General features: G+C 44.8%; 2 pseudogenes; both read left to right on the top strand.

The window, feature by feature from the left end:
* The first annotated feature begins 4,384 nt into the window (after window positions 1-4,384).
* On the top strand, window positions 4,385-89,087 carry LOC148475106 (uncharacterized; annotated as a pseudogene).
* Window positions 89,088-99,021: 9,934 nt separating this feature from the next.
* LOC148475107 (U2 spliceosomal RNA) lies at window positions 99,022-99,191 on the top strand (annotated as a pseudogene).
* The last annotated feature ends 44,988 nt before the right edge of the window (window positions 99,192-144,179 follow it).

Raw genomic sequence — 144,179 nt, forward strand, 5'->3', positions numbered from 1 at the left:
TATTGTACCGCTCTCCTGCCCTACGGCTAACAAACTGCCTTCTGTTACAGCCAATTTTTTAAAATATTGACTCATCAGTCCAGAGCACCTGCTTCCAATTTTATGCACCCCAGTTCCTATGTTTTCATGCATAGTTGTCTCTTAGGCCTTGTTTCCACGTCAAAGATATGGCTTTTTGGCCGCAATTCTTCCATGAACACCGCTTCTTGCCAGACTTCTCCGAACAGTAGATGGGTGTACCTGGTTTCTGCCAGTTCTGAGCTGATGGCACTTGTAGGCATCTGTTTCCTATTTTAAAAGGGAAGTAAGCATGATGTGTCTTACATCTGATGCGCTAAGTTTCCTTGGCCGACCACTACGTCTACAGTCATCAATGTTGCCCGTTTCTTTGCGCTTCTTCAAAAAAGCTTGAACAGGACATCTTGAAACCGCAGTCTGCTTTGAAATCTTTGCCGAGCAGAGACCTTGCTAATGCAATATAACTACCGTGTGTCTTGTTGCTGTGCTCAGTCTTGCCATGGTGTATGACCTGTGACATGAAACGGTCATCCACAACCTCACCTTTGTAGCAGAGTTTGGCTGTTCCTCACCCAGTTTTAAGCCTCCTACACAGCTGTTTCTATTTCAGTTAATGGGTTGGGTGAAATGCAGAACCCGGAAGCCCGAAATACTAGAATATTGAGTGTGCATGTAAGTATACTGACCCTGCCCTACTCCCCCCCCCCCCCCCACCTATCCAAATTCTCCCTTGGTCGTGGCTAAGCCTAAAACTCCCGGGGTAATGCCTAACCCCAAGATCCCCCCCGGGGGTGCCTAACCCCCCCCTTCCTGCACCCTAAACCTCCCACCGGTGGTGCCTAACCCCCCCTTCCCCTTGCATAACCTTCCCCAGGGGGGTCCCTAAACCTAATTCCCACCCCCCCCCTAACATCTAACCCTCCCCGCTTACTTTCGTTCGGGAAGCCATCTGTCGGCATTCCGTAGTCAGGCTAAAGATAGGCGGCGGTATTTAGACGCCTATCTTTAGTACTAAGTCAGGATTTCAATGCCGGGATTCTGTCCGACGGCTTCCCTTGCTTCAGTATTCTAACTACATCCCCAGTTAATGACTGTGTTTCAACTTAAGGCCTCCAAACATCAGCAATCTGAAAACCACAAATGAACAATTTGGAGATTTATTGCCCGATTTTAGGATTTCCCAATCTAGCAATCTGCACCCATACATCACAGATCTTTTTCAGTGATTTGCAGATCGATTGCAGCAAACGCAGATCTGCCATCTTGAAAGGCCCATCATTTTTCTAGTAACGGTCTGCATATCTGCTGATCATGTCCATACACTAGCAATTTACAGCCCTAATCCATCTGTGAAATCCAACATGTTGGACAATCTGATTTAACAATTCCAATCACTTTTTGGTTGTAATCTGCGATCTGTGAAGCCCATATATTGCAGATGTTTGGGGGGCTTTACATATGAAATGATGATTATCACCTGTTTGGTATGATTGGTTAATCATACACCTGACTATAATCCTACAAAATACCTGACTTTGTGCAAGTGTACCTAGAAGAATTGATTGGTGTTTTGAAGGCAAGGGGTGGACACACCAAATATTGATTTGATTTATCTTCTGTTCATTCACTTTGCTTTTTGTTAATTGATAAGAATATCAATTTCAGGCCTTGCCTGGAGCAAAATAGTTTTACATTATCAACGTGCCCAGACTAATCAACCAGGTAGAAGAGCAGAAGTACACTCTCTTCTGAGCGTGAAGTGAGCTCGCAGTGCAGCTCCTGGGTGGCTGCTGTTGGCTTTGATGCTGTTCTTTTGTCTAAAGGTGCCCATCCACTAGCAGACATGAAGCCCATAGCAACCAGATTCTAGCTATCATCTTCTAGAAGGTGCTATTTAAATGCTAAGTAGAATCTGATTGGTTGCTATGGGCAACATCACTTTTCCACAGTTCATATTTTGTTTTGTTCTACCGTCTGTTCTCTGGCAACCCCTGTTTAATGTTGGTCTTGGTGTTCTGCAAGTTTCTCAGCGCCTTGCCACCTGGGAGGTCAGCTTTGGGATGTCACCATTGTATATACTCCAGTGTCCCCTAGCGGATGAAGGATAAAATAGGATCTTGGTACTTTCTGATAAATCCCTTTGTACGTTTCCATAGGGGACACTGAAGGCCTTCCCAGCGCTGTTCTTTTCTGCAGTGTTTGGCAAGTTTTCAGCTGCGTCTTGGTTGTCTGCAGCATACAGTTTTGTTGTCTTTTATTGGCTGTACTTGGTCTTGGACCTTCTTAGTTGGTTCCTCCTTCTCCTGGTCTATTTCCTCTGTTGTCTATGCTCTCCATCTCCTCTCGGGCTTGGTTAATCTTAACTGAGGTTGTGCGGGGTATAGAGGGGGCGGAACCAACTACACTTCTAAAAAAATTTTTAAAGTGCCAGGCTCCACTCATCACCCGTCTATACCCCACTGTTTATAGTTCCCTATGGAATCTGAGAAAGGTATTTATCGTTAAGTACCAAAATCCTATTTTTGCTCAGAATTGGCAAATCGGGTAAATCCAACATGTTGGATTTCACAAATGCCCTGGCGTCTGAGGATTGGGGAATTGCCCCAATCCCTCCAGAGGGTGCGAGCAGAAATGCCGGCGCCAGCACCTATCGCACTCCGGAGCAACACTTGAATTACTCTGTCGGGTGACTTCAAAAAGTAGCCACCGGCTAAATAATTGAATCACCCAGCAGGACTCTTGACAACCTGGAGAACATCCCCAGCACTTGGCACAGAGGTAATCGTACACAGCATAAAATTCTTTGATTGGGATACTCACTAGTCAGATTACAACCTGGTGAATATTTAGAGGCACTAAGCCTTGTCGGAGAAACAAAGTACCAACCAATCGGCTTCTAACTGTTACTTTACAGGCTGTGTTTGAAAAATGGCAGAAGCTGATTGGTTGGTACTTTATCTCCGTTCCACTTTCTCTTTCTCTCCAAGGTTTAGTACATTGGTCCATTAATCTGATAAAAACGCAAGCACTGAGGTTCATTTCATACTGCACTGTATACACTTTGCAACAACTTACATTTACTGGGTTCTAATAACCATAACTGACCCTTACTTACTAACCAGACTTTCTGCAGTTGCAGCTGCTGCTATTTAATAGAGGAACAATCCTATATACAGTTCAAATATTTGAGTTTATTCACAGCTTGTTTTATATGTAGAAGCTCATTTAAACTGATATCCTATCTAAGTTTTGGTTCTTTTTACACATACATAATCCTTATACAGGTCTCAGTATCTTTTTGTGACTTATAATTGAATACTGTTTGTATTAATTTGATTATATGGAATTATTTTATATGATTATTTTTCTTTTGAGTTTTTATCTAACAATTTTATAAAGCTTTAATACATTTTTTGGTATTTATTTTCACTGGTCTTTATTCAGGCATCCTAAGGTTTTATCAGTGAAGTCATGTTTATTAAAACTGTTGCTCAGTATGTCAGACAGCATTTACTATTGAGTTAGAGAAGGCTCCTGTCTCTGTAACTGCAATAAAGAGGTACCTGCAAAATATATATTATCACACAAAATCAACGAGACAAATTTTTAGTTTTTAGACTTTATTATGATAAATATCAGGTGTTGCTCACTGACTCTGCTGCCTGCCAGGATGGGGATTAGATGTACGCTGGTCTTGCTCTGGTGAGATTACCCCACACAAGTCCACTTCTTAGACAATGCCATCTTTGCTCTGCTGGCCACTTTTTGGATGGATGGGCATGGATGGGACTCCGCTTTCTGCAGATCTTCTCCTAGTGTATTGATGTCCGACTCTGTCAAACTAGACGATGGTATGATGTCTGTCAGGCTGTTTATGAGCCGGACCAACTGCTCTGACTGCAGAAAGATTTTCATACCTTTAATGGCCTGAAACAACAATGGCTTTATTAGGCGTTTCCTGGCCAGCTTTTTAAATATCATGGCATGATACATTGGCTGAATGCATTGCAGAGGTGTTCGTCTCAGGTGGAGGCAGCTGTGCAGGGCTATGGCTGCGGCATCAGATAACTACTGGTTGTTGCTATGCAGCGTCACAAGCAATGATAGCAAGTGCTCCTTTATGAAACTTTTTATGTGGCTGTCCGGGAACATATAATATTTCTTTAGCAGCTCCCCGTAAAGCCTGATGGTGGCTAGCTGGACCTGTTCATCTGGATGGTTGATGAACCTGATGATGCAATACAAAATATTATCATGTTTGTGGCATGTTTTTGTTGTGTCCACGCTCACAACCTGATAGAGACAACTCAGCACATCCGTCAGCAATTGGGGCGTTGCCTCTCTCAGCTTTTGCAGAAGAGTGCCGATGGCTTCCTCAGAGTATCTGCGGCACCTGAACATCTTCAGTCCAAAAATTAAATGTAAAATAGGGCGAAGAAAACAATTTCAATTTAAATCTCAATTCCAGTCACTGTGACCAACTGTCACCAATAATGGCTGCTCCTGGCTATCTCTCCTATATATAGGGCTGTGAGCTTTTATGACATCACAGGTCTGCATCACTGCAGTACACAACCATATATGGTCTTTCTGCCTCAGAGAGGGTGACACTATAATATATGGTCATACACTACTACAGTATGTTTTTTATGCCTTTAGAGATTGTGAGACACTACCATACAGTATTTGGTTGCACTAATAAAACAGCATAGCTGGTACATACATTACTGTAAGTCTTGAAGCTTGTACACACTAGACCACAGGTTCTCAAACTCTGTCCTCAGGACCCCAAACAGTGCATGTTTTTCAGGTCTCCTCACAGAATCACAAGTGATTATTTTGCTCCACCTGTGAATCTTTTAAAATGTGTCAGTGAGTAGTGACTACACCTGTGCACCTGCTGGGTGACCTGTGTGGGGTCCTGAGGACCAATTGAGAACCACTGCATTAGACGATATGCTCCATGAGCGATATCGTCTAGTGTTTGTCCTTGAACTCCCGGGCAAACAATTTCAGCATACACACTGACCGATATTGTTGATGATATTGTTCAGTGACGTCATGCTGCCACATCCCCAAACATGCATAATCTGACAATATCGGTACATTGGCCTACAAGTTCAGGCGATGGAAGATATCGTTAACGATCCGCAATATTGTCCATACACACTGGACGATCTTGAACAATATGAATGATAACTATATCGTTATCGGCCAATTTATAATCTAGTGTGTATGAGCCTTAAACATAAATTATTATACCGCCATCAGGGGGATACAGGCAGTAAAGCTGTAAGGGGCCCAGACAATGATCATTTTCTGGGCTGCCCCTGGTCACTCACAGCCAGGAACCGTACTGCTGCCGAATTTTGTGACTTGCTCAGCGGTGCAGTTTATGTCGCCAGCGGTAAGATGGTGGGGGCACAGCTTAACGGCTTCTAATTTCTTAATGGTATGCTCTACCAGCTCATACCATGCACCACGGGGTGGGACAGAAGGGAGGGGGCTTGTCGGTTTCATGTTTACTGTGCCTCACAATTTCTGGTGGCAGCCCTGATTATACCATAATATTCCAATACAACTGTCAATGAAGAAACAGTGGTGTTAAAAAGTACATTGATCCCAGTCCTTATATTTGTGACAAATGAGGTGGTAGAGGTGCGTGTGCCAAAATTTCGGGTATCTGTTTTTAGCTAAAATAATACTGCACTTGTTTCTTCTTAACATTTTGTTTTGCTTCCAGCATTTCACAGCGTCAAATATCTACATAAAATTTTATTCAAACAGTACTTGTGTTACAAAAGGAAAGAAATAGCCTTCTCCAATTCCCTTATTGTGTGTGGATAGCAGCTATGGGAAATGATAGAGGTGAATTCCTAACCTATGATGTAGTAGTATAATAACAAAATGTTTCCACAGCACTAAATGTCAGTGTGTTTAGGGCTTGTAACATATGTACCAAATGGTCTTTATAGCCAAAAAAAATAATTGTGTACATTATGTGCAACAAATATCTAAAAATGAAAATTACTATGTTGCCCCAATTTAGCATAAGACAATACCGTAATTGCATCATGAAAATATTAGACTATAAAAGACAATACATTTATTAGTATCTGGAGAGATAGGACTAGTCTGGCTAATATAAAAATGTAAGTAAAATTAAAATAACCGCCTCCCTGACTGACCGTTATAAACAGGATCCTAATCAATAAGGACGACATGCTTAACAAAACACAATATTGTAAATGTCTACTTTCAAAATCAAATACAGCAACCGTATCATCCTTCTACCCATTTTAGATAGCAACTCAAGCCCAATGATTCATTGAGTCCTCTAGATTGTACTGTATCTAACACGTATATCCATTTTGATTCCCTTTGTAGCCGCTTCTGGCCTGGTCATCTCCCCTCACTGCACTGAGAACATGGACAGTAATGCGATACTGCAACGTTGCCATGCTATGTTTAGCCAGAGCAAAGTGATGAGCCACCAGCTATTCACTGGAGCCTGTGTTTAGCGCCGCCCGTATAGTCAAACAGTGTTGAGCCATTCGCTCTTTGAATTGTCTTTCTGTCTTGCCCACATAGTGTTTACCACATGGGCAAGACAGAAGATACACCACAAACTTTGGGCTGTATGTTAACGGAAAATTGATTTTGTAAGTTTTTCCCATATATGGCTGATTAAATCTATCTCCATCTCCAGGGATTAAATACGTGCATGTTTGGCAGCCTATGCATCGGAAACAGCCGTTTCTACATTGTAGAAATGTGCATCAGAGGGACCTCTGTCTGTCACATCAGTTTTGATGACAATATCCCCTATGCTCCTGCCATTCTAGTAGCTAGGCATCAATTTAACACACACACACATACATACATACACATATATATATATATATATATATATGTGTGTGCATGTATATATACACACAGTATATATGTTTCCTATTCAACCAGTGGAACAGAGAAGGAAGGAGGAGCGGGTACTAACAGACTTTCGTACAAAAGCTCCCCTTGCGGGGCACAGTATTTTTATTTACTTGAGGCGATGTGGCCATGCCTCCCGGATTGGGCTTTGTACCCTCAGTATAACCCATGCCCGCCTTATGTCTTTACGGCCTTGTGTTCAACAATTCCATCCAGGGCACTGGGAATCTCCCTGTATCATCTGATCATCAGGTAATTAGCGATCATTAGCATAACAGAAGACTGCGGGCCTGATTCAGAGCCGCTCGTTCGCTCCGAGCGATGTTCGCACATCTGCGCATGGGTTGTAACCAGTCAGTGCGGTCGGAAATCGTGTGCTCGCAATATAGCGAGTGCCTGCTATTTTGAGTGACAGGATGAGGCGTTTGTGGGTGGTAACAGGGGAAGGTGCTTGAAAACGGTGAGTGGAGATCCGAACGCAGGCGTGCCAAACGGTCAAAACGGGCGTTTTAAGGGAGTGCATAATTACTAAAGCAGCGTCATCGGCCACGTCACTTGGTTGTCTTTTAGCCTGAACTGCTCGCATGATTGCGGTAGGAAAATCCAACCACAAGCACTGCGAGCAGTTCATACGCCTTTCGATGTACTCGATTAATCAAATAAATAGCGGAGATGACGTATGATGCGAGCGGCCAAGGGGCGTTTTTTCCAAAATAGTGAGCGCATGTTTCGTTCGCTCGTTCAGATATAGAGGCGTCAACAGACCGCAAAGAGCGAGCGCTTAATTTAAATAGCCAGCCCCTTTTTCTGAACGAGCGTCCGCAAATAGCGTCCGGCTCTGAATCAGGCCCAGTGTTCGTGTTAACCAAATCTACCATCTCTAATAGTTGTATCAAAATAGAATTTAATATATAAAAAACATAGTAACACTAATTGAACACAAGCGCAGTCTTCTGTTATGCTCTATTGTATTTTTGGTTTTGGGAATTACTGCATTATTCCCTTCAATTAGACGGCTGCAGTGTTGGAACCACAGTTATACCTCTTTTCCACCAAAAACCCAGGTCCGACCTGGGTTTTTGGACATGGTTCCAACCCTGGTCAGACCCATTTACACTGCACCTTTGATCTGGGTTACTCCCAGGTCAGCCCTGTTCACACTGAACTCAGGTATGCCCTGCTAAACCTGTGAGGTCATAAAAAGTGGGAGGTGACTGCTCCACAACCACCAATCCGCTCATTTTAGGCATGACCCAGGTCAGATAACCCGGGTTGCACCGTTTACACTGCACCATTACCTGGGTCCAACCCTGGTAGCTACCTGGGTTGGATTGCAGGGTCACTTGACCCAGGTTATTTTTCAGGGACCCTTTTACACTGAGCTGCGACCCGGGTAGACCCAGCAAAAACCCAGGGTTTTGCTCTGGTGTAAAAGGGGTATTAGTGCCCAGTCTGTTTAAGCCCTTCTATTAGCATTCTTTATTGGCAAAACACTAGCAGACTCCGCAGTTAATGTTCAGTGGCATTACACACATGCTTATTCATAGATCCTATACAGTAGTCAGACAGAGTAAAAAGGGTCCACCATAAGATCTAGTTTCAGCTCTTTGTTGAGACTGAAATTATATATTGCATTTAGCGCACACACCATTTTCTACAAGTGAATTAGTTAATTATAAAGATTTAAGGTGCATACACACACGATTTTTTGAACGATAATCGTTAATCAATATCGTTTAATGATAATCGTTTGAAAAAATCGCACTGAGTCAAACGATGAACGATTATTGTTCATGCGCGTTCACGTTTGTAGTTCAGTCAGACTTGTCAACTCAACGATTTTCATTAAGTTAATATGCAAAAATCGTTTGTAGTTCATAAAAATCGTTCATTACATTTAAATGAACATAGTAAATGAACAACTTTAGTAAACTATTTTAGTTAATTTTTTCAAGGTAGAAAATCGTTTACTAAAATCGTTCATTAACTAAATCGTTGTGTGTGTATGCAGCTTTAGAGGTAGTTCTTGAAACTGGGAGCCAAGGGAAATGAGAAGTCTTAAATGAATTAAACTTTATTGAAAATTGTGTATTCTTGTCCATTATACTGTCACCACTTATATGAGCTGCTCCATAAGAGTGGCACTTAGCTTCCTGATATCACTATCAAATAAAAATTACATAGCTAGTTGCTTCAGACCATGTATTGTACAGCCCAGACAGCCTTTCACGCTTGAAACAGCCATTTGCTCCTAAAGTTTTACAGGTGGTTTCCAGGCTGGATTAGAGTTTGGAGGCCTAATTAAAATAATTTGTAGGCTAGTTGGTCTAACACCCTTATCAAAATGCACCTTAGCCTTAAGATACTTTTCCCGGGAAGAAGGACAGGATTTAAATCCCGAAAAGAAGCCCTAAGATCAGCTTGGGCCTGTACTTATAAATGGGCACATTCTTTTATTATATTTAGATATATAAGCGATTTCACCACTGAGGACAGATTTGGCAGCTTGCCAGAAGAGTGAAGGAGAATGTACATGTTGCGTATGAATATATTTTTAGTCCCGCCATTTTGCCAGTAACATATTCAGAAACTTAATAGAATTTGCTCAATAAGAAGGAAACCTCCATGGTCTGTAGTAACCACTATCAACCACAGGAGTAAGTGAGATCCAAATGAATAGGTTCTGTATTAGAATTATCAATCCTGGATATCAATTTATCTGACATTAAGATGTAATCTATACGGGACAAAGTAGCATGAGCTGCAGATAAACAGCGTGGGGTGAAATGTCCTCCATACATCTACCAGTTGTAGATCAGAAGTCAGAGGAATACCTATCGATGGGACATTGTGGGGCCTAGCAGCCGGATGTTGACTCGTGTAATTGGAAGCTACTTGTCACGATCCTGTCTAGTTGTCACCTTTTTGCCTTGAGACTTACCTCTGTCAGCTGCTCCATGGATCTGTGTTTGCAATTCTCCTGGGACATCTGCTCTGGCTGAATCATGCTGGCTGTGATATCTGTGTGTGCAGACTGCTCTCCTAACCAAACTGATTAACCACCTGAACCCTGCTCTGTCTGTGAGCATTGCTAGTCTTAATTGGAATCACAGGTGTGGTCCTGATTCTCAGAGCTGCAGAGATGAATACTCCTTTTGCATGCTGTGTCTTGCTCCACTCTGAATGCCACTGCCAGACCACCTGTCTGCATCCACCAATCGCTGCCAGACTCTTGGTATATAGATCCTCCTCTAATAGCACTCAGTGCTTGAACATCTTGTTACGTTCTGTGGTGTACAACTTGTGCTGTACCTGAGTTCCAGTGTGTCCCAGGCTCCTGCTGGTTCCTAGATCAGTGCTATCTGTATCCACGCTACCAGCTTCTCCACACGGCTCCCAGGCCGCACAAAGTAGCTTCCACGCTACCACTTCTCGCCTACGGCTCCCAGGCCGCACAAAGTAGCTTCCACGCTACCAGCTTCTCCAAGTGACTATCCACGCTACCCGCTTCTCCACACGGCTCCCAGGCCGCACCAAGTAGCTTCCACGCTACCACTTCTCGCCTACGGCTCCCAGGCCGCTCCAAGTAGCTTCCACGCTACCAGCTTCTCCAAGTGACTATCCACGCTACCCGCTTCTCCACACGGCTCCCAGGCCACAACAAGTAGCTTCCACGCTACCATCCGTCTGCAAGCTCATCTACTGGTACCCCGACCAGCTCAGTCTGCCTACCTGCCGGTCCCAGTCCGGTCCCTCCAAGTTCCTTCTGGTCTCATTCCAACCTCTCAAGGTTCCAGTCACTGATCACCCAAGGCAGTTCTCACTGCTACCCACTTCTTTTATTAAAAGAGTTATTCATGTCCCCCATGGTTCCAGTCCAGCCGGCCTCCAGTGTTTCCAGCTCATCACCTGATACAGGTAACCCTCGAGCACCAATTGTGACACTACTAATGAAATCTGGAAAAAGCACTTAGGGGTGAATTTACTAAAGTGAGAGTTTTTAGAAGTGAGTTTTAAAAGTGATGTTGCCCATAGCAACCAATCAGATTCTAGCTATCATCTTCTAGAAGGTGCTATTTAAATGCTAAGTAGAATCTGATTGGTTGCTATGTGCAACATCACTTTTAAAACGCACTTCTAAAAACTCTCACTTTAGTAAAATTTACCCCTTAGAGCAGAGGTTTTCAACCGGTGTGCCGCGGCACACTAGTGTGCCGTGGCCGGATGTGAAGTGTGCTGCGGGGCTGTCAGAGCCACCGGGCACATTTTGCTGTACTTCAGCATCCCGGGCGGCTGAGCTCCTCTGGGAAACTCAGGCGTGACCGGGTAGTGACCTGCAAAGATGCAGCGGCGTGACATCACAGGTCACGCACGCCGCGTTGTCCACTGCCCTCCAGCCCGCTCTGCCAGCCAACGCCCTGCGCCAATCAGCCAGCCCGCGCTCTGTCCAGGCAGGCTCTGCAGCCTGCCTGGAAGCCCGCCCGCACGCGATCCTGCTGCAGTGTGAGTGACAAGGGGGGAAGAAATGTGGGTTTTGTGAGGACCAGACATTTTTTTTTCTTCTTCGTGGGTACCAGCCATAGTTTATTTTTTCGTGGGAACCAGTCATATATGTGCCTATTTAGTGGGGAACAATGTGTTTTTTGTTTTTTTTTGTTTCTGTGGGGCCAGCCATAGGTTTCTTTTTCTGTGGGGAGCAATTCTGTGGGGCGCAATGTGGTATGGTTTTTTTTTTCTGTTAGGCCAGCCAATGTAGTGTGTTTATTATTCTTGTGGGGGCCAATGTAGTGTGTTTATTATTCTTGTGGGGGCCAATGTAGTGTGTTTATTATTCTTGTGGGGGCCAATGTAGTGTGTTTATTATTCTTGTGGGGGCCAATGTAGTGTGTTTATTATTCTTGTGGGGGCCAATGTAGTGTGTTTATTATTCTTGTGGGGGCCAATGTAGTGTGTTTATTATTCTTGTGGGGGCCAATGTAGTGTGTTTATTATTCTTGTGGGGGCCAATGTAGTGTGTTTATTATTCTTGTGGGGGCCAATGTAGTGTGTTTATTATTCTTGTGGGGGCCAATGTAGTGTGTTTATTATTCTTGTGGGGGCCAATGTAGTGTGTTTATTATTCTTGTGGGGGCCAATGTAGTGTGTTTATTATTCTTGTGGGGGCCAATGTAGTGTGTTTATTATTCTTGTGGGGGCCAATGTAGTGTGTTTATTATTCTTGTGGGGGCCAATGTAGTGTGTTTTTTATTCTTGTGGGGGCCAATGTAGTGTGTTTTTTATTCTTGTGGGGGCCAATGTAGTGTGTTTTTTCATAGTCCGCGCACACCGCATCGCCGGATAGTGTGCCTTGGCAATTTTAAAATCTTGTGTAGTGTGCCGCGAGTTAAAAAAGGTTTAAAATCTCTGCCTTAAGAGTATGCATTAGATGCATATAAGTTACAAAACTTAAATCTGTCCCCTAAAATGGTAACCTCAGAAATAACAAACCGACCTGAAGGGTCAGCTAAAGATGTATATATTTGAGGGGCCAGTTGCTTTTTGACCAATGTGACCACTCCACGTTTCTTACAAGAGTAAGCTGCATGAGATAATACAGACTAGCCCATCATGTTGAATTTCTTGTTGTAAAAGTTGTGTTTCTTGCAGCATTACCACGTCCGTTCCCAATTTAAGTATATACCTAAAGACCTTTTTCCTCTTCATAGGGAAATTAATCCCTCCAACATTCCAAGAGCAGATTTTTAAAGTGGCCATTTCAGGTCAGTATTAACAATGAATGAGGCATAATTAACAAACGTAAAGGACTTACGGATGTGCAATAAAATCAATATAGTAAGCATATAATATAGAAAACCCAACAAACCATACTTAAATATATAATATAACATTGGATAGTGCAGTTCTGACATTATCAAACAACCACCAGTAACGGGGTAAAAGTAGAGCCCTAGTCATGTCAGTGTCATACAGGGAAAGGGAGAGATATTGAAAAAGGGGGAAGGTACATAAAGGGTAACAAGAAAAGCAGCAAAAGAAAAAGGGAACAAACTGAACTAAAAAACAAACCCAAGCAGGGAGAATATTCTCATGCAGGCCATTAGGCCACAATTTGGACTTCCGGACTTATACCAAACAATACAAGTAAAGGAGTGAGCGCCTGGATAATGCAATAAGGCACCCCAAATATAATGGAGAGAAAGGGCTCCAAAGACCCGCAGCATTCAAAGATCAATTCACATAACAAAACAATGTAGCATGAGCAATAGACAAATATAATAACTATGTAAAATGACTTAAAGTGTGATATGGACGGACCGTCACCACCACTAGCGACGACAGAGAGAAATGACAAAACAACAAATATACATATGAAGCCACAATAATAAAATATAGCAAAGACACAACCAACTATGTCGTACAATTATTAATAAAGCATACAATACCACAAGACATGTTAGGGGCTATAATAAGCCCATATGAAACAACAGGAACAAAATGGAAGAAGGAACTTGACGATTAATCTTGTCCATACGCGAAGGGGAGGCGGAGGCCAGCCTGTCTTCAGCTTCCTCACGAAGATACGCGGTGGCGTCTTATGGGTTAGAAAAGTCCAAAACCCCTCCTGTAAAAAGACGTTGATGGTCAGGAAACCTAAGAGCGATTCTCTTTGACCAGTGCCACGCAAATTGAAGAAAAAGCTTTCCTGGCTCTGGTTACTTCCGCTGAATAATCTTGGAAAATGAACAGTTTATGTCCTTCCCATACGAGTGAGCGATTACATCTGGATGCCTGTCAAAACGCTTCCTTAGTGAAGAAAGTTGAGACACTTAAATATCGTTTCTCTGGGATGAGTGCCAGAATTGTCATGGGTCGGACCAATACGACGGGCTCGCTCCACAACCATGCCCTCGCAAGCTTCACGAACCTTCAACAAGTCCGGAAGAGAATGGTGGTAATAAAGCGTATTAGAGCGTCTCCTTTAACAGATTCTGGAATGCCCACAATTCTTAAGTTATTCCTCCGCGAACTGTTCTCAAGATCATCCACTTTGTTAAGACTCTGCAATGCTGCTTATAAAATGACTCATATTGTTGCTTTAAAGTCCAAAACGTCATGAAAAGTCTTGCCAAGCTTGATCTCATTTTCCTGGACTCTGGGCCTGATTCAGACCCGCTCGCAAGCGGGTTGATGGCCAGGCATTGCTCACGTGCGAGCCCCGGAGCGAGTGAGAACTTCACTCTCTCTGGGGCTCGCTACAAACGGGGCGGCTGTCAATGTTGATCGACAGCTCGCCCCGTTTTGTAGGCGGGTCGGGGGAAGGCTTGCCAAACGGAGGTGTTCCTGAAGGAACTCCTGCCGTTTGGGGGCGGTCCTACTGACATCACGAGTGCTGTCCGTAGTGAGCTTCCAGCTCTATTAGAGCCGGAAGCTCACTGGGGCTTGCGGCAGATGAAACCCTACCAAAAGGGTCTCGTCGCAAACCCCGATGGTCGCGACAATCACCTGGCCACTCGCAAAAGCTGTTGGTGGTCACCCACAGCTTAGCGTGCGGCCAGAAGGCCACTCAAAAAAAAAAAAAACTCCCATTAGACCTGCGAGCGGGTCTGAATCAGGGCCTCTGTGGGTTAGTTGTACAATATCATCATTAACCTCCAGCAGCTTCTGCTTAAAGGAATCGGCCTTCTCCTGCATGAGGAGCCATGGTGTCTTTAATAGCCCTCACATTGTCGGCATAAGAAGCCAGAATGCCTGGCTGTATCTCTCCATTGACTTGCATAGAGGGTGAGGAAGGGGCTGAGGAGGAGGCAGGAGAGTGCTGAGGGAGATGGAGCCGCGGGTGCCATGGCCGCCATCTTGGATCGGTGCCCATCTCTTTCCAGGTGCTGGCACTGCGATTTGCTGGGCATGAGATGGGGAAAATACTTATCCATACACTGAGGAGGTATTCCCCTATGAGGTGATGTATTCGGTCCGGCCGAGAAGGCCCGAAAACAGGAGGTACAGTATGCTGCGGCTAAGCTGGAGCTGTATCAAGCTACAGCCATCTCCGTTGGGGGCGGGGCCGTAAGTCGGGTTGCAACTATTACAGGTATCGATATAACTCATCAGTGTTTGGGGCATTACTGGTAATACTGTAGATTATTTTATTTCAGCTGGCTACAGAAACCAGCATACGTAATTTATAAAACTGTCACATGGAGTGTCCTGATTCCATGTTTTCTATGAGTCATTTGCCTATTTAATATTTGTTTTATATTAGATCTTTAAACAATTGTATTTTTGCATCAGTAACTGAAGCTTACTTGTAACTTTTATTGCTTTGAATATTTTATTCTTGTGTGGGTATTGGATACTGTTAAATATAGACTATTATTGTAAGAAATAATATATCTAATTTGTTAAAATATCCTAAGAATACTACAATCACTAGGTATTCGGGACACTGTCCTATCCTGGTCCTCATCCTAATTATGAAATTGCACTTTCAGTGTTTGTTTCTCTGGAGTCTTTGAGAGAGAATGTGGGTCAGGATTTATTATTTTAAAATAGGAGTAATCACTGAATGATTGAATAATGATGGAGAGATACCAGTAGAAACAAAGATTACAGATCTTAGTTAAGGTTGGGATAAGCACATGAAACAGGAATTTCACTGATTTGTGAGGGTATATAATCAAGAGGAGTGGTGTTAGAGTAGGAAGGTAAAGAGAAGGTAGATATTCTTTATTTGTTGGATAAAATGAAGAGAAGTTGCCAGGAGGTTCCATAAAGGTATTAACAAGGTATCTGGCTGTGGAAAATTACCAATGACATACTCTGCCAAATCCAGGAGCCACTTCTCCATGCTCTTCCTCCTGGACCTCACACCGTGGATCTCCCTCTCCTGCTGCGCACCCTCCAGACCAATTACCTCTTTGATATTCGTCTCTACTGGTTTACCTCCTACCTCGCCAACCGCTCATTCTCTCTTTGCCTCTGATTCCATCTCCCTCCATTCATCCTTCAGGTGGTCGTCCTGCAGGGCTCTCTTCTTTTCTTTGTATAACTCCTCCCTGGGTGAACCAGTTCCTTCGGCCTCCAGTATCAACTCTGTGCCGATGACACTCAATCCTACCTTTCCTCTCCTAATCCCTCCAATTGCTTCTCTGCTATTTCCTCCTGGATCTCTGTGTGCTATCTCAAACTCAGCATGGCCAAAACTGAACTCTGTCTTCCCTTCCTTTAGAGTCCCCACCCACCAACATCTCTTTCACTGTTGACAACACCACTATCTCCTCTTTCCCATTTCCACTGCCTGGGGGTCATTCTTGCCTCGCACTCTTTCACCCCCCCCACATTCGTCCTATCATTTCCAGCTCCGCAACATTGCTCGCATCAGACTATCGTCCGCTTACTGATCATTTCTCGTCTCGACTACTGCAACCTTCTACTTACTGGCCCCACTCCCATCTTGCTCCTCTCCCATCTGTACTTAATGCTGCAGCTAGACGTATCTTCCTCTCCTGCCGATCCACATCTACCTCCCCTCTCTGCCAAGCCCTACACTTTCTCCTCTCCCCTACAGAACCTTCTTCAAACTCATCCCTCATGTTTAAGGCCAGTGTTCTTCCTAGAATTTTACAAAGCTGGGCGGTATGAGGCAGCCGCAGAAGGGGGGGCACCGTCCACCCTCATCCCCTCCCACCCACGGCAAGGCGGCCCCTGGGCAGGAGAGGGGGAGGCTGTGAGTCCGCAATGCCTGCAGCGTGCCTTTGGGGCAGGATGGGCCCTACTCATTGAGCACTTCTGCCCACAATGCCCTCTGCTGGCCAATGCCAACGCACTCTGGGAGCCGGACGGTGTTAGAAAATTGCCGGGCTGAGCGGCCATCAAAAAGGTCCTGAGAAAAAAAACTGAAGGCCCTCTCCAACTCCTCTGCTCCTTACATCTCTAACCTCCTCTCCCTACATACTCCCACCAGAACCACTCCGGTCGGCCAATGACCCTCTCCTTTCCTTCACTCTGGTTAATACCTGTCATTCCCGAATCCAAGATTACTTGCGTGCTACCCCCTATTACTGGAATGTTCTCCCTTGTTCCATCAGACTGTCCCATAGCCTGCATAGCTTCAAACTGGCGCTGAAAGCCCACCTGTTCATAAAAGCATACCCGCCCACTGCTTAACCATGTTGCCATAAAGTTTACCTCATCCTTTCATTCTCCAACTCCCAAACTGTTGCTACCTGCCCTCAGCCCCCCTGTATCAATTGTTCGTCTCCCCGACCTTTTAGTTTGTAAGCTCCTATTAACCGGATCCTCCTGTCTCATCTATTAATCTTGCTCACCAGCTACACTTGTTTACCTCCTCTTCCTCGGACTATGACCGGCATTCCACCTTATCTTTTTCTTTTGTTCGTATCATCTTGCAGTGGTTCTAAACCTGTTGGTTATGCCTCAGCATATGGGTACAGGTTTCAGCTTGTAACTACTATTCCCCTTGCCCCACTGCCATCAGTAACCATATTGAGAGTTGTAGTATTATTTGTTAATTGTATAGCTTATTGCACTGTACTGTTACTATGTACTGTCATATTTGCCATGCTGCGGATAATGTGGTACCCTATAAATAAAGCTTAACAACAATATATTTCATGTCAATTTTTGTCTTTAAAGTAGGAAGCAAGATCTTGAGCACTAGTGTTGGTTGGTGGGTTTGCAGTGGGAGGGGTGAGTAGAGATTTAAATGTATTAAGATGTTTGGGGTTACAAGTTTGGGCAGAGATTGAACGCATGCTTGTTTAGCAGTGTCCAGAGCATTTCTATAGGAGTTGTAGATAGCTTTATATGTCAGAGTCATGAGAAGTACAAAATGTATGCCAATTACTTTTTGCTTTGCTCGAAACAGCAGCAATAATTTAAAGAACTGATAACCAAGATAGATGTTAGAGAAAACAAGGGGTTATAGTGCTTAGTGCCAAATTACATACATAAAATAAACTATAGTGAGGCTGCCACCTTAGTATTATGCTTGTTCAAACATACAAAATATAAAGACAGAGTAAAATGCAAAAAATTGATGCATACCATATCAGATTGCGAATATGTTCAGGGGAAAGGAAGAACAAACTTCCCATCGAAATATTCCAGAAAAATCAAATGTCAGAAGTAAACTAGTCAGTGTAATACAGCACAATAACATTAAATTCTTTGCGATCAGGGCTATTCGTATTAATCGTACTAGAAAACCGAATATATCTGGCACATAAAAATATGTTTTAATTGCATCAGGGATAGGGGATCTCCTCCAAATGATCAGATCTTCTGTTGCGGCTTCTACTGCAAAATAATGATGCTGCAGTCGATGGGCTGTTTACGGCTGCAGCTCTAATTCGTCGTGGTGCGCACAACTCTATAGTTTCTCAGAATGTACAAAGGTATTTGGATGCCTGAGTCAGCGAAACTGCTTCTTGCGATGCAGTCACTTGACACGTCCACTGCCTCGCGCCACCCTTCCCTGTCACCGCCGAAAACACCTATTGGAACTGGATGGATTTCCATGCAGTTCCGATCTGCGGGCAACGGCAGTAGCTATTGGGACGCATGCCCAGAAGTAAATATCTGCCACTTGCATCCACCTCTGAATCAGGCCCATAGTGTAGTATGATGGAGAGTGACCACCCCACTTCGAAGAATGAAAAGCATTGTACCTGAGCTTATTAATTATGAAGGATATATCTTAAGGCAGTGGTTCCCAAACATGATCCTCAAGGCACCCTAACAGTCCAGGTTTTAAGGATATCCATGGCAGAATACAGATGGTTAAATTAAAATGACTGGGGTACTAATTAATCTTCTGTGCTCAGTTATGGATATCCTTAAAACCTTGACCATTAGGATGCCTTAAGGACCAAGTTTGGGAACTTCTGTCATAAGGTTTTTATTGGACTTAAGTAAATCTCCATCTTGGAATCTTTAGTCATCTTCCAATAAAGGCAACAGGTATAGTACCAGATATATATTCTTATAATGGTGAAGAAAACGATCCGTACCACTGAAGGAACTAGGTGAATCTGATGCTAGTGGTTGCTGCCTTCTTGTAAGAAAGGAGAAGGTTCCAATACCTCTCGTGGTGACTTTGGAATAGGAATGGTCTTTTTAGGTGCAGGTTCTAACGATTAAGAGTCAATACCACTTCTTATAAATCTCTTCACATTTATTTTAAAGTTCTTTGCAGTTGGTTCACACCCCCACAGGTGGCAGGCAAAACAACGTCTTGCATATGGATGAAGAATAGCATAAACTGGTTACGCATTTCACAGGTATGCTGCCCACTTCTTCAGACTTGTTTATGCCAATGTTTCCCAAGTAATGTCCTTTATGTGCAATAGATGGAGAACTGTGAGATCAGTGCGGCAGCTTTCCATTCTCTTAGTGTCTAGTGTTCAAATCACAAGCCAAATAAAAGTATTTTGGCTTGTGATTTAGTCACTAAGGACCGGATTCAATTAGCCACCACGTGAGGAAGAGAGTGGTTTACTTTTTGGGTAGTCATCAACATTAAAGTCAATACAGAGATTACCTTTACTCTTACATGGAGAACAATAGCAGAAATAAATCAAAATAACGATAGAGCATGGGTACTGGCTATTTATATAGCATAAATATTTATTTTTCTGCATTCCCAAAAATGAAAAGTGTCATTATCCCCCCTGCACTTCACAAAATGACCCCTTTTAACGAGCAGCCTACGTGTTTCCTTTCTGATTGGGGTTTATACTACAAATTAATTTCATATGTACTTCTTGTAAAGCAGCATAGGTTAGATTTTCTGTGTTTTATCATAGTATTTTAGCAACTTATCAGTGTTCCTTATTAGGAAGTAACAATCCCCAGGCCACGTATTAAAATACAGCAATATCAGGGAAGCCAGTGCCTCAGTGTGCCTTACTTGTCAACCATAAAAGTCTAGATAAGAATTTTTGCTCTGAGGCAGATTTTCTGCGAGGTTCCATCAGCCAATACTACACTTGTTATCTAGGCAAATCTTAATTGTTTTTGTTCACGTCCCATAGGTGTGAGCAAGAAAACAAGCAAGGTTTTTCTCCTGTAATTAATTTGGAACATTCATTATCTGAATGAATGCACTTCCATCCAAGTTCTGAAGGTGGTGCCAAACCTAAAGAAATGCCTAATATATTCTTCATACATATAGCATACATTGGTGGATCATAAGGGCTGACAGAGTGCATGGTGTGACTGTAAGATTTGTTTTGGCGGGATGTGGATATTTCAAAATGTTTGTGTAGCCGGAAGGAAGATAGATGTACCTAGTGATAATTTATAAAACCCATAATTAATGCTTGCCAGGTAACACCATATGTATGTGCAGATATTTAGATTTTTATTTATAATAGATGCAATGAAAAGGAACAGCACTCCAGAATTAAGGTGCATAAACACAGTGGTGTATTTGCAAATTCTGCAACGTTTTGGTCCCTTTCATGATTTGTTTGCATAGCTTGAAAAAGAACCTGTGTCCTTTTTCGTTCCATCTGTTTTAAAATCTATTTGTTCTGTGGAGTGCCAACCTCTAAAAATCTATCATGTGTGTAGGCATAATTTGAGAAATGATAGTACAGCCATGGCCAAAAGTTTTGAAAATAACACAAGTATTGGTTTTCACAAAGTTTGCTGCTTGTGTTTTTAGATCTTTTTGTCAGATGTTACTATATACTGAAGTAAAATTACAAGCATTTCTTGTAAGTGTCAAAGGGTTTTATTGACAATTATGTTAAGTTTATGCAAAGAGTCAATATTTGCTGTGTTGACCCTTCTTTTTCAAGACCTCTGCAATTCGCCCTGGCATGCTGTCAATCAGCTTCTGGGCCACATACTGACTGATGGCCGCCCATTCTTGCCTAATCAATGCTTGGAGTTTGTCAGAATTTCTGGGTTTTTGTTTGTCCACCCGGCTCTTGGGGATTGACCACAAGTTCTCAATGGGATTAAGGTCTGGGGCGTTTCCTGGCCATGGACTCAAAATGTCGATGATTTGTTTCCGAGCCACTTAGTTATCACTTTTGCCTTATGACAAGGTGCTCCATCATGATGGAAAAGGCTTTGTTCGTCACCAAACTGTTCTTGGATGGTTGGGAGAAGTTGCGCTTGGAGGATGTTTTGGAACCATTCTTTATTCATGGTTGTGTTCTTAGGCAAAACTGTGAGTGAGCCCACTCCCTTGGCTGAGAAGCAACCCCACACATGAATGGTCTCAGGATGCTTTACTGTTGGCATGCCACAGGACAAAGACTTTAGGAGGATGGCCTGGTGTCAAGAAGGGCAGTAAAGAAACCCAGAGCCGTAGCTAGACATTTTGGTGCCCTGTGCCAGAAAGTGCATTGGCGCCCCCCCCCCTCGGCCAAAAAAAGGGACATGGTTTTACAGGGATGGGACACAATAGTAATCCCAATGTAAATTACACAACACAGTATTGTCCCTTAATCACGTTATGCCATACAGTAGTACTCCTTATATATTATTCCACAAAGTAATGCCCCTTACACATTATGGCACCCAGTAACCTCCTTTTACATTATTTTACAGAGTACTGCCCCATACGCATTATGTTACACAGTAATTCCCTTAACACATTATGCCACACAGTAATGCCCTTTGCAGTTACAAGGAGCAGGTTGGAAAGTTGCAGGGTGCAGGGGTATCACACTTATATTGAGGGCAGTTACAGGGTGTAGCGGGACAGTTACAGGATGCATAAGTGCAGATGCAGGTGGGTACAGTTGCATGGGGGTGCAGGGGTGTCACATGCATGGGTGATAGTTACACGGTGCAGGGTGGGAGTTACAGGATGCACTTATAGGGTACAGGGGTGTAACTTGCATGAGGGTGATTACACTTGCATGGGTGATAGTTACACGGTACAGGGTGGGAGTTACAGGGTGCACGGGGTCTAACTTGCATTAAGGTTATTACAGCGTGCAGAGGTGGCAGTTGCAGGGGTGCAGTAACAGTGTGCAATGGTGATAGTTGCAGGCAGGGCAGTTGCAGGTTGTGGGGGTTTCAGCTGCAGGGGTAACAGTTACACTCTACAGGGGTGGAAGGTCCAGGAGTGGCACACACAGGGTCCAGGGGTTGTAGTTACAGGGTGCAGGGGTGAAAGGAACAGCGGGGGGCATCTGTGTGCAACCATTACTAGATGTCAGCACCCTCTCCCCAGCCCTGTACTAACCCCCCCTTTCTCTTCTCCACCTCTAACTGCTGCTTCACCATTTAACTTTAGTGGCCAGGGGAGAGAGGGTTACTTACTGTAGCTGCCGTAGAGGGAGGAAACCAGCAGGATCCAGGAGGAGAGTGGAGCTAAAGATAATGCACCTCCTATGTGGTGACTGGAGGAGCTGTCTCCTGAGCGCTCCTCCACGCTGCGGGCTGCCAGTGCCTGTCTTAACAGCCGGTAAATTACATGTGACTCGGGGGCGGGGCTATGTACACCCTTCGGCCCCACACAGTCCGGCCGGCCAGTGCACTGCAGTGAGAACTTGGAGCTGAGCCGGCGGGCGCTCTGCTAGTAACAACATACTAGCGGGCGTCAAGCAAATAGTGCCGATGCGGCCGGTTCCGCCCCCAGAGCAGCTGCGCTCTGTGCGACCGCACCGGCCGCACCACCCTAGCTACGGCCCTGAAGAAGCCACCTCTCCAGGAAAAACATCAGGGACAGACTGATATTCTGCAAAAGGTACAGGGATTGGACTGCTGAGGACTGGGGTAAAGTTATTTTCTTTGATGAATCCCCTTTCAGATTGTTTGGGGCATCTGGAAAAACGCTTGTCCGGAGAAGGAAAGGTGAGCGCTACCATCTGTCCCGTGTCATGCCAACAGTAAAGCAGTTTTGCCTAAGAACACAGCCATGAATAAAGAATGGTACCAAAACATCCTCCAAGAGCAACTTCTCCCAACCGTTCAAGAACAGTTTGGTGACTAACAATGCCTTTTCCATCATGATGGAGCACCTTGCCATAAGGCAAAAGTGATAACTAAGTGGCTCTGGAACAAAACATCGACATTTTGAGTCCACGGCCAGGAAACTCCTCAGACCTTAATCCCATTGAGAACTTGTGGTCAATTCTCAAGAGCCGGGTGGACAAACAAAAACCCACAAATTCTGACAAACTCCAAGCATTGATTAGGCAAGAGTGGGCGGTCATCAGTCAGTATGTGGCCCAGAAGTTGAGTGACAGCATGCCAGGGCGAATTGCAGAGGTCTTGAAAAAGAAGGGTCAGCACTGCAAATATTGACTCTTTGCATAAACTTAATGTAATTGTCTATAAAAGCCTTTGACTCTTGTAATTTTACTTCAATATACCATAGTAACATCTGACAAAAAGGTCTTAAAACACTGAAGCAGCAAACTTTGTGAAAACCAATACTTGTGTCACTCTCAAAACTTTTGGCCATGGCTGTAAATGTGGAGTGTAATATTTTTTTTATACAGAACTAAGGCCCTCATTCAGAGCCGGACGCTCTGAGCAGAGCGCTCGCTCTGAATGAGGGCCGTCCTCCGTAAAAATGGAGCGTCCTCCTGGACGCTCGTATAGCTGTGGGTCACCACCCACAGCACATACGAGCGTGCAGGATGATGGTCGCGATGGTCTTGACCATCGCGACCATCGCCAGTGCGACCAGAAGCCTGTGGTCGGGGTTTTCGACCACAAGCCCTGGAGTGATTTTGGCTCTATCACAAGTGATGTCAGTGGGGCCAGTTTCTGACGGTAGGCGTTCCCTTGGGAACGCCTCCGTCTGGCAGGCACGCCCACCAAAGGGGGCGTGCTGTCAATCAACATCGACAGCACGCCCCCTTTGATCAGACACAACGAGCGAAGGAAAGTCCTTCGCTCGTCGCGTCTGGCGCATGCGCACGACGGAGCTCCCTCCGTCGTGTGCATGCGCAGTGCACACCATCGACCCACTTGCGAGCGGACAGCCGCTTGCGAGTGGGTCTGAATGAGGCCCTAAGTGTGTTTTTTCCTCTTTTTTTTTTTTTTTTTTTTTTTTTTTATTAACTGTTGGCACTATTAGCTGGCAGCACTAATGTGGTTAGCTTTACTGCCTCACAGCACAAATTCCGGTCATGGTGCATTGGTGTGGAGTTTGTATGTTCTCCTCATGTGCTTGTGTGTGTTTCCTCCAGGTCTCTGGCTACCTCCTACACTCCAAAACCATACTGATGGGTCAATTAGCTTCTGATAAAAATGACACCTAGTATGTATGTGTGTACATGTGGTAGGGAACATTGTAAGCTACTCTCGGCCAGGGGATGATGTGAATGACTGAAATATTCTCTGTAATCAGCACAATGGATTTAGGTTCTGTTGTAGGTCTTGTTCTTTGCACTATTTATTTGGCTTCCACCATTTCATATGTTGAATGTTAGATTACAGCGTCAGAGCTGCACTGTTTCCTTTTATGGCTAGAAGCAGACACAAAGAATGCGATGTCAGTTGGCAGGAGCTTTTCACAATAACACTGAACAAGAAGCTTTATAGTAGTTAGCACACTGAAATGCAAGCCTGGCATAAACAATGCTTGCTGACCTACAGAATGGTAATCCTTAATACAGACTGCAAAAACAAGACAAACATTATTTTAAATTGTGAATATTTGAAATCTGACTAGTAAAGGGATTATGTGCAAAAACAAATTTTGTTTTTAGTGTAAATGCAAAGATTGTTCTGTGAACAGAATATTTATATATTGTTTCAACGTCCTTTACATTATATGTTGTATTGCAAAGAGAGCAAATGAAGTAGAAGGGAGTATGCCAATAGAAGGCCATCAATTTAGACAAATTACATATTTCAAGTAACTATCCAATGGGTGTTACAGGTGTACTATAATGTATAAAGGACAAGGGAAGGTGTAACAAAGTATCATAATATGAATGCAAAGAGCATTGTTTTAGCGAACAATAGCATTGCCTATTTTCCCTTATTACGCATATGAGTAATATATAAATTGTTCAATGTTATGCAGGTAATGGCCAGCAGGTGGCCCTCTGAGCCATCACCAGTGGCCACCAGCTCATTCCTACTTTATTATCAGATTTGTTTTTTATGGCTTGTAACGCTTGTTTAAAACGCCTTCTGATATGTCATTACAGATCCCTGCCTCTTTCTTTGATTAAATGCATTGTTTTAATTGGTTACTGAAATAATGGGTGATGTGTGTCTCTTTTGAAGGTTAGTGTCTCCCATGCAACCCTGAAGTTCATCAGGTTGCCTATCAGTATGAAGCACTTTCTGTAGACTAAAGTTTGAATATCCAGAACATAGAGAATTCATGAGTCATTCACTGTGGTGTAGAGAAAAGGAAGACAGCTGAATAAGTGTAATGTGACTATGCCTAGCAGACTTTTTTTTTTTTTTTTTTTCAGAAGTCCTTAAACTAAATGCTTCTAGTATAATTTAATAATTTCTTAGATCTATTTCATATTTGCTACAGAAATCTGTTGCTCAGGAGTGCATATTGGCAAGGTTAAGGGGCACATCCACTAGCAGACTGCACGATTACGACATTGTAATCCTACCTATATATCTGTGTGTTATTACCCAGTTTTGTTCTATTTATGTTTCCAACTGTAAAGCGCAACGGAATAGGCTGCGCTATATAAGAAACTGTTAATAAATAAATAATCGTGCAGTCATTTCACAGACTGTGATCAGTCGTTTAGTGTAGGCACCCTCCCTCATCCCTGAACATGGCCAATCTGTCATTATTGACCAGCATGTTTGGGCGCTGATAGGAGCGAGCATCGCTGGTTGTTTTTGACATTAAGCTGCCTGAATAACAAACGATTTAACAATGTCGTAAACGTTCAATCGCTCTGTTTAATCGGGTAGTGGGTACCCGCCTTTACTCCCAGAAATGTAGTCCTCAGAGGTGAATGCAAGTCTTATGCAATGGATGGATCCCCCGATGCATTCATGGATCGAAATGTGTTTATTCAATCGTATACTGAGTTGTATGCATCTTTGTGGTCAGACCACCCTATCCTTTTTGTATTGTATTTTGTATTTGTATTTTTGTATTGTAGTCCTCATTGTTATCAATGTGTACTTTCACTAGCCCTGTTCTTTGTGCTTAAGCCTGAAAAACAGCGTAATTACATATATGCACAGCTTTGCATAGCGCTCATTTTCATTACTATGCCCTCTCTGAACTTTAGGGCTCGATTCAGACCCGCTCGCTAGATGCGTTCGCACGCAGCCAAAGTTTGCAAATATCACGATCGCACGGTAAGGCATTAGCATGCCCACTCTGTCTTGGCGAGCGATCGCGGTGTGTATTTAGACGCCCACCGACCTGTCTTAAGATGCCTACTTTCCCTTAGTGATACAAGTCATCTCCAGGATGTGTAGGCAACCATCGGTAACATTGAGTACCATCGTAAGCGTACGCAGCACTTGTGTCTGACCATACCCTACCGCAAGCACTGCGAGTGCTTGTGTCTAAATCAACCATGTGACGTGTACTATGACGCTGCGTCTTAATTATGCACACCTGACACGCCTGCGTTCGCACCACCATACCCCCGTTTTCATCGACCATCCCCGGTCACCACCCATAAACAGCTTGTAAGTCATTAAATAAGAAGTCACTTTTTCTAGCGAGCTGGCTATGCGCAGTGAGCGAACGCTTCCCGATCGCATGGACTAGTTCGGGCACTGCGACTTATATGCATGCACAGATTTCAAACAACGGCAGGCTGCGTTCGTGCCGCCTAACGAGCAGGTCTGAATCAGGCCCTTAGACTGTGTGAACACTGTTACACCTACTCAGTCACAAGTGGAGATGCAGGTGATTCTGCACTGAATCATTTGAAGTGCGCAAATACCCCTCTGCGTCTGCCGCTTATGCCTCCAGCTGCTTAGAAAATACACACACAAATATTATATAAAAAAAAAATAGCTGCTATTGATACAACTGAAGGACCCAGACACCTGTATCATATCTGATAAACTAAAAAGTGTCTAGGAATGTCTTTTTCCCCTATGTGCATGTTTTGTGGTTTTACTGTGCTGCATACGGAAAATACAGTAACAGATGGGATTATTGATTTCTATGTCATAGCAACTTTATAAGAGTACTGTACCTGGAATGTTGCCTGTATTGTGCTGTATGGGCATATTTATTTATTATTGGTTATTACATTCGGTAATTACAATTTCTTATTGCGGGAATACGAAATGAAGTATCACTGGCATTTATTAAAAAACACATGCAGGACAGGTTCCCTGTCATGTGTAATCGTAAAAGTGATCACTAATACAAACACTTTACTTTCTGGTTCAGGGGCCAGACACGCTACTGCGCATGTGGGGTCATCAGACTACTCATGTGAGCGGCTATTGCTGGGGAAGAGATCCTACAGATTGTGCAGAAAAGGGGGGGGTTGGCCTGGACAAGCATGAAATAGGACACAAGCTACAGTGCTCTCCAGCCTGAAAATCTTGCATTGTGTCTTGTAGCCACCTGTGGTCTCTCTCCATCCTAGCTTCTGTCTGCAACAGTCTCTCCCAACCTGCTAGTACTTTTACCGTCGTCCTCAGCCATGTCGCCATTGTGCTTACCCAGCGGGGCATTGGACTCCTATGGCATGGACTTGCTGTGCGTGAAATTATGGTACTGCTGTTTCCTGCCACTTGCTGCTTCTGACTCATTTCTGGAGGTGTTGTGTGTGCAGGCTGCTCCTGTCTCTCCTACTTCCATTCGCCTGCCTCTAAAATACTCACATGTCTGACGCTGACAGCCCTGAAGGCTCCAGAGTTTTATTCAACAGCCATCTTGCCTGCCTGTTGTTCGTGTACTGCACTCACCTGTTCATGTGTTGGGGTGTCCTGCTTGGTCTCCTCTCCTCACATCCTTCTGCAGGGCGTCCTCTGGACTGTGGATCCTGTCTGTTAAGTTTAGGAGTCCTCTGCTGCAGTGTTTTTGTCTTCCTTTCCTGGTTCCTGTGGGGCCCCTGCCGGTTGCCAGTTTTTTGGGCTCTGCTCTCCTACCCTCCACTGTGGGTAACATTTGATACCATATTTGACTGGGTGCTGTGTTATTTGCTCTCTGTCTGCTGTAATCGAGCAGAAAATACCGGGCTTCGGCATCCACCAAGCTGGAGTAGTTTGCAAGATCCACTACTTTGCAGGACCCGGGTCCGTCTCATGCTGATTCTCAATCCTCTACTGTATCACTATCTATTCCCACAGTCTGAGACTCCTGGTTTTAAAATGGAACAGCTGTTGCCTGCTGTTACAGATTCTGAAAAAAGGGTATCTGATCGCATAGCTGAGGTCCATATTGATTATCATTGATATGCAAAAAGTGAGGGATCGTATGGGAGAGACTGAAAACCACGTATCTACGTTGGAGGACAACACTTCTACTGATCCTGGACATTTGACTTCTTTGGAGACTCAAATGGCAACCTGCCAACAAAAATTTGTGGCTATTGAGAGGCAACTCCACCGCAACAATATTAGCTTGATTGATCTACCTTAAAAAAGACAGATGGCTCAGACCCAGGACATTATCCCGGTTACTTTTTACCTTTTGGATGAGAGGAATTCACTCCGCAGTTCGCTGTGGAAAGGGCCCATCAGATTCCCACTCTGGCTCTTCCTCAGGGAGCGACACAACTTCTGTTGCAAAACTCCTACATTATAAAGTTTGGGATACTATTCTACATCTTGCCAGGGCGAAGAGTCCTTTGAAGTATAATACAGCGGAACGCTAGTGTTCAAGATTTCTCTGCGGAGGTACGAAAATTTAGAGGCAAATTTATCCAAGCCAAGTTTACAGGACTTACAACTACTGTGCATTGTTTTTCCTGCCTGTTTGAGTCATTTCGGGTGGTAGATATCATTTCATCGACTCTCCTTTGGACGCTGTTACCTGGCTCAATTTGTAAGTACCCAGATGTATAGGTTCTCCAGTGTTCTGTATTGTACATGTGGGGGGTGTTTATTTAATCTCCCCACATGCCATTAATTCTCTGGACCTATGGTGATGTGTTCCTATTTTTCTGATATTTAGAGCCACTTCTTGGTTTAAAGTTTTGTCCAAATTTGCACTTAGGGCCTGTTTGAGACCCGCTTGCGAGCGCTATGCGCTCGCAAGCAGGTCGATGGGGCACTGAGCACGCAAGCCCCGTAGCGAGTGAGAAATTCACTTGCTCCGGGGCTCGCTACAAACGGGGCGGCTGTCGGTTTATCTACAGCTCGCCCCATTTTGTAGCGGGGAGGGGGGGTGGCTGGAGAAACGGAGGCTTTCCTGAAGGAACGCCTGCCGTTTGTGGGTTGCCCTACTGACATCACTTGTGATGTCAATAGTGAGCTTCCTGCTGTATTAGAGCAGGAAGCTCACTGGGGATTGCGGGAACAAGACCCTACCACAAGGGTCTCGTCGCAAGCCCGATGGTCGCGTCCATCACCTGGCCGCCCGCTAAAGCTTTGGGTGGTCACCCACAGCTTAACGAGCGGCCTGGAGGCTGGGCAAAAAATAAAAAAAGGCCGCCCTGATTCAGAGCGAACACTCAAAGAGCGTCCAGCTCTGAATCAGGGCCTTAATCTGTTTATGCACACTCGCTAATTCTGCAGGCTGGGATGTTTGCTGTTTAGATCTGCTCCTAGGCTGTAACTGTACCATAACCTTAAGGCACACTACAGTGGCTCATGCCCTCTATAGTTCCTTTTATTGTTAGCTACAGTACGTAGTGCGTCATGGTGTTTTGTTTGCAATTTACGGATTATGCGTACCTTTTTGGGCTGGTATGCAGATGTGGGTTTTTTTGGGGGGAATGGTTTGTCTTTCTGTTTTTTTTCTTATGATTGGCTGTTGTACACAAAAAATAAAAAATATGGTAGTTGCTCAAATCAGCTTAATGACATACCACAGGTGCTTGTAAAGGGCGGGGTTTACACTGAACACAGAAAAAGATTTGTGCCCCCCAGCACACTGTAGCAAAATCAAAAATACTTAAATCCTACATGATAGAGATTCAGAGGTATTAGTTACATACATTTGCAAATATATGAATAAGCGCCAGGCCAATAGTCAAGGCTCCTCTATACCGGCGTCCCTAACATTAACGTTCGAGAAGCAAGGCACCCCAGAATAATTCCAGCCAAGGACCATTCCCAGGGCATCACACGTAAAGGGGAAAAAAGGTGATATTGATTTATCCTTACACATCTATTCTTTACACTTCACTAAGTGTTAATGAAATGTGAAAGAATTAAAATGACAAATAATATACAAACAATTAGAGAAGTGATAGAATATTTTTATGTGAATTAAGTGGTGATGACATGAGAGAGGTCCAGCCAGAACCCCCCCGGGGGCCCCACTCCCAAATGCTCACCCCAAAATAATTATTGCTACATAATAGTAGCACCCACTCTGGGTCATATAATTACAAATTGGTGTACTGCATGATAACAGCACATGTATGTGCAAATATGTATGTTTGATTGGCTGTTGTACACAAGTTTTCTGTTGTATTTGAATGGATGGCAGGACACATACAGGCACACTTTTTTTTTTTTTTTTTTTGAAGTGGGGATATGTTATCCTCATTTGTTTAATCCCCTTAGTGTTCGCTCTATGTTAGGGTTCTTCTCGTGGAACATCCGAGGACCTAATAATAAAGTAAAACATTCCTTGGTACTATGTCACATTAAGACCCAGACCCCCAATGTAGCAGTCTCTTAGAAACTCATCTGACTGGGAGTAGAATATTGTCCCGTAAAAAGCCATGGGTGGACAATCCACATTCCATAGCCACTCTCAAGGAGTGTCTATTCTTGTTAGTAAATCAATGTGCTATATTTTCATCTGCCTTTTAGCCAAATACACCAAACACCCCCTCCTGAGTTTGGCTGACACAGATGGGAGTGGCATCTGAATTGGTTGCTTGGGATGGTTTATTTGTGGATTATTCTTCTGTGGCTATCCCCCCACACTAATATGGGATGCCTTTGAGGCTTTTCTCCAGGGCACCTTGATTTCTAGGGTGGCTCAGATTTTGGCTTTTCAGAAATAACGTGCAGTGGATCTGGAACAGAGCAGCCAGGACTTGGTGCAAATATGTTTTGAACCGGCTTGCTGCTGATAGTCATAGAGATTAGACTTATTTGCTTATTGATAAGTCCAAGTGTAGGCTCCTCTTTTCTCCCCATTTTCACTACAGATGTGTCCTCACTCGTCTTTGCTGCAGTCATGTCAAACAGTCCCTCTGGGGGCACCTTGTCCTGTGAGACTCTGCTAGTGTCAGGCGTTTTTTTTGCAGAAAGTGCTGTGCTGATTACTTGTATATCTGTGCGTGTCTAGATATCAGACTCTGTCGCACGCAGATATACAAGTGTTGCATATCAAATTAATGAGTACAGTCACGCAAAGTGCTTTTGTTGAATCCGATTGTGACTAAGGTGCACATTCGAGCAAAAAAGATGCTACGCCGCTGAGCGTGGCTCACAAGCGCTAGGTGGCTTGACTCGATGTTGTATTTAGGCTTAATGTATGAGGACACATCTGTACTTAACTCTTTTGTATTTGAAAAATCAATAAAAAATACTTGACTAAAAGAAATTGTGCGAATGTAGCCCATAGGCTACAGTGGCTGACACAATGTAAAGCTGGTGCTTGGTAAATTCAAAATTTTAGCAGCCCTCGTAGAAACCTAAGCTTTTGCTGTTGAAAACAGTGGACCGCAGCAGATATCTCCAACTCGCATAAAGGGACATATCTCCAATATCTGTTTCAGTTCTCCATAGATGGATCAGAGGGATACTTTAATATTTGTGGGTACATCCCCAAAAATGGGTGTTTTCAGGAGATATCCTGCAAATGTTTTTTATAAATATGCCCCTTTATGTGAGACTGTCCAATCAATGACCTCAATGTGTGTTTTATGTTCTGAATACTGTGCATGTTTTGTTTCTAAACTTAAGCTAAATGTTAAGGTACTAACACACATGGCAAAGAGTGCAGTTGACTAAACAGATTTGTGGCCATTTTAGCCACAGGCATGGAGAGAGAGTGCTAAATCGTATACATTGTTCCATTGTAATTCCATAGTTACTCTAGGAAGCTTCCATGAGGAAGGCAGGAAGGAAACAAGTGAAAGTAGAACTAGAGATCTAAAACAAGCAGGTGAGATTTCACATTCTGGGGCAGATGTACGAAGCTCTGGAAAGTGATAAAGTGGAGAGTGGTAAACGACCAGCCAATCAGCTCCTAACTGTCATGTTACAGGCTGTGTTTGAAAAATGACAGTTAGGAGCTGATTGATAAAGTGGAGAGTGATAAACGACCAGCCAATCAGCTCCTAACTGTCATGTTACAGGCTGTGTTTGAAAAATGACAGTTAGGAGCTGATTGGCTGGTCGTTTATCACTCTCCACTTTATCAATGTCGGGGACACATTAGACGATATCGCTCATGGAGCGAATCATCTAGTGATGATTGATCTAGTTTGATTGTTATGTTAGCACACTTTTAGGGGTATTCAATATGAAACGTAAACTTTGCCGTCGAAGTTTAAGCCACACATCGGAGCTTTTTCCGGCGAAAAAGTATCGCGCGCGCTCTCTTATCCCTGTATTCAATATGAAATCGTCGAAAACGGGACCTGGTGATACTTGGGTTGGCGAAAACAAACGGGAATTTTTTGGAAATAATTGTAGGACCCCCCTAAAGATGTCCAGAGCTCGGGGATCACTATGGGTACCCCCGTTTTTGCCTGCAGAAGAAAGTCTGGGTTTTTAAATAGCTGCGGCAGGTGTTTTTTTTCCCGACATTGTAGAAGTGATGCAGAAGAGCAATTTGCTTTTTTTTTTTTACATTTTTAAAAGTCGTCCCATCAAATTTGGGGTACATGATAATGGGTACTAGCATATTTTTAAGTCCCTAAAGTTATTTTTTTTAAATTCTGCAAAAATGCACCTGCCACTACTTTGCGCAATGAAAAAAACACCTGCCACATACTTGGGGACCCCACCAGAAATAATTTTGTTAGTTTGGCATTGTTTTTACCTATTTTTTTTTTTTTTTTTTTAAACCCCAATTTTTTTTATTTATAAATTTTTTGTTAGGCTGTCCCGATTTTTTTTTTTTTTTTTTTTTTTTACATTTGTTTTGGAACATTTCGTTTTAAGGGGACATTCCCAATAGTACAGGCTATTTTTTATAAGCCTACACCCCCCAAACCCCTATTCTGCATTTTTTTCACTTGCTATAGTGATTTGAAAAATTATCCCTTTACAGTGGGACTACAAGTGCCAGCATGGCTGCCATTTTGCACTTGTGGAACTACAAGTGCCAGCAGACATGCGGCACCTGTCATTTCACTGTAAAATAAATAGTTAAAAAAAGACAAACACACACACCGTGACAGTATAACTTTATTACACACACCTACCCATTCACACATACTTACCTATACCAGATGTTCAGTCCCCTTCTCCACGTAGAATATCCAAAAAACATGGCCCTGCAAAGAAAGATTTCATACTAGCCTACATCCAGCGCTGGTCTCCGCAGTAATCCATGGGTGTTTAAAAACAAAAAAACGAGTTACCCGATCCACGCAATACAGCTATGTGTATGTGTGTTGCTACACATACAGATAGCTCCCGAATGGCAGCTATCGGCACTTCATGGGGCATTGCAGTCCCGTGAGCCAATCAGCGGCAGCGCTCACTGTAGAGCGGCCGCTGATTGGCTCCGGCAACTGACAGTTCCCACGTGGGCTGACTCGCCCACGTGGGAACTGTCAGTAGCCGGAGCCAATCAGCGGCCGCTCTACAGTGAGCGCGGCCACTGATTGGCTCTCGGGACTGCCAGCTCCGTGGATGTGCCGTCAGCTGGCATTCGGGAGCTATGCGTGGCAACACACATACTCATAGCTCGTTCGTGGGTCGTGTAGTCGTTTTTATTTTTTGCCAAGTACGCAGATTACTGCGGAGACCAGTGCCAGGATATAGGGGAGTATGATTTCTTATTTGCAGGGCCATGTTTTTTGGATATTCTACGTGGAGAAGGGGACCGAACATCTGGTATAGGTAAGTATGTGTGAATGGGTAGGTGTGTGTGTTTTGTCTTGTGTCATTTTTTTGTAAATTTTTGCAACTTTTTTTTACAGGTTCAACAAAAACGGGAATTTTTGGGAAATATTCTAGGGACCCCCCTAAAGATGTGTAGACATGGGGGATCACTATGGGTACCCCCATTTTTAACTACTGAAGGAAGTCGGGTTTTCTAATAGCCGCGGCAAGTGCATAAATGCGACTTTGAAGAAAGTGATGCAGAAGAGCATTTAGAATTTTTTTGGGGGAAAAATAACTGCCCAGCAAATTTGGGGTACTTGAAAATGGGGGTCAGCATATTTTAAAGTTGCTAAAGTGACTTGAAAAAATTGTGAAAAACCCACCTGCCGCAAGCAGCTGCAATGAAAAAAACACCTGGGGCATACTTGGAGACCCCCCAGAGTCAAGTTCGCTATTCTTAACTTTGGCCCCCAAATTCAAAGTGCTTTTTTGGGGTGTCCCGATTTTTTTTTTTGGACACAGATCGTTTCAAGGGGTCATTCTGCAGGCTTTTTTTTTTTTTAAGCCTGCACCCCTAAACCCCAATTCTGCACTTTTTTTCACCACCTATTCAGTGGTGAAAAGTTATCCCCGTTTTTTTTCAGACTTTTCGAACCTGTGAAAAGTCTTTGAAATTGAATACGGTGTAAAACCAAAGCCAACCATATAAAGAAACTCAGCATTATATAGTGTTCACTCTAGCTCCGGTGGCAGGCAGGGCGCCGGAGCTAGAGAGGGCAACTTTGTGTGCGCGCCCGAAAAGGGGGCTTGGTCATGAAAATGGGGCGTGTCTACAAGACGCGTCCCCTTTTCGTCATACTTGGGGGCGTGCCCGGCACTTACGGACACGCCGGGCAGCCCCCAAGCTTCAGACCGTGAGAGTAGATGCCGGGCGCATGCGCCTGGCGTCTATTCTCCGGCGGTGACCGGGTCACCGCACATTTCTCCACCCGCGGGACACTGCGACCTGCGGTTGAAGACTGCACCCGCAGGCTGTGAGGGCAGGGTGCTTTTTGCCCTCCTCCTGGAGGGCAGGGTGCTTTTTGCCCTCCAGAGGGAGGGCAGGGCGCCGCGCCCCGCTAAAACAGCCTAGCGGGAACGCTAGTATAAATATTAATATAAATCTTGTTGCATACATATAGAAACATATCCATCCTATTGCACCAGAAATAGGCATAAGAAATCTGGACAAGTCTGCCCTTGTACGGTTATATGGAGAATCTAGCCATCTAGCCCATACATCATAATGCTCCAGCACAGTATTTCTAGCAGTATAAACATATTTTTCATGTGCGGCAACTGCACTAACCAGGGAAAGCCAAGTCTCCAGGTTCGGCCCACTAGTCGCCATCCATTCCCTTGCTATGCATACCTTAGCGAGCAGAGATTGGTAGTGTAACGTATAGCGTGTTTGTCAATTGTGTCTTCATCTATAACAGCCAAAATACATGATATAGGGGTAAGAATATCTTCAGGTATCCCCGTGGAAATAACACGTATTACATCTTGCCAAAAATAATTAACTACAGGACACAACCATAAAAGTTGCCAACAATTCCCCTCAAATGAATTGCATTTGGGGCATTTTGAATCGATCCTTCCCCCTAGTCTGAGTAAACGGGCGGGTGTCATGTATACCCTATGAATTAAATAAAATTGTATCTGCTGATATCTTAGACATAGTGGCTAGATGGGAACTAGCAAGAGCTGCTTTCCAAACTTCTTCCGCAAGTGCCCCAATATCAGTTTCCCATTGTTGTTTAATAGATAATAAATCTAAATTATGATGATTGTTCAATAAAGTAGAGTAAATCACAGATATTAAACGACGAACTAGCAGATTGTAATAGCGTTTTAATAGGAGATTCCTGTATAGACAGAGAAACCTCAGAAAATTGGGCATTAATAGCATGTCTGAGTTGAAGATAACGAAGAAAAAAAATATTTGGGTACATTAAACTCTAGCTGTAATTGATGGAAGGACTTCAGAATTCCCGCGTGAAATAACTGTCCAAAAGATACTACATCCCATCATCCCCAGGCCTCACCGATCTGTAGAGCAGAAAGTTCCCTGAGACTACTGGCGTGAGCAAGCGGAGTATCTGGATCTATGCCCTCTGCCTGCACAACATGCGAGACAAGTCTCCAAATAGTAATGGCTTGCCTAACTAAGGGCATGTTAACTATGTGTAGATTGTCACTTAAGAGGAACTGTAACGGCGACAAACCTGATTTGGACTGAGTCAAAACAAGGGCAGGTAAAGAGTCAGCAGCTTTATCATTAATCCATTCCCATCTATGTGCTAATTGTGTAGCGTAGTAGTAAAATTTGAAAAGGGTTAACGCCAGACCACCAAAATCATGAGGTCTAGTCAAAGTGTCTAATTTAATTCTAACCCTCTTGTTAACCCAAAGTAATGAAGACCGTAATCAATCAATTTGTTTAAAAATCTTCTGAGGGATATACACCGGGGAGTGATGCACAATAATACAAGATTTTAGGTTGCAGAATCATTTTAACAAGATTAACTCTACCTGTTATTTACCCCATATTAGAACACGGGACTTGAGGTAAGTAATCTGCGGCATAATATTCAATGGCACATATTGTTGAGGAACATTAGAGATCCAAATTCCTAAATATTGAAACGAGTCCACCCATTTCAGTGGCAGGTGTATAATGGGATTACTGGGACAAGCTCCTTTGAAGGGAAGAATACATGATTTATCCCAGTTAATCAATAAACCTGAGTATGTACCAAACAAATCAATAACATCTAGGACATTAGGCATAGAAACATCATATTGTGTGATAGAGTAATATTTCGTCCGCGTACAGTGCAATTTTATCTACCCTGGAACCCATAACTAGCAGAGTTGGCTGTAATCATACATGCCAAAGGCTCAATGGTCATAGCATATAGAATGGGCGACAAAGGACACCCCTGCCTTGTTCCTCTAAAAAGTGAAAACGAAGCTGAATATAGTAACTTTACCCACTTAATGTATCCTGGGCCAATGCCAAATTGTTCCATGGTTTCCCATAGAAATGCCCACTCGACCGAATCGAACGCCTCAGCGGCATCTAGCGACACAATAATAGAAGTTTGTGCACCGCCACGCTGGACCTGTAAGTGTGTGAATAAGCGACGAAGATTTACCGCCGTGGACTTACCCGGCATAAAGCCTGTCTGATAAGGATGAATCAGTTGGGTTATAACCGGATTAATCCTGGAGGCCAGTATTTTTGCTAGGATTTTCACATCTGTGAGAAGATATTATATGGGCCCATATGAGTCAGTCAAAGTAGGGTCTTTGCCTGGTTTAGGTAAAACAATTATTAGTGCCTCAGATATAGAACTTGGTAAGGTGTTGTTTTCGAAAATTTGGTTAAAAAGATCAAACAATTGTGGTGCAAATTTTTTTTTAGGTTTTTTTGTATAGCTCCAGGGGAATCCCGTCTATCCCTGGGGCTTTACCATTCGGAAGGGAATTTAAGGCCACCTCAAATTCCTCTAACGTCAGATGAGAGTCGAGAAAGTCCCTAGCCGGAGAAAGTGTTGGAAGGGATATAGTAGATGAAAATCACGCAATTCCTGTTGAGTATAAACCGATCTAGATTTATATATGTTATGATATCCAATGCCTACTCCATATGAAAAGTCTAGAACCAGGCTAGCGAGATCTTCTGCCAATAACAACCGCCCGTTGTTCCCTTAGAACTGGGATACGTTCACCGGTGCTTAGGCAGCCGCCTGGACTTATAGCTCGAGGTAGAAGTTCACATGGAGGAGCAAAATTATTCAATGGTGACAGCAACAGTAGGAATGGTGACTAAATCTTGGATAGTAGATATGATTATAGATCCAGAACAGGATGCTGTTGGTAGTAAATGTGGTATGGTTGTAAGAGTAGAAAAGGCAGCCTGAGGCCCGTACTGAAGGGGAAGATATTTGAGTTGGCTTTGAGAGCCAATGGTGCGGCTTGGAGCCGATGCTGAAGAGTTTAACAATTGATTTGGCTTGGAGAGCCGATATAGCTTGAGCACTGAACTAGATACAATGTCCTGATAAACAGTACGAGTTGGTGTACAAATTAGCGTCCAAAGTCCTGACGGACAATACATAGATTTGAGTGCAAGTTTGTGTACTGGTTTGTGTACAAATTAGCATCAGTCCTGACAGAAAATACATAGGTTTGAGTTCAAGTTTGTGTACAGGTTGGTACAAACTAGCATCCATGATTTTTGGGCAGCCATCCATGCTTCTTTAGTTGAATCTGACCCATCAGAAATATAAGCTATTTCTAAAGACCTACAGGAAGCCTCCAACTCCAATTCAGTTTTTTTATAGAAAGACTTTAAACCAGCTACTCTTTGGATTAAAGACCCTCTGAGAAATTATTTAAAAGCATCCCAAGAATTGAAATAGATGTAGTGCCACTATTGAACTCAATAAATTCTTTCCAAGCAGCCTCTAATTCTGCCCCAGAGCCCATGTGCGACAACCAGAACTGGTTGAACTTCCAGAAGGAGTGACCCCGCTGACCCTCCAGGTCAAGAATGATTGTTAATGGGGAATGATCGGATATACCCCTAGTCTCGTATTTCACCTTGTGAACTCTCAGCAGTAATTCCGGTGTGACTAATGCCAGGTCAGTCCTAGAAAATGAGATGAGTATATGAAAAACAAGAAAACTGCTCCCTCCAGGCATCGACCAATCCCATTCCCTCCACCATACCCGAAAATCCAGAGTCCCTCGCTTGTGTATCAGTAACAGATATTCTATGCCTATCGAGTATTGGTCCAGGATATTGTTAAAATCCCCCACACATATGGCGGGAGTTCCCGGGAATAAGCCCAAAAATTCTGCCACCTTTTTATTATTAAATATTTTTTTTATTGAAACATCACATATCGATATAATAGTCATGTCATATCACATATCAGACATGAATATAAGGTTGATAGTACAAGCGATATGTAAACAATATAATATAGAAAAACAGAGGTACATTCATACTGGACAAAAGCAACACTAAGCAAAATATATACTTTTTTTTAAATGAACAGGTAATAACCAGAGCCACAGTGTTAACATGCCTCTATGCCTCAATCAATTTTCTTAGTTTTCCTATCCAAACAAATGAGTGTAAAGTTAAAACTTTACAGTGAAGGAGAACTAGCCCAGATATAATAATATAAATAAAAAGGTTATTAAAGAACAATATGGGAGAAACTAAACATAAGCGGGAGGGAAAACAAAACGGTGAGAGGGAAAAATAAACAAATAGTAAAATTACATTAAAATTTTAAGCAAAGAAAACAAACAAAATAAAGGAAAACGTTGTTGCTATTAAGTAACTTGCTGTAACAAAAAGCAGTGTTATAACCAATCAAAACATAGTTTACCTATAGGAAGGGCACATCTATTTCTATAAAAAATATGCCAGAATTTAAATAAGTAGACAACATTCAAACACCTTTTTAAGAACATCATGTGAATAAGGTGGAGGAATGTATACCGGCGCCAATAACAATAAAGAGTCAATCTTACATTTCAGGAATACATATCTACTCCAAGCATCGCATTGCACCTGCTCTAAAGTAAATGGAACAGATTTACGCACCAGTATGGACATGCCCCTAGACGCCAAAGTATGTGATGAGTGATATGTCCAGCCAATCCAAGGCTTTTTTTAAGGACATCAATTTCCCACCAATCAAATGAGTTTCCATAAGGCACATTATATCAGAAGCATACAGTTTCACTGTCTGAACACCAATGATCTCTAGACTGTTATTTAACTCTCTCACATTCCAAGTGAGAATATTATGTGACGCCATCATTTAATACCGTACGGAAAGTATTTAAGCAACCATGAGAGCACACAACAAATGTATACATAATACCTCACGTACCAAGCATAAACCATCATATTTGAAATAAAAAAGATACCCCATACAAACTAGTATGGACCCACCCCCTAAAACACCCCCCACCCTGTATACCAAACCCAACCTAGGCATACCTTGAACCTTAAAACCCCTTACAACTAAACTAAGCAATATAAATAAAATATTACCTTACCTCAAACTAGATAAATGGAGCAAAATATATAATGACAACAGAGCATAACACAGGGGACACTGAGTCATCCCCCCGGGACCAAATAACAAAACCATAAAAATTGTGTTATTGAATAATCCGGTGAACAGTCAGCAAAAGAATAGAAAATATTCTACCCATAAAGGACTATATAGCCCAACAACAATATTAGCAAAGTGAATAGATTATACAATGAATATTGAAGATCAAACAATAAAAGTATGAAATCTTAACTCGCTGAAAAAGCCAAGAGAATACTGTAGGTAGATGACACCAACAAAGGTTGGCCCTCATTCGTATATACCCAGACTACATAGACAGTGTGTCATCAAAACATAAAACACATTAAATATATCAGAAACAAATTAGACATTAGCCATATAGAAATGTAGGATTATTAAAGCTCAAGATAGCAATCATTAGCCAATGCATCCCTGGCTGGTCTGTGGCGGTCAAGCCATAGTGCCGCCTCCCTCAGAGTCGTAAAGAATTTGGTTTCGCCATCGGCAACTACACGAAGCTTAGATGGCTATAGGATTGCGCAGGAGATATTAAGATCACGAAGGCACCTTTTAACCGGAAGAAATGAGGCTCCAACAGTGTGTGTATGTGTGTATGTATATATATATATATATATATATATATATATATATATACACACACACACACAGTACAGCAGAGCACAGTAGTAAAAAAGGAGGATTAAAGAAAGTTCCTTTTGTTTTTAGCTCAGAGTCAGCTTAAACTGATATCAACAGCAGCTTACAGGCAGGGTATAGTAAGTACAGGCTCCTCATGCAGGTCAGTATAGGAGTGGAGGAATGCAGCACTAGCAGCATGTACAGGAGCCCTGCACACGACTACCACGGCCAGCAGGGAAGGACTCACCAGCAGCCACGTATTCCAAGTCAACGCTCCCCCTGATCACCCAGAGAAGAGCTGAGAGCAACGTACAGGCACCGCTGCGGAGGTGCCACTCAGACACAGAAGATGGTGCCGGCGTCTCATGTGGAAAGGCCCCACCGCAACGATTTCCATCTTTCTGTGTAATGGTGCGTACACACTGGGCGATTAAAGTGGACGACTGAACGATAACGATATCGTTATCGTTCAGTCGTCCACTTTATCGTCCATTTTTAACACAAAAAGATGAACGATGACGACGACGCGCGTTCCCGCGGGTCGTTCGTCATCCTCGTTCATCGGGCTGACATGCAGGCCAACCTGACGACCTCGTCAGGTTGCTGCATGTCAGGGAATGGGTGAGAGAGCCCGGCGCTGAACGATATCGCTAATGATATCGTTCAGCGGCTGTGCTCAATGTCATGAACGACATTGAGCACAGCCTGCCGGGGACACACTAGACGATATCGCTCAGGGAGCATATCGTCTAGTGTGTATGCACCATAAGACAGTCTCTGCAGCTGCGACAGGATGGCACAGCACGGTCTGTGCACCAACTACCACCAGGTCGCCGAATAATAACACGGAGGAGCAGGCAGGATGTGGATAGCGGATATCTGGGTCCAGAGAGCGCACGAGAAAGCGTGCTACTCCATGCTCTCCGTGGCCACGCCCCCAGGGCTGGATTTATTTCATTAGATCCTGTTGGCAGCGGCATAAGTCTAGGGCCCGTCTCACATTTTGCTTTGCTACTCTGCTATAGGAATAGTCGGTGTGTAAATAAGCCCTGGTATCATGTTCTGTACATGTGAATTGGACAGTGCCATAGAAATGGGTGTTTCTAGCTGCACAGGAGCCCCAGCCACTTGTCTGCTATGAAATACCCCAGGCCAGCATTTCTCACCACTGTGATGAGTTGGTAGTCGCTGCTGTTATAGTAATTAATTAATGGAAGCCATTAGTAGTAGTGATATGCCCTGAAGTAGTAATTTGTCATTCGTAGTAAAACACATTAATATGATAACTGTTCAAATTCCGTGATCCTGCGATGCTGAACCCGGGATTTCACAGTTATGACAGTCACGATCAAAAAATTATTGTGATTGTCAAATCGGTGAAATTTAGCATGTAAAATTTCAGCAATCCTGCGATGAACATCGATGGTAGGCATTTCCAACCGGCGGATTGGCGTTTCCCATCTGATCGCAGGATCGCGAGATCCTTGATCAGATGGCCTTTAGACACAGTTGTTGTTTTATGCAGGACACAGGAGTGGAAACCAGCTATAGTTTAGCAGCACGATGTAGTCTGTACGCAGAATTGGATAAAAGCGATAGTGCAGTACACAGGAATGCAGACTAGTTGTAGTATGCATGTGTCTATACACAGGCATGTAAAACAGTCAAATAGAGGCCAACGCTATTGAGGCAAAACAAAACAATCTGGCATAAAGGGCAGAAGCAGGCAAGGCTAAATAGGTCATGATAGTAGATTCCAACCTCAAGAGATTTTTGCCACTATTTTGCTTCAGAATCTGTATAGGAAGTGCTACTATGCAGCGGCAGTGGCTTTTTTCCCACTCCCAAGTTCCATTTTGCTTAATTTACAGACTCCGTCGCACACAAATATACATGTGTCGCATGTCAAATTGATCAGCGCAGTGTCCTGGTACCTCCCTGTCACGTTGCATGTCAACTAAGACACATTTGCAGGTGAAAAAGACACTCAGGCAGAGTCCCACAGGACCTAGCGTCTCACGCCACATGGCGTATTGAGGCTAGATGTATGAGGACACATCTGTACAGACCAAATACCAAATGTGTTAAATATTTGGAACTGCTCTTTGCTTTGCACTGACTCATTGTCAGATCACACAATTCATAAGTTGCAAAACCATATGAGTGAAGAAGTAACGCAAATTGGAGCAAAGTGTGGACAGATGGCAAAAGTAGGCACTATAGCGTCAAACGTGGTATACAACTGTTACAACCTTGTTGCTCTGTATACAACCCTGTGACTCCCTACCTTCTTTTCAATGTTAGTTTTTTTGTTTGTTTTATGAGGAGTATTTTCATATATTCTGTCTTTGTCTTGCAAGCTAAGTGGAAAATGTCAGGTGAGCTGCTCAGAGCAACCAGTGACGATGCCGACATCAGAGCAAACGGAGTATCTAAAGTGAAAAAAGGAACGTGAACAAATTGACCTTGAACAGCTTGTGCGACATAAGAATTCAAGAGGAGAATGGCGACGTCCCTGGGATTTTGGGAAGACTGAGGATATGTAAGACCAACATTATTACTATTATCCTCTCTTTATAAGACACCAGAAAGGTTCTGTAGCGTGGAGAAAGGAAAATACAAGGGGCAACAAATTACATACATAGTCTAAAATATGTTAAGAAAATCACAACTCCATAATTACAGTGTGCAATTAGCATAACTATGTAGAGAAAACAAAGTGTAGAGGGCCAGGCTTGGACTAACTTAACGTCTATAACGGATAAGGGTGGAAATGAGGGCAGAGTAGAGGAGGCATGTTGGTAGGCTGGGTGAAAGTACTGGAGTAAGGGAGGTCATTGAAGTGGATGGGGGTAGTCTGGGAAGTAGTGATCAGGGAGGAGGAGGGACAGAAATTATTAGCAGAGTATGAGGGGGAGTGTAGGAGGAAATTAAGCTGGAGATTTAAATGTATTGAACCTTCCAAACAGTGGAGACGTTGCCCATAGCAACCTACCAACATCTAGCTAGCATTTATCATTTGCATTCTATAAAATGAAAGGTAGAAGCTGTATGGTTGCTATGGGGAACTTCACCACTTGTTCTCTTCCCCACTCTTAAGGTTTGCTACATCTCCTCCATAGAGAGGAGAGATCTGATCGGGAGCTTTGTAGATGAGGGAGATTCTGGTCCATCCGTAAAATTAAACTCTCTTAAGTAGATTATTGGGCTACATACTTGGTTATTTTACTTGATGTTCCAAAGCATGACTGTATGGCATGTACCATTGTTTTGCTAGGTTTGAAGACAGTAATGTCTGTGCTGATACAGTCCCAAGTAGATTCTGCGGCAGGAGAGGTGAGCACCATAAGCAGGCCAAAAGGAATCCATCTAGAAACTGAGCAACTGAGAATATCTTCACCTGGCAAAATAATAAATGCATTAATACTGTTGGAAAAGGTTAATATAGTAAAGATTATATGTTACATCAATAAATGTTTTTCCTAATTTACTCAAGTAGTCACCAATACCTTTTTTGTTTAGTATATTATATTTTATTCTTTATATTTTTAACAATAACATTTAAAAAGGGGAAAGTGATTACACAAGTTGCTTACAGATGGGGTGGTTTTCATAGTTGAAGATCATTCCCAATCGCATTTAATAACCTGTGTTACATGAAAGTCGTTCACATGGAGAGAGCTAAATTTTGCTATTTATCAGATGGCATGTACTGGTAATATTTTCTATACAGGAGAATATTTATGAAAAATATTTCTTTTTATAGTAAATATTTTTTTCAAAATCAATATTATGCAGGCAAAGAGATAGATATGATGTAAACGCTTGCTCTACACACTATTATCCATTCTCAGTACAGGACCCAGGGCCAGGAAACGTTACTGCAAGGGGCAAGGTACAGAAGTTGGCTTCTGACGGAAAGATCGCTTTCATTCTAGAGTATGCCAGAGCTTCCCACACTCTGCCATTACAGTGCAGGTTTTAAGGCTATCCATGCTTGAGTCCAGATGGTTAAATTAAATTGACTGAGGTACTAATTAAGTCATGTGTGCTCAACCATGGATGTCCTTAACACCTGTACTTTGGGAAATCCTGCAATATGCACTATTGCAGGTTCATTTCCTCAATCACTAAGGCTAAAATTAAATGCTCTTTGCACACTGTCATACTGTTGAAGCCTTTTCATGCTGGATCCTGAATGAACTAAAAGATTTTAAAAAATAATTGTGTACACTGTTATTTTGCTGAAAATAAAACTGTGAATATACAGTAGCTGTGCGCACCTATTCTTTGTGTAAACAGAGCATTAAGCAGTATTTTACCCCTCTCCTCCAGTGGTTGACTTGCAACAGGTAGTTGTCCTCAGATTAGCTGTGTCTTGTTTAATGTCTCAATATCCACAAAGAAATAGAAGAAAGCTGGGGTACATTAGTGTTTACTGTTTATACAGAATAATGTTAACTTCCTAGTGGCACCCAATCCACTATTTAACCAATCACACTGATTCCAATTTCACCTATGTCCCTCTGAACATACTACTGCACGTAATAGTTCAGATTTGTAAATTTATTTGAATAAATATAAACATAGTTTATTTAAAACCTAAAAATAGAAATTCTATAAATGCACAATACAATTAAAACAAAAAATATGTATATGCATATGGGAAGTATATTTGTGTCCCATGAGATTATGGGCCTGATTCAGAGGCGGTCGGAGGATGCAAGCGGTCGCTCAGAAATTGGGCGGCCGCTTGCATCCTGAGCGGCCGCCTCTGTTTTGGTCGTTAGGCTGTGGGTTTACACCCACAGCTCTAACGACCGCTAGGGTGATGGTCGCGATGGTCATAGACCATCGCGACCATCGGGGCTTACGACGAGACCAGGGGCTGGCTGGCAACTTTTAGCTTGGGGGGCAAGTCCAAGGCACTGGCCCATAAGTAACGGCGCATCCTTAAATGGAGGTATGTGTACAATAGCGCTGCTAACATACATATGTGTACGTGTAAAATAGGCTATTTTACACGAACACTTATGTATGTCAGCAGCGCTATTTTACACATACACTTATGTATGTCAGCAGCGCTATTTTACACATACACTTATGTATGTCAGCAGCGCTATTTTACACGTACTTATGTATGTCAGCAGCGCTATTTTACACGTACTTATGTATGTCAGCAGCGCTATTTTACACGTACTTATGTATGTCAGCAGCGCTATTTTACACGAACACTTGTGTATGTCAGCAGCGCTATTTTACACGAACACTTATGTATGTCAGCAGCGCTATTTTACACGAACACTTATGTATGTCAGCAGCGCTATTTTATATACGTACACTTGTGTATGTCAGCAGCACTATTTTAAACAGCGCTGCTAACATACAACAGTGTAAGTGTAAAATAGCGCTGGTTAAGGCGCATTTGTCACTTTGCAGCACCTTGTACATGTTACCCAACGGTCAGTGTAGAGAAATAGTACATACAAGAACTCCCTCCCACCATATTTTTATTTCAAAAGAAAAATAGAGTATAAAATCCATACTAAACATACACTTACCTTTATTTCTTCTTTGTTTTTCTCTGTTTTTCTCTCTCCACTTTCATAGCAGCGTACCCCCCATAGCAGCGTACCCCCCATAGCAGCGTACCCCCCATAGCAGCGTACCCCCCATAGCAGCATACCCCGTAGCTGCTGCCCTGCGAGCCCATAACCACCACCCCCTCCCTTCCTCCCCCTGCAGCCGCTGCCGCTCGTTATGTACGGCCGGCACCGCCTATGCGCGACGCCGACGGGCCCATAACCACCACCACCCTCCCTTCCTCCCCCTGTAGCCGCTGCCGCTTGTTATGTACGGCCGGCGCCGCCTATGCGCGACGTCGACGGGACGGCCGGGGTTGGTGCCTTGTTTATTATGTACCTACAGGGCTTCCGTAGCCCTGTAGTACAAACCAGAAGAGCACGTGACCGCGGCTGCCTCCGACAGTTAAAGTCACAACGCAGCCGCGGCGGAAACCCCTGAGCTGCATACTGGTCCAACTCCTCCACAGCCGATTGCAAGGAGGAGGTGGGCGGCCCACGATGCTTGCTAATAGAACGGCCTGGGGGGCACATGGCACCCTGCCCCCCGGCCCAGTCCGCCACTGGACGAGACCCTAGGGTAGGGTCTCACTTGTCGTAAGCCCCGGAGAGGAGCTGGCTCTGTCAGAGCCGGAAGCTCTCCACTGACATCACTAGTGATGTCAGTGGGGCCTCCCCCAAACGGCAGGCGTTCCCATGGGAACGCCTCCGTTTGGGCTGCCACCCCCCGGCCCGCCTTCCAAACGGATGAGCTGTCAATCAACATCGACAGCTCGCCCCCTTTGGAAAGAGACCCGCTACGACCGGCGCTGCTGGTCGTAGCGGGTCTCACGCATGCGCACGAAGGAGCCGGCTCCCTCGTGCACATGCGCACTGGACAAACATCGAGGCAGCCGTGCGGTCGTAGACCGTACGGCCGCCTCTGAATGAAGCCCCATGTCTCTGGCGCAAATAATGGACCTGTCCCGCAGGTCAAAGTAAATATCCATACCATCCAAAAGGAGCAGTCCTGGGAGTGGAATGTATCCCTGCAGCTACGTGCAGTCCCGTTGAAGGGGTGATGTTATGACAAGGAGATGAAATTCCAGCAGCTTCGTGCTGTCTCACTTAAAGTACAAGTTGTAATCCTTTGTTGGAATATTCGATCAGGACGCCAGATGGAATGGTGATAATTTGAGGTCAAATGGTTCAGAGAAAACCACAATCTCTTTAGAGTGTAGGGGGTCCATTATTTCTCCCTGCGTGATGGGTCCATTATTTGCACCAGAGACATAATCTCATGGGACACAAATATACTTCCCATATGCATATACATTTTTTTTTTTGTTTTAATTTTATTGTGCATTTATAGAATTTTGTATTTTTATGTTTTAAATAAACTATGTTTATATTTTTTCAAATAAATTTACAAATCTGAACTATTACGTGCAGTAGTATATTCACTCACAATATCCTTGCGCTGTTCCTTTATATGTCTATATAGTTTTTGTCTATGCTATCAGATAACCCCTGAAATTTCGGACAGCTGCAGTGGTACTGTGTGTAGATATTTGTATTATTATCAATATATTGTTACTGCATATTCACCTCTGCTGGATTGGCTAGCGCAATCCTTTATTTTTGGGGTATTTTCTATAGTTTCACCTGTTTACTGGAGATTGATGCTACCTATCACATTCACTTGTTACTTCGTTCTGCATAAGCTCCATTCACGTAAACACGCTCTAACACTCAGTATTCACTAGCTTTTTAATTTTTGATGTGCACAACTAATGGCCCTGACTTTCAGCAATCACAGGCTGTGATTTGTCAGTCAAATGTTGCTACATAAGCCAACACTTCAGACAATCGTCTCACGCAGCCAGAAGAAGTGGACAGTCTGTCCGAGAAATGCAGTGTGCACCTCAGAGAGAAGGAAGTTCCTATTTTTTCTTTCTTGCACAACATTAATCTGTCTATCTTTTTATACTTGTAAACCCATTTTGCTAATAATTATACATATACAGTGTATGTGTGTGTGTGTGTATGTATATATGTATATGTATATGTGTGTATATATATATACTGTACTTTTATTTATTTTTTTTGAGAATCCTAAAATTAGCCTCTGTTGTCATTATTTGTTTTAAGTCCTGCACACTATCTCAGGGGTATGTAATGTGTGGCACTCCAGCTGTTGTGGAACTACAAACCCTAGCATGATTTGCCACACTTTTGTGGTTAGGACATGCTAAAGCTGTGCCAGGGCAGGCTGGGATGGATATTTCCACAGCTGCTGGACCTGCCTACTCCTGTTCTATCTAATACATATTTAGAGATCCAATACTTATCAACACTATTTGTTCCGCTCTATTTTACTGTGAACAAGTTTTTATCAATTCCACTTTTTACTGGTGTTTTTTTTTTAATCCTGTTTTGCAAAAGAGATAAGCCTGTTATTCTGGAACACTGTTAGACATACAGATGTGTCCACATCTGTCCTTCGTTGTTAATTGATTATTTATCCAAGATAAGCCAATATTAAATGGGGACAAGACTTTCCTCTCTATCAATATATGATTGATTATTTATCCAAGATAAGCCAATATTAAATGGGGACAAGACTTTCCTCTCTATCAATATATGAAATGACCCAGGCAGCGCAACTAGTTAATACCATAATTAATCACTGGTTAGAGACTCCCAATCTGCACATGCATGTACAGTGCCATAGAAGCAGAATTCATCACATACATTTGCTTACTTGTCATTATGCTGTATCATAAACCTGACCAATCAGAAACTACATGAATCCAAAACTCTTGAAGTCTTAAATAATCATGGATGTGAGTCCCAATGTAGCCTAGCTTCACAGTTAATTTCTCACTACAGCACTATTTCATTTGCAATTTTTAATAATACAAGCAAAGTATTACCTGGAAATCAATTATCCTTGAAGTTCCAAAACACAGAAAGAAGAGTAATACATTATTGTGCTAATGCCTCACTCCTCACCTTCCAACACTACACTTTACCTCTATAGACTGGAAGAAAGATAGACAGGAACCACTGTCAATTGTGCAAGCCTGGAAGGAGAAGTTCCAATAGAACATCAGTTTAGGTTTTCTGGTCCTTTTAATCAGCTAGTTAAAGTATCCAATCATAACAAGTTGCTTCTAGTTGCATTTCTGTGGAAAAGTGCACCGTACCTTCCAATATGGGAAGGGAAATCTACCAGGGAAAGGCGGGCTCCTTGTGATCTTTTTGGGGTCACGCGCTAATGCCTTTTGTGCACCACTGTGTTCAATTCACAGGAGAGTGACAGGGCTCTGATATGTGTAGTCCACAGGAAAGAATACGGTTTAACCCCCTTGAGATCAGTTATTTATACCTAAATCAGAAAAGGTACAATATATTATTACATTCAGTACACGGGGGCATGTGGCAGCAGCACTACACAGCAAGAGACTATTCAAATAAGTGTCCCATTCAAGGGCACAGCCAGGGCCGGATTAGTAATGGGGCTGATGGAGCTACAGCTCCAGGCCTACAATCAGAATAGGCCCACAGCCCTCTGATGCGTGTGTCTACTGCTGTAGAAAGGAATTTTCATTTCCTTCTGCAGCAGCCTCAGGGCCGACCACAGCCCCCCCGGCAGTGCATAACACCCATGGACGCGGCTGTGACACCGGAACACCGGTGAACAAACTTACTGTAAGGGCCGCAGCGTAATGGAGGGCTGGGCTTCTCTAGCCCTCCCAGCGCTAGTAACAGCCGGAGGAGCCTACCCGTCATGTGACGTCACATAGGTCCCGCCCGCCGCCACCACCGCACCGCGTCCTCACGTAGCCCATCCCAGGCTGTGCACCGACCTCCTGCAGCAGCCCGAGGGCCAACCACACCCCACCCCCGGCCGCGCACCGACCACTGGCAGCACCTCAGACACAGGCTCACAGCTCCTCCGTGGCTGGTGACACAGTGACTATCTGCAGGGTTCTTTTTAGTACCCCAAAGGTGAGCTGGGTTTAAATCCGTAATACCAGGCTGCTGCTGTGTAGTAGTATATGTATTGATATGTATGCATATCTTACATAATATTAAAATTATTAAATATTCTTAAAGAAGTATGTTTATAAATATGTGTGCATATAGTATATTGTAAATAAAAAGACCATGTATACAAACTGTGCATATACTGTGTGTGTGTGTGTGTGTGTGTATGTATATATATATATATATATATATATATATATATATATATATATATATACACACACACACATATAAAACTGTATGTGTGTGTGTGTGTATATATATGTTTATTATTATTAGTTATTATGGTGAGTGCAGAGCCCCTGTGATTTCTATTTAAACAATGTGGTCACATACCATGTTGCATCCCAAAACTAGGAATGGTGAGTGCCGTGGATTAGTGCTTTTTGTTTATTATGATTAATTTTTATAATTAATAATTTTTGTAATCACATTTTCTCATGCACCCCTATTAACTAGTTATCTAACTTGTGTCAGCTGTTTTCCTAGGTACTTTGCAACAGGTGTGCTTGGTGACTGTTTCACATTTAAAAGCAAAGTTGCTGTGAGCTTTAACCTTGATAGCATACCCTGAGTTTAACACTAATGTGATGGCTATATCCATGTTATAATTCTGAGCAATAGAGTAGGGACTTGCAGTAAAGCGGGGTCCCGTGACGGGGGCTGCAAGCTTAAATGCATTGATCAATTCAACCCCACTGTTTATTATGTTTAATATTATTAGTTATTATGGTGAGTGCAGAGCCCCTGTGATATATATATATATATATATATATATATATATATATATATATATATATATATATATATATATACATATACAGATCCACAGACCGGCACTCAATAAATGATGCATACCATTTGAATTGCTCCGGTGCCTTCCTATACGGTGCCAACACAGTGTCCCAGATACAGATCCAAAAAAAGGCGTCACTCGGAGACTTGAAATGCAGGTGAAAATTCAGTTTTAATGGTCGACGTTTCGGAGGACAAGCCCCCTTTCTCAAGACACTGACATACAAACATACAATAAGAACAAAGACAAATAAATACCTTACAGACATCATAGACACACCTCCCCGTGAACAAGGACGCCGCGCGCACTTCCGGGTGAACGGACGGACACACACGTGGACAAGTCACGTGTATCTGCATACGTCACCAGAAGGCGCCCAGGCATCCCCAACAACAGCCTATGCCGCTATTGCGCTGCAACCATGGCAACCAGTAACCACAAGGATACCAGGGCACGCAGACAGCAACACCAGCCTATTAGGAAACATAGAAATATAAAAACATAGCGCGAACAACATGAACACCATATAAGTAATACTGTGCACTATAATGACAAATAATATTAACAAAAGAAAGAAAAATACTATTACAGCCATTCGGACAACTAAGCAATGGTATAATCCCTGCTAACAAAACAGCCAATTTTTGTTACATTTGTTAAAGCTGTTAGTAAAATGTACATGATAAATAATGTAAAATTGCAGCAAATTCTCACCCCTTTTAAACAAGATATATCTTATATCCTATAACAAATATCGCCCCAGGATGGTCACAGGCAAGATCCATAGTAACTTGCTATATAATTAAAGAAAACTACTCAGTACCAATGATTCATTTAGTCCCCTAGGGACAACCGTGTCAAGCAAAAAAATCCATTTGGATTCAAGTTGCAACAGACGCTTAGATCTGTTGCCTCCTCGTAATGACAACGGGACGTGGTCAATAATACGATATCGAATCGTGGCCACCCCATGCTTAGCCTGGGCAAAATGACGAGCCACAGGTTGCTCACTAGAGCCAATTGAAATAGCCGCCCTAATGGCGGATCGATGTTGAGCCATGCGCTCCTTAAACTGCCTCTCTGTCTTGCCCACGTAATGTAACCCACATGGGCAAGACAGGAGGTACACGACAAATCTGGAACTGCAAGTTAACGTATGGTAAATCTTAAATCTCTTGCCTGAATATGGGTGCAAAAAACTATTGCCCGCAACCATATACCTACAGGTTAGGCATCCCGTGCATTTATAGCAACCATGTTTTCGTTGCAAAAAATGTACCGGAGTATCTCTAGAGAAACCAGTAATGTCAGTTTTTACTAGAAAATCCTTCAAATTACGGCCCCTGCTATAACACGGGCGAATTCTAGTATTGGTCAAAAAAGGCAACTCAGGATCCGATTGGACCAGAGGCCACAATTGTTTGACTTTTTTGTTACTGAACCTACTGCTCGTGCTGTATCTATTGACCCATGTGATCACATTCTGATCAGATTTTTTAGAACTAGAGTGCAACAATTCATTGCGACTGATTTTTAAAGCTTTGTTTTTGGCCTGAAGTAGCTCATTGAGTTGGTACCCTCTGTCAATAAATTTTTTTACCATAACATCGAGTTGTCGGTGTAGCTCACCACTCTCACTGGTGATCCTACATACTCGGAGCATCTGTGAGTATGGCAAACTGTTTAAGGTTGAAATAGGATGGAAACTATTATGTCGCAGAATAGTATTGCGATCTGTGGGTTTGACGTATAATGATGTCTGTAATTGACCAGAAACAGATTCAATCCTGACATCAAGGAAAGTAATCTCATGGAGATTGATATTATACGTCAATTTAGCAGCCACATCAGACGAATTGTGTGTCTGGATCAAATCATTAAACATTTGTTCCGTCCCAGTCCAGAAAATGAGTATATCGTCAATATAACGAAGGTAGAGAAACACATGCTGAGTAACACTGGGATCAGTGAAGAAGAGCTGCTGTTCAACCTGATGCATGTAGGCATTGGCGTACGATGGGGCCACACAGGACCCCATCGCACACCCAGCCAACTGGACAAAGAAACACCCATCATGCAAAAAATAATTATGTAAAAGAGTAAACTCTAATAGACTCAAAAACAACGGCACACTTGGGCCCTCATATAGTGCATTATTGGTAATCAGTTGTTTAACCGCCGCAAGTCCCTCACCATGTGGAATACATGTGTAAAGGCTTGCAACGTCTATACTGCACAAGAAACAATTATCTGGTACCCGTTCAATCGATGATAATTTAAGCAACAAAGCTGAAGTATCTCTCAAATAAGACTCTAGATTCCTGAATACATGGTTGCAAAAATACATCCAAAAAAATGGAAATGGGTTGGCACAGAGACCCACGGGCAGAGATGATAGGTCTGCCCGGGGGACTCTGTGCATTTTTATGTACTTTAGGGATCGTGTAGAACACCGGGACGATCGGGTGTTCAACAATTAATGAATTAAATATAGTTTCAGAAATCAATCTCATAGACAGAGCATCAGACAGAATGAAATCCAACTCTTTTTTAAACAATACAGTGGGATCAGACGAAAGAGCACCATATGTCAACTTATCAGAAAGCAAACGGCTACATTCATCTTTATACATCTGTAAGTCCATTACCACAATAGACCCTCCCTTGTCCGCTCCACGGATGATGATATCCCTCCTTTTACTGAGAGAGATCAAGGAATTATATTCATCCTTTGTTAAATTAGAATACACAAATGGAGCTGCATCTGAAGTACTCTGTTCCAAAAGTCTCGTAAAAGTTTTTATGGACGCATTGAAGGATTGAGGTTCAAACTGTGAACGAGAAGCAATCTTACGTAATTGTGATGGAACAACTGGCTCCGAATTCACACTGGAACTAGTATTTCTTTTACCAAAATATTCCTTCAATTTCAAAGTACGTTGCAATTTGAAGGTGTTAATTTTCCACTGAAACTCGTCATGCTGGTTAGTTGGAACAAAAGACAATCCTTTGCTTAACACAGAGATTTCAGAATCATTAAGAGGGGTCGATGACAAATTAAAGATTACATCTTCCTTCCTCTTGGCGGTTTGGTATTTATTCTGCCTTTTTGTCTGCCCACCCCTTCTCGTGGGTTGGGTCTTGTACCTGCTCGCCAAGCACGTGTATCGACCCCTAAAGGGATCTGTGTGTTACCCTTAGAACTAACTGGAGCAGCCCAGCTTTCATTATCACTTGCTGAGGTACTTGAGTTGCCATAGTAACTAGATGGTAATCTCCGCTGTTTATAAAACACGGCAGGGTTAGATTTAAATCCACTATTCAGCCACCCGTACACCTTATGTTGATCATAATCCTGTCGGACCTTCTCTCGTTTTTGCTTTTTGTATTGGACAAGATCACGGCGGTACTGATCCACCTGATGTTTCATTTTATCCAACCAGTTAATTTCTTTATCATCTGCAAAAGACGGCATATGCAAGGTCTCAAAGTTCTTAATTTTATCTCGTGTAAGATTTAGTTCACGGGATGACTCCTCGATAACAAGCAGGATTAAGTCCATAGAGCATTTATTTAATATAGCAATCCATTTTTTGCAAAATGGAATGCTATATCTGCCAATAGTTGGCAAATTGTGTATACGGAAGCCTCGTGGAATATGTTTATCTTTATAATAGTCAGATAATGTGCTGGCATGATAGAAAAAATCTAATTCCTTCTTTTTCAGTCTCAATAAATCCCTATGTAACTCAGACAGAGAAGCACCATTACTGTCATCCGGCAATTTCTCTTTAAATAATATTGATTCAGCCTCAACGTCAGAAAAACTAAAAGTCTCTCCCGTATCAAGTTGTAATAATTGTAACGCAGCCTCTGCCGCATCCGAGTTAGCTGTAGACATCCTGATTATCCAAACAGCGAAACAACAGCAAAAGCACAGCAAAAAAAATATATATATAGTGCCAAACGTAACACTTAAGTGCAAAAAAGCTGTAAGCAAAATATGGTGCAAACTAAAAAGTCAGTATAGGTCAAAAAATAAATTTCTTGGTGCCTTGTCCCGTGTACACACACAAATGGCAGTGGGTACACCTACATACAGATCCACAGACCGGCACTCAATAAATGATGCATACCATTTGAATTGCTCCGGTGCCTTCCTATAGGGTGCCAACACAGTGTCCCAGATACAGATCCAAAAAAAGGCGTCACTCGGAGACTTGAAATGCAGGTGAAAATTCAGTTTTAATGGTCGACGTTTCGGAGGACAAGCCCCCTTTCTCAAGACACTGACATACAAACATACAATAAGAACAAAGACAAATAAATACCTTACAGACATCATAGACACACCTCCCCGTGAACAAGGACGCCGCGCGCACTTCCGGGTGAACGGACGGACACACACGTGGACAAGTCACGTGTATCTGCATACGTCACCAGAAGGCGCACAGTATTACTTATATGGTGTTCATGTTGTTCGCGCTATGTTTTTATATTTCTATGTTTCCTAATAGGCTGGTGTTGCTGTCTGCGTGCCCTGGTATCCTTGTGGTTACTGGTTGCCATGGTTGCAGCGCAATAGCGGCATAGGCTGTTGTTGGGGATGCCTGGGCGCCTTCTGGTACACTCCAAACCAAAAAAATATATATTTTCTGTGTTTGTGACTTGTGTGCACTGTGGCTGCACGTACATCAACAAAGGAGCAGCGCCAAGCGTGCGCCTGTGTCCCATAAGTAAAGAGCCGGCTGGCTCATTTCTTAAAGGGTGGTGTAACCCACAAAGTGCACTACTCTCCAGCAAAAATAAAAAAATATTTTCTGTGTTTGTGTGCGCTTTAGCCGCACGTATATATCAATATAACATAAATGGAGGATCAAGAACCACTTCCTCCTAGTGCTGTTGCTGCTGCTGGGAGTTGTTAATCATCCCAGAGAGGAAGTAGGAACATCACTACTTTTACTAAACAATTGACCCTCCAACAGTCCCTAGCGATGAGGATGAAGTACGACAGCAGTCATCCTGAAGCAAAACGTATAACTGAGGCCTTGACTGCTATGTTGGTGTTAGACGTGCGTCCGGTATCCGCCATTAGTGCAGTGGGATTTAGACAATTGATGGAGGTAATGTGTCCCCGGTTCCAAATCCCGTCTAGATTCCACCTGCATCCTCAAAGCAGCAGCGACAAGCGTGCGTCTGTCTGTTAAAGGATTACATCGGTGACACCATCCAAGTAGGCATGTCAGACAGTCCGTACCTGTACTGGCAGGAAAAAGAAGCAATTTGGAGGTCCCTGTACAAACTGGCTCTATTTTACCTGAGTTGCCCCCCCTCCAGTGTGTACTCCGAAAGAGTGTTTAGTGCAGCCGGGAACCTTGTCAGCGAAAGGCGTAGGAGGTTGCTTCCACAAAATGTGGAGAAGATGATGTTCATAAAATGAATTATCAACTCTTCCAGGGAGACCAGCCTCCAGAACGTACAGAGGGACCTGTGGTTGTGGATTCCAGCGGGGACGAATTAATACTCTGTGAGGATGAGGATGTACACAACACTGAAGAGGGTGAGGAATCGGTGGATGAGGAGGATGAGGACGACATCTTGCCTCCGTAGAGCCAGTTTGTGCAGGGACAGATTAATTGCCAGCTTGTTTAGTGGGGGCCCAAACTAACCAATCATTTCAGCCACAGTCGTGTGGCAGACCCTGGCGCTGAAATGTTTGGTTTGTTAAAGTGTGCATGTCCTGTTTATACAACATAAGGGTGGGTGGGAGGGCCCAAGGACAATTCCATCTTGCACCTCCTTTTTTTTCTTTGCATTATGTATAGTTTGGGGCCTAGTTTTTCAAACTGCCATCCTGTCTGCCACTGCAGTGCCACTCCTAGATGGACCACGTGTTTGTGCCGCCCACTCGTATCTCTTAGCATAGTCATCCAGCTACCTCGGTGCAACCTTTTGGACATAAAAACACTATTGTGAGGTGTGAGGTGTTCAGAATAGACTGGAAATGAGTGGAAATTAAGGTTATTGAGGTTAATAATAGCATAGGAGCAGAAAAACCCACAAATTCTGTGATTTTAGCTGTTTTTATGCTTTTTTTCAAAAAAATACAGATCCAAAACACAAAACCCAGAACCCAAAACACGGAAGGGTGGTTTTGGCAAAACCAATCCAGATCCAAAACACGAAGAAAGATCCAGATCCAAAACCAAAACACAAAACACGAAAAGTGGCCGGTGCACACCCCTAGTATATATATATGTGTGGGTGTGTAATAATCAAAAAGGGGAGGGAGATGAAGATGGTTCAATGTATGTTGGTAGCTATGCTCCATGATGCTAGCCACACCCCACGACACAGACCACGCCCCCACATCACTGGTCACACCCCCATATCAGTAGTCGCACCCCCTTCGACAGTACACAATAGGCCCTTCATAGGTTTCAGCTCCAGGCCCATGAGGACCTTAATCTGGCACTGGGCACAGCCCATCTCAAATTAAGCTTAATCATTTTATGTACCTCTAGTATGAAAGGTCATACATTGAACTTGTGCAAGGTGAACACAGACCTCCAATATATGCTTGTAATACACATTCTGGGTTCACTGGATCTTGTTACATTTACTTCAAGAAAGAACAAAAATCAGTATATCTCATTTACACCTAGGGCCGTATTCAATTAAACGTGAAAAGCCATTTTGGCAAAAAAAAGTTTCGCCAATGACGTCATTTCGCCAGGTGGAAAAGTATCGCCATATTCAATTCCAAATACTTTTCGTGTACGCAAAAACGCAATGCAATGTAATAGGCGAAAAAGATTCGCCTTTGAATAGGTGGTGAAAGAAAGTGCAGAATTGCGGTTTTGGGGTGCAAATGTTGGGAAACCACTCGGCACCCTTCGGAGAGCCCCCCAAACCATAACTGCGTCAAAAAAATCCTTAAAAAAAATTAACACCCCAAAAAATTACTTTGAAAAAGGGGGCGGAAAAAAAAAGTCGGGGTACAAACTTAAAAACTAGCGAAATAAGTTTTTGGGGGGTCTGCAAGTATGGGGGAGATGTTTTTTTGAATGCAGGTGCTTGCTGAAGGTGCGTTTTTTAAAACTTCACTTTTGCGATTTTTAACCATGCTTGCACCCATTTTCATTAGGGGTGAGCGGGTTCGGATTTCTGAAATCCGAACCCCCCCGAGCCCCCCCGATCCGAGTCCGATCCGAGTCAGGCTCGACTTTTCCCGCCTGACTCGGATCTGAAATCGAGGCAAAACGTCATCTTCCCGCCTTCCGAGTCTCGCGGGTTTTGGATCCTATATAAGGTACACACGTCGGCGCCATTTTCTCACTCGGCTGTGGACAGTGAAGAGGGAGGGTGGGAGTTAGGGCTGTGTAGTGTAGTGTAGTGTAGTGTAGTGCTGCTGTTGTCCACTACTTCAAAGTCCATAGGGGCTGGCTGTGTTGTGCTGTGCTGCTGTTGTTAATAGGGGCTGTGTCCACTACTTCAAAGTCCATAGGGGCTGGCTGGACTGTGTTGTGCAGTCAGTTCTCCATAGGGGCTGTGTCCACTCCAAAGTCCTGTGCAGTGTCCCAGTCCTAAAGGAGTGCTGTAGTGTTGTCCAGGGGGTGCTCTGTCCATCAGGGGTGCTCCCCCCAAGTGCTAAAAAAATAATATATTTTCTGTGTTTGTGAATTGTGTGCGCAGTAGCCGCACGTGCATCAACAAAGTAGTGCCAAGCGTGCGCCTGTGTCATAAGTAAAGGGCCGGCTGGCTTGACCGTTAAGGGTGCTGTAACCCCCGAAAGTACACTCCAGTCCAAACCAAAAAAAAATTATTTTCTGTGTTTGTGAATTGTGTGCGCAGTAGCCGCACGTGCATCAACAAAGTAGTGCCAAGCGTGCGCCTGTGTCATAAGTAAAGGGCCGGCTGGCTTGACCGTTAAGGGTGCTGTAACCCCCGAAAGTACACTCCAGTCCAAACCAAAAAAAAAATTATTTTCTGTGTTTGTGAATTGTGTGCGCAGTAGCCGCACGTGCATCAACAAAGTAGTGCCAAGCGTGCGCCTGTGTCATAAGTAAAGGGCCGGCTGGCTTGACCGTTAAGGGTGCTGTAACCCCCGAAAGTACACTCCAGTCCAAACCAAAAAAAAAATTATTTTCTGTGTTTGTGAATTGTGTGCGCAGTAGCCGCACGTGCATCAACAAAGTAGTGCCAAGCGTGCGCCTGTGTCATAAGTAAAGGGCCGGCTGGCTTGACCGTTAAAGGGTGCTGTAACCCCCGAAAGTACACTCCAGTCCTAACCAAAAAAAAATTATTTTCTGTGTTTGTGAATTGTGTGCGCAGTAGCCGCACGTGCATCAACAAAGTAGTGCCAAGCGTGCGCCTGTGTCATAAGTAAAGGGCCGGCTGGCTTGACCGTTAAGGGTGCTGTAACCCCCGAAAGTACACTCCAGTCCAAACCAAAAAAAATATTATTTTCTGTGTTTGTGAATTGTGTGCGCAGTAGTCGCACGTGCATCAACAAAGTAGTGCCAAGCGTGCGCCTGTGTCATAAGTAAAGGGCCGGCTGGCTTGACCGTTAAAGGGTGCTGTAACCCCCAAAGTACACTCCAGTCCAAACCAAAAAAAAAATTATTTTCTGTGTTTGTGAATTGTGTGCGCAGTAGCCGCACGTGCATCAACAAAGTAGTGCCAAGCGTGCGCCTGTGTCATAAGTAAAGGGCCGGCTGGCTTGACCGTTAAAGGGTGCTGTAACCCCCGAAAGTACACTCCAGTCCTAACCAAAAAAAAATTATTTTCTGTGTTTGTGAATTGTGTGCGCAGTAGCCGCACGTGCATCAACAAAGTAGTGCCAAGAGTGCGCCTGTGTCATAAGTAAAGGGCCGGCTGGCTTGACCGTTAAGGGTGCTGTAACCCCCGAAAGTACACTCCAGTCCAAACCAAAAAAAAAATTATTTTCTGTGTTTGTGAATTGTGTGCGCAGTAGCCGCACGTGCATCAACAAAGTAGTGCCAAGCGTGCGCCTGTGTCATAAGTAAAGGGCCGGCTGGCTTGACCGTTAAGGGTGCTGTAACCCCCGAAAGTACACTCCAGTCCAAACCAAAAAAAAAATTATTTTCTGTGTTTGTGAATTGTGTGCGCAGTAGCCGCACGTGCATCAACAAAGTAGTGCCAAGCGTGCGCCTGTGTCATAAGTAAAGGGCCGGCTGGCTTGACCGTTAAAGGGTGCTGTAACCCCCGAAAGTACACTCCAGTCCAAACCAAAAAAAAATTATTTTCTGTGTTTGTGAATTGTGTGCGCAGTAGCCGCACGTGCATCAACAAAGTAGTGCCAAGCGTGCGCCTGTGTCATAAGTAAAGGGCCGGCTGGCTTGACCGTTAAGGGTGCTGTAACCCCCGAAAGTACACTCCAGTCCAAACCTAAAAAAAAATTATTTTCTGTGTTTGTGAATTGTGTGCGCAGTAGCCGCACGTGCATCAACAAAGTAGTGCCAAGAGTGCGCCTGTGTCATAAGTAAAGGGCCGGCTGGCTTGACCGTTAAAGGGTGCTGTAACCCCCGAAAGTACACTCCAGTCCAAAGCCAAACCAAAAAAAAATTATTTTCTGTGTTTGTGAATTGTGTGCGCAGTAGCCGCACGTGCATCAACAAAGTAGTGCCAAGAGTGCGCCTGTGTCATAAGTAAAGGGCCGGCTGGCTTGACCGTTAAAGGGTGCTGTAACCCACAAAGTACACTCCAGTCCGAACCAAAAAAAAATTTATTTTCTGTGTTTAGCCGCACGTATATATCAAATCGATATAACATAAATGGAGGACCAAACTTTCTCCGATAAAAATAAAATAGAGAAAGATCAAGAACCACTTCCTCCTAGTGCTGAAGCTGCTGCCACTAGTCATGACATAGACGATAACATGCCATCAACGTCGTCTGCCAAGGCCGATGCCCAATGTCATAGTAGAGGGCACATACAATCCCAAATGGCAAAGTTCAGGAAAATGACCTTGAAAAAGACATTTAAATCAGCTGAAGAGAAACGTAAACTTGCCAATATGCCATTTACGACACGGAGTGGCAAGGAACGGCTAAGGTCGATCCCTAGTATGTTCATGACTAGTGGTTCAGCTTCACATGACGATGGAAGCCCTCCTCCCACTAAAAAAATCAAAAGAGTTAAGCTGGCAAAAGCACAGCGAAGAACTGTGCTTTCTAAGAAGATATCACAAATCCCCAAAGAGAGTCCAAGTGTGGTGGTGGTTGCGATGCCTGACCTTCCCAGCACTGGACGGGAAGAGGTGGCTCTTTCCACCATTTGCACGCCCCCTGCAAGTGCTGAAAGGAGCACCCACAGTCCACTTGCTGATATGCAAATTGAAGATGTCACTGTTGAAGTACAACAGGATGAGGATACTGGTGTAGCTGGCGCTGAGGAGGAAGTTGGCGAGGAGGATTCTGATGGTGATGTGGTTTGTTTAAATCAGGCTCCGGGGGAGACAGTTGTTGTCCGTGGGATGAAAAAGCCCATCACGGTCATGCCTGGGCAGAAGACCAAACATTCCACCTCTTTGGTCTGGCAATATTTCTATCCAAATCCGGACAACAACTGTCTTGCCATATGTACCATATGTAAAGGTGAAATAAGTAGGGGTAGGGACGTCAACCACCTAGGAACATCCTCCCTTATACGGCACCTGCAGCGCGTTCATAAAAAGTTACTGTCAAGTTCAGAAACTTTGGCTCAGACCGTAAGCAGTCCAGGGACACCTAAATCCCGTTGTCCTGTTGTATCCAAGCGCCTGCAAACCACACCGTCAACTCCCTCCTCGTCAATTTCCTCCTTAGTCAGGATCGGAAGTAGTCCTGCAGGCCATATCACTGGCATGACTGACTCTCCTATCCGGGATTCCTCCGGAGGATCCTGCATTGCTACGCCTACTGCTGCCGCTGCTGCTGTTGCTGCTGCTGCTGGGAGTCGTTCATCATCCCAGAGAGGAAGTAGGAACACCACTACTTTTACTAAACAATTGACCCTCCAACAGTCCTTAGCGAGGAGGATGAAGTACGACAGCAGTCATCCTGAAGCAAAACGTATAACTGAGGCCTTGACTGCTATGTTGGTGTTAGACGTGCGTCCGGTATCCGCCATTAGTGCAGTGGGATTTAGACAATTGATGGAGGTAGTGTGTCCCCGGTTCCAAATCCCGTCTAGATTCCACTTCACTAGGCAGGCGATACCGAGACTGTACAGAAACGTCAGAAAAAGTGTCCTCAGTGTCCTGAAAAATGCCGTTGTACACAATGTCCACTTAACCACGGACATGTGGACAAGTGGAACAGGGCAGACTAAGGACTATATGACTGTGACAGCCCACTGGGTAGATGTATCACCTTACGCAGCAACAGCAGCAGCGTCACCAGTAGCAGCATCTCAGAAACGCCAGCTCGTTACAAGGCAGGCTACGCTGTGTATCACCGGTTTCAGTAAGAGGCACACCGCCGACAACCTCTTAGAGAAACTGAGGGAAATCATCGCCCAGTGGCTTACCCCACTTAGACTCTCCTGGGGATTTGTGATATCTGACAACGCCACCAATATTGTGCGGGCATTACATCTGGGCAAATTCCAGCACGTCCCATGTTTTGCTCACACAATAAACTTGGTGGTGCAGAATTTTCTGAAAAGCGACAGGGGCGTGCAGGAGACGCTTTGGGTGGCCCGAAAAATTTCTGGCCACTTTCGCCATTCAGCGACTGCGTGCCGAAGACTGGAGCGCCAGCAAACACTCTTGAACCTGCCCCGCCATCACCTGAAGCAAGAGGTTGTGACGCGGTGGAACTCAACCCTCTATATGCTTCAGAGGATGGAGGAGCAGCAAAAGGCCATACAAGCCTATACATCCACCTATGACATAGGCAAAGGAGGGGGTATGCACCTGACTCAAGCGCAGTGGAGAATGATTTCCGTGTTGTGCAAGGTTCTTCAGCCCTTCGAACTTGCCACACGTGAAGTCAGTTCAGACACTGCCAGCTTGAGTCAGGTCATTCCCCTCATCAGGCTTTTGCAGAAGCAGCTGGAGAAAGTGAAGGAGGAGCTAAGACGGAGCGATTCCGCTCGGCATGTGGGACTTGTGGATGAAGCCCTTCATTCGCTTTGCCAGGATTCCAGGGTGGTCAATCTGTTGAAATCAGACCACTACATTTTGGCCACCGTGCTCGATCCTAGGTTTAAAGCCTATGTGGTGTCTCTCTTTCCGGCCGACACAAGCCTGCAGAGGTGCAAAGACCTGCTGGTGAACACACTGTCAGCTGAAGCGGAACGTGACACGTCAACGGCTCCTTCTTCATTTTCTCCCGCAACTGGGGCTGCCAGGAAAAAACTTAGGTATCCTAAGCAACCCGCTGGCGGTGATGCAGGGCAGGCAGGACCAAGTTTGGACATCTGGTCCGGACTGAAGGACCTGGCAACAATTTCTGACATGTCTACTGTCACTGCATATGATACTGTCACCATTGACAGAATGGTGGAGGATTACATCGGTGACAGCATCCAAGTAGGCATGTCAGACAGTCCATACCTGTACTGGCAGGAAAAAGAGGCAATTTGGAGGCCCCTGTACAAACTGGCTCTATTTTACCTGAGTTGCCCCCCCTCCAGTGTGTACTCCGAAAGAGTGTTTAGTGCAGCCGGGAACCTTGTCAGCGAAAGGCGTAGGAGGTTGCTTCCACAGAATGTGGAGAAGATGATGTTCATCAAAATGAATTATCAGCTCTTCCAGGGAGACCAGCCTCCAGAAGGTACAGAGGGACCTGTGGTGGTGGATTCAAGTGGGGACGAGTTAATACTTTGTGAGGATGAGGATGTACACACTGAAGAGGGTGAGGAATCGGTGGATGAGGAGGATGAGGATGACATCTTGCCTCCGTAGAGCCAGTTTGTGCAGGGACACATTAATTGCCAGCTTGTTTTGTGGGGGCCCAAACGAACCAATCATTTCAGCCACAGTTGTGTGGCAGACCCTGGCGCTGAAATGATTGATTTGTTAAAGTGTGCATGTCCTGTTTATACAACATAAGGGTGGGTGGGAGGGCCCAAGGACAATTCCATCTTGCACCTCTTTTTTTCTTTGCATTATGTACAGTTTGGGGCCTAGTTTTTCTAACTGCCATCCTGCCTGCCACTGCAGTGTCACTCCTAGATGGGTCACGTGTTTGTGCCGCCCACTCGTGTCGCTTAGCATAGTCATCCAGCTACCTCGGTGCAACCTTTTGGACATAAAAACACTATTGTGAGGTGTGAGGTGTTCAGAATAGACTGGAAATGAGTGGAAATTAAGGTTATTGAGGTTAATAATAGCATAGGAGCAGAAAAACCTACAAATTCTGTGATTTTAGCTGTTTTTATGCTTTTTTTCAAAAAAATACAGATCCAAAACACAAAACCCAGAACCCAAAACACGGAAGGGTGGTTTTGGCAAAACCAATCCAGATCCAAAACACGAAGAAAGATCCAGAACCAAAACACAAAACACGAAAAGTGGCCGGTGCACACCCCTAATTTTCATGTACCCCAAATTTGCTGGGACTAGTTATTTTCTTCCAAAAAAACTGCTAAATGCTATTCTTCACCACTTGTGCAAAGACGCTAATTAGCAGCTATTGAGAGCATTTAAGTACCCCAAATACCTTGAGCAGGGCTATTCGGGGGCATCTACATTGATCCCCAATGATAGTGCATCTTTTGGGGGGTGTCAGGCTGATTTCCCCAAATCTGACAGCACTTTTTGCCGGTTTGCATTTCGCCGGGTCTCGTTTTCGAGTCCTTTGGAATTGAATAGAGCAAAAAGCAGGGCCGCGCATGAAAAGTTTTTCGCCTCCAAAACACGCAAAGTTGGCGGAAAGTAGATTCGGACGATGGCGGCAAAATTATCGCAGCTAATTGAATACGGCCCCTAGTCTTGCAAAAACAAAATCTTGTGTTCATTTGTGTCCATGTACCAAAATCCAGTGTTAATTTTGACAAGGATTTTAAATTTAGTTTTAGTCTTAGGCTCTCATTCAGAGCCGTACGCTCTGAGCAGAGCGCACGCTCTGAATGAGGGCCGCCCTCCATAAAAATGGAGCGTCCTCCTGGACGCTCGTATAGCTGTGGGTCACCACCCACAGCCTATACGAGCGTGCAGTTTGATGGCCGCGATGGTCGTGACCATCGCGACCATCGAAACTGCGAGCCGGAGCCTGCGGTTGAGGTTTTCAACCGCAAGGCCCGGAGTGATTTTGGCTCTATCAGAGCCAAAATCACTCCCACTGACATCACTAGTGATGTCAGTGGGGCCGGCTTCTGACGGTAGGCGTTCCCTTGGGAACGCCCCCGTCAGGGAGGCACGCCCCCGGCATGCCCACCAAAGGGGGCGTGCTGTCAATCAACATCGACAGCACGCCCCCTTTGATCAGACACAACGAGCGAAGGACTTTCCTTCGCTCGTCGCGTCTGGCGCATGCGCACGACGGAGCTCCCTCCGTCGTGCGCATGCTCAGTGCAGACCATCGACCCACTTGCGAGCGGACAGCCGCTTGCGAGTGGGTCTGAATCAGGGCCTTAGTCGCTTATTTCAAATAATTTAGTTGGTTTAAAGTCACATTTTAGTCTTTTTGTTTTGTTTTAGTCAGTTGACCTCAGTTTTCATTGTAGTCTAATTTTAGTCATAGTTTTTGCAAACCGTTTTATGATACTGTAATGGATTTTACTGAAGAATTTTTCTTTAAAATCCCTTGAGAATTTGAAGTCAGCATACCTATCACTATGTGTTTGGTAATCTAGGCTCAGTAGGATGAGAATGTGTTACATACTGGCTTACCATAGTACTTCTCCCATACAGATGTGTCCTCTTGCATCCTTGCTGATCACGCTACAAACGTGCGCACGCATCGCGCCATGTGATTACCCGCAGAAGCGTACGCTATGGCGTGCACTGCAATCATACTATGCAATCCTATGGAGTGGCGGGTGTGAACGCAGTGCGCTTATCCGCTCACGGGCGTACCCTTGCGCCATAAGTGGCGCAAATTGCCGCATATGCAGCAAAGATGTAGTAGGACACATGCGTATATCAAATACATACTGACCGTAGTACTCCTCCCATATATCATATACATACTGACTTACCGTAGTACTCCTCACATATATCATATACATACTGACTTACCACTCCCCCATATATCCTATTCAAATGAATGCCTTAAGTTTGTTAGAACAAGTACAATACACAATCATATTTCCTTCACATAGGTCATATTTATTTTCTTCAAATATCCAGAACACTTGTTCTTCAAAAATGTAAAATAACCCTACTTCAAAAATAGAAAGTAGTGTATGTATTATATACACATAATGATAAAACTGTGTGAAAGACCATATTAAAAAAATACAAACTGATTACAGCCAACTTGCTGAAACTGCAAATAAGGGACATCAGTGTATAAAATGTAGCTAATCTGATTACTACAGGGTCCTTAGGGATCCACAGGGATACCTTGGGGTATTAGCATGGGCTTGTCTCTGGGCACCACACAGTTAAAGCTGTCATCCCAGGATGCACCGGGGCCCCCCCTATACACCGCCTCCAGGCCAAGGCACCTCAGTTTTTAGTTGGTGCCCTGCCGGACTCGGGTCACCGCACAGGGGGGCTGTATTTCACAGCCCCTGATGAGCTTGAAGAATTTGAGTGGCAGCACGGACAGTCAAGCTGACGTCCGTGCTACTGTTCCGACACCCCCTTCGCCGCACCGATCACCGGTAGCGATCCGGGGAGCTCGGCGGGCTCTTGGGGGTTCCAGCTTACGGAACCCCCGGGGGTCTGGGACTGTGGCCGGACTTTCGAGGGACAGCAGCAGGTAAGCAGCGGGCGTCTGCGGTAGGCGCCCGCTGTCACACAGTCCAGTGTCCCTAGGGCCGGGGGCTCCCTGCGGACGGTAAGATAGTGGAGCCAGGTACTGATCCTGCACTCACACTAGGCCCTCTTGGATACGGGGCTGGAGCGTTATGGAAGTGCTCCAGCATCCCGGGGGTTAACAGCCTGCCAGGGGAGGGCGGCTTCCCTGTAAAGCACAGGAGGCCCTTCCCCCCCCTTGCTGCTCTCAGCGCCTTTTTCTCAGAGATTTGGCAGGCTGAGGCAGCGTTCCTCCCCCAGGCCCTCCTCTCTGGCTCTCTCCGGCGGCCGTCTTGGATGGGCAGGAAGGCTGGTGCAGGGTGCGGAGCCTGGGTCCCCCGTTACATACCTCTCCTCCATTGTCCAGGTCAGCGTATGTAGCGCTGTCACTACCAGGCTGTAGGTCTGTGTAAGTGAGGTGCAATTAGTGCAGGATTTCTGCATTGTATGTGACTTTTATGCTAGCACTGTGTGTCCGATACTCTCCTGTCAGCCATATTATCTATCCCTGTTGCTTCTTCCTGTTCAGCCCTCTCGGTGCCAGTACTGTCAGGGTGGGAATTTACCTCATATTACTGTGGGGGTCACATACCACTATGTCCAGTGAGGATTCTCTGTCTATGGGTGCACCTCTCCCGTTTTCCTGCTCTAGGTGTAGAGCGGGTGTGGGTGAGGGGATGGTACTTCAGGATGGTATACGTTGTACATGTTTAACCCTTCCTGGTACAACTGCTGTACCCAGCACGTCGCAGGAACCCCCTTGGGCTTCCTTTGCACAAGCCTCTGCAACTGACAATATCAGTGTTGCAGACTCACGATTGTCTAGTGAACTGGAAGAAATCCTCTCTAATTCGTTCTCAGAGGATGGTCCATCTCGGAGCATTGTTGGACTCTCAGCAGCAGAGGATCTTCTTGACGGAAGAAAAGATAGCCCTGTTGCAGTCCAGGATACGCAATTGTCTACAAAGCCGCCGAGTGTCTCTTCACTCAGCAATGAGGTTACTGGGTCCCATGGTGTCGATGTTTGACATGGTGGAATATGCCCAGTTCCATTCCAGGCCTCTGCAGATGTTGATCCTCTCCAGATGGGACGGAATTCCCCATCGGATAAAGACACAATTGATCGTGCTCTCTCCGGAGGCACGCCTGTCTCTGACTTGGTGGTTACAGACGTCTCATCTCAACAGGGGAGGTCCGTTTTGGATTTTGGATTGGGTCCTTCTAACAACGGATGCCTGCGGGGCTGGGGCGCTGTGACGGGCCCACACGTCTTCCGGGGACTGAGGACGTCGGAGGAATCTGTCCTGCCAATCAATATATTGGAGCTTCGGGCAGTGTTCAGAGCGCTGCAACAAGCAAGACTCTTCCTGCAGGAAAAAACCCATGCAACGCCACCATGGTGGTTTACATAAACCGTCAGGGAGGAACTCGAAATCAGGCGGCTCTAAAGGAGTTATATTCGCATTCTGACTTGGGCGGAAGGCAATCTCCCAGCTAATTCTGCAGTGTTCATCCCGGGAGTACTCAACTGGGAAGTGGACTTCCTCAGCCGTCACGATGTACATCCGGGGGAATGGTTTCTTCACCAGGAGGTATTTCAACTCCTGGTGGACAAGTGGGGCTTTCCCAAAATAGACCTCATGGCTTCCAGACAAAACTGCAAGCTGTGGGTGTACTGATCCCAAGAGACGCAGAGGCTTTCCTGGTGGATGCTCTGTCGGTACGGTGGACCTTCCAGTTCGCGTACCTGTTTCCTCCATTCTCCCTTCTGCCTCGAGTACTTCGAAAGTTCAGGCAAGAAGGAGGCAAGATCCTGCATTGGTATTCGGATCTTCAGAGTCTGTCTATCGACACTCCATTGCTGTTGCCTCAACACCCGGACCTGTTGTCTCAGGGTCCTTGTCTTTACCCGGACCTGAGACGTCTGTCTTTGACAGCATGGCTCTTGAGACTTCCCTCTTAAGGTCTAAGGGTTTCTCCAGATCGGTGGTGAATACCATGCTCCAAGCTCGGAAACCTGCTTCGGCGAGAATTTACCACAGGGTGTGGCATACTTATTTTGAGTGGTGGTGCCCTAGACTTTATGATCCTCAGGAATTTCGGATATCCAGAGTGCTGGCTTTCATACAGGCAGGTTTGGATCTAGGTCTGCGCCTTGCTTCTCTGAAGGTGCATGTCTCTGCCCTGTCAGTTTGGTTTCAACGTAGGATTGCTACGCTGCCTGATATCTGCACATTTATGCAGGGTGTCCTTCGCATCCAGCCTCCCTTTGTTCCTCCAGTGGCTCCTTGGGATTTGGCTGTGGTTCTGAGGGCGCTCCAAGGTCCTCCATTCGAGCCTTTGGGTTCCGTGGAGTTGAAATGGCTTACAACAAAGACAGTGTTCCTTCTGGCTATTGCTTCGGCCAGAAGTGTGTCGGATTTGGGGGCTCTTTCTTGTCGCCCCCCGCTTTCTGATTTTTGGTTCGGATAGGGCGATACTTTGGACCCGCCCTGGTTTCCTTCCTAAAGTGGTGTCTAGTTTCCACATTAACGAGGAAATTGTGGTCCCAGCCTTTAATTCATTGGATCTCTCGGCTGGTGAGGCCTCTTTGGACGTGGTATGGGCTCTGCAGATCTATGTGGAACGTACCAGTTCTTTTAAGAATATCGGACTTTGTTCATCCTGTATGGCTTTCACAGGAGGGGTTGGCCTGCCAATAAACAGACTTTGGCACAGTGGATTTGCATGGCAATCTTTGAGGCTTACGCTCATGAGGGTCTTCCGGTGCCACCCTCTGTGAAGGCTCAGTCTACGAGGTCTGTAGGTCCTTCGTGGGCTGCTTGCCGTGGCGCCTCGGCTGTTCAGCTGTGTAAGGCAGCCACGTGGTCCTCTACCCATACTTTTGTCAGGCATTACACCTTTGACACATTTGCTTCTCAGGATGCTTCCTTCGGGCGGCGGGTTCTCTTTTCTGCACAGGAGCGTCCCCACCCTTGAAGGCTACTGCTTTGGGACATCCCCAAGGTATCCCTGTGAATCCCTAAGGACCCTGTAGTAGAAAACAAGAGATATGTTAAGAACTTACCTTTGTTATCTCTGTTTCTACGACGGCCTTAGGGTCCAAAGGGCCCTGACGCCTTGTGCTTCTGTAGGGTGTTGTTCTGCTCGCCAGTTTCTGTCTCCTTTTCTATGAGAATGTGAATCTTGTGTGTTCCAGACTTTCTTCTTCCTTTTTCTCCTCCGACGACCTATGGCTTGCTACTAAAACTGAGGTGCCTTGGCCTGGGGGCGGGGTATAGGGGGAGCCCCGGTGCATCCTGGGATGACAGCTTTAACTGTATGGTGCCCAGGAACAAGCCCATGCCAATACACCAAGGTATCCCTGTGGACCCTAAGGACTTCGTAGGAACAGAGATAACAAAGGTAAGTTCTTACCATACCTCTTGTTTTTCCTGATAGACCATGTAACAGTTTACTTTTCATTTCTTCAGGGTCCATAGGGGTCCACCGGGATACCATATGGGGAAGGGGTGGGGGGGTGGAAATGATGTTGGAGTGATCCAAGCACCAAACAGTTTTCTGCTCCCAGGATGCCTCAGGTTCACATATACCTCGGCCGCAGGTATTCAGTTATTTGTTTGGTGCGGCAGGATTCAGATGCACCTTTATAACAGGGGGACTGCTCAGGCAGTCCCAAGCTGTTTTACTTTATTTATTTTTACTTCAAAGCAAGCAGCACTAGTGTGCTGCTGCTCCACCTACCCCCGCTGATGCCGCAATACCAGTAACCGGACTGGTGATTTTGACGGGCACCAGCGGAGTTTGGCTAGCAGTGCTACTGGGACCCGGGACTACAGCCGGAAGCACGGGGACGCAGGTAAGGTGGTTCCCCGCTCGCAGGGAACCACGTGGCAGTCTGTACCTCCGGCGGTTGGAGACCTGCCGGAGGTTGCTGTAGTGGGCGAATGCTGTGTCCACTCCCCAACTAGACCACCGGGGCAAGTCAGTCTGGCGTCGGGGACAGTGGTGGCGACCATGTTATAAGGCCAGCACACCCAGGGGGTTGATACAGCATAGGAGAGGTAGGCTCTCCCAGGCAGCCCCTCCCCCAGCCCAGACGCTGATCCAGCTGATGTTTTCCCGCATCTGGATTGCTCCTCCTACCCTCCTCTGTATATGAGACATCCAGCGACCACTATCATTGTTGTGTTGAAGCTGCTGGTCTCAGGAGGTTTTGGGTCTAGTCTCCCTGTATACCTCTCCCCATAGGCCAGGTTATACCATACTCAAAATCCTACCAAGCCTTGTGTTTTGAGTACAGTAGTTGATTGAGGGTCCATTGCAAGTATATTGTATTTGCATTGTATGTGACTTTTGCTGGCTCTGCTGTGTGGTTACTGCCTTTTTTTTCATGTACTGTCAGGTATAACTATAACTGCTATTTCTCCTCAACCCTGTGCTACAGGCTTGTGGAGAATATATATCTATTTTTTTTCTCTCAAACTGTACTTCACATTTATTATTGTTTGTGAAGGCTGTCACATTTGCACTTACTTATTATGTCTAAGAATAAAGGTAAACCAGAAACTGAGGCCCCAGTGCTGGTTTCATGTAAAAGCTGTCTGGCGGGCTTGTCCCCTCAGGACTTTATACAGGTTTGTGTGCTGTTTGTTATAAAGAGCCACCTCACCAGTCCACCAGCCCCTGTACAGAAGCCATCTTGGGTGTCCTCCTTGTCTCATGTTATGACGCAGCTAGTGGACCATTTGGCTACTCCCACGCTGCCTCCCATAATGGTATACACACAACAGTTCCAGCCTGCCAAGTTTGTCCCCCCTACACATCTTTCCTGGATGGTTGTTTATGCCCACTCAAGTCAGAGTACGGCTCAGTCAGCTTCTGCGTTTCAACAAATGTTGCAGGCGAACAGACCGGTAGCCAATTTAGCGCCTAAGCGGACAATGTAATTTTATAAGTCTGCTCAGCATGTAGATTCAGACGCATCATCGGAGGAGTCAGATGATGTGCTGGGTTCTTCCAGGGTCTATCTCTGGAGAGGAGGACCATCCTTTTACAGCGGATGTCCCTTCTTTGGTGAGGGTGGTCAAATCAATCCCTAATATAGAGGATGATGAGCCAGCTCCTAGACCTAAGGCTCCAGTGTTAAGCACCAGAAGGTGGTAAAAGCTGAGTTCCTAAGTCTGAGCAGCTTACTGAACTTATGGAAGAAGCATGGAATACCCCTTATTAACGGTTCCATGTTACAAAAAGATTAGCATCTTTTGTATTCTTTCCCACCTACTGAATGTACTAAATGGGAAGTCCCTCCTACTGTGGATGCTCATGTGACAGTCAGGAGTGCTACGTTGCCTATACCGTCAGCATCTTCTCTTAAGATCCTATAGATAGAAAACTTGAAACATGTCTTAAATCAGTGTTTTCATTATCTGGAGCTGTTACTTTGCCGGCTATGGCTACGGCCTGGGTATTCAAGGCTGTTGAAGAATGGATGGGGTATTAGAAGATACTCTATCAAATGCTACCAGAGAACAGCTGACATATATCTCCCACACACGGTAAGAGGCTTCCTATTTTATTTGGGAGAAGCTGCAATAGATGCTGTGATCCTGGCTTCTAAAGCATCGTCAGTTTTCGGTTGTTGCTCGTAGAGCCCTTTGGTTAAGGTCCTGGAAAGCAGATGCGGGATCTAAGAAGGCTCTGGAATCCTTACCTTTTTATGTAAACATACTTTTTGGAGCAGAATTGGATAAGATACTGGCTTCTCCGGCAGCCTCAAAATCTGCAGGTCTGCCATCAATAGCTACATCAAAGTTTAGGCAGTCTTCTTTTCGGTCCTTTCGCCCTCAGGGAAGAGCAAAAGGACAGCCTTCCTCTAGACCGTCTAGTTCTCGCAGGACCACCAAGCAGCAAACTAAGAGGTCCTGGCCAGTCAGACATCCAGCTTCTAAGTCGGACGACAAACCCTCTGCCTGGTGGGGCGAGCCTCCTCCTGGGGGATCCCAAGATGGGAGGCCGACTTCTTCATTTTGCGGACTACTGGCATCAAACAACAGACGCCTGGGTCCGAGAAGTGGTCTCTCAGGGGTATGCCCTCACCTTCCGGAGGCATCCTCCCCAGAAGTTTTTTTTATACAACTCTGTCAAGGAAGCAGCGCTAAAATTTGTAACCATCCAAGATGTGCATTGTGTATAAATAATAACAATTTATTAAAAGGCACAAATGATCAATGGTACATGTAGCATGAAACAATGTCATTACAAAAATTTTCCATACACCTTGGACATCTGAGGCCTCCGAGTGCAGCGTACGGGACTGGATGCAAATAGGATCATCCCTCTACCTGGTGTCAGGATCTGGTAATATACACTGGACAATAATACCTTTCTTGCATTTGAGACTGTTAACAGCATATTCATCCGGAAGTATATATAGGAATAGGCTATATCCACCTATGACATTGTTGGAAGAGGCTATATGTTTTTTACTCATTGCCCATTTTATTATAATAATTTCTGTATGACATTGTTTCATGCTACATGTACCATTGATCATTTGTGCCTTGAAGTAAATTGTTATTATTTATACACAATACACATCTTGGATGGTTACAGATTTTAGCGCTGCTTTCTTGTATATATCTTCTTTGTCATTGGGTCTGACGAACCCTATATACAGCAGCTGCTTAGATTAACAGTTCAACCCAGCGCCTGTATACTCTCACCTCTTTTTTGAACAGATTCTATCAAGGCCTTGGCCCTCCAGGAGGCCATTTACTCCCTGCTGCGGGCAGGGGTGATAATCCTGGTTCCTGTGGTTCAACAAGGAAGGGGTTATTATTCCAATCTGTTTTTGATTCACGAAACCAAATGGGTCTCATCGCCCTATTCTAAATCTGAAAACCCTAAACAAGTTTTATCTGTGTACCCAAGTTCCGTATGGAGACTCTTAAGGTCAATTATTTTGGCGATGGAACCTGGGGATTTTATGCCTTCCCTGAACATTCAGGATGCGTATCTGCATGTGCCTATTACGCTATCCCACTAACAATTTCTACGGTTTGCTGTCCTGCAACATCATTATCAATTTCATTAACTGCCTTTTTGTCTATCAACGGCCCCTCAGCTCTTCACCAAAATAATGGCGGTTATGACAGCCTACCTCAGGCGTCAGAATACTGCTATACCTGGACAACCTTCTGATATTAGCACAGACTCCAGCTGTTTTACAACCCTATCTCCAACTGACCATTGCCTGCCTACAGACACACGGCTGGATCATCAATTGGAAGAAATCCTCTTTCTCCAGTACAGCGGATGGTACATCTGGAGGCACTTCTGGATTCTCAGACACAAAGGGTGTTTCTGCCAGGGGACAAGATTTCGTCCCTATTATTGCGAGTATGCAAATTGCTCCGCAAACGAAGGTTATCCATTCTATCATTACACCTTTTGACATTTTTTCTTTTTTATTACTTTTCATTTCTATTTATCAACTGCTACTAAGGAAATACTGGACTGTGTATGGACCTGGCTTGATATCTTGTTGGATTCCAAGCAGGGTTTAACACTGCTTACAGCATCCTGCCACAGGAGCACTGGAAAATATTTATCATTCAGCAGACAGGAGCACTGTGACTCCAGATAGTTTTCTCTTAAACAATTATTACTACTTTCTCACTCTTCAAAAACTTGTACACCATTTACTCATGATTAGGGGTTACACCACCCGCCTCATATACTCACATATATGAGTTTATATTCATACCATTTGCATAGCTAAACACAGGTACATATATTTTTAACATTTGCCTTAAATATACATTATAGGAGTTTTTGGATTAACTACCAGAACCCACAGCTAGCACCATCCACCTAAGAGTGAGCGCCAGGGTCTTATACCAATTTATAGAGCATCGAGATGCCCACTACCACTTTCTCACATCCGTAAGACCTGGCATTCCTGCGTATACATCGGTAACATCGGCCCCTTGATGCAAAATTACAGCAGGTCTGGCCTGTCTCAGAAATTGATCTAGAAATATCCAAGAGAAAAAATAAAATGTACTCTGTTTGGGTCCACACTTACAAAAAACAGCTAGTAAGAAAGAACTTTTTTATCACAGGTATCTTACATATTCATAATTCGAGAACATAAAATTTGACTTTTAATTGAGGTATTAAAAATTGTTACTGACAATAAACTATAAACACACACAAATAGAAAAAACACATATGTGAAGAATACAGTGAATTACTATATTCAGCTGACGTTTGTACATTGATTTGCCCAAATGGCATTTATACACTGATATGGTCAGAAAAGTATTAGGTGGAGTTTGACACTTGTCCATCCACCCAATGTGTATTCAACAATGATGTTGGACAGTGTAACATATTGAGACATAGATGAAATTAGTAATATATATGTATATGTAATAATATATTCATAATTACAATGACTGTCTTCAGTTTGACAGATAGCTAGAAAATTGTATATACAGTATTTCTCATTATTTCAGCTCAAAGATATCCACTTAGACTGTATCAGGTACATTATAGTCATAGTGGATATATGCGGTCAAGTGGATATCTTTGAGCTGAAATAAGGAGAGATTTCTACTTCAGGGTCCATATGGTATCCACAGGATACCTTGTGGTATAGGCGATGGCGAAAGTCATCGGGCACCACAGAGTTAAATTTTCAGCCTCCAAGGATGCACTGGGGTCCCTCTCATATACCCCGCCCCCTAGCAAAGGCAATCAGTTTCGTAGGTTCCCGGCCAGGAGTCGGATCACCTTTACAGAGTGGGTCTGTTACAGCCCCTGAAGATTCTTTTAAAGGCAGCTGTTGTGGCTGCACATCTAGAGCTGTACAGCATGGACAGTCTGTACTGACGTCCATGCTGTCGCTCCTTCACCCCGCCGGACCAGAACGCAGATACCGATCCGGGGATGCTGGTGGGGGTCTGGGGTCACGGCTAGCGGTGACCCCGGACTGCCCAGACTGTGGCCGGATCCAAGGGGACAGGTAAGCGGCGGGTCCCGCGGAGGGTGCCCGCCGCACCGCGGGATCCACCGGAATAACACAGTCCTGAGTCCCCAGGCAGGGGACTGGCTGCGAGTGGAGCCAGGTATTAGCCTGCGCTTCCTCTGCTGAAGCCCTTGCGGTGCGGTGTTGCAGGGTGCTCATTGCCTCACAGTAAAAATATTTGTCTGTGAGGGGAGTCACATACACTCTGTGTACCACATATAATGTGCCAATAGCGGAGGGTCATGGAAACACTGAAGGTTTATGTAGGGCATGTTATCTAATGTCACGCCCAATTTCTGTCACTGCGCCTGTACAGGAACCGCCCTGGGCTTGTTTTGCTAAGGCACTTACAACCCTTATGGGCCAGCTGGCGACGCCCACTGCGTTTCCCCGAATGGGGTTATCACAGCAGTCAGTAGTGTCATCACCCATGCAGGGGTTCCCCAGGCAGCTGATGGTACCCCAGTGTCTCCCGCTTTCGCCCCCCTGGTCTCGCAGGAGCCTGCGTGAGTGAATTCATTGTCCAATACGGTACAGCACCTGAAGAACTTTTACAGGGGGACTCATCATTTTAGTGTCTCAGATGGCTCATTATGATGAGGATGACATGACGTCTGATGACGGGGAGATTTTTGACTTTTCAGACCAGGAGCCCCTTCGTACTAAAGAGGCAGAGTCAAAATCTAAAGTCTGTATACCTGGCCTTATATGGGCAGTCCGTGCGGCCTTGGTTATTGAAGATGACGATCCCCCCTGTGGCCAAATCTAAATATTCCTTCTTTAAGGATATTAAAGGTGATGCCACTGTATTTCCTCTATCTGGTCAGTTAGTGGATCTTTTAGAGGTGGGAAACCCCTCCACAGGTGGATTCTCATGTAACACGCCTAGTGAGGAGTGCTACATTGCCCATGCCCTCCATGTCCTCCTTAAAGGATGCTACGGATCGCAAGGTGGAAATATGCCTGAAATCCATTTATTCCCTTGCTGGGGGGGCGTCCAGACCGGCTATGGCAGTGTGCTGGGTGGCCAGAGCCATGGAGCACTGGGCTGATAGCTTGAGGCGTCTCTAGACACTGACTCATCACCTGAGCAGGTGGAGTTAGTGGGTTTTCTCAGAGACTCAGCAACGTACATTAATGAGGCAGCCTTGGATATAGGGCTCCTCACTTCCAGGATCTCCTCAGCAGCAGTGGCGGCTCGCCGCACCCTATGGTTGCGCTCTTGGAAACCGGACACAGATTCCAAAAAGGGATTGGAATGCTTGCCCTTTAATGGACAGGTCCTGTTTGGCCCTGATCTGGACAAAATTGTGGCCACTCTGGCAGCAGCTAAGTCTGCGTATCTGCCGTCTGCTACAGTCCCATCAGGGTCTGGTCCTTTTGGCCCTATAGGGCCCAGGGTAAGTCCAAAGTGCAATCCTTTCCTAGGCAGACAGAGGCCAAGAAATCTGCCAAGCCAAAGAAGCTGGCTTGGAGTACAAGACGTCCTACTCCCAAGTCAGACGATAAGCCTTCAGCCTGACAGGATGGGCCTCCCCTTGGTGGACCCCAAAGTGGGAGGCCGGCTTCTTCAGTTCGCCCAGTGCTGGTGTCTCACAACCGTGGACACTTGGGTAAGAAAAGTGGTCTCTCAGGGGTATGCCCTCTCCTTCCGGCGGAGGCCTCCCAACCGGTTTTTCACCACAGGCCTTCAGTCGGATCAAGACAAGGCCCTGGAATTCCAGAAGGTGATCCACTCTATGCTCCAGGCTGGAGTTATAGTGCCGGTTCCGTTGTCCCAGAGGGGATCGGGGTATTACTTCATTCTCTTTCTGGTACAGAAACCCAGTGGGTCTTATAGGCCCATCCTCAACCTCAAATCACTCAACAAATTCTTGAGGGTTCCTCGGTTCAGGATGGAGACCCTGCGTTCTATCATTTTGGCGATGGAGCCTGGGGATTTTATGGTGTCACTAGATATTCAGGATGCCTACCTGCATATCCTCATTGTCTCAGCACACCAGCGTTTCCTCGGGTTTGCAGTAGTCGACCAACACTTCCAATTTCAGGCACTGCCCTTTGGTCTGGCCACAGCGCCTCAAGTGTTTACCAAAGTCATGGCAGTTATGGCAGCCCACCTACGGATGCAGGGGGTCTGCTTGTTGCCCTATCTGGACGACCTCCTGTTGTTGGCAGGGTCTCCAGAGATCCTTCAGCGCCATCTGCAACTGACAGTCTCTGTGTTGCAGGCTCTCGACTGGCTGATAAACTGGAAGAAGTCCTCCCTGGTTCCCTCACAGAGAATGCCCCATCTTGGAGCCCTGTTGGTCTCCCAACATCAGAGGATCTTTGTGACAGAGGAAAAGATCTCTGCATTACAGGCAAAGGTACGCAGTTGCCTGCAGGGTCGCCGGGTGTCTATTTACTCTGCGATGATGTTACTGGGATCCATGGCATCGATGTTCGACATGATGGAGTACGCCCAGTTTCACTCCAGACCTCTGCAGAAGTTAATCCTCTCCAGATGGAATGAGTTGCCCCATCGGATAAAGACACAGACAATGGTGCTTTCACAGGAGGTACGTCTGTCTCTGACCTGGTGGCTGCAGACGGCCCACCTGAACAAGTGGCGCCCCTTTTGCATTGCGGACTGGGTCCTTCTGATGACGGACGCCAGTCTCCGAGGCTGGGGAGCAGTTAGGGTCCACACCTTCCAGGGAAGGTGGACGCCAGTAGAAGCTGCACTTCCAATAAACATTGAAACTAAGAGCAGTATTCAAAGCTCTCCAACAAGCAAGACATGTCGGCCACGGAAAACCAGTGCAGGTACAGTCAGACAACGCCACCACGGTGGCTTACATAAACCGCCAAGGAGGAACCCACAGTCAGGCAGCCCTGACAGAGGTGTCCTGCATTCTGACTTGGGCAGAAGGCAATCTCCCTGCCATCTCGGCAATGTTCATACCAGGAGTCCTCAACTGGGAAGCAGATTTTCTCAGCCATCAAGACGTTTATCCAGGAGAGTGGTCTCTTCACCAGGAGGTGTTTCAGCTTCTGGTGAACAAGTGGGGCCTTCCAGAGATAGACCTCATGGCCTCCCAACACAACAACAAGCTTCCTGTGTACGGGTCAAGAACAAGAGACACAGGCACTTCTGGTAGACGCTCTGTCGGTCCGGTGGACCTTCCAGTTTGTGTACCTCTTCCCTCCGTTCTCCCTTCTTCCTCGAGTGATTCGCAAATTCAAGCAAGAAGGCGGCATGCTCCTGCTGATAGCTCCAGGGTGGCCCAGACGGCACTGGTACTCAGATTTTCGGAGTCTATCCGTAGGCACTCCGATACTGTTGCCTCTACATCCGGACCTGTTGTCTCAAGGTCCTTGCCATTACCCGGACCTGGGTATTCTGTCTTTGACGGCGTGGCTGTTGAGACTGCCCTCTTAAGGTCCAGGGGTTTTTCCAGCTCTGTAGTGAACACCATGCTCAGAGCTTGGAAGCCGGCTTCTGCAAGAATTTGCCATGGAGTGTGGCATACTTTCTTTGAATGGTGTCGCCCTAGAGGCTATGATGCTCAGGTCTTTAGGATATCCAGGGTTTTGGCATTCCTACAAGCGGGCTTAGATCATGGTCTTCGCCTTGCTTCCCTGAAGGTGCAGGTTTCTGCCCTCTCAGTGTGGTTTCAGCGTAGGATTGCTACACTTCCTGATGTCCGCACCTTTATGCAAGGTGTGCTTCGTATTCAGCCTCCCTTTGTTCCACCAGTGGCTCCTTGGGATTTGGCTGTGGTCCTGAGGGCTCTCCAGGGACCGCCATTTGAACCACTGTTTCTTCTGGCCATTGCTTCAGCCAGAAGAGTGTCAGATTTGGGGGCTCTCTCATGTAGACCTCCCTTTCTGATTTTTCATACTGATAGGGCGGTGCTTCGCACTCGGCCTGGTTTTCTACCTAAGGTGGTATCTAGTTTCCACATTAATGAGGAAATCATAGTACCGGCCTTTAATTCCCCAGACCTCTCAGCTGGTGAGGCCTCCTTGGATGTGATACGGGCTCTAAGGATTTATGTTGACCGTACCAGTTCATTTAGGAAATCTCTGTTTGTCCTCTATGGTTTCCATAAGAAGGGTTGGCCTGTTACTAAGCAAACTTTGGCAGGATGGATTCGCATGGCAATTTCTGAGGCTTACATTCATGAGGGCCTTTCTGTACCATCCTCTATTAAAGCTCACTCTACACGGTCTATGGGTCCTTCGTGGGCAGCTCGCTGTGGTGCCTCTGCTGTTCCTGTGGATACCCTATGGACCCTGAAGTAGAAAATATGAGATATGGTAAGAACTTACCCTTGTTATCTCTATTTCTACGAAGTCCATAGGGTTCCACAGGACTCCTGCCCTGTCGCACCTGTACTGCAGATGGGCTTTGATCTGGTCACCGGTTTTCCGTCTCCTTCTGGTGAGATTGTATTTCTTGTGTGTTCCAGACTTCCTTCTCTCTCTTTATTCTCCTCCTCCGGCCTATGGCTTGTTACATAACTGATTGCCTTGGCTAGGGGGCGGGGTATAGGAGAGGGACCCCAGTGCATCCTGGGAGGCTGAAAATTTTACTCTGTGGTGCCCGATGACTTCCGCCATCGTCTATACCCCAAGGTATCCTGTGGAACCCTATGGACTTTGTAGAAATAGAGATAACAAGGGTAAGTTCTTGCCATATCTCATATTATATACAATTTTCTAGCCATCTGTCAAACTGAAGACAGCCATTGTACTTAAAGAATTATGAATATATGTATTACTAATCTCATCTATGTCTCAATATGTTACACTGATCATCATCATTGTTGAATACACATTGGGTGGATGGACAAGTGTCAAACTCCACCTAATACTTTTCTGACCATATCGGTGTATAAATGCCATTTGGGCATATCAATGTACAAACGTCAGCTGAATATAGTGATTCACTGTATTCACATATGTGTTTTTTCTATTTGTGTGTGTTTGTCAGTAACAATACAGATTACTTTTCAATACCTCCATTTTTATATTCTATAATTATGAATATGTAAGATACCTGTGATAAAAAAGTTCTTTCTTACTAGCTGTTTTTTGTAAGTGTGCCCCCAAATAGAGTCCTTTTTCTTTTTTCTCTTGGATATTTCTAGATCATTGAATTTATGACTCTGGGGTGCACCCCTGGTAGACTAGGATTCTACCCATTATCTGAGGATTCCACATAGGGACTTTCCTAGTTTATACAGTATTGATACTTAGTTTACAATCACTACTAGTCTATAGAAAACAGTAAACATTAATCAATTCTCTATTGCTATACACTAATATTCTTATACTAACATCTGCGCAACCTGTGCGGTTAGGGCCCCTCCTCTTTTTCACGACTGTCTCAGAAATTGTAGTCTTGTCCCATGCAGGGCGTACACAAGCTACGTATGCCGTTGCAGTGGCTAGATTATGCATGCCCTTATAACGGCGTTAAAATGGACAGGCACGCCTGTGTTTCTTCAACTACACCCCCGTCACCACTCCCAAATGCTGATGTCCCATCAATCACTCTGCGATGGTTTTCTATCTGTGTGTGTGATCGCAATGCTATTCTGCGCACACAGACTGCAGTGCATACACATGCGCAGTACGCACCATTGGCCGATCTGCGTATGCGGCTGAAATTGCGATCCATGCTGACTCAGACCCATAGTCATCTTGACATGCAAATAATGGAATTACCTTGAAAACTAATGCATTTGCCCAAAAGTAGATTAGTATCGTCACAAGACAGCATTTACACTGCACGTTCCTGAATGAGCCTCTCTGATTTAGCATTCACCACCATTTAAAGATACTCAGCTAGTATTCATAATTTTATTTGTAGATCTCACTGTACGATTCAGAAGAGTTGTCACTTTGCCTTCCTTTCTCCGTAATTACTTTATCTCCCCCCTAGATCTCTGCTGCCCATGTCTGTGCTGTTTCCTGTTACAATACATTCATTTGGGTGTCTGGCAAAATATATGCGTAAGATGCAGCAAACCCAAAACCCAGAGAATGATCGTAGTCTGTACCGATCAATTACCTAAAACAATGTATAATAGAAACAGCCCATAACATGGGTTGGGTACGGTATCTCAGCGGTGACAAACCAGACGGACACAATACCTGCAATGCAATCCAGACACTCAAAATCCCTACGCATGTTGGTAAGTATTCTAACCATATCTCATCCCTCCCGCAGCCTAACCCTCCCTCTATTGCCTAACCCTAATCCTCACCATCAGAATTCTCTGGTATTTTCTGGTGTTCTGGTATTGTGATGACCGTAGGGATTGCGGAGTCGGTATTGTGACCGTCTGGCTGGTCACCGCTGGGATCCTGACTACATCTCTCTGGCACATAACAAAAGATGCCATAGTAATTTTATAGTATGGTGGTCTGTAAAATTGAAACACAAAACAATCTGTTTAAAGTACACATACAGTATTTGAGCAGAACAATCAATGCAAAAAACCCAACCAATTAATAGCATTTTACTTATTTTGTTGGGGAGTTTTTGTTTGATCAAAATAGTTTTCACTTCTAGGTCAGTATTTTCTTTGTTATGAAGTTAAACATTCTTCCTCTAGCTATCACTGACATGCTCATATAGTTACTGCAGCATATAATCAAAGACCTGGGACAACTAATTTTGAGCAGGAACAGGTACAGCAGCTCCCAGTAGTCAGATTAAAGAATATTTTGGATTTGAATGTACAGTGAAGGAACACACGTATGTTACAGGATAAACCCCTAACTCCAGGTAAGCTTGATCTGTAAGTAGTATTTACCTATTTTGAAATTTTCTGTAACTTATATAAAGGAATGTTTGAGCCAAAGGAAATTTTCACATTTTAGGCCAGATTCCTAGTCTCGCTCAGAAATACAGAGATGTTATGCTGCACATATTTGCAAAGATATGTTTAAGCCACTAGGCCGCGTCAAGGATTCTCTGTTCTGGTGGTCCCTAACGCTACGTAGTAATAATAGCACTCACTTTGGGTCATATATTTGCATTTTGTTAGGCCTAAAAAGTGAGTGCTGTTATCACATAGCATTATGGGCCACCAGAACAGAAAAGCCTTGACGCAGCATGGTGGCTTAAATATATCTTTGCAAATATATGCAAACAGATCTCTATTCCTATTATCATGTAGTATTCAATTCTCATTGATGGTCCTTTGCAGAGTGCTGTGGGAACATCCCTTTTCATGAACCTGTGAAGGGCTATTAGGTTGATTTGAACAGACACTATTTTAAATTACTGGTCTGAGAGGCATGGATGGGACCACCATTTGGAGGGTGTGCTGGTTCCTGTAGTACCATTTGGAGGATTTTGGGGTTCCTCCAGTTGAGATAGCTCTCAATTTAGATATATTAATGTATGTCCTATTATGTAGCCTAACAGTATGCAATTTTATGACCCAAAGTGGGCGCTATTATCACGTAGCGTTAGGGGCCACCAGAACAGAGAAGCCATGACGCGCCATGGTGGCTTACTTATATCTCAGTTTGCATATATTTGTGTATTTCTGTTATCGTGTAGTATTAAAGTCTCATTGCTGGTCCTTTGCAGTGTGCTGGGGGAACATTTTTCTTTTCCATATGCACGACTCCCATGAGACAGTTCTCCATGTGTCTGTCATTTTACAGATAGGAGCTGATTGGTTGGTACTTTATCTCTCTCCACTTTATCACTGTACTTGGTTTGATACATCTTTCCATGGAGTGAAGCTGCAAAGATGCATCAGACATAAGGATGCATATGTTTGCTACATCGCAGTTTGCTAAAATTCGCTAGCTGCAGCTGCATACGGAGCTGTGTGCAACTCAGTATAAGGCCCTTTACATTAGTCCTTTTTTCCAATCACAGCAAATTTTGCATTCTTTCTGCCTTTCAGGAGACGGTGGAAGAAAGATGGAAACTCTCGCAAATGTCCCCAGCCATAGAGGTGAGCCACCTGCAGATCATAATAGCAGTTTACACTGTGGGCCTGATTCAGAGTTAGGAGCAAATCGGAGCAGTTTACACCTTGGTAAAACCATCCTGCATTTCAGATGGGGAAGATTTAAAATGTGTAGAGAGATTTGTAGTTGGGAAGGGCATGTATTTGTGCGCTACGTGCAAAAGCAATCCATCAATGCATGTAAAAAGTAAATGCATTCCCACCCCTTACATTGTAACATGGTTTATTCCAGGAGCACATAGCTCCTTGTTTGCTCCTTTTTTTTTTAATTTTCTCCTAACTCTGAATCAGGCCCTTTTGTTGGAAAGGTTCCGGATAACTTTTCCAACAAAATGTCGTCATATATTACTTGTCAACCAGTGTACAAAATATTTTATAAGTAAATCATGGTGTTTTTAAGCATTAAGTTGTCGACTTCCCAACTTAGAATTACGTAAAAACCTGGAATTTGTTTTAAAAAAAACTCTTGAATTTGTAGTGCAAGGAATAATTATTTAGAAATGTTCCTAGGTTCTGGAAAACAGATCTCCAATTACAATACACAGAAAGCGATGCAGACCATGAGCAGCAGAGCAAGGGGAAAGGATCGTCTCACAGGCAGAGCCCAAAGGTAAAATCATTTACAATACCTAGAACTTCACTTTTATTTTTTCTCTGCTCATATACAAATAGAAAAACCCACAATAGCTTATTTGGGAAAAATGTACAGCAGTGATTACAATTAGCACAGGACACCCTCTCCAGGGTAAGCAGGTGCCAACAGGTGGCGGTAGTGTACTCTACCCAAAAAAAAAACAAGTATTCTGCTGCATGATAAATGACTCTCCAAACTGCAACATGTCGTCTTAACAGATTTTTTTTTTTTAAGTAATAACTATTACAAAAGTTCAGCAAATTGGTTTATATGTATTTGGAGTATGCTTTGTCTTGTTTTATAGAGGGGTTTATGCAGTTGTGCTTTCAGGATTGACGTGTGTGGTACAGGGCCGTAAATTCATGTCAGGCGCCCGGAGGCAAAATAGATGATAGTGCACCCCCTCTGCTTCCTCCAGCCCCCCACTGCCTCTCCAGCCATCCCCCACTGCCTCTCCAGCCAGCCTTGCAGTGTCACACCAGCTCCAGTTACCTTCTCCTGGATCTTCTGGTTGCGCCTTCCTGCTCCTCTACTTGCTGCGGTCCTCTGACTGGTGCAATAAAGTTTTTTTTTTTTTTCATTGCTACTCACAGTAAACAACAAAAACTTTACAGCGCCTGTCATGCCTGAAGACGAAACAGCAGCTCCTCGGACCCCGCAAATAGATCCATCTATAACAGCCCCTGGCAGTGGTTATAAATGGATTTATCTGTGTGAGATAATTGCTGAAATTAGATGAACTAACATGTGTATGATTAATGGAATCCTGAAAACATGACCTGCTTGGGGGTACACGATGACTGCAGTTGAGAACCACAGCCCTAGAACAGTGTTTTCCAAACTCCAGTCCTAAAGAGGACCTCTGACAGTGCATGCGTTACAGATATCCTCAAGGATTCGTTATTATATCGCCATTCATCATGTTAACAAGATGCAATTTCGACACTAATGTACATTCGACGTGTATAATGTCGACACTGTCTTTAAACTTCTATCGTCAGATGATAGATGTGACCCATAAACTTAAACTAAACTTAACTAAAATAAACACAGGAGACCAAGTTATGCCGTTTAAATTAATTGGTCAGCTTTATTTGGTTACAAAGGTAGACATGGTGGCAGGAGAAAGAACGGCAACTAACCAGCGTCCACTTGTCTTAGGCCGGAAGTAAATCACAACTTGTGAGGGCCAACTATCCCAGACAAGGGTAGGGTGATCTTAAAAACTTGCAAGGGCCAACTATCCCTTTCAGAGCAAGTGATGCGGCCCCAACACCCATGCCAATGCACCATTCATCCTGCTCGGTCGAGAGGTGCCGCTGACCCCAATAGGGTGAAATCAGCCTATCAGTGCATTGAAGGGGTGCGCACCGCTATTACTGCTGCAAGATGGACACTTCAATATTGCCGGTCTTTCCCTGGGAGGGTGGGAGATCAATTCAAAAGAGGCAGATTTTTACCACAGTAGATTCTCTACCCCTCTCCCTAACTCCGCCCCTAACCTAACGTCCTATCGCATCTGCCTATAACTGTAAACAAACATTTTTAACTTTATTAACCCCTCTATCCCTGACTAGAAGTTTATGTGCCGTGGGCTCTATTCCTAACCTCCGTTATATTAATGTCTCTAACCCGAGCGCTAACGTTTTGAGGCTGTCAACATTTCATTGGTGTTGACATCCTGATTGCATCCCCTCCTCAGGATCACAACTGAAATAATTATCACCACCTGTGGGTCTTTTAAAATGTGTCAGCCAGAGATGGAAACACCTGTACACCAAAAAGAAGATATGTAAAACATGCACTGTTAGGGGTCCCGGAGTACTAGAGTTGGGAAACGCTGGCCTAGAACTTTGCCTTACAGTTACATTTCATAAACAATGCTGCATGTCCTTTATCACTTGATTTAATAAGCATCTCTTCTATTTGCAATTAGGAAAATAGATTTCAATTTAGCACAGTAAAATTAAATTACATGTTGAGAATGCAGTAGCAAGATGTTGTTTTCACTTCACAGATAATTAGCAATATGTTTCATACTGCACACAGAGCTGACAAGCTATCAATAGATTACCTTTCAGTCTCCGTGGGACTTTTGTGAATTCCTTAGGGTACAAATGCATTCAACATAACAAACAATTAGCTTTTTCCTAGACTCTGTACAATGAACATTTTTTAAATGCTAAATTTGTCTAAAGTTGAAATATTTTATTTGCCAGAACGTAGTGCACAAACTTCAGCGTTCTGCTGGCAGGGCATCCAATGCTGTAAATTCATTTTATATATCCTTGTTTTAGCCTAACAAGCTAGTCTATAGGAAAATGGGTTGAAACATGTGGAAGTTGCATGTTTGCATGATTTTTTTTTTCTGTGCCTTTTCATGTGTTGGATTTTTACGGGCACATAATTTTACTGGTAGTGTTAAGTAGTACATGAAAAATAGGCTATAAATGTAATTTTAAACTGCTATGGTGGCCTTGTAAGAAATCATTCATCCTATTTATTTTCATGCATTGGAAAAGGAAAAGTATATAAACAGCAGATAGGTGTGAATGAGTCCTTAGGGGTAGCTTTACTAAAACTTCGAAGAAGGAGAATGTAGGTGTTGCAACCAATCAGTATCTACAGTATCATTTATCTCGCACATTTTAGAAAATAACTAGAATCTGATTAGGCGCTATGGACAATACTTCCACGTTTTCCTTTAGAAGTTTGGTAAATCTACCCCTGAGGGCAAGATTCAATTAAGAGCTTGTAGATCCAGAGTTAAGTGCCCGGAGCTATTTAGTTGCAAAATGCTGTAAACCCGCTCGCTACTCTTTTCCTGCAGATTTCTTTTCTCATCCTCCTGAGGTGCGAGCAGAAGTCTGCGGTAAGTAGGGCTTTCTGCCCTTTTCGTGACCACAGCGACTGAGTTAACCCACAGCTCTGAGCACTTAACCTGAAAGCTCTGGGCTAACACGCATTAGTCGCCGGCTTACAACATGAGCAAATGGGCTTGTTATTGAATAGCGCCTGGAGCTACAAGCTTGCAGTAAGCACCGCCGCTGATTGAATCCGGCCCTAAGAGTTTCATAAATATCTTTCAGTTGAGAACAAAAACTCTCCCAAGTCTTTCTGTCTTTTACACCATTCAGTTTTCACTCTGATGTAAAATATTGTATATACAACTAACTAAACATTACAAAACGTTTATGCTCTTACTTGGAAACTACATTTGATGTACATGCGCTTGTTCACCTATAAATGTCTAATATCTGTGGTCTTCAAATACAATATATTACTATTCTACAATCAAATATAAAGCAAATGGTTGGGCTTGAGATAACATTCACAGCTTGGAGTCCTGTTTATCGGCATCTGAAATAATGATGATCACATATTTCATTATCTCAATAAATATTGTCATAAAAAAGACAAAGCTATAACAGTTCATTATAAACTTGATATATTAAAGGGGGTTACTGTACTGCATGCTTGCTACATTGGGGGAGGGGGGGTGTATTACTGTGGTATGCTGTATTCATTGTTACATATATTGTTCAATTTTTTTCTTGTAGATGGAATAGTGTGGAAGGTGATTATTTTCCTTTATCAGAGGACTTTCTCATGCTGGTGAGTCAAACCATATCAACACCTTTAACATAGAGTTTCTTGTTAGACTGTACCAATTCCCCTATTTAAAGAGTTGGTGATAATCACAAAACATGAATGATTAAAATGGATTGATGAGTTTCTTACAAGTAATGGTAGATATAACTAGTAAATGATACAACTACAGTAGGTTGATAAAGCCATAGAATGAATCCAATACCATGGTTAGTTAGGATTTGGCTAAACTAGTTGTAGCCTCACATATTAGACTGAGGGAGACGTAATAAATTTTTAGCTGTACTGCTGGGAATTTTCTTTTGCCTTACTCTGAATCAACACCGCTATAATTTAAAGCCTTCTATCCTCTCTATTATACTGTACTTTTTTTCCTCCCAGAAAGGACTAGATTACAGAAAGACAACTAGACATTCAGAAGGAAGTTCTAAGCATACATATTTGAATACAGAAAACCCTAAAATCTCAGTGCCAATGAAGTCCTTGGAAAATGAAGACGAAATTGGACTGTTTGCAAATGAGAGAGTTTTGCTGAAGAATAAACAGGATATTCCATTTTATAAGAAAGAAATGGAAGAAACATGTAGTATTCTACCCTCAGAGGATACAGAGATAGTAGAATATCTGTCTGTGCTACATTGTGACAGAGAGCCAGGTGACAATACATGCTGAGCCAGAGCTGTTTGCCGGAATAGTCCATGCGTGATCTTTGTGACAAAGGTAGGAAATGCTTTGCTAAAGAAGTGTGTTAAAAAATATAACCTAAATGAGAATACTTGGTTTGGTTTGTAACTCAGAGGTTCCCAAACACGGTCCTCAAAGCTCCCCAACAGTTCAGGTTTTAGAGATATACATGATTGAGCACAGGTGACTGATACCCCTTTCAGACATACGACCTGGGAAATTTCCTGCTCAGACCCGGGAATTTCTCCTGTGCAAATTCCCGGGTATTTGGTTGAAACCCCCCTTTCACACTACAGCTTCTACCCGGGTAGCACCATTAAAACATAACCCAGGATTTTCAGTTTTTAAGATTACCTGCCTCTCCTCTGCCCTTCCTAGCCTATCCCCTCTCCGGCTACCACTGATGATGTCATCATCATGCAGCAGGCAGCCGACCAATCACAATGCAGCCATTTTATTTATTTTTATTATTATTAAATTATTTATTTTACCTATCTGCCCTGGTGATCCAGTGGGAGTGCGGGCGGCCCGCTGTGGCAGAGACCCGTCTGCGGTCTCCAGCGCCGGCGGGTGTCCCCGGCGTCCGGCTGGCGTTCTCTTTGCATGAGGACCCAACCAAGGTCGCTGACTCGGTGGACAGCGCCACAGCCATCGACGCAGGGGGTGGTGAGCGGCAGCGCTCAGCGTCCTATAGGACGCTCTGCGCTGCCCACTCAATGTAAAAGCTGCTTGGTGCAGCCCGGGAGTAAATTCCCGGGTAGCACCATTGAGATATGAGGAGGGTAATTTCCTGGGACTTGACTCCCAGGAAATTCCTTTGTCAATTGGAGGGTCGGCTACCCGGGAACATCCTTTCCAACTTACAAAATAGAAGTATTCAGCACTCAGCACTCTTAAACACACAGTTTCTAGACATTCCCTGGTAGACTTCACAACGTCTGTACGGAGAGTGGAAGCTGAAATGACAGACTGTTGCCAGGAAGAGAGTCGCTATTCTCATGTGGAGGCCAGCTGGAGATTACGTGGTCTTGAAGTGAAAGGACTCTGGACATTAATTCCTGATTTGTTGAGTATGTTGGTCATACAAACTTTTCTTTGCCTACGGTTTCCCAAATGGCATTACTGCCCTGTGTTTGCTAACAATAGCTGGGAGAATGCCATCTACTATACTCTAGTGTGATTTTAAAACTCCATTACCACCTGGAGATAATTGACTCCTCTCGGGGATGTATTGTGCAGACCTTTTCCCTGAGGCCTAGTTGTGAACTAGCAGCCAAGGCAGAAAATGGTCTCTGTGTGAAGCTGTAGAAAATGGCAATATGAGCGAGTTGACCAATCTGAAAACGCATTCATGGATACTGCAGCTTGTGATTAGTCCCCACGCAACTATACTGCAACTATTTTAAAGTGGTGACACAACCAAACAGCACTAGTTACAGCTCCTTTGCTTCTTACAATAGGATCATTTTCAGCCCCAGACCCATGTGGCCCTTAATCCAGCCCGGAGATAGAGACCTCTATTAATATGTGTGTCAGTGGAAAATTTCAGAATTATAATCCATCCTAGAGTGAGACTAACAACCATTTCGATAGATCACAATAGCTGCAGACACCTATGAATAAAGTGGAAAACGTAGGTACAATTCAGAATGCTTATTTTCTGCCAAATTAGTTTTCTTTCATATAGTGGTTACTTTAGCTGTAAATCTAAATTCATCTGCTGAGGTAGAATGTATTGTACATTTGTATCGTAAAGAGCACTCCCAATAGGGTGAGACCAAATGCTATACTTACTGTGATATTCATGGGGAGCCTGGGGCCTCTTCTGTGCAACTGTGTTTCCCATTTCTCTGTGATACATCGTACAACTCTGGCCAAAACCCGTGGCTGTGACCCTCTGGAGGGGGGTGTGAACAGGGAAGACAAATCTGAGTTTGGCGGTAATGCAATTTTAACCTTCTAGTGCTAATTTTGTGCATTATTATTATTATTAGATGGAATGTGTCCTTCACAATGGGTCGTAACTAGGTATTTGAAGGCCCCATAGCAAAAGTTTGTAAGGGCCCCTATGTACCACCCAATGGTGAAATATGTATATAACACCTGTAATTTTGACAAGGCAGATGCCCCCCACCCCCAGCTCTGGGCCCTGTAGCAGCTGCACCCCTTGCACTTATGATAGTTACACCCATGTGCCCTTTCAACACAAAGGACAAAACAAATCCTCAAATAGGTAGGGTAGGATGGTCTCTTTAAACTTGTAAAAACATCCCTGTCATGGACCTGCATTTGAAAGTTCAAAAATTGTATCTGGCAAGTTTGATAACACCACACGGTACTACCATACCCTGTGAGCCCACTCTGGGACCTCTAGATTGGAAACGCTGGATGGTTCTCAGGCCAGTGTCCTAATCCTGTCCGCAAGATAACGTCCCAATTTCAGTGGGAAATCCCCAGATCAATACAGAGTTACTGGGCCTAAAGAGAATAGCTGCACAACCCCTCTTTAACTGGATTTGGAAGTTCACTTTGTTGGCCCATATTTTCAGGGGTCATTTAGGTCCGAGACGCTATTCATCTATCCCTGATCCTCCTGATGATTGTGGCTCTGAGAAGTCTGGAGATAATGGTTCAATATCAAGAGCAGAAAGGGGCATAATCATTTGTGATGATACACCCAGAATTAATCCATTACGGTCTTATTCCAATATTAACATAACATCCATAATGAACATTTTTTTGTTTAAATAAAAAAGGGGGTGAGGGGTTAGGGGAAACGGCCACTTGTATTTTGTTTCTGGTGAAAAGGGGTCACAGGTGGGTTTAACCTTTATTATGTAACTCCTGGTACCCACTCTTTTCATAATTGGTCACTCTTAAACAGGTAGAGATGTTTCTTTTTGAATCTACATTTGCCTTGATTTGCCTGGTATAAGTCATTATTGGTGAAATGTAGTCATTTACATCTGTACTGGGCCCCGCAATTTCTGATGACAGCCCTGTCCACCACTGTTGTCTTCCAGGGACGTCCAGACCTTTTTGTGTTGCCGAACTCTCGGAATGTGCCAAAGTGTTGATTTAGCCATGGCTAAGGTTCCCGCTATCTCTGATGTATAGTTTTTGTTTTTGCAGCCTAAGGATGGCCTGTTGCACTTGCATTGAGAGCTTTCAAATGGGAAGAGGGGGATTCAATTAGCTGTGGGGTTTACCTCACAGCTAATTGATTGTGCTTCCTGATAGTTGCAGCACTAAGCCCCAGAGGGTGGCTTTTTCTTCACATTCTCTGGAGCTACGAGGAAAAAAATCTGTGGTAAAATGCAGTTTATACATTTTGGAAACCCATTATATTCAGCATTTTTCGCGGAATCAGTGGGTTTCGGCCCATTAAGACGTTGTATTGCGCAGGGAAAAGGCTTATTAGTTGAATAGCTCAGTGAGGGAAACCCGAAGTTATTCCCGGCGCGGCACGAACTATTAGCTGTAGAGTAAATTCCGTGGCTAATTGAATTCTTTTCTTGGAATCAACTCCAGAGCTTTTGCCCGCTTAACATATTATAATACAGATGTGTCCACATACATCTAGCCTCCTTGCACGTAAACAGTCCTAGTCGTGCCATTCCGTGGCGTAACTTGGTAGCGCCAAGCACCTTTTTGTGTGGCTTTTTCCCTTAAAATGGATCTTATTCGTAGTGTGAATAGGATGCACAAGAAGCTTATGCTGATTAAAATGATATGCAGCATGTCTATATTTATCCTGCATGCAAAAAATATAAAAAATTGCCTTACTTGCAGTGGCGTAGGTTCATCCGAGATGACCGGAGGCAAGTCATAATTTGGTGCCCCTCGTCACAGCTGCTGTAATGTAGCATGTCGCATACAGATACACCCACAGTTGCACACAGAATATAGGCATGCCACATATAATTTAATCCGCAGAAGCTGCTTGTGCATCCTATTTGCATCGCTGTGCGAATAAGATGCATTTGAAGTGAAAAATTACCACAGAAAGATGTTTGGCACTACCGAGTCACTCTGCGTTCACACGTTGTGTGGCACGGAGGATAGATGGATGTAGACACATCTGTGTGCACTAGTCACAGATAAGATAGTGACCTGTATGGTGCAATAAGCATGAGGTTCAGAGTCCTCCTGATGGAGGCGAAAGCCACCTGATGTGGGGTGGGGAGCTCTCCTGATACCCCTTGTGAGAGGGGAAAACCACCTGATGAGTTTGTCAAGATACTGTAAGACTGCCACTATGGTGGGTCTACAAATCCCAAAATGCCCAGTCTACTGCCGACTGCATCACATCTCAGTTGCTGGTGTCCCAGGTCCCCACCTTCCATGCCATCTAACCACATCTCTGTTCGATGCATCCTTGTTGACATCCAGCTCCTGAAAGAAGATCTGCAGCTACGCTTATCATCTGGCCAGCCACTCTGGATTCTACTGCAGCTAGGGCCAGGAGGAGTGGGACAGAGAGTTGTGGGTGTGGGGGACTCCAGGATGGCTGCACGGCTCCATGGCTAGGGCTGTCTCCAGGGAAGAGTGGGATGGTGAGTTGTTGGTGATGGGATGCATCAGAACTGCTGCCGCCAAGGAGGAGTGAGAGAGTTGTGTGGGGGGGGGGGGTCGGACGCTGGACGAGTGACGAGTCATACTGACATAAGAACCTGCTGAAGGGCAGCAACGCCAATGAGTAGGGACAGGCTATAGACGGTGGCAGCAGCTGATGGTCTGACCCGGAGCTTTCCACTAGTGTATGGTGGCTTCCTAGGTGCCGGGAAGAGGTGCCATGTATCGTCCATGACGGTACACTCCGGGTACATAGTTACAGCCCTGAGTGGGGTGAATATATTGTGGGCAATGGAGGAGGTGCCCCTTCAGTGCTGGAGCCCGGCGGCAGGCGCCTCCATTGTCTCCTATAGTTCTGCCCCTGCTTCCTTGCATATTGCATGGTTTGTCCAGGTGCATAGTTACTTGCTCTTTTTGCTTTACTCCCAACTCAGAGTCAGGCCCTTGGTTTGCAATATGATGTATTTTAAATCTGTCATTCTACAGATATACCCAACTATAGTGTTGCAGAAGGCGCTGCAAATCGCGTCTTGCATAGCGCGAGAGATCACTGCATATGCGATTGCGCCTCCATAGGAATGAATGATGCGATCGCAGTGCATATCGTAGCGTATGGAGTTGCGGGGAATCGCATGGCACGATGTGCGCACACGTTTGTGGCATGATCAGCACAATGTAACTGGAAGCATCTGTAACTGCTAACTTTGACTAGCAGAAGGGTGAATCTTGGTGTAGTTTCCGTAGAAACAAACCAAGCACCCATGTTCATCAATGGTCCTGCTTCACCAGGCAACCTACAAAATGGAGTGGGGCCCACCGGGGATTTCCCTGTACCCTTGTGGGCCAGTCCAACCCTGTGTGGTTATCTACTATATCTGAGCAACTAATGTAAAGGTAGTTTAGGAATTAGGTTTTAACAAAAAATATTTTAGCTCTTCAAGACTATGAACAAGGCCACCTATCTACCAAGTACAGGACAATGTGCTTATAGTGAAAGATGTACATTTTGTGTGTGTTGTAGGATGTTTAGGCTGTTGTGTAGGTGTAGAGGTCACTACTCCTGCATCACAGCCTAAACATCCTTCTTTCTTCAACTATGATTTGGTGATACAACATACTCTTTCTTTACTCTTAGGTGGATTGCTACTACCTTCTATATACACTTAAGAAGATTGATTGAATTAATGTCCTGTTGGATCCTTTGTCACAAGTACAAAGAAAACCAAGATATTGGAAAAATAGTACGGTTTGCTTTTTTATTTTCTGCACTACTTTTATTTGAAAATTTTGCTTTGGATTTTTGTCTGATTCCTCTCATATAGAATTAAATTATTTAACCGCTAGAGCAACACAATCAAAACACCACTAACTGAGGATTATGAGATAATAGCCAATACTTTAAAAGCACTTGCAGTTAGCTCTTTTTGTAAATGGAAAAACTAGTATGTACATGCTACATGTAATGCAGTACATGTAGTACAGATTATTTAAGGATAATTTTCCTGATATTTACTTCAATGGGTGTATCAACAGTCTAAATTATGGAAATTAGTATCCCAACTACAGTCCCTTTCTGGCAAAATTCAGGACTGTAATAGAGAACCAGGACACATGAAAGCCCAAACTCTTGTTACTTTTGGATGCAGTACTACAATGGGCAGAGATAAAATGTGATCTTCATCCTAATTAACAGATTGTTCCAAGTTACAAATCACAACAGTATGTTTGTATGTGATTGAAGTTGTAAATGTTTTGCACTTTAGTGCAATATATATACAGATGTGTCCACATACATCAATTCTCCGTGCTGTATAAGTCGCGTTACACAACGAGTGAGTTCCCTGTGACTCACTAGCACAGAGCGTCTTTTCATGCAACTTTTTACCATCACAGTGATGTGAATAGGAAGCACAAGCAACTTCTGATTAAAATGATATGCGGCATGCCTATGTCTTTTTCCTCCACTAGGGGGCACAGGGATCACTCTGGGTATAGTTACTTATTTCTTCCCAGCAGCCACCTGGCTCCCTCTCCACTATACCATGCCACCGGCAGCAGTTTTAAGTTTGAAAAAGTCACATGACACATGACAAAACGCGTTAGACAGGACGTTCCTTCAACTCACCTTGCTACACGGCTGCATTGTTGCTCTGTTGCACTTGGTCAGTGCTCCATTCACGTCTCCACTCTGGCTTCCGTTGAATGGCAAATACACCTACAGTATCCGGCTGAGTCTCCAGTATATCCCGGCTGAATACACGGGACTCTGGACCACAGAGATTAGGTGGCCCCCACCTGGTTCTTACTAGTTCGTGAGTACTCACAGTCTATTATATGAGAATACGGTCCGTTTCAATTGGAGACACGATCTGCATGTTGTTTTAATTTTTGCCTGGCTGATTGTTTACAACTTAGACTTTTTTCTGCCCAGAAACTGTGCTCAATCTTCTGCAGCAAGTTGAGCCTCTAATATTGGAGAAATACACTGATGGACCTGTATGTACATATGTTTTACTACAGCTTAAGGCTAATTTAAGTAATTTTGGGAGCAAACAAGTGCATGTGATCCAATGCACGGATACCGCTATTTATGTTCGACAGATGGCTGAAACATAAATGGAAAAGGTGAATCAACATTTGGTTCACCTATAGGGAGCGCTTTAATGTGGATGACAAAATCAGGTATATTCAATATCACAATTTATTAAGATCAATTAAGATACATATAAAAGCAATTATGAGGCTAAATAAATTGTCTCACACAATACATTACATTTGTGACATGTAATAAACATAGTAGTAAATCACTTCATTTGAATGTCAGCTCAGAGTGATATTGTATCCAGAAAAGGGGTTTAGAAACCTCAGAATCAGTATACCATTGCTGGCATAAGTGAAGTCATAATAGCTCCTCCTGAGAATGCAGATAATAAATAAATGTTCCACTCCAGTGGTAGTAATTAGTACGAGTCACAGTCTATGCTGATGCAGCAATCAGTAGCAGCAAATAGTAAAGATGGTATTTATGTAGACAATAAGTCCCGGTATAATTACCCAGCTCACTCTTGATTTAAAAGATGTTTAGAAGAGAAGTGCCGGCCCGGAAATAGCGTGGATCCCGCTCGTGGGATGTTACCTTATGAGCGTATGTCATTCAGTGCAGTCTCACTGCGCACTGAAGAAAGCTCTTGGTTAAAAGCTGGAAAGGTCTCACTGTCTGCTGCGGTGGCTCAACTTCAAATGTAGCAATCAATAAGATAGTTGTGTAGACTGGATTCAAAGTATCAGTATTCCCAGATGGCTGAAACATATGTTCCAATATTAGATTGAATGCGTGACTTTATCATTCCTATTAACAATCAGGATATTCCTGTCTTCATCAGTTAATTAACCAGCTTCACTATATGTCTGCGGAAGTGTGAACTAACTCCGCATGAAGGAAAGCCATTTAGTTCTGGACTGCATAATATATCCATTTATCATATGTATCCATTTACAGACGGACCACAGTGATTAGCAACATTACTACATCCATATAATACAGTGTAACACTGTCGTTTATTTTTTTGTTGTTGGTACTTTTTATTGTCTTATATAATAACTCATGTCTTATTTCTATAACATGGGCTCTTTTTAGTGGTTAATAAACAATATTGTGATTACACACATTCCATCCTTATTCATAATAATATTTATTTATATGTTTTCATTCTCTAATTCCAATCGAATATAATATAGAGGTAGCTCGGAATATCGTTTTCTTTTTGTTGTCAGTGCATTACAAACATACACAGAGTTTGTTTATTCTGCTGCAACCCTATAGTATATCCTAACAAGAGGACTGTTAATGGGTATGGGCGCCAGAATTGGTTCTTTTTATCTCAGTTTTAAGTTTGGTTCTAGAGCAGAGCAGGCACCTGTTGTGGGGGCTGCTTTATAGTGGCCCCCAGTTACTGTTATCTTATTTATTTTTAACAATCTTTTTATTTAACATGAGCGGGCAGTGAAGGGCGTCCAGCAGGACGCCATCACCGCAGCTCCAACGACCCCAGCGCCGGTGACTTGTGCCGTGTGTCTCCGGGGCTCAGCACTCATTGCTCCCGGAGCCCGCAGCCAGATGCTATTGGGGACAAGGTGTTCACCGCTGGAGAGGAGACCCCCGGCCCGGTGTTGGTAGTGTAGTTCTGGCTGTCCTCGCTCCTTACACTAGACCTACAGGGTACAGGGAACAGGACACCGTTTTCTAGCAGTAATTACCAATTCCCTGGGGTCCACACCATAGGGGAAGACGGGCACTTCCTGTTAGCCCCTCCCCCACCCCTGGGAGAGCTCTCTCTCAGCAGGCAGCCTGTCCCAGGGTACTTCCTCCTGACTCTCTCCTTTCCTATGGAATTATGCTGGCTGCCATTTTATAAATGCATGCTTCAGCAGGTTCCAGAGAGTATGGGCATCTGTCTCCATGTATACCTTGCTATAAATAGCCTGGTATACACTCAACTCCTTCCTGCTCTATACTAGCTGGTTTGTTGAACATTGCTTTTGTGCCTTGAATTATGTGTGCACTACTGAGGTACTTTATATTTGAACATATTTTTATGTATTTCTATGTAATGAACGTGTTTATTTCAGAGTACATCAGAGTGACTGTAATCTGTGCTGTACTGGGTTCGTACCCCAGGTATAGCATTTACAAGCAAATGTTTGTGATTCTGATACTGCTTTGCATAGCTGGAGTTTTTTCTCTAGCCCCAATTATTTCTCTATTTGTGCCGCTTTCTCATTCACGGCACAACCCTATATACGCATCACTGTTGTATTATAACTTTTGTGTGTGGGAGGGGAACTATTGGATTTCTTTATACGGCTTCCAAGGTTGAAGCACCCAGGGAGGTGGGTGCTCATGTTTTAAGTAGCTGTTGAGCCTTTTTTTCTGGAGCTGTGTAATATACTTTCTCCACATACCTCTATGTTCTGAAACCACGATGGCAGAGGAATCCCTATCGCATGTCTCTGGCCCGGTGTTTTAAAGCTACGCTGCATGAGGGTTCCTTCGACTAGGGCTACCAGTCAAGGTAGCCGTTACAGACTACAGGTAATGTGAATGTTTACTTACCAGTTTGCAACTACCGACCAGTTAGAACATGGTCTTGCGGGCTAATACGCAGGTCCCCTTCCTACAAGGAGGATCACACCTACCGTTAAGTCTAGTAGATGCAACTCTCCTTTACTTACCCCGTACAGGAGTGGCTGACTGTATGTATCCTGTGGTTGTGAGGTATTTTCAGTTCATCCCCCTGATTGCCTTTCATGGCTCAATACAGGCCAATCCAGGCTTTACAGCACTGGGAGCGCTTTTTGGCCTTTGGCCAAGATCAGGCATAGTATCTGTTCTTATCAATTTCACACCTGATATGCCCCCTATCTGGGGGCCAAATAAAATAGGGAGATGGCAAAGGTACTTGCTCTGTCCGCTCTGTGCATTGACCTGGTATGGCATCCAGGTCCAGTGTACTTCTGTAATGTTAGGAATCCTAGAGGAAGCTAGATTTCCAGGCCCTGAAAACACACTTGTAAGGACGGAAAAATTATTTCCGTACCTTGGCAGATCATAAAGTCCTCTGCTCTAGAGCCCACGTTCTTAGAGCTGAGATTAGGATAAGGGTACTTCCTTCCTTTAAGTAGCTTTAGGACCTCCTAGCGGAGGCTTTTAGATATCTAAGCAATTGCTTTAGTTTATCCGCTAGGATTCCCGGTTGTCTCCCTTTACCGATTCCCAGTTGTCTTGTTAGATCTGCTATCTAGAGCAGCTCTATAGTTTCCCCAGAAAGGTCTAGTACAAAATGCATCCCTCGCTTTGCTTGGGAGCTATGTCTAGAGGCTGCTGGGCAGACGCCCGACAGGACAGTGTGGTCGGGCTACTATGAGATAATTTCCATATTAGCCTCTTAAGCGTAGGCATCTAGCATGCTGGCCAGGACAGTCTCTGGCGAGCGGTTACTGACTCTAGGTATTTAGATACTCTTCTGTATTCGAGAGAGTACTTGTGGTCTTGGGGTTGAACAAGACAATCTCTGGATAGTGCCCACATACATTGTTGGCCTTTCTCATTCATCCATAGGGGACACTGGAGCCATCAAGACAGTGGGGTATAGACTGCGCTGAGTGGAGCTGGCACTTAATTTTAAAGTGTGAATAGCTCCTCCCCCTCTGTACCCCCCCCCCCCCACACACACACACACACAAGCCCAGAATAAGTCTGTGCCCGAGGGGAGCTGGACGTATTTTTTACTCCTCCTCAGGGTGAACATAATTTGTACAACTACATTGAGGACAGACAGGCAGTAGCTACACTGCCTGTCATCACCGTGGGAGCTGCCGGGGGGACCCACTCGCAAGTGCATGCACTTCGCCTGGGGTCCCCGACTTCAGAGACCTCCGTCTCTATATAGGGTGCCGCTGCTTGCAGCGTGCATAGCGGACCCCCAACAGACACTGTCCGCCGCCGGCAGCATGGCAGCTTCCGTAAGTATGCCTGGCTCCCCGACTAGCGTGGTAGCCAGGTTGACCATTACAAGAGGCGACTTCTATATATGTAAATAGGACGCTCTCTGGGCGTCCTGAACGGTACCTTGTCGGCAGCAGATACCATTCAGGTGTGTATACAGAGCTACCCCGAATAGCGGGGCAGCCGAGCAGTATGTGACAGGCTGAGAGACACGAGTACACAGCGCGCCTAGCGGGGGGTGGATCTTAGCTCCCGAGCCCTGCTCCTTCCTCCCAGCACAAGACAGAAGCTTGATCCCGGTCTGTATGTACAGTGGGGTTTAGGCTGGTCAGGAGAGCATCTAAGGACAGGTTAGTAACTACTTATTTGTCAGTGGTTATTCCTCCTGTGCCTAGCGTTTTCTGGCACTGCTAGGAGCACTCTTATGGCCAGTGTGGCTCTCTCCTGCCTCTCTGTATCCCAGTTTATTCTTCTCCTGACCTATTTCACTACACTTTATGTTGTTTGTATGTAGCATAATCAAAAGCATCTCAAAAGTTGTTCACCTGCAAAAAGTGTGCAGTTAAATTTAATCAGGGGGCAGTCATCTAGCTTCCGAATTGTGACAATTGCAATACTGAACAACAGTCTGCAGGGATGTCAGAACCAACATCTTGGACGCAGGTTACATCCATTATGTCCTCTCTCTCTGCTGAGCTGGAGGCTTCTCGCAAAGAAAGAGAAGCTTCCAGGTCAGCGGCTCTAGAGGAACCAGCATGGGCGAGGTACTTAGCTATTTCCATGGAGGGGATTTCAAAAGCCATTACTCTTTCCCATACCACTACGGGATCCTCTACTCAGGTCTCAAAAAAGAGACTGTTACCCTCAGTCCTCCAATTGGACGACTCGGAAAAAAAATTTCAGATGTCCCGGCAGTTATTATCTTTTTATCCTTTTCCGGCAGATAACAGAAAATCTTGTGAGACTCCCCCTACAGTAGATCCATCAGTTTCACGGCTGTCTATAAAGACTACGCTTCCACTTACTGGGGCCATGTCTTTGAAAGACGCATCTGACAGGAGATTGGAAAATACTCTCAAGTCCATTTACACAGCTGCAGGGGTGACTCTGCGTCCTGCGATTGTAAGTTGCTGGACTAACAAAGCTATTGAGCTTTGGGCAAAACACTTGGCTGACGAAATGAGAACCAGCGGCTGGTGGAAGACCTTATTCCGTTGGCAGAACATATAGGTAAGAGAAAAAAAGGAGGGGAGTGGGCGCTTCAACAATGATCTGATGTAGTGGGTCTAAAAGCAGTTCACCAATAAGGGGAGGCTAGCCCCTATATAACCTGTACAAAAAGAACTGGGAGCGCTGAAAACCACTGATAATGTATTGATGTATAAATATACTTAATGTGCAGAATATAAACATGAATAAAATTAACAAATTATAAATACCAATAAATGTATAAGACAGCAATGTCCAAAAAACAAACAATAGATAAAAAGAAGCGCTGTGGCCACAGGAAAAAAACAAAAAGATGAATGATAAAATGTCCCAGTGAATAAAAAATATAATCTATATATATATAGAGAGAGAGAGAGAGTTTGATGTCTCACAGCAACCAAAAAGATGCTCTATTAGATATATCCTTGTATAACAGGGAATGAGATTAATTAGAATACAACCAAATGTTTATTTCATTGCGGATGAAAGTATAAATTGTATAATAAAAATGGTCTGTATTAAAAGTCACGTCTGGGGATATATATCTAGAATCCACCAGTTAGTGACTTGACATAGCCTCCGTTCAAAGACTGTTTTAGAAGGTACAGTGGTGGTGTTAGCACACCGTGGGTCTGGGAGAGGCCGCCTCTCCTGAATCGTCCTGTAAGGAAATCCTTAAGATCTGGCGTGTAACGATACCTGTGTCTTCATGCATGGAGTGGAGGACTGCTGTGTAGCGTGGAATCACACAGACCGCTGTGGCACAGGATGTGCCTGATGATAAATGACGATCCCGTCGTGTGACAATATCACCGGAGGCGTCTGGATACTCAGTAGGGATGTAATGTGATAGTCCCGGGTACATCAACGTACGGGGATAAAGAGCATGACGCGTTTCTCAGCCTTAAATTACCAGCGGTTTCCTCAGAGGCCCATATAGGTGAAGCTGCAGCTTACCTGGGAGAGGCGTCTAAAGACGTTTGCAATATCGCCTCCAGAACTTCTGCTCTGGCGAGTTCAGCACGAAGGGCACTGTGGCTTAAACATTGACAAATGGACACCGAATAAAAGAGAGCTGTGTAAGCACTTCTATTCACGGGAGTGTATTATTTGGATCAGAACTAGATAAGTGGATTTCTCAGGCTACAGGAGGTAAATCCAATTATCTGCCTTCTGTGGCTCCTCCCCCTAGAAGATCTTACTCGGGACCCTCATTTCAGTCGTTTCGTGCCCCAGGTCGTTCACGTGGTTGCTTCAGAGGTGGACCATCAATTTCCCGTAGTTTCAGAGGTCGGGTCAGAGCCGCAGCAACAACAACTTCTGCTCTACAGGAGGTTAAGTCCACTACCAAGCCCAGTGCATGAAGGGCTTCCCTCTCACCTGGGGGACCCCAGAGTGGGAGCGCGTCATCGGGACTTCGAAAAAGTATGGACGGCACTTGTACAAAAGCTTGGTTCCGGGATCTCATCATTCGGGGATACAAGCTCGACTTTCAGTTTCAACCTCCACCTCGAATTTTTTTACCACAGGTTTACCAGTTTCCAACGACAGGAGTGTCGTTCTACAAGAAGCAATAGACAAGCTTCTATCCACGAGAGTAGTGGTCCCAGTTCCCGTACAACTGGAAAGGGTTTTTACTCCAGTTTCTTCGTGGTTCCGAAGCCGGATGGCTTGGTCAGACCTATTCTGAAATTGACGGATCTCAGTCCATACCTAAAGATTTTCAAGTTCAAGATGGAGTCCCTTCAGTCGGTGATTGTGGGATTGGAGGAAGGCGTGTTCATGGTATCTCTAGATATCAAGAATGCCTACCTTCACATCCCAATCAGGCCTCCTCACCAGGCGTTTTTGAGATTCGCAGTTTGGAATTCACATTTCCAGTTTCAGGCCTATTAGCCCCCAGGGTATTCACAATGGTCATGGCTGTGATGATGAGTCTCCTTCGGAAACAAGGGATCACTATAATCCCTTACCTGGATGATCTACTGCTGAAGGCACATTCCAGGGACCAATTACTGCAGAACATCACAGTGACACACAACCTTCTCATTCATCATGGATGGATCCTGAATTTCTCATCTGCAACCGACGCAGAAGTTGTATTTTCTGGGAAATGCTCATGGACACATTGTCTCCGCATGTGTTCCTCCCTCAGGAAAAGGTAACTTCCATTCAGGAGATGGTGAGGACGGTCCTTTGATGTCGTCAGACTCCTGGGGAAGATGATGGCGGCCTTCGAGGCCATTCCTTATGGTCGTTTTCACTCCAGGACTTTTCAGCTAGATCTCCTCTCACAATGGACAGGATCCCATCTTTTCCTTCACCATCGGGTAAGGTTATGTCCCAGAACTCGGATATCCCTTCTCTGGTGGTTGAACTCGGTTCACCTATAGGAGGGAATGCGGTTCGGAGTGTGGGATTGGACTCTCCTCACCACAGACACGAGTCTGAGAGGCTGGGGAGCTGTGATTCAAGAACATCACTTCCAGGGTCTGCCGATAAACATTTTGGAACTAAGGGCAGTGTTCTACGCTATCCAGACAGCATATTACCTGTTGCGGGGGCCAAGCAGTCAGGGTCCAGTCGGACAACGCCACGACAGTGGCATACATAAACAGATAAGGCGGCACCAGAAGTCGAGCAGCTATGAAGGAAGTAAGCCGGATTCTAATCTGGGCGGAAAAGTTTGCAAGGGCAATTTCAGCTATCTTCATTCCGGGCGTCGAAAATTGGGAGGCAGACTACCTTAGCCGGCAGGACGTGCATCCAGGGGAGTGGGCACTACATCCTTAAGTTTTTCAGAAGCTGGTCCAACGGTGGGGTCTTCTGCAGGTCGATCTCATGGCATCCAGACAAAATAATTAACTGCCTCTCTACTGCTCTCGGATGAGAGACCTGCAGGCGGTGGCAGTGGACGCACTGTCAGCACCGTGGCAGTTCGATTTTGTCTATCTGTTCCCTCCGTTCCCTTTGCTCCCTCGAATCCTACAACGCATCAAGAGAGAGAAGGCCATGGTTCTATTGATAGCTCCGGATTGGCCTCGCAAAGGTTGGTATTCCAACATACAACTTCTGCTGATCGACGATCCTTGGCCCCTACCACTGAGAGACGATCTATTACTTCAGGGTCCTTTAGTCTATCCAGACTTAGGAGCTCATTCAGACCTGCTCTATAGATGCGTTCGCTCGCACGATGCGTATGCAAATTTGGGAAGGCAGGCGTTTGCACAGCAAGGCATTAGCACCCCCACTATGTCTTAACATGCGATCGCTCTGTGTATGCAGACACCCACCAGCCTGTCTTAAGATGCCCACTTGCGCACGTCATCTCCTGGAAGTGTATGCAACCATCGGTACATCTGGTAACAGCGGATGAGATCGCAGCGCTTGTGATTAACCATACCCTACAGCAAGCACTTCATTGTAAAATCCAGCCAGGTGATGTGTACTATGACGCTGTCTCTTAATTATGCAAGCCTCTGAAACGGCGTTGAGACGCTCAGGCACGCCTGTGTTCGCACCTCCACTCCCCCGTTTTTGATGGCCAGCCCCTGTCACCACCCACAAACGGCTTCTCCTGTCACTCACTTTGCTGAGCAGTCTATGCCCAGCGAGCAAATGCTTCCCGAGCTCTCGCAGTGGTTCACGCACTGCGATGCATACACATGCACACAATGCGAACCATCGTCAGCTACGAGCGAATGCATCTTAGCGAGCGGGTCTGAATCAGGTCCTTAAAGCGGCTACGTTTGACGGCGTGGCTGTTGAATGGGCCATCTTAAAATGTAAAGGGATCCCATCTACAGTAATCCCTACTATGCTCAGAGCCCGAAAGGAAGTTACTTCAAAGCATTACCACCGTATTTGGAAGGCTTATGTTTCATGGTATGAACGTAGAGGATCTCCACCTACAGAATTCAACCTAGCTAGATTTCTGCTTTTTCTGCATGCAGGCCTTTCAGTAGGTCTGCGTTTGGGTTCTGTAAAAGTCCAAATTTCAGCTCTCACGGTTTTCTTCCTTCAGAAATTGGCCTTGATACTGGATATGCAGACTTTTCTGCAAGGTGTACTTAGGTTACAGCCACCCTTTGTTCATCCTACAGCTCCATGGTACTTGGATCTAGTCCTTTCCTTCTTACAGTCCTCCCTGTTCGAACCTTTGGAGTCTGTGGAGTTAAAATACCTGTCGTGGAAGGTTACACTTTTTCTTGCACTGGCATCAGCCAGTAGAGTGTCAGAACTGGGTGCTCTACCCTGTCGTCCTCCATACTTGATATTTCAAGAGGATAGAGAGGAACTCCGTACTAGAATGGATTTTTGGCCTAAGATAGTTTCGGCTTTCCACATCAACCAACCAATTTTCGTACCGGTTCTTTCACAGGATTCACCTTCGTCAAAATCCTTAGATGTTGTTCGGGCTCTTCGGATATACAGTATGTGGAGAGGACTGCAGCCATACGTAAAACTGACACTCTGTTTTGTATGATGCTGGTTGGCCAGCTTCAAATCAGTCGCTGGCTTGCTGGATTTGCATAACCATCAGATAGGCGTATATGGACTCATCTAGAGAGCCTCCACCTTCCATTACTGCACATTCCACTCGCTCTGTGGGTGCCTCGTGGGCAGCTGCTTGCGGGATTTCCATGGAATCTCTTTGCCGGGCAGCCACTTGGTCGGGCCGGCATACCTTTGTTCGTTTCTACAGATTCGACACGTTCGCCGGCCACTGCAGTGCAGTTTGGCCGGTCTGTTTTGCAGGGTTCTCAGCGCTCTCCCGTCCGTGATGGGATCTCTGGGACGTCCCCACTGTCTTGATGCCTCCAGTGTCCCCTATGGATGAATGAAAAAACAGGATTTTGGTACTTACCGATAAATCCCTTTCTCTGATTCCATAGGTGGCACTGGATGCCCACCCTGCGCTGTTCCTTCCTGCCAGGCTTGTGGTTCTGTACATTCGCCGCCTCCTCTTCTGTTCGTCTTTTTTTTCTGCTCCCCTCGGGCACAGTTTCCTTAGGCTGGGCTTCTAGGGGAGGTATAGAGGGGGAGGAGCTAGTCACACTTTAAAAAAAATTTAAGTGCCAGCTACACTCAGCACCGTCTATACTCCACTGTCTTGATGCCTCCAGTGTCCCCTATGGAATCAGAGAAAGGAATTTATCAGTAAGTACCAAAATCCTGTTTTGTTTTTTTAAGGCCTTCTACATTCTAAATTGAGAAGTTCCTCCTCTATGGATCTTGGGCCCTGTAGTAGATGGCCTTACTTAACCATTCAGCTGGCATATCTGTTGCCATAGATTGGGGTAGATTTCCACTCGACCATAGGATCTACAGCACTGAGTCTTCTGGAGACATGGGTTCAAATCCCACCTCTGACACAGGGTAGTTTCCTGTCTGGGGACTAGTACAGCCCGGGGTTGAATCCATAAGGGACATTTAGACTTTAGCTGGTTTCCCAAACACTCCCCTCTGGGAGACACTCTTTGCTCCCCTCGGACCTCCAGGTTATCCAGATCCTTGTTTCGGCAGGTGCGAGTGACTTGCTAGTCTCTTCCTTGTCAGATGCTGTACTGCCTTTTCCAGCCCATTCTCATTTTCTGGGTGATAGCGGGGCCTCCAGGATTTTCTGGGTCACAGGGGGTCGCTCCGCTCTATCATTTGCTCAGATTAGAAGGTTTCAGTGCATCCTTTTACATATAGGAGGCTTATTTACATATTGCCAGGTGAATCAGTCACCAGCACTTCCTAGAGATGCTGTGCAGTACAATTACTTACAGTTTCTGGTGTCACTATTACGGTAGGTCTTTAGCCCCTTGTATTTTTCAATAGTTTCAGGATTTTCATGGCAGCTCCTCTCAACCTGCTCTTAGGGCTAAGTCACGGGATAACTATCCATCTCAAGGAGATCTTCAGTGGTCCTACGGATGGATACTTGAAGCTTTTCCCCTTGGAGGAGAACTTTGCTGCATTCCAAGTTTCGGTTAGTATTCCACCCTACCATCAGACTAAGAGTCTTCTGGTTACCGTCCTCTCTATTCTGACATCCCTATCTAGGCAGCACAGACGGTGTATTGGTTAGCATTGCTGCCTCACAGCACTAGAGTCATGGGTTCAATTCCCACTACGAATTCTACAGTGGGAATTGTTGTTCTTACACTCTCACAAGCAGATCTTGGGCTTTCTACTCCTCCCCTTCGTCGGGGTACAGTTACTACACTGTTTCATTCCCTGCCTCTTTACAGGGTAATTTTGGCACTATGTCATATGTCCAGTCTGCTTTTTAGGATACACGCTGGTGTCCCTTTTTTGTGGTGGCACAAAATGCTAGTGCACAGATTTTCACAACATCAGCATGTGACAGTCGCAGGTTCTATCCCCATGCTCCATTCCCTTTGTGATCCAGGAAAGAGGTCCTTCTCACCACCAATGCACATCTTCATGGGTGGAGGGCAGTAACCTGTCATTAGATCTTCGGGATCGGTGGGCGGCTCATGCGAGCCTGTTACTACTATCATGGATGATTTCAGAACCATCAGTCTGGTTCTACCTTTTCCTCCAGCATCGTCTGGTCCTGGCGGGCCTGACAGTGTGACTCCCATTGCCCACATAAGCCATCCTGTGGCACTCTCAGGTCAGCTGCTCTCCCAGTTGGGCGGAGCATAATTTTATGATTCTGTAGGCAGCCTTCTTTCCCGTAGCTCTCCTGGAACAGTGGACTCCTAGGCTGCCTATGCTAATGCTTTCCAGTACCTTCTGATCCCGGGGGCCTGGGGAACATCAGGAGCCACAAGGCATCCTGGGAGCACATATGCAAATCATACGCAGATGTCTGTGTTTTCATGACCATGATTTTTAGTGATTCTGTTTCGGCTCCTGAGTTCTCAAAGCTCCACTATTGGTCGCTCCGGAGGTACAGTGGCAGTCTCCACACGGCGACCGTAGGACGCAACTCCTTCAGCCTTTCAGTTGTCGCTTTAATGTGTCTTCCTCTACGATCGGTTCTTGGTCTACGAGCCTGTACTTCTATCAGATTCTGGCTCACCTCGCTTGCCAAAGTGGCTCTTGTCACCGACCTTTTTGTACCCTGCTACATGCCAATTTGGTCAAGAGTTCTTACAGAATTAGGAGTTTAGCTGGGGGCTTCTTCCCCAGTTCATACCAGCTATGTTGAATCTTCTCTTTGCGCATTGGGGCCTTTGGTCCTCTTCCAAGGGATACTGGTCTCCGACCTGTTGTTTTGCTTCAACATCTGCTCCGCGCCTACCTGCAGTTCGGACGCTTTTTTCAGGGTGTCCTCTGTGTGCTATCACCATTTGTTCTCACCATGGTTCCTTTGAATCTTCTGGGGTTCTTGGGGCTCGCTTAGGAGTCCTTGATTCCTAGTTTGCAGTGCAGTTGGCTCATTCATTGGTTTACTGAGACAGCTGTATTACTCCCAGTCTTTGCTTGGCACGGGGGGTCGTCTGTTTGAGCGCCTTGTGTTGGCGTTCCCATTTTCTGATCTTTTCCTTTGATTGGACTGTTCTGCGGTCTCGATTGGGTTCCTACCCAGTTGTCTTGACCCCCCCCTCCATACTGTGATTGTGTTGATCCGGTTTTTCTGCTTTCTGGACTTCTCCCCAGTGGACGCTTCCACGGCTGTAGGCTCGCTCTCCGGAGATTTTTCCTTGGACAGACCCGGAGTTAGGTTCTCTGTGGTCCTGTATGATTTATACAAGCGGGGCTGGCCGTTTCTGAACAGATTATCCTGGTGGCCTTGCTTGCTTTTCACCTAACTTTGTGGTGGATCTCCTGCCCCTGTCGTGGTGACTGCTCATTACACTAGGTCAGCAGGACCTTCGTGGGGGACTCACCGTGGCATTTTTGCAGGACAACTTCTACAGCTGCCACATTGTTTTCTGCACACACTTTTTGTATTTGTTTCGTGTCTTCGGATGCTGCCTTCGTGTGTTCCCAGTGCAGCCCAGGAGTGTCCCCTCTTATTTGGGGACAGGTTTAGGTCTTCCCAGAGTGATCCCTATGTCCCCTAGTGGAGGAAGAAGAAAAGAGAATTTATGGTCTTGCCTTGTTAAATCCTTTTCTTCGACTCCATAGGGACAGGCACAGAGGGCCTGATTCAGAGCCGGACGCTATTTGCGGACGCTCGTTCTAAAAAAGGGGCCGGATATTTAAATTGAGTGCTCGCTCTTTGCTGTGTGTTGACGCCTCTATGTCTGAGCGAGCGTCCGAAAAATGCGCTTGCTATTTTGTAAAGACGCCCCTTTGCCGTTCGCATCACACGTCATCTCCGGTATTTATTAGATTAATCGGGAACATCGAAAGGCATCTGAACTGCTCGCAGTGCTTGTGGTAGGATTTTCTTCCCGCTATCACTGCGAGCTGTTCAGGCTAAAAGACAACCAAGTGACCTGGTCAATGATGCTGCTTTACTAATTATGCACACCCATTAAACGCCCTTTTCACCGTTTGGCACGCCTGTGTTCGGATCTCCACTCCCCCGTTTTCAAGCACCTTCGGTACATTCTGTCAATCACTTTAGCAGCCCCTCGCTGTTTTGCGAGCGCATGATTTCCGACCGCAATGACTGGTTTGCGCATGCGCATTATGACCCATATGCATGCGCAGTTGTGCGAACATCGCTCAGAGCGAACGAGCGGCCGCTTACGAGCGGCTCTGAATCAGGCCCAGAACTCCCACCCTGACACATCTGACTTGTGGGGTTTATTTCCTCTGATGCCGGTTCTTGGCGCACCTTTTCTCTGATGTGTGTTCTCAGTATGTGCCAGTCTTCCTTCTCCCTCCTTTCTCCTCACTCCAGCCATTGTCTTCTTAACTTAAACTGTCTGGCCTGTGGTTGGGGGTGAGGTATAGTGGAGAGGGAGCCAGGTGGCTGTTGGGAAGAAATAAGTAACTATATGGTGCCCAGATTCTCCCTCTCCAGGCTATACCCAGAGTGATCTCTGTGCCCCCTGTGGAGTCTAAGAAAAGGATTTAACAAGGTAAGATCATAAATCCACTTATTCTGTGTGCAACTGCCGGTTTATCTGCATGCAAAATGCTACATTACAGTGTCAGCGGCTGTAACACTATAACGTAGAGTGTTGCATGCAGATACACACGCAGCTGCACAAAGACTATAGGCATGCCACATATCATGCTAATCAACAGAAGCTGTTTGTGTGTCGTATTCGCATCACTGTGCAACCAAGATGCATTGGAAAGTAAAAAATCACATAAAAAGACACTGCGCTACCGAGTCACGGCATGGCGCGACTAGAAGGTCTGTTTAACGTGCAAGGAGGCTAAATGTATGTAGATATATATATATATATATATAATCATTATGGGTTCTATTCATCATCACTTAATTTCTACAAAAGCAGGTGAAAATGAAAATTTTCACCCGCAATTGTAGAAATTAAGTTTTAGGGCCATTCATCAAAAGGGTAAAGCAGGAGATATCACAGATATCTCCCTCTTACCGGAATGGCCCGCTATCCCCATTCACTAGTATGGGGATAGAATTCATCAAGCTCCGAATATACAATATTCTCGGAGCTTGATTGTGGGTGTATCCGCCATCTACAGATGGCGAGAGCTCCCACTACCCGCTCCTTCCTTATGGGAAGGAGTCCTGGGTCATGAAAAGGAATCCTTTCGGATCCCTCCGCCCCTGTCCGGCTCCTTCCACCGGACGTTGGGGCTCTTGTGCGCATGCGTGACCTGTAGCAGTGAAAAAACTTGTGGAGACAGTGCGCCGGAGCAATGATGGAATTGCTACGGCGCTCGTGGCGAGAAGGAATTTTGATTATTGGGGTCCGTTCGCACCCCGATAATTAACATGTTGAATAGAGCCCTAAATCTTTATTTTACTCTGCATTACTTGCATTTTTTGTTATAAAATGGATTATCATATTTATTGTATTTAACATCACAAGACCTCTGTTTTGTTTTTGATCTTTAATGACCGTTAACTATATCTGTGTGCAGGACACGTTTACATGTGTAATTGCATGCATGAGGAATAAAATGAAGTTTACAAAGAAATTTCAACACATTGTGTAGAAGATTTTGTTAATTTCCCTCTACATGTTACAATGCCAATATGAAACGCAATATGACCATGTGATTGGCTGCCTGGGTCATCCAGCTGCAGGAGTGCGGACCACAAACTTATCAAATGAATTAACGTTTAATTTAATAAATGTGGTAACCTATTGTATATATGTTTGTCTCTTTGTAGATTATTCCTTGCATAAATGTTCACTTTTCATTTGCTTATTTATTACCAGCTATTTATATAGCGCACACATATTCCGCAGCACTTTACAGAGAATAGTTGGCCATTCACATCAGTCCCTGCCCCAGTGGAGCTTACAATCTATATTCCCTATCACATGCCCACACACACACATACACACTAGGGTTAATTTGCTGGGAGCCAATTTAACCTACCAGTATATTTTTGGAGTGTGGGAGGAAACCAGAGTACCCGAAGGAAACCCACGCAAGCACAGGGAGAATATACAAACTCCACACAGTTAGGGCCGTAGTGGGAATGGAACCCATGACCTGCTGTGTGGCAGTAATGCTAACCATTACAAGATGTGTCCACATACACCTGTCTTCAAAAATCAGGCCAAATAGCCTTGGCTAGCGCCACGGACTTGGCTAATTAGCTGCGCCAAGACACTAAGTTGCAAATTTGAGGAAGACCCTGCACAATGAAGGGAAAATAAGCAAAGCTGAGGTAAATGTACTCCGTATGAGAATCGTGCCATATGGTGCCAAAGGGCTAGATGTATTAGGATATTTTTACTTTTGATTTGGTCTTTCTAACTTTGTCAGCCCTCCCTCGCTCCACCCCAATCTCATTGGGAGCCTATGTAGAGGAGACTGATGCAGCGGCTGTGTGATCGCATTGCAGCCTGAGATAATGAATGAGGTCTTATTTGTCTTCAGCACATTCTCAACTGCACACATACGATCTTGGTGTTTTCTAGAGGGCTGTGTGATGAATAGACGTGCACTTTCCCAAAGATATAGGGGGGTTGTAAAGGATAACTGGCTCCTCCTGCTATTTTCATGTGTCACCATGATATGGCTATGACATATACATGATAGAAGCTAATGTGGTTGTTGGAAAAACTGGCCCATGCTACCACCTCATTATTTTGGGTGAAACGGTTATACAGAAATGTAACTAGCCTAAACAAGTGTGTAATTATTTCCTATATGAAAGTGTGTATGTGCTGTCTCCAGTGTGCATGTCCCCATATACTGTATGTGCACTGTTACTCAGCACATACCCCATTGCTAGTTAGTTAACGCACACATTGGGGCCGATACAATTCAGGATGATGTGCGGTGAACATCAATGCGTTGTTTAGTTGCCCACATATCATACCACACTCAGTACCCTGAACATCGCAAGTTTTCCTACGCTACACTATGGGGGTGTGAGGAAACACTAGAGATGCTGCTAGCTGCGATGTCACGCTCCTGAGTAGCCATCACCTGGAATTGAATACCTCACGTTATGCTGAAATTCTGCTAATATTACTTTGGGTTTAAAAAGTACTTATAAGTGGCCAGCTATGCTGCACTGTCCCCTCCCCCTATGTTTTTTCTATGAATGTATGCAAGATTGATCAAAATTTTTGATTGTCTATCCTTAATTCCAGTTACCCTTTTTCTTATGATGTACGTTACTCATATGACTCCCTGCTGTCATTGATATGTAACATCTTTATTGGCTAATGGAATTTGTATCAGTAATAACTGTTTTGTGGTGTTTTACACAATAAAAACTTGTTTGAAAAAAAAATGACTTAAGTAAAAACAATTCTCACCATCTCACGTGAGATCCCATATAAGTGCTATAATATGGATGGTGAGGTGGGGAAAGCAGAATGGAGAGTGCAGTTTGTGTGTAAAATAGAAGTCATTTGGGGCAGATTGGCTGTCTTGGTGGCTCGCTGTAAGTAATAGGAATGGAAATCAGATAGGTACAGTATCACATGCAGGAGGATGGGCTTCGCGGATTGAGATGTCCTATTCCTGCATGATTCACATTGGCTTGTGGTGCCCTCTTTTTATTTTTAGGTTGACAAGAGTTTATTTTATAAACTGGGAAGAGGGTCAATAAAAATGATTGCAAATTAATTAGCCTCATCCAGAACAGGGTGCTGCTCCTCAAGAGCCATCCTTGTGGCCGCCAGCTCCTAAATTTGTTCAGGACAGGGCAGTATTTTTATCTCCTAATAGGAATACACACACGTTTTTCTGTGCAAATTACCAACATGGTGCCACCGAGAGGAATTCAGTTGTCGAAGAACTGGAGCAGTAGAAGATTAGCCCTGAATTTTATTCCAATCGCAGTGCGATCTATGCACACATGATTCACGTTCATGTGATGTGATCTCCCTGTGTTAGCACAGACTTTCTCTGTAATTACTCCCTGGCAGTGGTAGTTTCCTTGTAGAATGAGCCAATCAAATGTGTCTGTGGAATATTTATGTTTGTGCAATAATATTCTCTATTATATCAATGAAACAAACAAAGGTTATGTAATGTTTTCTAATCACATTGAAGTTTATCGTAGTTGATATGATTTTCACACTTAGGGCCTGATTCAGCATGGAACGCAGTTGTTTATATGGACCCAATTGGTCGATTATTGCGTACTGCGCATGCATCGCAGTGTACGAACTATCCATTGCAGAGTGATTGACAGGAAGTGCCGTTTGTGGGTGGTGATGGGGGGGTGGCAACGGGGGACGGGCAAACGCAGGGGTGCCAGTGCGTTTCAACGTCGTTGCATGGGCGTGCATAAATTAGCCATTGCGATACCAGATGCAGCCTGAGGTCTCATAGCGTGTGCTATAGTAAGCTATTCCCGAGTAAGGTCTGGGCTTCATTAACTGTCCGATGTTAGTCTGTTTCTCTATGTTGGCCAAGTATACGGAAGTGAGTAAGGGGAAGTGGGCGTTTTTATGTCAGGCTGCGATCGTAATGCGAATCCAAACATTTACATGTCACCGCTGATTTTAGCAACTGCGTTGCGTGGGTATGAGCAGAATAGCGATCAGTAGTGAATCAGGCCCTTAGAGCAGAATTCAATTAGCCCCATTAAGTTAACAGGTGATAATTGATCGCCGAGGGATATTTGCTTAGCCTGACTCATGAGATCCAAACAGAAATTCCCGATATGTACGACGTTAACGGCTGAAAATTACCCAGTTACATAAGTCCATGAATTTTTCACTGACACTTGTTAAAAAGGGTTCAGTTACAGGAATGGGACAGTGGCTTGTCCATTTTCCTACTTTTTCCACTGAAGATCTCCTACGATTCCTCAGTACTGCCTGTAAACTTTTGCCATCGAGTATGTACCAAGAATTGTTTTATAACGTGATTCACAGAACTTATGTGTCTCCCATTGGGCAATATCTCATGGGATTATCTTCTTCGTATTGTTGTCCCAAATGTCATAATTCTGTAGCAGACTTGTATCATTCTCTCTGGGAGTGCCCAATAATCATGGGATTCTGGTTGAGAGTGAGCGCTGATTATTTACATCCCCTTTACGCCAGAATGGGCCATATTTAGATTCCCCCCTAAATCCCAACGTGTCACTAAAGGGGCCTATCCATTAGCAGATCTTTCTGTAAGATGAAAGACAAAAGATTTATCCCTTGAAAATTCCTGGGGCTGCTGTGACAGATATCTGTCATGTACATGACAGATTTTTGCAAACGACGAACAATATTGCATGATATCATTCAGGGAGTGGATTTTTTTATTATGTTTATTAATTTTCATTAAAAATATCGTTCGTCGTTTACCGCAACAGATATTTCTAATATCGTTCAGCGATAAACGATAATTGACCAACATGATGGAGAGATAAAAGCCTAAAATTTGTCGGCCGCGGGAGTGCGCATTTTCACCGTTCAGAGCCTATCCATTAGCAGATAAATTGAACAACTGAACGATAAATTGTTAATCGTTCAAATTTATCTGCTAATGGATAGGCCCCTTAAGGGAGGTAGAAAGCTTTTGTTGCAGCCAAGAAAACCATACTTCAGAATTGGGTTAACCCAGGTCCACATGTATTTACTCTGTATAAAGAGAAACTTCACCATATCTTTCAGATGGACTGGGTGGAGACCATCTTTGAGAAAGAGAAACGAGTAGTAGGATTTTGTGATGCTTGAGAGAGTTATATAGGAATTCTGCCTCTCACTATGTAGAGAAAGATTCATGATTGCTTACACCTGACATATTGGTATGGGTTGAGATTGTTGGAGGGTGACCCCCCGATTGATGTATAGAAGCACAAGTTTTTATATATATTTTCTTTCATACTCCAGGAGGTGGGTGACATTTCATTCATTCATTGTTCACTTTCTGAGTAAACGTGTATTCTAAATATATTGTTATAGTTCATGAACCACACATTATAACTGTTGACTGCTTTAATTACTGCGACTTGCATTCCTCGACAGATTGAGGAAGGATTATTCTTTGTTCTTATTCGTAATTACTGTGATATTATTGTACAAGTCTTTCCAATGTACTGATATGTCTTGCTTCAATACAAAAAATTATTAAAAAAAAAAAAAAAAAGGGGGTTTGGTTGAAAAAGGTAGTCTAATTGAATAGCCTCAGGCTACCTCCCTTTTTCACCCATGCAAACTTAACGGGCTGAATTGAATTCCCCACTTAGTGATTTTAGCTTGGAAAACAATGTTAAAAATGTCTGTATATAGATGTGTCCTAACACATCTTTGCTGCAGTGGCGCTAAAAAAAAACCTCTCTCTGCCCACCAAGTCCCGTGAGACTCTGCTAGCGCCGGGTGTCTTTTTTGCGTCTTTTTTTTTTTTCTTTTGCTGAAAATGTGTCAAGTCGCAGTATGATGCACCTAGGAAGCACCAGCAGACACTGCTGATTAATTTAATATGTATATCTGTGTGCGACTGATGGTGCCTACACACATGGCGATGTGCTGCCTATCCGACAATGTGTACGATTTCCCTTGAAACTCCCCTGGCAGCTCCCCGGCAGTCCTGCTAACGATTTGGCACACGATTTGGTGTATGAACAAACGATACATCGTGCATCCTTTCTTTTTGTTCAGTGCATCGTATCCCAGATTGTCAGATCTGCCCTACAGCACGGCAGATCTGAAGATGTGATGTGCGACCTGCGGGGACGCGCATCGTGATTGTGAGTGGGGACTCACGATTTACTCACGATGTGGGCATATTTTACACGATCTGACGTTCCGGTGCGTCAGACTCGGCCAGATCAGGTAAAATATCGCCGTGTGTAGACACAAAGTGCTACAATGTACCAGCCGCAGCTTATTTTTCATTCCAAGTTCTGTTGTGGTTCATATACAGACTCAGTCGCACACAGATATACAAGTGTCGCATATGAAATGAACCAGCACAGTCTGCTGGTGCGTCCCACACATATTCACCCAAAAACTGCCCGACGCTAGCAGAGTAGCTCGGGACCTGGCAGCTCACTCACGCCAGACAAGTCGCGCTGAGTGGCATATTGAGGCTAGATGTAGATCCACACTAATTAGCCTCCTTATATTGTAGCCGTCCACTGCCTTGCTGTTGCTTATTCTGCAGAAGTAAATGAGGCAGTAGTTTACCAGCTGTGAACTTCTCTGGAAAATAAATAAATAAATGTGGCCTTGTGCTTTGGAACTGGCAGATTCATAATTCCCTAGGTAGATTAAGACCGTCTCCAGAGAGCTTCTCTGACTCATCACGGAAAAGGCCGGAAACATTGTGCCATTGTAGCTACAGGACAAGAAATACTTCAAGGAGGTTTATGTGTGCGCAAATTGTTCCCTTGTGCTCTTTAAGCCTACGCAGTTCTTTCTAAATCTTGGCTACCACTGTGAAATTGTTTAAACTAGGCTGTACCTAGTCCAAATAACTAGTTAGGAGGGTTGAATTCAACAAAAGATCAGGGTTGATAATTGTGTGTGTAGGTGGGTACAGTTATTCTAAGCAACACGCAGCTTGTTTAACCTTTGCATGTCCTATCGCAGAACATTACTTTTGCTGATATATGATCTGTTTCCAGTTACTCAGTTAAGTTTGTAATACATGTTACACGATGGTTTTTTATGCAAAGGGACAGAGCACAGACAAGGACAGCAGGTACCCTGTATTAGCCGTAAAATAAGGCACAGAAAACCAACTATAGTAAATGTAGGGTCACTTAATAGAATGTGCATCCAGTGCTGGCTCAGTATTGTTCTCAAGCCTATTTTGTTGTAGTTTATACTGTACATATATTTGTACAGGTCATTTAATTGGAATTATCTGATTATTATAGATCAGTCATGTTGTATTATTATTAGCCTTAATTTTTATGGTACCACAAGGGTTCCACAGCGCCTTACAAACAAGCTAAACAAGAAAACAATTACTTCTGGTACAAAACAAGGCTTGACAATGGCATGGTTTATAAACATTGTTGCATCCAAGATCATAACACTGAAATAAGCAGCAGGACGGCAGCAACTAAGGGTTATCTCCCGTTTTATGGAGTATGTGATATTATAAGGAAAGGAGAAGCACATGAGGGAACAGGGCCCTGCTCGTGAGAGCTTACATTTTATCTCACTGTTAACCACCTTCTCCTTGAGAGAACTATGTAAACAATACCACCAACTGTTCTCAGATTTTTTTCATGCAGATCTCTATGGGGCGCGAGGGAAAATTGGAGATGTTGGTGCATCAAAACAAAAATGGTAAGTTTTTAAACGGCCCAGGGCTTTTAAACGTAGTGAGAAATAGGTGTGTCCCCTTGCCAATTTTCCCCCTATCAGCACTGGGCTGAAATAGTCAGAGCTGGTGACATTATACTTAGACTGGTCAGCCCGGGTCTAGGATCCCTAGGGAAGTGTGTTCAACACCTTAAAATGGGGTGGGGGCCTCCATAAAGGCTTTTCTCGATGGGTATAGAGATAATTCAGAATTCTTATTCTTTACAGGTGGATTACTGTTCCTAGCAAGGCTGCCAGGCCATGATGGCATTTGGAGAATTAGAAGTTGCAGCATGTCTGAGCATCAAGGGCCCGTTGGCACCTGTAGATCACCTGTTACAAAAAACAAAATAAAGATCAGACACACACCATAGTCTTATTAAATACCTCCCACACTCACCTTGTTTACTTATGTATTACTCACTATGGGATTTCCATGTATCATCCGCAATCTTGTCCCCCCCTAAAAACAAAATTACGATGCACAACTTGTCGCTGTTCCACTGCTCATGGCAGTCATTCGGTAACTCTGTAGTGTCTGTTAGCATGAATACATATCACCCTGGACACGTGCATCTATTCTATCTAACGAGGTGCTATTTGTAAAGGTAAATTTAATGGCACCCTACAGTATCTGCTGATTTTTTTTTTAGGGCGTTCCAAATAGTTTGGACTTTTCTGTACATTAATACCACCCTAATGCAGTACTAATGTGTTGACAGCCAATATTTTGGTCGTTTGCTTTACTTAGTTCTAACTACTGTATGCGTATGTGACATTGCAATAACCACTAACATTACAATTGATTTTTGTTGCCTAATACTGTAGCTATTATTATTATTCTCTAGTGGAATTATTTTTATTGGTTAGTACAGCATATATGTATCTGCTTTAAATAAATGTGAATCTTAAGGTGCGTACACACTAGACGATATTTTACATGATTCGCCCGATTTTGACGCATCGTGTAAAATGTCCAAATCGTGAGTGTCCGCTCACGTTCACGATGCGCATACCAGCGGTTCGTACATCGCATCTTCAGATCTTGCCTACAGCAGGCAACATCTGCCAATCTCGTACACGATTTTGTGCAGATTGTTCGTGTGTTGGCACTGACGATCTATCACATGATCTATCGTCCATTTCGCGTCACTTGACTGACATATCCCTGGACATGCCAAGTCTCCATTTTGTGCAGCATCGTGCCTTGGAAGGAGAGGACGTGATTCCTCGAGCAGCTGGCACACCTGATCTCCATCTATTATATTTTGAGCTAAGCTGTGGGTGACCACCCACAGCTTTTGCGAGCGGGGCTTGCGACGAGACCCTTGTGGTAGAGTCTCGTCCGTCGCAAGCCGCAGAGAGCTTCCTGCTCTAACAGAGCAGGAAGCTCTCCACTGACATCACTGGTGATGTCAGTGGTGCCTCTCACAAACGACAGGCGTTCCTTCGGGAACGCCTCAGTTTGTGTAGCCACCCCCCCTCCCCACCTACAAAACGGGGCGAGCTGTCGATCAACATCGACAGCCGTCCCGTTTGTAGTGAGTCCCGGATCGAGAGAATTTCTCTCTCCCGCCAGGGCTTGCACATGCGCGCCTGCGCAGTACCCCACCATCGACCTGCTTGCGAGCGCTATGCGCTCGCGAGCGGGTCTGAATCAGGCCCTGTGTACATTAAAGAGAAGAAGAAAGTCGATGACTCCAAAAGATCCAGCGCAGGCACCGATGATGTGTATGAACCATCGCTGTGGATTACAAACAGATGTCCTTCTTAAGTGATCAGGAGCCACAACGGCAGTCTCTGGTGTTGATGGCTGAGTGAGAGGGAGAAGAGGAGGTTGCAGAAGTGACTGAACCGTCTGCTGAAGTCTTGGTAAGTAGTGACACAGTTAATAAACCGAAACCTTATTGTTTCTGTAGTTCAATCCCAAATGTCCAATATAGTCAGTTAGTTCACAGACATTCCTCCTGCCATGGCACCGCACCTGGTCCGTTGAAATAGGCCATGTACTCCTCCCTCACTTCTTTGGCACGTGCGGCAGATGCTGTTGTATTTGGTGCTGCAGACAGAGATGTCAAATGGCCAATGTCCTCCGGAGGTCCTACATCTTCTGGTCTAGCTGGGACTGGTCCTCGTTGGGTAGAATTTCTTCGCAGAAAGTTATGCAGCACACAGCACGCCATCATGACCCAGTCTATCTTCTCTACACGTAGGTTGATGGTGGTGTGGAAAATGCGGAAGCGGTTACTCAGTGTTCCAAACGCATTTTCCACAATGCACCGTGCCCGGGATAGACGGTATTTGTAGATCCTCTTCTCTCTGGTTAGGCCCCTCTGTGCAAATGGCTTCATCACATGTTCATGTAATGCAAAAGCCTCGTCTGCAACGAAAATGTAATTTAGGCCGTGCTTTGTCTAGTCCAGTGATGGCAAGTTAAGGGTTTTGTTGGTGAGTCTCTAATTGAAAGCAGTCTGTTTGAAGGATCCACCATCCAAAGCACGCCCATTCTTGCCGACATCCACAAAAAGAAATTCGTAGTTGGCATTCACCACTGCCATGAGAACAATGCTGAATAATTCTTTGTAGTTGTAGTAATATGATCCGGTGTTGGCAGGTGGGTTGATGCGGATGTGTTTTCCATCTATGGCTCCTCCGCAGTTAGGGAAATTCCAACGTTGTTCAAACTGTTCAGCGATGTTCTTCCACTCCTCCACAGTGTTAGGAAACTGTAAAAATGGTTAAAAAAAGGGTTAAAACATGACTAATATTTTTTTTATTATTGGTTTCCTATATAGACTCCCACCCAAGACCCTGATTTGGCCTCCACACCGGACCTCAGTCTGCTCGGGGACAGTGATGTGGAGAATAACACCCAACTGGCAACACCCATTGCACTCGGACCCTCATCCTCTTCCCTACCACCACAAAATAAAATTAAAAAAACAGGGGAAAAAGGAGATTCATACTGAACGGGAGGACATATTTAAAAAGAATGCAGAACGCCTCCTTCAAAAACCTCCAGATGCTATAGACTACTTTACGGCACATGTAAACAGTAGTATGAGGAATATGGATGAGGATACAAAGAAAAATTACCTTTTGCTTGCTTTTACTATCACCAAAGTTTATCCCTACCTATAGGTGCTGCCTGTATGGTATAGGGTGGTGATGACGCTGTTTGGACAAGGTCACTACACACATGGCACAAGTACACATTGATGGGAGCCGGGGCCACAATGTATACTTGTGCCATGTGTGTATTAGCCTGTTCAAACTGGATTCTGACCCACCCTATAACATACAGCAGGCTACCTATTGGGATTGATCAAATTTGGTGATAATGCTGTTTTGTAAAAATGTTATTGCAATCTATATTGCATACAGTTCAGTGCACAGTTTGGGTTGCCTACAGGTCAGTGCACATTTTGGTTAATGTAGCCTATTATTTGCTGTCTAATAATAATAAAAAAAAAAAACAACAACTTTGTGAGGACATAGGAACTCATTCAGAGGCGCTCGCTCTGAATGAGGGCGGCCACATCTGTTTTCAGGCCCGGCCTCCTGGCCGCTCGCTAGGCTGTTGGTGACCACCTGGCTTTAGCGAGCGGCCAGGTTGATGGTCGCGATGGTCAAGACCATCGGGGCTGGCGACGAGACCCTTGTGGTAGGGTCTCGTCTGCCGCAAGCCCCAGTGAGCTTTCGGCTCTATTAGAGCTAGAAGCTCACCACTGACACCACCAGTGATGTCAGTGGGGCCGCCACCAAACTGCAGGTGTTCCGTTGGGAACGCCTCCGTTTGGCAAGCCACCCCCCCCCCGCCCCGCCTACAAAAAGGTGCGGGCTGTCGATCACCATCGACAGCCGCCCCTTTTGTAGTAAATCCCGGAGCGAGAGAATTTCTCTCTCGCTCCGTGGGTTGCGCACGCGCAGTCCGGCCGCTGCGCGTGCGCAGGGCCTCTACATCAACCTGCTTGCGAGCGGGTCTGAATGAGACCTATAGTGTGCAAGTGTTTTTTTGCCACAGTGGCTCTGTATTGTTCCAATGTTTTAAAAAACCTTTAATAGGTAGTGTTGTTTACACAAGATGGCTGCTATGCAGCACAGTTTTCTGCCTTATTGGCACAGTTAAAAAGTAAAATTTAAAACAATCTTTAAAAACAAATAAAAACACATTTTTTTCTTTAAACAAGAAAAAAATGTGTGGTGTGCTTTTCTTCTTACCTTGCAATACTGATACTGCAACACTTTAACAGTAGCCTTGCAGGTATCCGGGATGATGACGCCCAAGGACTAGGGGAGATGAGGGTCCCAAACTTCAGGTCTTCCAGTGACCTTCCTGTAGCCAGGTACCTCAGGGAAGCCACCAGCCTTTCTTCAGCAGGGATTGCCCTCCGCCACCTTGTGTCCTGTCTCTGGATGTGGGGGTCACCAGATGCAGCAATTCCAGGAAGGTGGCATCATCCATGCACAGGTAGTTACGATAATCCTCCGGTTTGTTCTCCTTGATCTCCGTCAGCAGGGACACATGTGAGAGCGGGTATCCCTTTGTAGCAGCCACTCCTTGGTCCAGCATGCTCTCGTCCTTCTTTGCTGGGCCCTCTTCCTAATCTCCCGGACCCCAGCTTCGGCAACCAACACTCTATACTGAAAGGGACGCATCAGTACAGAATTCAGGAACAGGATAGAATGCAGGTAGCATACACTTGCAGGTAGAATAAACTTTGTAAAAGGCAAGCCAGATACAAAGCGTACAGTAGCAATGTACAGGATTTAGCAGGTATACTCCTAGCCTCACTTGTAGCAGAGCAGAATGTGCACACAGTTTAAAGGGCGCCTGCTTTTTATAGTCCCTAGATAGCCCCTCCCATTGTTATGACTATTTAATTTTACAACCAATTGTCACTTTTTTTTATTTATTTTTTCTTAAACTCATGATTTATGTTGCCCGATCTCACGATGCATACGATCCGATAGATCGTGAAACAGATTGGGTGAAAATTTTCCAAACTCGTGATCACGATGGCAAGGGAGCTCCCGTGAGAGTTCACGGGGAAATTGTACACGATATCGGATCGTAAGCACATTGCTGTGTGTGGGCACCTTTACAGTATGCTAGCGTTGACTGTCTGTGTCTTTTTTCCGATTCTGTCAGTTTATATCTGTCCCTTTCTACAGCCCTAAGAGATCTCAGGATGGGTTATGTGTGAGGTGCTATCAGTTGCCTGGCCCCTTAAACCCCCCAAAAATGGGACAGGATCCCCCTTGAGTGTTTTTTTCTCAGGTACTGGCCTCCATTGCGGATCGCCTGACCGTCCCGGACGTTTTACTCCATATGGGGTTACCCCAACAAGCCATGCTTCCCTCTAAGGGTATCCCACAGTTGTTACAGTCTACTTCTGTGCCACAGACTGTCACTCCCTACCAGGGGTTTCACTATATGCACTACCCTCCGGTACCACAACAGAGTGTCATTCCCTTCCAGGGTCTTACGCAAGCTGTACAACCACCATGGGTGGATGTTTTATCTAGTTCAATTCAGAATTTGGCAGCTTTGTCTACACCCTTTCAGACCATGTTGCGAAATGAAAGACCTCAGAAGGCATCTAAACTCCCTGTGTTGTCATCCCAGTCTACGCAGGACATCGGATGATTGGGAAGTGGCTGAGGCGTCTTATTCCCCTTCACAGGAGGTGGAGCCTAAATTAAATATTAATACTCCAGCATTGGTATGGGCGGTCCGATCCATACTAGATATAGAGGATGACGTTCCTGCCCCTAAATCCAAATACCCTCAATTTAAACAGGTAAAGGTGACTTCAGCAGTTTTCCCTCTCTCTGACCAGCTGGTAGACCACATGGCGGAGGCCTGGCAATCGCATGGTAAGAGGTATCAACCGCAAAAGCGTTTGGCCTCATGCTATCCATTCCCTGAGGGTAACTGCAAGAAGTGAGAATCACCACCTGCGGAAATGTTACTCGCCTGATTAAAAGTGCTACGCTGCCAATGCCTTCCATTTCTTCCCTGAAGGATTCTACAGATAAGAAGGTGGAGATGTGCCTGAAATCGATTTACTCTCTCTCAGGAGCCGTGGCCCGTCCATCCATGGCTATTTCATGGGTGGCCAAGGCAATAGAGAGCTGGGATAATGTCTTGGAGGGCACCTTCCCTGAGGAGGCCCCTGAGACTCAAAGGTCTTTAGTGGGCCACATGAGGGATGCAGCTGCTTATATTGGTGAGGCTGCTTTAGATGCCAGTCTACTGACCTCCAGAGTCTATGCTGCAGCAGTGTCTGCTCGCCTCTCCCTGTAGTTACACTCCTGGAGGGCGGACGCTGATTCCAAAAAGGGCCTGGAGGCCTTGCCCTAAAATGGGTAGATATTGTTTGGCCCAGACCTGAACAAAATTGTAGATACACTGGCAAAATGTAAGTCAGCTTTTCTGCACTCAGCGTCTGCGCCTTCAAAGGCTAGAACCTCGGCCTTTCGTTCTCAAGGAAAGCCCAAAGGACAGTTTTCTCCTAGACAGTGACCAAATCCACCTCTAAGCCTAAGAAACAGGCCTGGAGTGCCAGACGCCCTACTTCCAAGTCGAAGGATAAGCCCTTAGCCTGACGTGATGGTCCTCCCTCTGGGGGATCCCAGAGTAGGAGGCCAGCTTCTTCAGTTCACCCAGCACTGGTGTCACACCACCAAGGATGCTTGGGTAAAAGAAGTGGTCTCTCAAGGGTACACCCTCTCATTCCGTCCAAAGGCCTACCCACCAGTTTTTCTGCACAAGCCCTCTGCTGGACAATAACAAGGCTATGCAGATCCAGGAGGCCATAGAGTCCTTGCTGAAATCAGGGGTCATTGTACCAGTTCCACTGTCTCAGCGCGGGACTGGTTACTATTCTACTCTGTTTCTGGTTCAAAAGCCGAATGGGTCTCATCGGCCTATCCTCAACAAAAAATCTCTGAACAAGTTCCTCAGGGTGCTCAGGTTCAGGATGGAAACTTTACGATCCATCATAGTGGCTATGGAACCTGGGGATTACATGGTTTCACTGGACATTCAGGATGCATACCTACATTTCCCCATAATGCCTTCCCACCAGTGTTATCTGCGGTTTGCTATACTGTAACAACACTTCCAGTTTTGGGCGCTGCCCTTGGGCCTCTCCACAGCTCCAAGGGTATTTACCAAAATCATGGCTGTCATGGCAACCCATCTACGGAGTCAGGGTATACAACTCCTGCCGTACCTGGATTACCTCCTCTTACTGGCGGGCTCTCCAGAGGTACTTCAGCAACACCTGCACCTGACAATCGCTTGTCTACAAGCCCACGGGTGGCTGATCAATTGGAAAAAGTCCTCCCTAATTCCCTCACAGAGGATGATTCATTTGGGAGATTTTCTGGATTCTCATCAGCAGAGAATTTTTCTAACTCCAGAAAAGATCTCCTCTCTGCAACTGCGAGTGCACAGTTGTCTGCGCTGTCGCCGGATATTAGTACACTCTGCAATGCAGGTTCTAGGATCCATGGTGTCCACATTCAACATGGTTGAATATGTCCAGTTCCATTCAAGGCCCCTGCAGGGACTGCTACTATCCAAGTGGAACAGGTTACCCCACCGGATAAGGACTCAGACGCTGGTGCTTACTCTGGAAGTGCGCCTGTCTCTCTCTTGGTGGCTACAAACAACTCCTCTCACCAAGGGTCACCCCTTTTGGATCCCGGACTGGGTACTTCTGACAACGGACTCCAGTCTCCGGTGTTGGGTCACGGTGACTGGCCTGCACTCATTTCAGGGCCGTTGGACAGCGGATGAAGCAATCCTTCCAATCAACATATTGGAACTTCGGGCTGTGTACAGGGCCCTCATGATGACAAGACACGTTCTTTATGGAAAAGCCATGCAGGTGCAGTCCGACAACGCCACTACAGTGGCTTACATCAACCATCAAGGGGGCACTCGAAGTCGGGCAGCAATGACAGAAGTGTCCCGCATCCTGACTTGGGCAGAGTGTCACCTCCCGGCCATATCGGCAGTGTTCATTCCGGGAGTCCTCAATTGGGAATCAGACTTCCTCAGCCATCACGACGTGCATCTAGGGGAATGGTCTCTTCACCAAGAGGTGTTTCAACTCCTAGTGGACAAATATGGCCTCCCAGAGGTGGACCTCCATGGCCTCCGGTCACAAGTTGCCAGTGTACGGGTCCAGAACAATGCCGAAGCAAGCTTAGTGGACGCTTCCAGTTTATTTCCTCCAGTATCCCTGCTTCCTCGGATTCTCCGGAAGTTCAAACAGGACGGAGGCACGGTCCTGCTATGGCTCCAGCTTGGCCCAGACGTCACTGGTACTCAAATCTGTGGAGTCTCTCCATCGACACTCCGTTCCTGCTACCTCAGGGTCCGGACTTGTTGTCTCAGGGTCCTTGCCTTTACCCGGACCTGAATAATCTGTCTTTGACGGCGTGGCTCTTGAGACATCCATCCTAAGGTCCAGGGGATTCTCTAGCTCTGTCATCAACACGATGCTTCGAGCGAGTAAACCTGCCTTAGCCAGGATCTATCACAGAATGTGGCATACTTATTTCCAGTGGTGTTGCACAAGGTATTCCGACCCTCAGGTGTTTTGTGTTTCCAGAATACTAGCATTCCTTCAAGCTGGTTTGGACCTCGGCCTATGCCTGTCCTCGTTGAAGGTGCATGTCTCTGCACTGTCAGTGTGGTTCCAGCGAAGGAAAGCTCCGCTCCCGAATATCCACACCTTTTTTCAGGGTGTTCTCTGGATCCACCTCCCTTTGTTCTACCTGTGGCTCCATGGGATTTGCTGGTAGTTCTCCGGGCCCTCCAGGGTCCTCCATTTGAACCACTAGATTTGGTGGAAATTAAGTGGTTAACCGCTAAGACTTTTTTTCTTCTGGCAATTGCATCTGCCAGGAGGGTGTCAGAATTGGGGGCGCTCTCCTGTCGTCCTGCCTTTCTGATATTTCACCAGGACAGGGCTGTGCTTCGCACTCGCCCTGAGTTTCTTCCTAAAGTGGTTTCTAATTTCTACATTAATCAGGAAATTATAGTACCGGCCTGTCAGTCACCTGACCTCTCCGCAGGTGAGACCTCCTTGGATGTGGTCCATGCTATCAGAATTTATGTGGACTGGACCAGTTCCCTTCGGAAATCAGGCTCCTTATTTGTGCTCTATGGATTTCACAAGAAGGTATGGCCAGCCAAGAAGCAAACATTGGCTAGATGGCTTTGTATGACTATATCAGAGGCTTACACACAGGCAGGCCTGCCTGTTCCAGCTTCTGTTACCGCTCCTTCTACTCGGTCTGTGGGCCCCTCATGGGCAGCTCGCCGTGGCGCCTCGGCTGTTCAGCTTTGTAAGGCAGCCACGTGGTCTTCTAGCCAGACCTTTCTAAGGTTCTATGCATTTGATACCTTCGCCTCTCAGGATGCTTCCTTTAGGCGCCGGATTCTCCTCTCAGCGCAGGAGCATCCCCACCCTTAAAAGGACTGCTTTGGGACATCCCCAAGGTCTCCCTGTGGAGCCTATGGACCCTGAAGAAGAAAATGAAAGTTATGGTAAGAACTTACCTTTGTTAACTCTTTCTTTGAAGTCTACAGGGCACCCGCCCTGACATACCTGGCTTCATATTGGCTCTCGTACTGCTCACCGGTTTTCCGTCTCCTCTGTGAGTGTGGTTCTCTAGTGTTCCAGTCTTCCTTCTCTTTTTCCTCCTCCGGCCTTTGGCTACTTACGAACTGAAGTGCCTCTGGCTCAGGGGAGGGATATAGAAGAGGATGGTTCCAGGATGGCATCCTGGGAGCATAGCTTTTAACTGCGTGGTGCCCGGGATCCAGATCCAGCTATACCCCAAAGTCTCCCTGTGGACCCTATGAACTTCGAAGAAAGAGAGTTAACAAAGGTAAGTTCTTACCATAACTCTCATTTTCTTGGCCTATTCAATCCAGCTTCTGATCCACCATATATCATAGGGTAGCATTGCTATTGGGACTGACAACATTTGTTGATAATTGCCTTTTACATTATAAATGCATATACAGTAAAAAAAAAAGCATTTTCACAGTAGTTTTTTCCAATTTTATAGTGTTGTCACAGTTTTATTACACGCAGCCATGTTGGAAGCACAATTTTAAAAAATTTTTAAAATTGTTTTCTAAATTTCCACACGAAAAAAAACGTTTCTGTCTTAAGAAATTGTGTAGTGTGTTTTTTCTTACCTTGCAAAACTGGTACTACAGAACTTTGACAATAACCTTGCAGGTCTCCGGGACGAAGACACCCAAAGACTGAGGGGAGTTGAGGGACCCAAACTTCAGGTCAGCCAGGGACCTTCCTTAACCAGGTACCTCAGGGTAGCCACCAGCCTCTCTTCAGCAGGGATGGCCCTCCACAACTTAGTATTCTGCCTCTGGACATAGGGGGTCACCAGAAGCAGCAACTCCTGGAAGGTGGCGTCATCCATGCAGGAAGTTGTGGTAGTCCGGATTGTTCTCCCGAGCGACATGTGAAAGCGAGTAACCCTCTGCAGCAGCCTCTCCTTCATCCAGCATGCTCTACTCCTTTGCTGGGCCCTCTCCTTTACCACCTTAGCCCCAGCATAGGCTAGCAGGACTCTATAGCGATAGGGATCCATCACCACAGAATACAAGATAGAATGCAGCAAAAACACACTTTGTTAAGGCAAACAAAGCAGAGCACAATAGCAATGTACAGCGTTCAGCAGGTATAAACCAAGCCTCACTAGTCACAGAGCAGAATTAAAATGGCGCCTGCTTTATATACCCAGATGGGTGCCTGATCTGCGTTCGATATTTCCGGTTTCGTGTCTGAGAGGCAGATGTGGGATGCTTTCAGTGGGCGCCTCATGGCTCTGCCTGGCAAATGGCTCATCATATTTTCGCAATTGCGTTCTGTGAGAACTCTCAACGGCGATGGCATTTGTGTGCGGATCTGAATAGGACCCTGTGTATGTACTAATGTGCTTCTCTGTTCAGCTGATCCCTCAGTTGAATACTTAGTTTAGGGGCAGCCGGCACATTCTCTTCCATGTCCATTTTTATTTAAAGGTTAAAATCTTTGCTTTGCTTAGTAACATGGTCTTATCTTCTATGGAAACCCCAACATTTAAATAAGAATTGTAATTCTGTGTTCATGTAACCCAAAGAAAGAATTGTGAAAGTAATGTGTAAAGCTGCATACACACACAACGATTTTTTTAATGATTATCGTTAAACGATATAGTTTAACGACAATCGTTTTAAAAAATCGTTCACTTTCTGAGTCAAACGATGAACGATTATTGTTCATGCGCGTTCACGTTTGTAGTTTGTAGTTCAGTCAGACTTGTCAACTCAACGATTTTCATTAAGGGAATATGCAAAAATCGTTTGTAGTTCATAAAAATCGTTCATTACACATTAAAAAATCTGACAGATAATCTGCCAGAAAATCGTTCATAAAATCGTTGGTAACAAAATTGTTGTGTGTGTATGCAGCTTATCAGTTTGCACCGAGCTCTAGACGCTAATGCAGAGATGAACTCAACTAATAAAAAGAAAAAGGCACATGAAAGGACAAAGCCACATTTGTCAAATTTGAAAGCCATGAATCTGAACCCGGTATATTCAATATGCGGTCCTCCAGCTGCTGGGGTACTACACCTCCCAGCAAGCCCTGCCACAGTTTTGCTATTATGGCATGCTGGGATGTGTAGTTCAACAGCAGCAGGAGAGTCACATGTTGAATACCCTAATCTAGAAGGAGAAATGCTGTTTCAGTGTCCAGTTTTGCCATTAATGGCCCCTTTAATGCAACCTGTAACAACATTTCCAGGGCCTTGTCCGAAGCATCCGAGCGCATACTGGCATTAGGGAATCAGTGCATATTAATATAGTGCACCCCTATTGGGAATATAAGGATATTACAAGTCACCGAACAGCTGCATGACAATAAAAACATAAGGGAAGCCAGCCACAATAGTCTTGATTCTTTCATTGTACAGTAATCCTCTATTCTTACACACTGTATGTTTATTGTGCTCTAGAATATTATTTACTGTTTTTAAAAACGTGATGTGTAAGTGTTTTTCTGTAACTTCTACTATGGTCCGTGTTATATTTGTAAATTAAACTGGAATAATTAAAAATCTATCATGCAGAGCTGCAATAAAATGTAAAATAGATTGTTTCTGTGATGAGGCTTTTGTTATTGGGTACAGCTGTCCTTCCTTTGTAGTTGTCTGGATAATCAATAACAGTCAATGCTTCTTAAAGCACTGAAGCAAGTGCACACAGACTATGGCCCGTATTCAATTAGAAGCAAAAAACAGAGATTCGTGAAAAAGTATCGCCGATTGCGACTTTTCGCCTGTCGGAAAAGTATCGCCGTATTTAATTCCATTCGCTTTTCGCGTAAGCGGAAAGTCAATGCAATGTAATAGGAAAAAAGATTAAAAGAATAGGTGGAGAAAAGAAGTGAAAAGTTTTTGTTTAAGGGTGCAAAGGTGGGGAAACCACTCAGAACCCTTGGGACAGCCCCCCAATGGACAACTGCATCACAAAAAATTCCTAAAAAGTGGGGGACAAGTTCGCAAACTAGCGAAATAAGGTTCTTGGGTGCTCTAAGAAAGGGGCCAAGTGTTTTGGGGATTGCAGGTGCTTGTATGCAGGAGAAGATTCACTTTTAGTAAAACTTCACTTTAGAGACGTTAAAAGATGCTTGCACCCATTTTCAGGTACCCCAAATTGGACAGGACTACTCATTTTAACCAAAAAATACTGCTTTATGCCATTCTACACCACTTGTGCAAGACGCTAATTTGTGGCAATTGTGCGAGCTTAAGTACCCCAAACAGTTTATTAGGGCTAATCGGGCACGACTACTGATCCCCAATGTTTCTGCAGCTTATTGGGGGGTTCAGGCTGATTTCTCCGATTCTGACAGCACTTTTCGCCTGTTCTGACTTCGCGTGTCTACATTTTCGCGTCTTTTGGAATTGAATACGGCGAATAGTGGGAGCACGCACGATAAGTTTCCGTGGCTAAAATACGCGTTGTAGGCGAAAAGTCCGGCAGGCGAAACTTTATCGCAGGTGCGAAGCTAATTGAATACCGCGCTATGTGTGCAACATACATAGAGAAAGTACACAGCAAAGCGTTACAGGTCTGGTGATGCCAACCTGCCCCCGTAGGCACATGGTGCAATGGTGTGGGCTAGACATATGCAGAGAACTGCGTAAAATCCTTCTCTAGATGAAAGGAGATGTATCTTCGGATTAGAGATTGCCTAATTTATTTAACTGGATTGATACAGAGTTTATAAAGGAACATTTTACATTTTTATCTGATTTTAATCAAATTCGCAATTACTACAAAGCTGGATATTTCCTTTAAGAGATTTTGAGTGTACAATACTTATATTGTATGCCAGCATATTAGCATAAATATTAGGCTATTAGCTAAATAGCATATAACCAGCAGCAGTCTGCTGACTGGAGGCCAATATGACTTTGGTAGAAAAAACTGGCTACAATTACAGTAGTCAAAGATGAGCTGAGTAAAAGTACGCTCAAAAGAGAAAAGCCTGTCACAATGTACAACCTGTAACTTGTCCATGGATTGAGGGTGGCATTTAACAGCCCAAATGTTACTGTTGAAGAAGGAAAGAATCGTCCGTTGCAGTGGGCTAAAAATATTCCACGTGAATTCATAAATCATTCCTAAAGGGTGCGAATCATGCAGATACTGTACGTTTTAGTGACATAGTGGCTTTTTGTGCCTAGTCAAATCTACTAAAAGTAATGTTAGCTTGCCACGGTTTGTGTTTGTGTTAACGGATACACCCAATTCAGTGTACTCATCCTGCACACATAGCATACCTAACTGTTGCTGGCAAGTGCGTCTCCCTTCATACACACCGCCATTTTCCCAGTGATATCTTCTAAAAAAAGGCCTGGTGGAGTGATGGCAAAGACACTGTGCCAGAGCCTTTGCTATCTTGTGCGCATGCATCATCTTCATGAATATCAATGGGAAGATGGTGCACGTAGAGGAGGACCCACTTGCCTGCTGCTCAAAGGAGGAGAGCCCACTGCACACGGGCCCCCTTAGGCATTAAAACGCCTTTTGTGGATTTCTTTAATAATGCACAGGAGACTTAATCTATTTTGCTGGGTCAGTAATCATCCCACGTTCTTGCACAAACAGAAATTGTGAAAGTATGACAGGTGGGGGATACTTGAGGCTTGGCGTTGAGAACCATTGAACTAGATCATTCCCTGATCCACTCTGGTACCTTATCTTTCTAAATTATAGTGCATATGTTTCTTCCCACATGTCTGATTCTGCTCTTGTGATGTATGTCTGAAATTACTAAACTGTTTCTGCCTTTACTAAACACATATTGCATATAAATGTATACCTAAAAAATAAACAGTGTCCTAAGCTTCTGCAGGCAAGAGAGATCTCTTCTAAAATATATGACTGGAAAGAAGACCCAGCTACAACGTAATCAATTTTCAGATTGTCTTCTGTTGTGCTAATTGTCAGATAAGGGATGTAGAGATACTTATACATAGTAAGGTAGCCTTCAAATACCTCCACTCCCATACCACTAATATCAAAATGGAAACCAGTAAAGTTAAGTCCCTCTATACATTTCTTGTACTAACTAATCCTTTGCAAAAGATTTAAATTAAATCTAAGGACACAACTATACCAACTTAACATTTATAACATCTGTCAACATCCATGGACAAAGAATTACATAAATCCATCCCACATTGGACATATTTCTGCATAAGTGTTATGAGTCACACTAATAACCTTGTCATAAGCCTTTACAACCAGAACCACAGTCTGGTACCAAAAGTCAGGTACAGTATCCTTACCGGTGTTTAGACGCCTCCAGAACGTCAGCTTACTGTAATTCTTTGAGATGAATTTAGAACTCAAATCTGGTCTAAGTGGGCTCTCTGACAACCGTGTACAAAATATCTACCATGTCTTACCTCACTCAGAGTTAGGTTGTCAAAGGTAATTTATTTAATCTGTTATCTACTTTTGCAGCATCTACAGTACCTTTCAAAAACTTACAGCAAAATTTTTATGACAAAACAAATACGGGGCCTGATTCTGTACTGAACGGAATTGCAAAGCTGCACGCAAGCATCTTTGCAATTCCGTCCTTGCAGATATGGTAATGCAGCAGGAGGCATCACGCCTCCTGCTGCATTACTTATCCAAGCTGCATTGTCCAACGCAGAATTGGATAATCTGCGGGAACATCGGCTGGTTAAGTGACCCATGGGGTCATGCAAGCCGGCCGCTGCAGTTACAACAAAGAGGCCAGAAAATCTATGTCAGCCGACAGAGATCCTGGCCTCTCCCCACACCTCTACAATGGTGGCGAAACTCCTCCGTTTCGGGAAACAGGCCATCGCCACCCCCAAACAGCAGCTGGCTGTCAATCACTGACAGTCTGCTGCCGCTCTGTATGCATTCACGCAGGACCCGTACTGCACATGCACAGTACGAGTCAGGCGCCTGTGCAGATTCTCGACCATCTCGAATCTGCTGAATAGGCGCCACTGTGCTTTCCAATAAACTTCAGCAAAATGCCTTAAAAGAATAAAACAGGTGATCAAACCCATAAAATCGGCTGCCACTACCAATCCATATATCTCAATACCATATGGCAACCACCTTAGCCAATATTATACTAATTCTAAAGCGGAGAAGAGACTCTACAGTTTTTTAATTATAGACCCATGTTAAATGTAGACCTCAGCGGGGGCATGGCCAAGACGGACATGGAGTAGCTAGCACGTTGCTGAGCTCTCCAGCCGCGATATATCCGCTGCCAATATCCTGACCTCTGCCCAGCGGTGCCCACTATACCTGGCTTGTGGGGGAAGCTGTGCTGCCTCTGCGGGAGCAGTTTGAGCCGCCTCCCGTCTTCTTCTGTCCGCCCGCGCGGCTCTGCAGTGTGAGTCCTCCTGCCTCTACACGTGGCTCCGTCTCCTGCTGTGGCTTCCTTCCTGCCGCTGAGCTCCCTGGCTCTAACACTTGCAGCATCTGCTGTTGGAGGTCCCTGCAGCCGCCGGAGCTGTCTGCGGGACACGTGCTCCCTCCTCCTGCCCTTCTGTTGCCGGGTGCTTCTTGAGATTGCCGCATGGTGGTCCTGGGTCCTGCAGCCTGCAGGAGCTGGTTGTGGAGCTGCTGTGGGTGAGTGCCTGACACCCCTCTCCTCATCCTTGGATCTCCTGAACAGCGGTGCTGAGCTATCCTTCCCATTGTTGCACAGCGCTGGTCTTCTCACTTCTCTGGGGCTGTGGGGCTCTGTGCTGGTCTCTGGGGCAGTGAAGCTGTGTCCTGATTTCCAGGTAGCGGCCATTTTCTTTTCCCTTCTCTGTTAACCCATTGACTCTCTGCCTGCAGTAGCTCTCTATATTATTAGTCTGTGTTGCCCTTCAGCTATGGGGAAAACAAACCACACATCAGCTGCTGCTAAACTGGAGCGCTTTTCCCGTAACCCTGTGTCTAATACTCAACAGAAGGAAGATCCTGTGGAAACGCCCGATCAATCACCTCCTTTAACTACAGCCCCTCCTGCTGCACAGGCCTAGGAGATCACCTTACAGCAGGTGTTGGATGCTGTAACTACCAGTGAGAAGCGCTTAGCTGACCAGATTGACTCTGTACAGTCTGATCTGACTATTATTCATCAAGATTTACAACGTGTTCGCGAGAGGGTTGGAGAGGCTGAGACACATATTTCCACCTTGGAAGACTCGTTCTCCCCACTTAAAGTACGAGTTAATACCCTGGATTCTCAAATGTCGGCCGTGCAACGCAAGTTGTCAGATATGGAGGGGCGATTACGTCGCAACAATGTTCGCTTCGTAGGATTGCCGGAAAAGGAGGAGGGGAATAATCCTGAAGAATTTCTAGAAAAATGGCTCCTGGAAGTTTTTGGTCGCGATGCTTTTACTTCTCACTTTGCGGTGGAACGGGCTCATCGCGTCCCTACTAGGGCACCGCCACCTGGAGCACCTGCCCGCACGTTTATAGCCAAATTCTTACACTATCAAGATCGTGACTCAGTACTCAGATTAGTTTGTGTCAAAGGTCCTATGGAAAGGAATGGCTGTTGTGTTTCAGTATTTCCTGATTTTTCTATTGATGTGCAAAAGGAGAGAGCTCAATTTATGCCAATTAAGAGACGCCTGCGTGAACTGAATCTCCCATATGCAATGTTATTCCCATCCAAGCTAAGAGTCATTGCTGATGGGGAAACAAAGTTCTTTATCTCCAAAAGAGGCTGCTCTATGGCTAGATCGTTACAGGCCCGGTCGCAGACAGGTGGCTGAAGATTAAGTCAGCTGGATCATAATTTGCCTTGAACTCACGTAACTATGCTTAATTCCTGGTTACTGACTATTGTTCTCATATAGGCTGGGTGCTTATGGCTTGCTGTGATCTTCAAGTTATTATTTATTTGTTGACAATAAGCCTGATAGCATTACGAGATCACTATATTCTAGGGGTGTGCACCGGCCACTTTTCGTGTTTTGGTTTTGGATCTGGAACTTTCTTCGTGTTTTGGATCTGGATTGGTTTTGCCAAAACCACCCTTCCGTGTTTTGGGTTCTGGGTTTTGGATCTGTATTTTTTTTTTTAAAAAGCATAAAAACAGCTAAAATCACAGAATTTGTAGGTTTTTCTGCTCCTATGCTATTATTAACCTCAATAACCTTAATTTCCACTCATTTCCAGTCTATTCTGAACACCTCACACCTCACAATAGTGTTTTTATATCCAAAAGGTTGCACCGAGGTAGCTGGATGACTATGCTAAGAGATACGAGTGGGCGGCACAAACACGTGGTCCATCTAGGAGTGACACTGCAGTGGCAGACAGGATGGCAGTTTGAAAAACTAGGCCCCAAACAGTACATAATTCAAAGAAAAAAAAGAGGTGCAAGATGGAATTGTCCTTGGGCCCTCCCACCCACCCTTATGTTGTATAAACAGGACATGCACACTTTAACAAACCAAACATTTCAGCGCCAGGGTCTGCCACACGACTGTGGCTGAAATGATTGGTTCGTTTGGGCCCCCACAAAACAAGCTGGCAATTAATCTGTCCCTGCACAAACTGGCTCTACGGAGGCAAGATGTCGTCCTCATCCTCCTCATCCACCGATTCCTCACCCTCTTCAGTGTTGTGTACATCCTCATCCTCACAGAGTATTAATTCGTCCCCGCTGGAATCCACAACCACAGGCCCCTCTGTACGTTCTGGAGGCTGGTCTCCCTGGAAGAGTTGATAATTCATTTTATGAACATCATCTTCTCCACATTTTGTGGAAGCAACCTCCTACGCCTTTCGCTGACAAGGTTCCCGGCTGCACTAAACACTCTTTCGGAGTACACACTGGAGGGGGGGCAACTCAGGTAAAATAGAGCCAGTTTGTACAGGGACCTCCAAATTGCTTCTTTTTCCTGCCAGTACAGGTACGGACTGTCTGACATGCCTACTTGGATGCTGTCACCGCTGTAATCCTTTAACAGACAGACGCACGCTTGTCGCTGCTGCTTTAAGGATGCAGGTGCGGCTACAGCCCACACATTTCACAAAGACAGAAAAAAAAAGAAGAATTTTTTTATTGTTTGTGGAGCGCACTTTGAGGGTTACACCACCCTTTAACAGACAGGCGCACGCTTGTCGCTGCTGCTTTAAGGATGCAGGTGCGGCTACAGCCCACACATTTCACAAAGAGAATAAAAAAGAAGAATTTTTTTATTGTTTGTGGAGCGCACTTTGAGGGTTACACCACCCTTTAACAGACAGACGCACGCTTGTCGCTGCTGCTTTGAGGATGCAGGTGGAATCTAGACGGGATTTGGAACCGGGGACACACTACCTCCATCAATTGTCTAAATCCCACTGCACTAATGGCGGATACCGGACGCACGTCTAACACCAACATAGCAGTCAAGGCCTCAGTTATACGTTTTGCTTCAGGATGACTGCTGTCGTACTTCATCCTCATCGCTAGGGACTGTTGGAGGGTCAATTGTTTAGTAAAAGTAGTGATGTTCCTACTTCCTCTCTGGGATGATGAACAACTCCCAGCAGCAGCAACAGCACTAGGAGGAAGTGGTTCTTGATCTTTCCCTATTTTATTTTTATCGGAGAAAGTTTGGTCCTCCATTTATGTTATATTGATATATACGTGTGGCTAAGGCGCACACAAACACATAAAATATTTTTTTATTTTTGCTGGAGAGTAGTGCACTTTGTGGGTTACACCACCCTTTAAGAAATGAGCCAGCCGGCTCTTTACTTATGGGACACAGGCGCACGCTTGGCACTACTTTGTTGATGCACGTGCGGCTACTGCGCACACAATTCACAAACACAGAAAATATTTTTTTATTTTGTTTGGAGTGTACTTTGGGGGTTACAGCACCCTTTAATGGACAAGCCAGCCGGCCCTTTACTTATGACACAGGCGCACGCTTGGCACTACTTTGTTGATGCATGTGCGGCTACTGCGCACACAATTCACAAACACAGAAAATATTTTTTTATTTTGTTTGGAGTGTTCTTTGGGGGTTACAGCACCCTTTAACGGTCAAGCCAGCCGGCCCTTTACTTATGACACAGGCGCACGCTTGGCACTACTTTGTTGATGCACGTGCGGCTACTGCGCACACAATTCACAAACACAGAAAATATTTTTTTATTTTGTTTGGAGTGTACTTTGGGGGTTACAGCACCCTTTAACGGTCAAGCCAGCCGGCCCTTTACTTATGACACAGGCGCACGCTTGGCACTACTTTGTTGATGCACGTGCGGCTACTGCGCACACAATTCACAAACACAGAAAATATTTTTTTATTTTGTTTGGAGTGTACTTTGAGGGTTACAGCACCCTTTAACGGTCAAGCCAGCCGGCCCTTTACTTATGACACAGGCGCACGCTTGGTACTACTTTGTTGATGCACGTGCGGCTACTGCGCACACAATTCACAAACAGAAAATATTTTCCTTTTTTTTTGCACTTGGGGGGAGCACCCCTGATGGACAGAGCACCCCCTGGACAACACTACAGCACCCCTTTAGGACTGGGACTCTGCACAGGACTTTGGAGTGGACACAGCCCCTATGGACAACTGACTGCACAACACAGTCCAGCCAGCTCCTATGGACTTTGGAGGAGTGGACACAGCCCCTATGGACAACAGCAGCACAGCACAAAACAGCCAGCCCCTATGGACTTTGGAGGAGTGGACACAGCCCCTATGGACAACAGCAGCACAGCACAACACAGCCAGCCCCTATGGACTTTGGAGGAGTGGACACAGCCCCTATGGACAACAGCAGCACAGCGCAGCACAGCACAACACTACACTGCACTACACTACACAGCCCAGCCAGCCCTAACTCCCACCCTCCCTCTTCACTGTCCACAGCCGAGTGAGAAAATGGCGCCGACGCGGGTACCTTATATAGGATCCAAAACCCGCAAGACCCGGAAGGCGGGATGATGACGTTTTGCCTCGATTTCAGATCCGAGTCAGGCTCGACTCTGCCTCTGATCGGGGGGGCTCGGGGGGGTTCGGATTTCAGAAATCCGAACCCGCTCACCCCTACTATATTCATATTATTACTGATTGCAAATAACGGCTATTTTTTATCTGTCGGGTTATTGCATTGTACTCTGATTGCGCTATATAAGTCTATGTCACCTTTCTACTGTATGTATTATGTTTGGGTTTGTGCACCTTCCCCTGCTATTGTATGATTTTTTTTTTGCAGGGGCACCGAGGGCATTATTGGCTGGAGAGCTCCCTCATGTCTAGGGGTCATCTAAATTCTTTGCTCCGTACTCTGTAGGGGGGTTGCTGTATCGGGATAGTTGTTAGGAATTATAGTTAGGGATTTAGGTATGCCAAAGTTGGGGTTAGGTATACGGGGAGGTATTAAGGGTTGGGGGTTTTTTTTCGTTTTTTTTGTGTTTTTCAATGGATGTTCCTATAGAGATGTCATGTCAATTATTTCTGTATCGCAATTTTTTTTGCTTTCTTCTATGCATATACCATTTGTATATTTAATTTGTCTATTTGTTTGTCTCGCACATTCTAATGCTATTTTGCAGGTTATCCTCTGTCTATTGTTGCTTGTATCTGGTACTAATCTGGGATGATGGCTACTCCATTGAGAATTGTATCTTGGAATGTCCGAGGGCTTAACGATAAAATTAAAAGATCCTTAGTCCTCCGGCAGCTCCGACAAAATGGTTCTGACATTGCATGTCTCACTGAAACACATTTGCTTGGGGGTAGGTTAATCTCACTCAAAAAACCGTGGGTTGGATGGGCTTATCACACCTCGCACACTTCATCATCTAGGGGTGTTTCAATCCTTATATGCAGATCACTTGGTTTTGAGTTGGTTTCCCTGCAAAGTGACTCTTGGGGACGGTACGTTTTTTTACAATGTCGAATAAATGCTGCCCCCATTCCTTTATTGGCTATATATATCCCACCCTCGTACTCCATCTGAGGTTATGAAAAAAGCAGCTGAATTTATTGCTAGATTTCCAGATACACCTGTAATTTGTGTGGGGGACTTTAACAACGTGATGGATCCTGTTCTTGATAGGCGGAGCAGTGCCTCTGGTTCCTCTTCCTCCAGTAGTGGTCACTTCGGGGCCCTTGGGGCAGGGCTGGGCTTGGTGGATGCTTGGAGGACGAGACATCCTACGGAGAAACAATATTCCTGTTTTTCACGTAGCTATCATTCGTTCTCCAGGATTGATCTTGCCCTGATCTCCCCCAATCTGTTGCCTAAACTTCAGTCAGTTGTTTACGAAGCAAGAGGGATTTCAGATCACTCCCCATTAGTACTTGGGTTGGACCTGATTGGTCAATGCGGGCATTCCTTCTGGAAGCTCAACCCCTTTTGGTTAACTCGTATGTGAGCGAGGTCGGAACTAGAGGCTACCTGGGGTGAATTCTTCTCTAATAACCATGGCTTGGCTTCCACTACGGTAGTTTGGGATGCCTTTAAATCCTTCTTAAGGGGTACCCTAATTAGACGTGTGTCTGAATTAAAATCTTCCTATAAACACCATGAGAAAGAGTTGGAATCCTCCTGCAGGGATTTGGAAGCAGCGTATCTGTCTGATGGGCAGGACTCTTCCAAACTTGCCTGGCTTGCCACGCAGAAGGAGTGGAGTGACTTACTATTGGCTAAGACTCAGTATAGGCTGCTGTTTGCAGCACATTCCCACTATGCCTTGACTGACAGGCCGGGAGGTTACCTTGCTAATCTGGCACGTGCAGAGAGGTCCCCTGTAGCTGTGGTTGAAGTTCTTGATTCTGCTGGGGTGGCCCAGATACAGACCCCAGATATTGCTGCAGTCTTTGTACAATTTTATAAGGCTTTGTATACTTCTAGACTGCAAGCAAAAAATATGGTAGTTGCTCAATCAGCTTAATATACTACAGGTGCTTGTAAAGGGCGGGGTTTACACTGAACACAGAAAAATGAAATTGCCCTCCAGCACACTGCAGATAAATCAAAAATACTTGAATCCTACATGATAATAGAAATTCAGAGGTATTGGTTTACATACATTTGCAAATATATGAATAAGCGCTGGGCCGTCGTCAAGGCTCCTCTATACCAGCGTCCCTAAAATTAAGGGGTTCACGTCCGAGAAGCAAGGCACCCCAAAAAATTCCAGCCAAGGACCACCCCCAGGGCATCACACGAAAAGGGGAAAAAAGGTGATAGTGAAGTGTTAAAGGATAGGTGTGTAAAGATAAATCAATAAGTGTTAATAAGATGTAAAAGAATTAAAATGACATAAATAATACACAAACGCTTAGAAAAGTGAAAAAATATTCTTTGGGGTGCCTTGCTTCTTGGACGTGAACCCCTTAATTTTAGGGACACTGGTATAGAGGAGCCTTGACGACGGCCCAGCGCTTATTCATATATTTGCAAATGTATGTAAACCAATACCTCTGAATTTCTATTATCATGTAGGATTCAAGTATTTTTGATTTATCTGCAGTGTGCTGGAGGGCAATTTTCTCTTTTCTTTTTTCTGTATACTTCTAGACTGACCTGCACGTTAGACGATGTACAATCCTATATCGCAGGTATATTATTGCCCACTTTGACGGCGGAGGACAGGGATTACTTGGACTCTCCCCTGACTCCGGAGGAGGTAGATGAGGCTTTGTGTTCATTCCCTGGTGGTAAGGCACCCGGGTTAGATGGAGTTCCGATAGAGCTGTACAAGAAACACAGTCAGTTTTATGTCCCTCGTCTCCTTGACTTGTTTAACCAGCTATATGAGGGCACTGCTCTCCCACAATCTATGTCAGAGGCTCTTATTGTGGTCTTGCCTAAGCCGGGGAAGGATCCGAGGCTTTCTGACTCTTACCGACCCATATCCCTTCTCCCTACAGATGTTAACATTTTAGCTAAATTATTGGCCATTCGATTGGGTAGGGTGATTTTATCTGTTGTCCACCCAGACCAGACAGGGTTTATGCCCGGCAAGTCCACATCCATTAATTTACGTCGCCTTTTCACTCATTTGCAGGTCTCTTGTGGGCAAGGGTCCTCCTCAGTTGTTGTCTCGCTGGATGCAGCAAAAGCTTTCGATTCTGTCGAGTGGCCCTTCCTATGGGAGACCATGTGCTGTTTTGGGATTGGTCCTGGGTTTATAAAATGGGTTCAGCTCCTATATTGGGCCCCAACAGCTAGGGTGTCAATTAATGGTTTTATATCCTCTTCTTTTCCTTTATCGCGTGGAACAAGACAGGGATTCCCTTTGTCTCCCGCCCTGTTTGCTATAGCGATTGAGTCTTTGGCTTGTCTCATTCGGGCAAATAGGAGTATCAGGGGATTGGAGTTGGGGGCCAGAACAGACAAAGTGGCGTTGTACGCTGACGATATGTTGCTCTTTGTTTCTGACTATTCCAGCTCCATGCCTCATGTTCTTGATCTCATTACTCAGTTTGGTAGTTTCTCGGGACTTACAATAAATTGGGATAAATCTTGTATTCTCCCCCTTGGAGGACCATGCCCTGTGAGTTCGAGTGTTTCACTTCCGCTGAAGTGGGTCAATACCTTTAAATATCTTGGTATTTGGATATCTAATGCTCCCCGAGATTATGTGACCTTAAATGTGGTGCCCCAGGTGGACTATTTACGGGCTCGGGCAAAGACATGGAGCAAACTTCCGCTCTCACTCACCGGGTGTGTCAACTTAATTAAAATGGTGCTACAACCCAAACTGTTATATGTACTCCATAACTCTCCGATCAATCTTCCCCAAAAACTTTTCCATCAAATAAACAGTTTGGTCTCCTTTCTGGTCTGGGCGGATCGTAGAGCTCGCATAAAATTGGATGTGCTTACTAAGCCTCGTTCACAAGGGGGTCTGGCACTTCCCCACTTTCGCATGTATTATTTTGCATCTCAACTGGCGCATTTGTGGCATTGGATAAATGACACTGACCCTCAGGCCTTACATACTGTTATGATCTCCCAAGTTACTCCAGGTCATACTCCTCTGCAGGCACTACTTAGTGGTAATATATCTAACACTATGTTCCTATACTTAATCAAGCTGTCAGAATATGGGACTTTGTCTCAAAACTTCTGAAGACACAGGGCTTAGATCCTGCTACTCCATTATGGTGCTCTCGAGCTTTGCCTGAACTTTTGGCATTGCAGACCAGGGGGATTTGGGGCAGGTGGGGAGTGGTCTCCTTGGGACAGCTATATACTACAGGTGTACTTAAATCCTTTAGTCAGTTACAATTTGAATTTGGCCTCCCACAGTCGCATTTCTTTAGATACCTGCAACTTAGACATGCGTTAGCGACCCAATTCCCCGATGCTCCCCCAAACATTCAAGATTCCCCTGTCAAAAAATTCTTGTCTATAGGCGGACCTCGTCGTTTTGTCTCTCATGCCTACTCTTTTGTAATGTAGGCTCACCACCATGATGATCTGCCAGCTCTCAGAGCTAAATGGGAGGTTAATCTTGGTGCAATACGGGACGATTCATGGCAGGATGCATTGGGATGTCCACGATTAGCTACCACCTAAATTAGTTTCCAACAAATCCAACTATTCCTATTGCACCGGGTTTATTTAACTCCTGATCATCTGTTTAGGTTTGGTGGACGTTCAGATTCAAATTGCCCTAAATGTAGTGCCCCATCGCCCAACTTTTGGCATTTGCTTTGGGATTGTCCTCAGATTATGTCATTCTGGGAAAAAATACTCAGGGTAATCTCCTCTACAGGAGTTCCGCGGGCTGTTCTTACTCCTATTGTATGTACTCTTGGAATTATAGAAGACCATTTGCTTGATGGACACACTCGTAAGTATGTACTGAATGTTTGCATGTTGGCCAAAGTTTGTATTGCCCACTCCTGGATGGCCTCCACAGGGCCGGAGTATTATGATTGATTATCCTTAGTCTCTACCACTATTGCACATGAAATATATGCCTATTTGGCTAGAAACGCTGAATCTAAATTTGAACACATATGGGCCAAATGGCTTAATTCTGCTCATTATCAGACCGCACATCACCGGCTCTCTGTCTCCAATTCTTCATTTAGTGCTGTTATGTAATAGTACCAATGGGGGAAATAATGCTGCACAATCACTTATTGGTGTGTGCGAGAAGGGAAAGAATATATATATATTAGGGGTGAGCGGGTTCGGATTTCTGAAATCCGAGCCCCCCCGATCCGAGTCCGATCCGAGTCAGGCTCGACTTTTCCCGCCTGACTCGGATCTGAAATCGAGGCAAAACGTCATCATCCCGCCTTCCGAGTCTCGCGGGTTTTGGATCCTATATAAGGTACCCGCGTCGGCGCCATTTTCTCACTCGGCTGTGGACAGTGAAGAGGGAGGGTGGGAGTTAGGGCTGT

The sequence above is a fragment of the Taudactylus pleione genome, unplaced genomic scaffold (genome assembly GCF_031769625.1).
Source record: "Taudactylus pleione unplaced genomic scaffold, aTauple2 ptg000778l, whole genome shotgun sequence".
In the NCBI taxonomy this organism is placed as follows: Eukaryota; Metazoa; Chordata; class Amphibia; order Anura; family Myobatrachidae; genus Taudactylus; species Taudactylus pleione.